This window comes from Ambystoma mexicanum, chromosome 3p (genome assembly GCF_040938575.1).
Source record: "Ambystoma mexicanum isolate Mex_15411 chromosome 3p, UKY_AmexF1_1, whole genome shotgun sequence".
NCBI classification, from domain to species: domain Eukaryota; kingdom Metazoa; phylum Chordata; class Amphibia; order Caudata; family Ambystomatidae; genus Ambystoma; species Ambystoma mexicanum.
Genome location: NC_090925.1, coordinates 658593354 through 658737532, shown reverse-complemented (window position 1 = coordinate 658737532; position 144179 = coordinate 658593354).

Sequence of the window (144179 nt, the reverse complement as noted above, 5' to 3'; positions counted from 1 at the left end):
TGGACAATGTAAATGAAAGAGGCTTTTGATGAACTGAAAGATGCAATATCAACTGCTCCGGTTCTGGCCACCCCAGATTATGAGCGACAATTTTTCATATTTTCACATTGCGACTCAGCAGTAATGAAAGCAGTATTGGCTCAAAAAACAAGCATGGGCTACAAACCAGTAGCGTTTTACAGCGGTCACTTAGACCCTGTGATGTTAGGTCATTTCCCTAGCGAACAAGGTCTCGCCGCAGCTGCTTTTGCGGTAGAGAAAGCGTCAGTAATTACCATGGGGTGCCCAACCACACTATTTGTGGAACATGCACTATTTGCAATATTGAATAAACCTAAGTCCACCCTAACCACGCAGAGGGCATCAGGTTATGAGATCATATTATCTAGAGCTGAACTATCAATTGTTAGATGTAGCACGGTCAACCCTGCAAGGTTTTTAGCAGAAGTAATTGAGGAAGGAGATTATGCACACGATTGTACGCAAACTACTGAAATGTACTCATGTGCTAGGAAGGTTGAGGAGAATGCACTAGAGGGAGGTGAGCTCCTGTTCATTGATGGCTCATCAACAATTGACCAACGGGATGGGATAAGGAGGACTGGGGCAGCGGTGGTAAAAATGATGGAGGTACCGGTATGTGTGGCGATGAAATGTGTACAACTACCACCGCATTACTCTGCTCAAGCGGCAGAACTAGTTGCACTGATCTTGGCGTTGAAGGAAAGCTTTGACAAACGAGTGACCATATATTCTGACAGCACATATGTTACGTCCACTGTCCACTCAGGGCTGTCAAAATGGAGGAGGAGAGGGTTTAGGAGAGATGACGGCACTCCAGTGCAACATGCTCTCCTATTAGCTGAACTAATTGAAGTAATAAATGACCCCCAAGAACTAGCTTTGGTCAAATGTACCGCACATACTAATGGAGAACATACAGCAGCAGACGCACATGCAAAGTATGCTGCATATTTTGGCGAGATATGGAACCCCCCAGAGTCAGAAAGAGGGAGAGGGAGGGGAACAGCAAGGGAGATGTTGATAAGAGAAGGGTATACCCACCTCCCAGCTACACAGATAATGGAGCTACAAGCGGCTGCACCTATGGCAGAAAAGGAAACATGGGTGAAAAGGGGATGCACAATGTCACCAACTGACGCACTATGGCGCCAAGGTAACACTGGAAAGATTGTAATGCCACTGGCACTATTGACCACTGCCCTGAGCCAACTACACCACCCAGCCCACACAGGCAAGGTAGTAATTGCAGCACGTATTAGGGAAGACTGGTTCTGTCCCGAGTTAAATTCCCATGTGTCAACCTTTATCAGCAACTGTCTCACATGCCAACAGTTTACGGCCGGTCACACTCTGAAGGTGATAAAAGGTACTATACCCCGGCCAGTGGGACCCTTCCTACATCTCCATATTGACTATGTTGATATGATCAACGTATGTCAAGGAAATAGGTATATGATTGTAGTAGTATGCCCATTCTCGAGGTGGATTGAAGCAGGACCCTGCTCACACCCAGATGCATTCAGAGCAGCTAAATTCCTAGTGAGGGAGGTCTTCCCCAGGTGGGGAGTGTGCGAGGTACTGCAGTCAGATAATGGCCCGCATTTCGCAAACGAAATGTTCCAGCACATCACATCCTTACTGAACATCAAGCATAAATTTGCATGCGCATACCACCCGCAGGCCAACGGTATATGCGAACGCCTGAATGGCCTACTAAAGGAGGCAATTGCAAAGATACAGCAAACAACAAAGAAGAGTTGGTTGTATTGCCTTCCGCTAGCCCTATTTGAGCTAAGGAATAGACCAGGGTCCGACCACCACCTCACCCCTCACGAGGTGGTTACCGGACGCCAAATGCGCCTCCCTCTAACGCCAACATCAAGAGCATTCACCAATCACGAAAATACAGCCACTATTCTTGGTGATGAAATGTACCAATATGTGTCTTCTTTGATTACTAGTGTAGTGTTTGTGTCTCAACAGCTCGAGCGCACACGGGGCGGGTCTAACAGCAATCAACAACAAGACGCAGATAAAGAATTGGAAAAGGAAAGAATGTGCCAAGTTGCTAAAGGTGACCACGTACTACTCCGCAATTTCAATAGAAAGTGGAACATCTGGTAGAAGAGGTATCAACGAGAGCAGTAAAGCTACAGGACAAACGTGCCTGGAATCACCTACACGACGTAAAGATCTACAAACTCCAGACCCGCCCCAGCGCCACCGACAGGTTCATTGGGAGAACAACAACAGCATCACCAACGGAGGAAGAGACTTCTACCACAGCCAACGGCCTAAGTTTCTCCATACCCTGTCACCCCCCAGACTCCCCAGAGACAATAACTGAAGAAGAAAGGGGTGATCCCCATACTGCCCACCCCATGGTCACACGCTCAAAGAGTAAAAAGACTTCCGCCAGTTGAGCCCCAAACCCCCTGCCCATTGACCCCTACCCCCACTGCATTAATAACTGAACTGAAGGACATTGTCTTGCACACGTACACATGTAAACACGTGAATGCTCTCTTTTCTTTTCTCTCGCACATGCAGGAACTGCGTATTATTGTACTGCTAAGAAAATAGATAACTCACAAATTCACTGCCCAGGAGTAGATGGTACCCTCAGACGATAACTACCCAGAAGAATTGTCACACCAATTTGTATATGAAATAAAGAGGCCAACGTACCTGAAAAGAAGGAGGGTACGTGTCTACTACACAGCATTCCTCTTGACCATAGAACATTCAATGCCCAACTCCACCCATACTTGCCTGCCCTAAGAGATAGATCGCTTAGATTGGCGTGGGAACAGCTCTTCGCCTGGGCACTGAATGACTATTTGATAGGGAGAGCTTAAAAAAAAAAAAAAAAACAACAACTAACACTAATAACAAGCATATTGAGAATTTTCAGGCGGGCAACTTTAACGTCGCAAGAATAAGCTGCCGAACTGCAGCAAGGTAAGAGCAAAATGCCGGTGAAATTAGCATTTGTAATAAAAATGATAGGGATTTTGATGATCACCGGGTTCTTGGCTGCCTCTGTATGGCAGTACAGCTATGCTATCAATATTATTGCTGTACCCAAACCTAATACACCCCCACCCCCTGCTGCAACAGGTGTTACGTCAGGTGATACTAGTAATATTGCACACAAGCAAAATAGAGTTCAACGCAGCACATACTCAGATAATAAAGGTATTGACAATTATATACAAGATTCAGCACACATCTCAAACAACATGTGGTACCAACACATGACTAAAATTGGAAAGCAGACAACAGAGGACAGCTGCTACGTTTGCTCATTAATACCATACGCCATGAGCGCTTCTCGAACATTCGTTGCCACAGAAATAGATGAAAAGACAGCACGATGTATAATATACTTGGCACTGTTCCAAACGAAAGGAAGATTTCAAGGGACAGTGGTGCAACTGGTGTGGAAAACACGAGACACATATCCGTATGAAAACAACTTCCTAAAGACTTATTTGAGTTACCACAAGACCAGTTTGCATGCTCAAGCATTCAGATACATGACAAGCGGCCCTGAAAAAGGAGAAACAAAGAAGATAACACTACAATACCTACCATGTGATTGGTACGCCACTGAAGTTCCTGGTAAAACAGGATGTTGGGAGAGGCCACTGGTGACGATAACAGGAAAGGTGTACATGGACAACAAATGGGAGATAGGTTGGTTGGCAGCAACATGGTAACAAAAGAAACTATTTCAACTATCGATGCACACAACCACAGATGTTGGACGACTTGGATCAAGTACGTACCCATGCTCACGTGGATAGAGAAGGATGAAGACCCAATAACAATACTGCCGCTGACTGCGCCTAAGGTATGCTACCAACATAAAGGAGAGGTGGACGTAGGATACAACATCAACTGTGCAAGCGTGATGGAGTTACCTGAGGGGGAAGCAGGAACAGCAGTGATAATGGACCATTACTGGGCCTGTGGAGAAAAGGCATATCACACACTGCCCCCTCTGTGGAATGGTGTATGCACGATGGTGCACGTCAATGTACCATCACTAGTGGTACCCCAGAAACATGTGAATGTGGCGAACTTCCCCAAAATGAATGAAGGGGACAGGAGAAAGAAGAGATCTGTACAACCTCAGAAGGGGCCAGGGAACAGGAACAACGGCAATAATACTGTCCTCAATAGAAGGAAGAGACAAGGAGAACCTCTAACAGGAAATTACCTGTGGGGAAGGTCGGAAACGGCACTCACTTCAATCCCGCCAGAACACAGACTGTTCAGCAGAGCAGCAATGTTCTTCTCCTCAATAATACATCCGGGACTGCAGGCTTACGCAAACGCAAAATGGCTCCAGATAACTAGATGGGAACTAATGATGACTATCAATTCTACAGTAAATGGATTTAACGCAATAAAAGAGGAACTGCGAGCTGTAAGGATGGTAGCACTTCAGAACAGATATGTATTGGACCTCCTCACAGCCATGGAAGGAGGAGTTTGTGCAAAGATAGGACAATCATGCTGCACGTTCATTCCCGGCAACGATGCTGACAATGGTACACTGACAGAAGCAGTTTCACAATTGGCCCAGATGCACTCCAAAATGATGGATGAAAGTAAAGGTGTGAAAAAGGATGAGAGCTGGTTTTCAATATTATGGTCATGGATGCCATCTTGGCTGTCAGATGGACTGAAAATTATAGTTGGTTGTAATATTTTGGCTGGAGCTACACTGGTCATAATAAGATTTTGGAAGGCCCGGAAGGCACGCACCACGGACGAGATGATCGAAATGGCTGGTATGCACCCCTTGATGCCAGCAGATGACGGCCAACACGCAGGCACAATAATAAAGGAGAGAGAGAAGTTGCGCAACCAGATCATCATCAACCACCTGGACGCACCATCTGTGAAGCTCGAAAACCCAAGAAACCCAAGAAGCTACATAGGGAAATGGGTATACTGCACTCCTGGAGGAACCTGTGCATATATGTATTGGTCATTTGAAGACCATGTTAACCACTATGGACATTTGGGAGGAATAACTAAAATATGGAGAGTGAGAGGAGATAAAGAAAAGGATATGTTTGTGGTCGACAAGTCGACCAGAGGGGGGACTGAAGTGGGAGAATGGAACAACAGGCTCCCGCCATTCCCCTCTCGCGCTTGGCCTAAAGGATCACGGCCTAGGCACCCGCCACGAGAAGAGTTTGCCCATCTACCAGACGACCAAATACCCTTGTACAAGAACATACGGATGTGCCCACCCACCTGCCCGGCAGCCCACCCTGCCCATGCCGACACCTGCGACATGGATCAACTCGACTAAACCGACACATCGTTAGAGATGCCATGACGACCTAGTAAACAATCAGCGCACCTGTACACACATGCACACTGGACACTCCCACACCAATCCACACGAAGAACATACTCAGTGCTATAACATAGGTGACGAACACACTCACGGACGTGCATCTTTATTATTTTTTACATAGGGCTTTTCAAAACGCAGAAATGCAAGACGCACAATGAACTCATCTAAAAAGCTTGCTTACGCTTCTCCTAAAACCAGGTGCCATAATGGGAAATATAACGAAGACACGATACTGGGGATAAGGCAATATGATACCATAACCTAAAGCGCCTGCGCACCAAACGGTTCCACTTATACACCAGGCCCAAGTAGGCCGCAAGCAAGAGCTTCCAATGGACGTTAAAAGAACAAGAGTCAGGTTGCTGATCCTGCAGAATGAGCCCGACGAAAGCAGACAGCCAAGGTCGCAATGTTGCAAACCCACATTCCGAAAGCAGACGATCAAGGGCACGATGTTGCAACCTCGCACGCCACAAACCAATGTCAAAATCACACCTGCAAATTAAACCAGGCGCACAGTGGAAAAAACAATATTAATTGTGCAGAATTCTGTCTCAAACACGGTCCCACCTCACGTGACTAAGCCGAACCTGACAGGATGCCAAGGCAAGGGGGAAGGAGGCGCCTGAAGCCCCTGTTACAAGACACAGGCTGATACAATTCAATGGACCTCTGCGACAGTGGGAGTAGTCGGCCTTCCAGCATATGAATAAATCCTCACATTGTCTGCACATAACCTTAGTGAAACATTGTTGCGAATGACAGGTGCACCGCGAGCTGGGAACGGCGATGGTCCCAGGCTGGGAGGCTCGCGAGCGGACCAATCAGAACATGGGGCTCTTATCACTGACGCTATTAACATTGACCAATCCTCAGGGGTCTTCATGTAACAATTTTCATGTATCAAATTGAAGGGACAACCCAAGTATATCACCTGACTAACCCTTGACCACTAACACTGTTCTCTATACGTATGCTATACTAACCCTACCACTCGAGCAACCAATTAAGAGTGGCGATAGGTTTTTTGCTAACTTTCCAAGGTGACGCAAGTAGCGCGTCATACTAAGGTAAAAAGGGCCTGCGAGCCCCACGATTGTGTGTGTGTCAGGACGGACGCGTACGCTCCTTGACCCATCCCTGCCGTTTGTATAATAAACAGCAGAACCACCTTGCTTCTTGCGTGTGTCTCGTACTCTGTGGTTTTTGGGATATACGGGAGGAGTTGGGGCCTCCCTGCCCGGAGGTCCGCGGACGGCTCAGCCGACCCCGGCAGAATTTCCCCCCCGACAATTGAATGCTGTTTTATATATGCTTGTTTTCTTTTTAACTTGTGTTTAATTTCAGAAGAAAAAAAAAAAAACGAAATGTTTTTACCAAGCATGTTTTATTTTTGGCAAAAGGGTGAAGTTAGTATTGTGCTATGTACTTAATTTGTTTCTTTTCTATTTGATTTAGAAAATTAACATTATTTGGTCGGAGGTTCCGGGATCAGAGGCCACGGGAGACGATGGAGTCCTGGAGCCCACGTGGACGGATTCCGGGAAAGCCCCAAAGAGGGGTGAAGACCAAGGCTGCAAAGCGATCAGCATTGAAGATGATATCAATGATATGGTTAATGATGATGATATTTGGAGGGATCTTCAAGAATTCAGAAGCACAGGTTGTCATTGAACCTGGACCAGCATCTGGTATTGCGGTGGAAGAGGCACCAGGATTCATCATGAGTGATAGAAGGATGATTTTCCAAAATATCTACATACCATTGAATCCTGAGATTTTGATTGAAAAACATTTGAACAATACCGGAATTAAGATTGAACAGACTAAAGAGTGGCTGGAAATAAGAAAAGAGGACGCTAAGCAGTCAATAAGAGATATATTAATGCAGTTGGAGAAAACATTTGTGAATTCAGCAGACATTAAGAAGAGGAGAGGAAAGAGAGGTGCGGTGATGCTCGCGATATCATTGGTAATGTCTATAGTTGGAGCCATAATAGGTACCACAATATCAACAGCCAATTATATTTCGGTAGGAACACTGAGTACTAAAGAGCAACAACTGAGTATTGACCTAGAAATAATACAAAAAACATTAGATGGGATTAGAGGGGGACTGGATGAACAAGTAAGATTCATAAATGAAACTGCAATCATTCTAAATGAACAAGCGGATGTGATGCAACGGGCGACTAAAATAATACTTAAGCATGACAGAACTTTAAATGAAATATTGAACATAATGAGTCCTGTTGATAGACTATTAACGAATTATATGAGAGAAGTTCAAACTGCAGTTTCACAATTGATTCAAGGACATATCCCCTGGTATTTTGTTTCACAGGATATTATTCGTCAAATGATAGAAAGATTGACCAGGAGGGAAATTGATGTGATACAGGTAAAAATTGCATTTGAAATGGGTAATGCAATGCCATTATACGTGGACTTGGAAAGACTAGCGATCGGATTTTTACTATGCATCCCATATGTAGCTCCTGAACTTATTTATCAAATGAAGTGGGTACACAACGTGGGATTTTGGCAAGAGGACACATTTATTAAAATTAAGACTCCAGAAGTGGTGGCATTTCAGTCATGGGAACCTGAAGTTTATTTAATACCAAACCTGGAAACATGTGTCAAATTTAAAGAACAAAATTATATGTGTCCACGTAAACCGTTTGTTCCTGATGCCACAGATGGTTAAACAGATCAACATATGTGGTTAAACAGGTGAAATATAATGTTTTTTATTTACAGGTTCCAAAGGATTCAATTGTGTCGATTGGGGGGTTAACATTGTTTCATGTAACAAATGATGTTTAGGAAAGCCAAGTGGAAAATATCGATTTTTTTCAAAGGGATACTTTTCCAATAGATCCGGATGTGGAATATTTATTGAATCACAAAGAAAGACATGTTATAAAAATGAATTTGAGAAAAAACAATATTACAATTAGTAATCTGGGGATAATAGAAGTGGAAAGATTTAATTGGGGAACCTGGGGGGAACGCTCAATAGTGGGTTTGGCTGTCCTGGTGCTAATCATGGGTGGATGGTTGATTGTGCTATCAGTAAAAATGAAAATTTTAGTAGCTATGTCAGGAAGAGAAAGATATCCCAATACACATGCATTTTAAAAGAAGAAAAAGAACAAGTTGTTTTTAGGAATTGGCTTGGATCGTAGCCAAGTTCTAAAAACAAAAGGAGGGTATGTAAGGATATTTGGCGTGTTACAGCACAGAGTACAGCACTACTGCACAGGTAGCAATTTTTTATGCAGCACCACTACATGGGTGTGGTGCATTGCTATATGTGTTGCCAGAGTAACATGGACATATAAGTAAAGACAGGCTATTCAGTCAAAAACGATTTTTACATATAAGATGCAAATCCATTTTTACAGTTAAAAGCACACATCTGCACATTCAAAATGCACACTATTTTTCACCTGAAATGCCTATGTTGCAAGAGACACATTTGAAAATTAATAACTACCCTTATTAACAACTAACCCGACTAATAAAACTTCATTTAACATAACCCACTGATAAAACAATGTGTCTCCACTGCAGAATTAGGCCTACTCTGAAAGTGAACTTTTAAACGCACATTCATTTTTTTCTCTGCTGCTCTGTCCACATAACTACAGGAAGCAAAGAGCTCGAAGGAGCAGGAAATCAGTTTGTTACAATTGCCACTGTAGAATTGAGCCATTGTGTAGTGAGGGAGGAGATGACATGATTGATTCTGATTGGAGCAGCGTCATAGCAAGTATCATGCTAGAGGCTGTGATTAGAACTTTGCTGGAGAAGCTTGAGAAGAGGGGGAAGAGAATCGACATCTTGCAGAGCTGGGAGAAGGATCTCTTTCCTGGCTGGGGCATTCCTGCTGCAAAAGCTGAGAGCTCCAGGCAATAACCCTGGTTTGAGAACGGCAGATGCTTGTTTTCACTGGGGTTGATCTTCAAGGGAGCCAAATTCAGAAAGAGAATAGCCGGAGAAAACTCATGCTGAACAGATAAGGTAATTACAGAAGTGAGTGGGAGCTGTGCGAAAGTGCGCGAAGCTGTTCAGTCAGTGTATTAGAGGGAGTCTCAGTCTCTTATCAGCATATTTAATGTTACCAATGGAATATATTCTTGCAGCTCTCTGTTCATTTTATCACAAATAATGTTGTACCATTTTATTTATTTCTGTAAAAAAAGTTAAACTGTGTTTAAATGAAATTTCTATAATACAAAAATATTTGAAAACAGATAGCTAGTGTGTATTATTTTTCTCTTTCATTTTGCATGGGGAAACGTTTAAACGTGGGTAGATTTTTGAACAGTGCAATTGTCATTTTAAAGCAGATGTGTGCATGATTCTATTCAGTATGGACAGTTGTGAGTGACTGTTTGTAGCATAGCCTGTTGGAGGTACATGAGTCAATGGGAAGAGAGACTCTCTGGACATAGTTCCCTACCGTATATGAGGTAGTGGAAATTACCACAAAAATACCACAATTGCCCATGGTGGCACACAACACTAACACTGAAAATGTGGTATCCCTAAAATGTAGGCCTGAGGTCTCTCTAGTGATCAAGAACAATCTAGATAAAAAACAAGGGATGTTGGATATTGGGGCCACAAATAAACCAACCACTATATCAACCAACCACGCAAACTACCGCGCATACCATCTAAATAGATCTGAATACTGAAATAATGCAATGTATTATTGTCATGTGTGACCCAATATGAATACAGAGAGTGATTATTGCTAAGGGTATTTTGGCGGTAAGAAAATACCGCAAAGCCCCAAATATCCACAAAATACCCAACAGGCATCGGTAGTCACACGCAAAAAGTAACCAAGGCTTATACTTTTGGTAGTAGACTGATCAACAGGCTTTGCTTAGTGAGGCAGTGTCAGGAAAAGCCCTGCACAATTAATATGAATGCAGCCAGAATGTTCTAGCTGTTTTGTAGACATTTAGTAGTTCCCACTTCAAGTTTAAGAAAAAGCAAAGCAGTACCGTAAGTGGCAAGCTGCTCTTAGAGGTTACAAAGAACAGAACTCAAACAACTCCGGACGAAGCCCACTTCCAGCATGGCTGGTGATTCCTGCCCATGGCTAGCGATATTGGAACTATAGGGACTCATTGACAAAACTGGAAATATTAGGCAGACTGTAGAAAAAGGCTGTACTATTGTACAGTTCCCTCCAAACTCGTAGTGTGTCACGTAGTCTGATGGTTTTGACATCATTATCAGAGTTAGGTGTAGGGTTTGTACTCTTCCTTTATTGCAAATTCTATGTGGCAGAGACGTTTTTAATGGATTTCCTGTCAGACTTTAGAGAAGGCTTAGCGGATTGTTTTAAATGAAATGGTAACTGCATGCACATGACCACTAATGCTTAATCCTATGTGTTGCTGGTTTCCTGCATGCAGTTTTCGTCTCTCTCAAAGTGGAGTGTAAATGTAGTGCAGGCGTAAAATAAAGTGCTCTCCAAACAGCTAGAAAATTAGCTGCATTTGAAAATGAAAGTGTACAAAGCAATTTTATGCTTTCATATTCAGCACCACTGATTACAAAATGACCTCCTTAGTGTTTTTGTATTTCTCAAAAGTGCCAGAGCCCTCACAGTTTTAAACTCCTAAAGATAAATTCAGCCCGCAATGGTAGTCCAGCTAATCTTTAAAGGTGTCTAAGTCCTGAGCAGGAGTGCCTTGAGCAATAAGACCAGTTGTGAAAAAGAAGTTCTCCCTTTAGGTTCATGGTACTTACTCCCTCTGAGCTTTGGAAACCCACAGGGAATGCATGTTGCCCCGTAAATCGCAACTATTGACGATGCAGGCCTCTTACCCTAGTTCCAGTGAGCAGTAGCACTTTACTATAAAAGAGTGCTGCTCAAGGACTATGCTTGCAGACTTCTCATTGTGTTGGGGGGGGGTGATGGTAAGCTAATTCTGTTTCTTCACCTGGAAGGACTAGAGCACGTTATTTTGGAGAAGTAATATCTGCTGTGCGATCTTTTCTCCAAAGAAATGGAAGCATGCGCATGTGCAGAGCTTGTAGTTAAACTTTGAGAATGGGGACTATACCCAACACTGATTCTGGGAATTACCACACTATAATAGCCTGCATGGAACCCTATGAGGTCTGTACTTACTAGTGTGGGAAATCCCAGACAACATGCACTAGATCAGTGGAACCCAAACCCTTGTCATCCTAACGGCTTATGTTTTTTTTTGTTTTTACACTCTGCATCTCCTGTCTGTACTCAAACATACTATATCATGAGACAGAGCTACGGGAACATTTGCAGTGACCAAATGGGGAATCTAGTTAGCCATTTAGATTTCATTCTTATCACCTCAAAAAACATATACAAGAGAAAACAACAAGGAAAGATGTATGCACTCCACTAACTAAAGGGATTCGGCCTGCCCAGCAATACACATCCCAAACATTCTGAAAAGGCTGTCTTTAGGCACTGCCACTAACATTGATGTATATAGAGCACACAATGACTAAGAAAGAAAACCATGAATATATTAATAAAATGAACCATCCTATGCGGACTACAGGAGAACGAACATGACTCAAAACAGTGAGGCTGTGTAGAACTCTTCTGATAGTGGTAAGGTTCCATCACTTAGTTCTCAAAAGTATAACAATAAGGGAAATAATTAAGCCTTTGCCAACATGTTTGCTGTCTGAGCCCAGAGTTTGTGGATAGTTGTTAGGGAAAATTCTCTCTTTAGGCTGAATTTCCTAACCTAGTGAGTCCCCCAGCAGCTTTGCTGGATTTCTGGAGTTTGTTTTTTTCTCCTGCCAAGAGTGAGACTCTTTTTCTCCCACTCTTGGACATGATTTATGGTGTTCCTTTGACTGTTAATGTGTTTTATGGGCTATGGTGTCCTTTACTCCATGGGGTCTCATGTGTTTTTACTATGTGTGTTACACAGCACCCTCCGTGCAGTAACATAGGGGTGTCATAGTGACACCCTCACCATAGACTCCATACCCTGGGACTGACTACTGTCTCCCAGGGCATGTAAAGTCACCATTGGCTTTACTAGTCCCAAATTATTAACAGAAACCAGTACAAACCATCGTATTGTGGACGTACTGGTCGGGGCAATTCGATTGCCCCGGGGTCTGTTAGTCGAGGGGGCACGTCTCCGCCCCCCCTGATCGAGTTTTGGCTGGTGGCAGTGGATACTACTTTTTATATTCGACCGCAAATATATCCCTATGGGATTTTCCCATTGTTCGAGGCTACCAACTTTAATTATTTAATTCTCATAGCCTCGAACATACCGCCGGTTTATTTATTAATATTAATTCGCCGGTTGGTATTTTTTGCCAGGACTCGATTCTAAAATGGCGTTTGTGTTCTCTTCTGTGACTCCAACCCAAGTCGAGCCCTTTGTTCCACTTTTTGGCGGGCTTCTCCACAGAAGCCTCCAAAAGTGGTGCCACTCTGTCTGGGTACCACAGGGGGTGTGGCAAGGGGTTTAGGCACCCTGGACTGAGTTACCTTGGTAACTCAAGTCGCACTCTTGTGTGATTGGCCCAAGTGGTGAGCCGCCCGGCTCACCACTTAGCATGTTTGATTGACAGCTAGGCTGAGTGAATGAGGGTGTGCTGCATAAAAGCAGGGCTTTGGGGACTGGAACTTCAGAAGTCGTCACAGGACCTGAGAATCCAACGAGGGAGAAGCTGAGCCGACCTACCACGACGACACCACCGGTGGAGCCCTGCGGAACCGACTCACCACTTCCCGTCGACAGAGAAGATCGCCCGGCTGGAGAGGCTTCTTCCCCTGACTGGTGGGCACAACCAATTTACCTTCTTCTCTTCGCACCCCAGACCGTCTTGTGGTCGAATTGCCCGTGCCAAGCACCCCGGCAACCGGATACCCACTTACCACTAGACCGTGAATAAAAGGATCGCTCCTTTTACCTCAGAACTCTGCGGCTGCTTTCTTCCCTGGCAGTGCAACGGACTCCTGTCTTCCTCCCCGACGAGATCCTCTCTTCCCCGGACGAAGCACCGACTTGCATCTGCTGCCAGGAACAACTGCCCCCGCTGGAGTGTTCTCACCACTTTATGGTACCGTGTCCGCCAGGCCTCCCTTTCTAAAGATTGCTACAAGGTAATAATAACCCCTTAACCTTCTGGACTGGGCTGGCCGCCTTGACCCTCTAACTGGTCCCTTTCTTTTGGTCCAACTCTTTTTGAACCTTTGCAAGACTCTTGTGTACTGCAACCGTGTGACCTTGGACACATTTTGTTTTGATCCCCTTAAAGTGGATCCGGCCTACTGACTCTAAACTCACGGTGTTACTTTGCCTTCCTCTGTTGTTGTGTTCGTGAAAAAGTGTTGGGATCTGTTTCAATTTATTCTCTGCTTTTCTCTCCCTTTTAAAACGAATTATTAGAGTGCCATCTACGTTAAGCGCTCACCGCTGTCTGAAAATAAGTGGGGCAAGACTTGTCTAATATTCTTCTAAGGGAGTGTATATCTTTTAGTGACCGTGTTTTTGAATTGCTTACTATTAGTGCCTGTGTGTTTTTCTAGATGTGGTTTTAAATGAATAATTATATCTCTTTTACACCAAGCCCTGGTCAGTGTTTACTTGTTCTACTGTGTTCTTTTGACCTATTGTGAATACTCTGTATACTGCCTAACTCTTCTTGAGGGAAGTCTGACTGCTCAGCCACAGCTACCAAGTGAATCTGTGTGGTACAGACGGCTACCAAAAGTGGGTTTACTGCCAAACACCAGTAGTCTTAAATCTTTTGCAGTGGTCCCAGAGGGAACTGCACAGGTTTCTGCCTAACAATAGTTAGAGCTAATATTGCATATTTAGGGCAAATGTAGCTTGTTTTTAAGATATGTTTTATAGCCAGGGGCAGAGGCAGGACATTGATAGAGCAGTTGAGAGGATATGTTTTACTTGAAGGATAGGTAGAATATTGCATTGGTATTTATTTTAAGAAGAGAAAGAAGAGAAAGACAATTAAAATTAAAATAGGCTTTAGTTGATGAAATATACTGTGGTACTTTGAAATAGGATCTAATTGAAGAAGAAAAAGAACTTCAAATAAGGATTTAGTTGTGCAACACATACACATGACAGTCTTTTTGTGACTACTACTGACTGAGAGTCTCTCAGAGACGACATTGTATATTCATTATGCATGTGACATTTCTTGACAGTGACTAGGGAGTGAGGAGAAAATACCAGAATTGTTTGGAGTGAGACAGAACATTGCATTCAGGGTTGTTAATGAGCGTGCCATGTTTAGATGACTAGAGACAACACTCATTTTGAAGAAAAATGTCTTTGAATTGTTTAGTGCAATAGAACACATTCAGTAGTTGTACTGCACATGCCAAAGCATTGTGACAGATGAGAGAACATATTATCTTCAAAGAAAAAAGTTATGGAATTTTTTGAAGACTGGGCAATACTGTAAAAATGACTTTTGAGGGTGGTGCCATGATGATGTGGTGAGACATACTACCAGTTGCAAAGGCACAACATTATATTTGTGTCAAGGCATCAGATTGCTTTCAGTGGTTCTATTAGATGAGCCATCTTTATGTGATTGATGACAGAAAGTACTATTTGCCCTGAAAAACCTCTAGAATTCTTTGGAGGCAGTACTAGATTATATTTAATGGAAGCAAATTAAGTGTACAATATTTTTGCGACAAGATAAAATACTAGATGCAAAGAAAATGTCTTAGAATTGTTTGGAACCAGGAAAGCAGATTCATTGATTTTACTGTGTGTCCCAACTTTTTTGACATATAAGAGAACATCATAGTTATTTGAACAAAGTCTTAGAATTCTTTGGATACAGGAGATTATTGTCAATTGCTGACACTGATGGTGCCATTTTTTGTGGAACAACAAAATACAAGTTGCGAAAAAGATGGCTTACAATACATTGGAGGCAGGGGAAATATTTTTGAAACAGATGCAAGTAAGTGCACCATGTTTTTGTTTTGGGAGGAAACTTGTGGCATAAAAAGGTCTTTGAATTATTTGGGAGCAAGAAGATACTATAATCAGTAGCTATACACAAATCTTCCGTTGTTTGTGACAAGGAAAAATAAAATTGAAAAAGAAAAAGTCTCAAAACTCTTTAGATGTGCGAGAGTACATTCAATAGCTGTGCTAAGTGTGCACATGTTTTGTGACAGATAAGACATCATAGTAGCTTTGAAGATCAACTCTTAGAATGCTTGCAGATTACTTTTGTCTGTAACTGAGTGTGCAATATTTTTGCAATGAGAAAAATACTAGTTTCAGAGAAAAGCCTTAGAATTGTTTTGACACAAGCGAGCACATTCAGTGGTTCTGCTGGGAGTGCAGTTGTTTTCTGATGGGTAAGATACAATAATATTTGCCAAGAAAAAGTAGTTGAATTCCTCCAATACATGTAATTGAGTATGTTGCCTTTTTGTGATTGGGAAAAACAGTAGTTGCAAAATAATATGATTATTTGGAGGCAGGGTGAGATTATGTTCAGTGGCTGATACTCAAAATGATATCTTTTGGTGATGATAGAACATACTTGTTGAGTAGAAAAAGTCTTAGGTTTCTTTTAGGTGAGGAAGTGATTACACTCAATGGCTATATATGAGTGTGCAATGTTTTTGATTGGACAAAATACTAGTTCCAAAAAGAAAGGCAAGTCAGTACATTCAGTGATTGTACTGGCTATGCCAACAGTGTTTTACATGTGAAAGAAAATACTAATTGTGAAGAACAAACTAAGAATTCCTTGGGGGTATGGGGAGATTATAGTAACTGGTTTTAACTCGGTGTGCCAACGTTATTTGAGGAGACTTCCTATAATTGTTTGTGTGTGCTTTTGTTCGAGATGTTGGCACGACATTACTGCATAATGAGAACATTACATTTGATACAGCTAACATTTTTTGGAGAGATGGAGTCCATCTAACTGATGGGTAATCAGATTTTTGTGAAACATTCAAAATGCTTTGAAGAAGATTTTGTGAAAGAGAGAAGGAATAATTACTTTCAGTTACATGTTTTCCTAGTTCAGTTTGTAAAACCAAAAATAAAAAAAAAACATATAGAAACCAAAACTGAAAAAAGGTTCTTTTAACAGCTACCCTTTTTGAATGCAAAACAATTAAAATGATTGCAATTGTCGCGCCCTGTGCTTTGCTTTTTCTATATGTCCACAGACTACAGTGCTCTCTGTGAAATATGCAGGCTGCACAGGGGCCTGTGACTTTTTTTCTCACTTATATTTTTTAACTGTGAAAGGTGGCTCCTAAAGGAAACTTTTTTTGTGTTTTATTTTTATTTTGTATTTTTGTTGGGCCTTTTTTCAGCAGAGGCAAGGGAGGTTAGGTAAGGGAGGCCAGGGGCACCAACTACAGGGACAAAGGGGCAGTTGGAGAGAGGAAGATGTTGGTCGGTCCTTAATCCGGTAGGTGGCAGTGTGTCTCATGCTTCTTTACCGCAGCCTCGAAAGCATTCTGAAACTGCTCCCTGCTACAGATTGGTTCTTCACAGTACATAAATAGCACTGTGACTCTCGAAAGGTAAAGGTCAACAGTGTTCTGTATGGCCTGTGAAGCCACCACTGAAATCTTCTGCCCCAAAGGAGTATCCTTTGTGGTGACAGGAGCAGATTAAGATGATGGGGTGGAGGAAGTCAATCTGCTCTTACCTGAGAAAGGTATCACCTTTCTCAGAACAGTCATGTGGGTCAATTCGCTGTGGCGACTCATGGAAGTATTCCCCAGTAGCAGTACAAGTCAGGTTTCCCACGACTGAGAACAACTTTGTACTTAGTGCATTGCATCTTGCCTGCACAAACCTTTTGGACATTTCCAACTTTTGAAAAAAATTGCCACACGCAGAACTCACTCTGAGTACTGGTGACAGGGACTTCCTCCACTTCAAAATCTTCTTCCTCTTGATCCTGCTCTTTTGTATCACCATGCCTGTTCCCCTCTCCAGACCCTGCAGATGATGGTGGTAGTGGTGGGGGTGGCTGGGAAGAAACAATGGCCATAAGAGATGTCATGGTCTCCGAGAACAACATCTGCAAAACAAATGTGCACAGGAGTGATAAAGGTGCTCTCTCATGGATAGCCAGATTGAGAAGGAGGAAAAGTAATGGGTGAGTCCCTTTAGAGGAACCGTGCATGGACAGTCATACTGTGCGCAGACTACTGAGTCAAAAATAGGTCTTGGAAAGTTGTAACAAGTTGCCAGATCAACATAGAATGGGTCTGGGAGTTGTGCAAGGGTAACATTTCTGCTTGAAAACCCTAGATTGGCTGGAAAAGCACTTTTTCACTGTCTGCGGCCACAAACACTGTTCTCGGACACCCCAATCACGCTCCACGGGTGCGGTCATATGATGATGTCCGTGGCCATGATGGCTGTCCGCAGACAAAAATCGGCGGGAATCGCAGGGCGCATGCTCAGGATGTCCGTACAAAAGGCGTGGTGTCCGCTGCCTAATTAAAAGTGTGTCATGAAAAACAGACATGTCTGGACATCGCCCCTGTCCGGGGGAACCTCCATTTTGTGTGCAGACACCGCAGACAGTCGTAGTGTCTGTGGACTCATAATGGGATTTTTAATAAAAATAGGACATATCACACAACAATAAACAAAGCATTTATTGTACAAAAAATATATCTATTCAAGAAAGGGATGGGTATCGGAATGGGAAACATACATGGGATCATTTGGAATTTGTGTACAATAATCATGAGGGGAGGAAGGGAGTGAGGTTTCATCAATGTGTCTTTGATCAAAATGTTCAGAATCTGATGGGGTTGACTGTTGGGGACAAGGGGGACAGGTGCAAGAAGAACAGTGATAGGGAACATTTTTAATGACACCTTAAAATCATGACTGAGTTCATCCAATTTTTTGTAAATAATCAGTGATATCATCAATGACATTTGTGATGTCATCTTTGATGTCCTGGGTGGTCTTAGCAGTGCACGGAGGTGGCACAAGTTATGGTTGCTTAGCATACCATAACTGGGTCATTTCTTTGGTTTTTCGGGTTTACTTGTAACCATAACGTCACTTTAACAAAGTGTTTTCACTGAATACATATATATATATAATCAGTAAAAACACTTTGTTGAAGGGACGTTATGGTTAAGTTGCGCTTCTAAAAACCTATGAAATTCAGTAAAAAAACGTTGTTAAAGGGACGTTATGGTTCAAAGTAAAACCGAAAAACCCCTGAAATTCGGCAGTTATGGTAAATTAAACAACCATAACTCGCGCCACCACTGTGCACTGCTAAGACTAACACCCAGGACATCAAAGATGACATCACAAATGTCATTGATGACATCACTGATGACATCACATGTCTGGCTCCCCCTTTATTCCTTTACTGACATATCTAGGGCACATGGTTTTCTTCAGTAGCAGGCAGGAAATAACAATTGAAAAAGTACTATAATTGTAGAGTTATCCCTCAAGTATGTTCTTACAGTAATTCTCTTAGGGTCCAGTCATATCATATGAAACATATACATAAGGGAAGGAACAGGCTTGAAAGACAGCAATGGTTTCTGTGCATGAAGATAATCAGTAGGGTTAGCAGCACGTTCTGATAGTTTTTTTTTTATTACTATACTTTCGCTGTATATATTCATATTCGTATACATTGTACTCACACTACTTTCTTTAGGGCGCAGTCACATTATGTGATACATAGGGTAAGTAGCACCTTTGAAACAGAATAATCATTTCTCTACTTATTTCACTTTCCATGTATATACTCATATTTGTATGTGTTGTTATTTATTTGTGTTTTGTCTGTAGTAAGTAGGTTTTATTAGCTACTTATTACATGTGTAACAGCATGGAAAACTGTAATAAGAAAGTAGTTATCATTTCAGTATTGAATATCGTAAAATTATCTATATCACACTTGCATATGTTTCTACATGAGTACGTTAGTATACTTGATAGAATTTATAATAGAATGTATTTATATCAATGTATTGATTAATGCACTAAGTAGTTCATGATAGTTATTCAAATGATCTTTGACACTTTTTTGTGAACATTATAATAATAATGCATTGCACAGACTTTTCATGAAAAGTAAATGCACATGTGATATCATCAGTGATGTCATCAATGATATTTGTGATGTCATCTTTGATGTCCTGGGTGTTAGTCTTAGCAGTGCACAGTGGTGGTGCGAGTTATAGTTGTTTAACTTACCATAACTGGCGAATTTCAGGGGGTTTTCGGTTTTACTTTGAACCATAACGTCCCTTTAACAAAGATTTTTTACTGAATTTCATAGGTTTTTAGAAGCACAACTTAATCATAACGTCCCTTTAACAAAGTTGTTTACTGAATTTCATAGGTTTTTAGTAGCACAGCTTAACAATAATATCCCTGACTTTATGTACATTTAGCATGGCACATACTGCACCCCCTCTACTGAATTTAATGTCTGCAAACTCTTCCAATGTCCGCGGACAGGCGCGGACAACAGCAGCACTACCCAAAAAGTCTGGGGGGTATCTTTAATTGTTATTTCATAACATATGAACACTGCACAAATTCACAAACCAGCACACATACACATTATATGTAGTAATAAATAAGAAGTGTAACCCATATATATAACACATCAACCATTCATTTAAATACAATGTGTTCTAAAATTGATATATACCAAAAGAAGAAACATAGGCTTCCAACATGATTACCTCACAGAAACTCCACAACTAAGAGCAACAGCAGATCTACAGACCAGTAAGAACACACCTTACCGGAAGCTAGTAAGTGTACTTCATTTCACTCATATATTTCTAAAATGTCTGTATTAGATACAAAAAAAGTGATATCATTTCTTTTTCTCACAGAAATGTCTAGTACTCTGCAGTGGCTAGAGGAGCATTTCCCACGTGAGGAAATGTCTGAAGATAGTGAATCTAATGGTAGATACTTTTCTATATAAACCACTTAATAAATATTATTTTATATACATTTAACATGTACTTGTACAGACCATATAAACATTGAAAATAGTAAACAAAAAGAAATATTGGATAAGACTCTCCAGCACATGAAAGAAATAATGGGCATACTCATGGAAAATTTCAACCATTTAAAAAACTCTGTGGAGGATCACTTGAAAGAAAAAACTAGATACCATTGGCCCACGTGTACCTGTCCCCCCTCACCATATCCCAGTCAATTATCTCCAAACCCTCTCCATGAACAAAAACGTTTTGATGAGACTTCCATCCCTTCTTCACCTCATATGAATCTTCTTGAAACCCCCAATTCTCCTGTGTTTGCCTCAGTTTCTGCTACACCTTCTCTGTCATAAATTTAACATCCATATATAATAAAGTAACATTATTATATTGTGTCCTAATTCATTTCTTGTTTTTTTTTAAAAGCAGTTGAGGTGTCCGCGGACAGCGCGGGTGTCCGGAATGTCCGTGTAGAAACGAAAATGGGGGCGTCCTAAGGACACTATACCTGTCCGCACTGTTCGCATGCAAGTTGAAACTGTTCTAAGAACACACCTGGTGTTCGGGATGTCCGTAATTAATCAAAATGGAGGTGTCCTAAGGACACTATACCTGTCCATACTGTTCGCTAGCAAGTTGAAACTGTTCTAAGAACACACAAGATGTCCGAGATATCCGCAATTAACCAAAATGGAGATGTTCTAAGAACATTATGCTTGTCCGTAATGTTCGCAAGCAAGTCCAAACTGTTCTAAGAACACATTTGGTGTCCGGGATGTCCACAAACAAACTAACACACGCGGTGTCCTGAAAAGTTCATAAATATACAAAATGGGGGTGTCCTGAGGACGCTAGACCCGTCCGTGCCGTTCGTAGGCAGGTTGAAACTGTTCTAAGAACAGATCAAGTGTCCTGGGATGTTCGTAAATAAACAAAATGGGGGTGTCCTCAGGATGCTATGCCTGTCCGTATTGTTCGCAGATGAGTTGAAACTGTTCTAAGAGCACAGGCAGTATCCTGAAATGTTCGTAAATAAACAAAATGGGGGTGTCCTGAGGACACTATACTTGTCCGTACTGTTCGTAGGCAGGTTGAAACTGTTCTAACAACACATCAGGGGTCCCGGGATGTACGCAATTAAACAAAATGGGGGTGTCCTGAGGACGCTATGCCTGTCCGTATTGTTCGCAAGCGAGTTGAAACTATTCTAAGAACACACGCGGTGTCCTGAAATGTTTGTAAATAAACAAAATGGGGGTTTCCTGAGGACGCTATATCTATCCGTATTGTTCGCAAGCGGATTGAAACTGTTCTAAGAACAAACGCTTGTCCGTAACTGTTCGTTTTGCTTGTGTCGCACTTTTAATTAGTTTCAGGACCCGAACAGTGTCCGTAGAACACCAACGCGCATGCGCAAAACAGTTTCAGTGCATTTGGTGTCCTGCGGACACCCGTTCCCTTTGCGGACATGTTCGCGAAGCCATCATGTGACCGTGCCCAGCTGAGCATGTGTTTTGACTGCGGACACTGTTTGTGTCCCCAAACAATTTAAAAATACCTTTTCAGGCAATCCACAATATTTTTCAATAATAAATCACCATAGCACAAGTCCCAGACAGTAATCCTGACTTTCTACATACTTTCTGGGACTTTTTTAACCTTTTTTCTGGTGTTTGATCTGTCCACGGACAGCGTGGATGTCCGCGAAGTCCGCACAAGCACCCCTATAAAAGGCCACACCCAAGAGCTTATCCTCATTGTGTTTCTGGCTATCTTACAGAACACAGTGCATTTTTGCTGCCAATTTTCCAGATTTATTTCTGAAACCTGATGGCATCCATGGCTGCACTACTGCCACGTGGTGCTACATCTGCCACAGCACCACCCCACCCCCTCCACCACCACCACCTCCCCAAGGGCCTGAAGAGGGGAACAGGAGTGAGGATGCAGAGGAGGATGAAGAGGATGACGAGAATGAGGTAGTGGAAGTCCCTACTACCAGCACACGCCGTGAGTCTTGGGTGTGGCGGTTATTTACCATTCATGGTAACGTACCTAATGTGCGTCCAAACAAAGTCAACTGCAACCAGTGCAAAATGGTACTGAGTTGTGGGAGGCCTGGTTCATACAGCTTTGGTATGACTACTATGAAGCGACACCTAAGATCGTTACACGGTGGGGCCGTTCGCAAGGTTGTACCTTGCGAGGAGCGTAGTAGGTTGACTTCCTCTACTACTTCCTCCTTTTCCGATCCTGTCACCACAAGGAACACTCCTGTGGGACAGCGTATTCCTCTAGGTGCCTCACAGGCTATTCGCAATGCTGAAGACCCTTACCTTTCGAGGGTCACAGTTGTGTGTATGTACTGCGACGCAGTACTATGCAGGGGGGAGAGACTTCGAAGTGCTTTTGAGACTCTGGTCTCAGAGCACGAGAAGACCTGCTCACTACCTAAGTAAGGCCCACCCTACATCTTCCTCTCTCAACCCACCCTTTCTTAACCCCGTGGTTGGTGTCCCCCTTACCCTCCTTTTCCCTCCACCTTTCACAGTTTAAAAATAGAAGTGGAAAATAAATGGAGCAGGGCCTTGTGTATTCTTTAGAAGTCCGCGGACAGTTCGCAGATATCTAAAATTTTGGGGTTCTGCCCTATCATAACCATTGCACTTTTGTCTGGGAGGAAGTGGTGGCTCTGAAAAGAGTCTTTTGGTGGTGTTTGTGTTTGAAAAACTTGAAATGGTCAACACCTACTACAAAATGGATGGCTGTAACTCCCAAAAAGTTTTCAATGCATTTTTTACATTTCTCAGAAAAATCTGATTTCCAGCATAAGTAAGATGGACTCCATCTCTGCGAAAAATGTATGTGCTACAAAATATAATATTTTCATTGTGAAAAGAGGACATGCCAACATCTCTTAGGAAGGCACAAACAGCCTTATTGACATTGCGCCTCGCTTTCTCCATTTGTGGACCAAATGAAGAAGAACGCAGCCACATTTGTCTCTGCGCAATCCGAGAAAAAATTACTTGAGAATTTGGAAACATGTCCATTACCTTCCCAAGGCCTTCTTTCATTGCAAATTGCAAAGAAATTCCAGACACAAGTCCTAAACTATTCCCTCCACAATGAATTATCATTATGTCTGGATGATGCTCTGTCTCCAAAGTAGCAGAGAGAGGTAGCAAGTCCAACCACTTCATTCCACGTACTCCATGCCAGTGCACTACCACATGTGGGAATCCAAGATCTACAGCTACTCCACAGCTTTCTGCATGCACCTTCAACCAATGTATCCACGAGTCTCCCAAAATGCAAACAATCTGTTTTCTGAAACACACAGCCATAGATATTTGTTCTTCTCTCAGGAAAAAGAGTATCTGACAAACTCTCTCCTGGCACAACACACCCACTAAACTTTACTGACTAATCCCTTGCTCTGCTCATTCTCATTTGCATGCCTCCTCACCCCAAAATCCCTGTATGTAACACGTGATGTCTGCGGACTACCGCCATGTCCGTGGACATATCATAACATGGACATTCCTTCTACCATTTCCACTTCACTCTCTGTGCCATTCCCTCATTGGATATAGCTAAGCTGTCACACGCCCATCCACCAATCACATCCAAGACCTCTGCATCTAACTCCATCATCATAGATCAGCACTTCAAATGTACTGTTAATCACTCTGAGTATAACAGTCATATCATTGGAAAGCACCTGCTACAAGAAATACTGTACAAGTCTCCAAGATTTCTACTTGCAGCTGCATGCATATCCATATGCATGAACACAAATTACAGGTATGCATATTTTCTGTATAGTACATGTACAATTCTTATACATTCATATAAACAGACTAACTGACTTTTAACTTGTATAACCTATAAAATGAACTTACTGTCATTTTTCCCATCTGCTATAATCAACTGTCACTTCCAAACCTATCTGCTATTTAATTTCTTTTTACACACACATTTGCAAAGCATGTTGAACTAACATATTTAAAGTAAAATATAAAGACTGCACAATTGCCTTGAGGACCACTATCCTGAAAAGCAGCAGCAGAATTTGAGGTACAAACAACAACTAAGAAGAAACCTGCTCATTCCACAAAAAAGTAAGTTAAATACCACCATAATATTTTTACGATTACTTAAAACACACTGTGGGGTTAATTCATGCTATTTATGCGCCTAAAAACAGAGATTGTGCACCATTCTGTCCACAAATCTCCATTTGTTAAACAGAGATTTACAGGCAGAATGGCGCACAAATCCCCATTTTTCGGTGCACAAATGACATAACTCAGCCCCAAGAATTTTAATATTATATACCATCAGATTTACTATTTGTGCTTCTCCTCACCACTAGCTTACTTTCTACTGTCATCTGGACCCCGGTTTAGTAGCACATAAATTCAAGAATACCCATCCCAACTAGTTGTAGTTGCCCAATGCACAATCACACACCATCACATACATCTTTATCATCATACTCAGACACTCATGCACACAGCACACATACATTGCAGAACACAACCCATACTTTCTTTATTTTTTCAACAGACCCTAAAGAATGCCTTCCAAAAATCAAGTCCGTAGAAAGCAACGCAGAAGTAGAGCAAATGAAAATAGAAGTGTCCAAAATAAGCATCCATCTGTCACAGAATTTGTACAAAAAGTTCAAACAAAACAGGCAATACAGTCATTTAGCGAAACAAAACAAGCTTCAAGTACAGAAACTTTGCCTGCTCTATCAATATGTAAAACGAAACAGAAAACTATTAACAAGAATTCAGCTAACACTACTTTTAAAACTGTTCCTATAAATCTTGATATAGTAACAAGTAAGCATACCAAAAGAAGTATTTTAGCAAATATGTTCTGCCACAGAGTGCTTCAAAATCTTATAAAAACAGGAGAGAAATCATGAACAACCCTTAAAACCTACCATAGGAAATTATTCTTAGAAGCTTTGATAGACAGTGCAATCCTTCTTAAAAGAAAGTTATTTATTTTGGTGTTAAACAAAATGAAACCACTAACAAAACTAATGACTAAATTACAAAAAAGACTTTTCAATAAACAAAATGTCAGCAAAAATAACTTCTTAAATATCTGTGGAGGTGAGTGGAGTAACACTAAAAGCACAGGACCATATTTTAATGAAGAAGCATACAAACAAAAGCAAACAATACAATTGCCATACATAGCAGTGGACGAGGTTATGAAAAAGTAAATAATACCATAATGGATGGAACAAGAAATACTGCTTACAAAAATATCCCCAGAAAACTTAGAATGCCCTCTCAATTCAACTGAACCAGAACGTCTAGTATACAAATGGCCATGCACGTCAATGTGTAACATTCCCAAAAAATCTTTCAAGTCTTTACGCCAATTCCTCAATCAGTATCAAAATTAAACTACTGCAAAATATGGATACCTGTCCAGTGCGCAAGTACACAGGACTACAAGGACATTCATTGGCCTGCATTTCAGGACCTACTTGCAAAACCACCTTCCATCATATCATTCAACTATAAGAAATCTACTCTATAAACTGTACTATGCCAAAAGTCCTGCTTTAGCACTAGCCAATTTAAATAACATTATACTAAATGTACAGAAAAAGACCTACTTGAAGAAATCGACTATATCCAGAAAAAATATTTTGGAAGTGAAAGCCACTTACAGAATGAAATAGCTTTACAACAAATTAGCAACAGTTCTACGCATGGCAACCTTCTACTACACACATACAAAAAAGAAATTCTAAAATTTAAAAGTACATCTGCTGAAGTACCAAACCATGTGTGTGTATGTTGCCGCAGAACTTTTTATAAAAGTAACACAAAAACTGTAGACCTAACATACAAAATAGAAGACAATGAAGATTCTAAATGGTTTGAATTAGCTCTCTACCTTATAGCAGAAAACAAATATGAAATAACTGACCCCTTAATACTTTGTAGTTACTGCACCATAAAACTTGACAACAACCAAACTCCTTCAAATGCTATCACAAATAATTAGGAATTATTCCCACTACCAAAACCCCTACAACAACTCAATTTATATGAGAGCCTCATAATTCAAACAGTGCACCCCTTTCAAGCAATAATACTCCTTCAACCAAAAAAAGCAAAATTACCTCCCTATGAATTGGTGAAAGGCATTCACGGCAAAGTACTCTGGGAGTGCAAAGTCCAATGGAGCAATCTTTAATTATCTTAGTAAATGATGTACCTACAAAAGACAAAAAAAATGTGGCAACATCTGGTAGACTTACATTAAGTTAGACAAGCCTTGCAATATCTAAAAGACAATAAAGAATACTACAAAGAAATTAATATTGAAGAAAACTTGAAGGAAACCACTGAAATAATTCAAGAGTCACCAGAAACTGGTCAATTTGAGCTTCTAGATCCTGCTACAGTATCCAATATTTTAGACCATTATACAATTCATCCATTGCGCTCTAATGACACCATAGAAGATGCACTTGAAATGTACCAAATGCGACTAAAAAAAAGGATCACCAATCAGCATATGGGAAAAAAAGTATAGAAGCACGTGCTTTTCCTCTACTCCTACTGGCAAAGGAGGAAGGTACAATGATAGACCTATTCAAATAACAGCATCAGAATACTGCTCATTACGGATGTATTCTGAAGATCCCAGATTTAGACAAAATGTGGAATACATATTCCACCTACTCTTTGAAAGTGGACTAGCAACTCTATGTTACGGAGTTGCACACACATTAAAATCAGGAACCCACTTTCAAAATATGTCAGCTACACAATTATTACAAAAAGTGCAAGAAAAAGATGAGGTTTTACAATCAAATATTACAAATCTATTAGCAAACATGCGTGGTACTAAAGAGTATTGGTTCCGACGTCATGGAGATGTACGTCATATGATAAGAAACCTTGGGCCACCCACATGGTTTGTTACATTAAGTTGTGCAGAATATGCATGGGAAGATTTACATGATTTCCTACGCATATCAAACAAAATCAAAACAAACATAGATATACTAACACCTGGAGAACTTTGTTCTCTAGATCCTGTTAATGTTTCAAGATATTTCATCATCGCTTCATTGCTATGATACACTTTATTTGTAATAAAACTGTTCCTCCCCTCGGAGAAGTGCAACACTTCTTTTGGAGAAAAGAATACTGAGCCAGAGGAGCACCACATATCCACATGCTTTTATGGATCAAAGATGCTCCTAAATTTGGTCAAGACAATGATGACACTGTGTTACAGATTATCGAAAACTATGTCACTTGTCAAATTCAATCGGAAGCAACAAATAGTGATCTTCATGCACACATTTTACAATTTCAAAGACACAAATGTGGCAAACATTGTCCTCGCAAATACAAAAACAAAGGGAAATACTACACCAAATGCCGCTTTGGTTTCCCTAGACCAGTTACAAAAACAGGTCTAGTGAACAACTTCACGTCTTCAGTTAGACATACTGTTAAAGGTAAATCACCTAAAAATACATATTACATAAAAAGAACTGAAGAAGAAAAACATATCAATGATTTCAATGCAATCATTGCCCTCTTATGGAATGCAAACATAGATGTGCAGTACATTACAGACAATTCCACTGCAGTTGCACAATATGTTACAGCATACTTAACCAAAGGAGAAAAAACAGAGCTTCAAGACCTCTGGAATGACCTGTCATCAGACGAAACACTGTCTCAGAAATTATACAGCTTGGGCATAAAAATGCTCTCCCATAGAGAATGTGGCTCCTATGAAGCAGCAGATCGTTTAACCGGTACTGCTTTGTATGGAAAATCTGAAAATATAGTATGGCTAAGTCTTGGTCCTGCTAAAACTAGAAAAAGAGTTCTGAAATCATACGACGACATAGAAAACAATAGCCAAAAATGATCCCAACAGCCAAGACATTTTGAAAAACTATTTGCTGGACACATACTACCCAAACAGAAGTACCACTTTTGAAACCATGTGTCTATACCACATAGCCCAAAACTTCACATACAAAAATAATATAAAACCCGGTGAAAAAAAGGTAGATACAGAGTGACAAATTGTGAAGGCAGCTTAGTAAAACTCACCAAACCAAATTTAATGAATCATATCAAATTGTCATTAAAGACTCCTCAACATAAAGAACTATATTACATGTCCCTGCTACAACTCTTTAAACCATGGAGAAAAGAAGAAGAAATACTAGATAACTATGACTCCTACGAAGATGCTTTCAAAGCAAATGAAAGCATTATAACTGATGTAAATTTAACACATTACAAAACAATGTTGCACAATGAACAGCAACACGAAGAAGAACTCCAGGCCCAACTAGATAAGGACACTCCTGACAGTAGTCAACCTTCTGTAACAGGAAGCCAAGAACCACTGAGACAGACACTAATAGCAAATGAGGCAGAATTAGATATGACCGAAGTAGAAAACACAATGTGTCAGTATGAAGATAAAGAAGACTTAACTAAACTACAATCAAAACTAAACAATGAGCAGCGTAGCATTTTTCAAGAATAACAAAAGAAAGTGCACATGGTGTACAACATGAAAATAAAGAATGTACCTGCCAAAATTACAAACCTATTCTACTGAACGTCAGTGGTGAAGCTGGTTCTGGCAAAACATTCTTAATCAAAATCATCAGCAAATTCCTTCAAAAATTGACAATCAACAAACTGTCAGCTGTTGTCACTGCCCCCACAGGTTTATCTGCCTACAACATAGGTGGTGTCATTTTACAATGATTACTACTCCTGCCAGTAGAACACCAAAACAAATTAGACTATTACAAACTTTCTACAGAAGCTGCAATGGAACTACGTAGAGTATTAAAACAAATGAAAATGCTACTAATAGATGAAGTGGGCATGGTCTCCAACCTAATGTTGGCTTTGATTCACCTCAGATTACAAGAAATACTCAAAACAAACTACGAAGAGCTCTTTGGAGGAAAACACATTATTGTTTTCGGAGATCTTCTTCAATTGACACCAGTGAAAGGTGGGCCTATTTTTAAAACCTTAGGACACAAAGTCTCCCGTAAAACTGTTGGCAGCATAGGAAATGTCAACCTTTGGCAACATTTCCAATAAAGAGAATTAACTGAAAACATGCGGCAATCTGCAGATCTCACTTATGCCAACATCTTAAAAAGTATTAGAGTTGGTATACTATCCCAAGAAGCACAAGCAATATTGAAAATCTGGCACATTCATGCACTTTATAGCGATAATGCATGTGCTATGGATGTTATGGAACAATTAGCGCACACAAATGTCAATTGTATGGCCTTAATGCCAACTCTTGCAAGCTGTTTCAAATTCAATGAAACAATGTTAAAAAAAGAAATGCAACCAATAATTGAAATTAGCACCACAGACAAACTAGACATACATGGTATGACACTACCCATGTGTGAGCAAGCCAAAACAAGACTAAATAGTTTAGAAAATTCAATCTCCAACACAGCTGTATTGCTAAAAATATTAAGATTATCCTTAAATTGTAGAGTAATGCTTAAACGTAACCTTGACGTGGATCAAGGACTAGTTAATGAAGCACTGGGTACAGTTGTTGGCTTTCATACATACCCACGTGAGAACAACATTCAGTTTGTAAATATTCTCTTTGACAAACTTTCAGAAGTGAAAAGGATAGGATGCTCAACAGCTCGATTCCTTCTCTTCAAAGACATGTATGTACGCAGAGAACAATTTACTCTAACTCTTGCATACGCAGTCACCATTCATAAATCGCAATGGTCTTACCCTAGACAAAGCATTGATAGAAATTGGTAACACAGTCTTTAAAGAAGGCATGAGCTACGTAGCACTACCACGCTTACGTACAATTGACTGTCTATTTCTAATCAACTTCAGTTGTCTTCTGGCTTCCTCTTCATATTTTACACAGTCCATTACCACTATTCCTCCTCCTTTGTCTGATGGACGAATAGTTACAGTGGCATCACGCCTTAGATTTTCAAGCGCCTTGAATTGTAAATAGCTCAAATTTCTCAAAGAGGATAAGGCCATTGCAGGTAGTTTCCTTAAGTCTTTCATCACCAAGTCCTCAAAAGTATCTATCGGACTACATGTTATGTTGGGACAAAAGATTGATTTTGGTTTGAAATGACTGGGGCAGTTGGCATCAGTTTCCATACCAAACCGATTGTTAAGTATATTATTGTCTAGGTTACCAGACTCTACCCCACTTGTTGAAGGAAACAAATCCATATCTGCAAGACACACAAGACCTGCTAGTCCTCTTTCTGTAAGGGGGGATATTACACTTTTGGCAATCTGTTTCTTTCACATAGTTGTCCCATCTGTGACTTTGGTGGCATAAAACTTGGTCAGTTTCAACTTCCTTATAAATTTGAATAAATCCACTCTTGTCGATGTATAATCATAAATATAAGTTGGACTGAAGGAGAGTCCTAGAGAGAGTACCGATGTTTCACTCTCTGTTAACTTTCTGGAGGAAATATTGAAAATCTTTAGTTGAAGGTCTTCCTTCCTCTGGGTCTCCCCCTCTGATTGCTGCCAGAGAGCGTTGTTATATTTGACTGATTGCTTATGCTGGTGTCCCCGCCTCGTCTTGTTTTTCCTGCTGCACCTCTTCCTTGTCCGGCATATTGTCCTCTGTCCTTTTTGTCCATCCTGCTGTCTAGGTGAAGCAGTTGGAACTCTTCTAAAAAGTTGAGCTTTTTTGAAACTGGTGCATCCCCTTCTGATGTTTCCACTTCAGAGCTACCTGCCTCTTCTGTGGTAGTTACTGGTTTAGGGTGATTCTTTGGCCTGTATTCCATTTTATTCTTGATTGGAATATCAAATCTTTTGGCAAATGTATATATTCGCCCTTGTTCATAATCTAGGCGATCCCTCTTGAATTTATGTTGCTTCCTTATTCTGATATCCTCTTCATATCTCTCAAGGTTCTCTTCTACCCTGGATATCCTTCCCTTACATTCATCCCCATCTACTGAGTTAAATAGTTGTTCTTCCATTTCTTCTATGTCTTTCAATAGTTTGATTCTGTCTATTTTGGCATATTTTATCAAACTTTCAATCATTTTGAATGAGCAAGTGTTGGTATGATCTGTCCATTTCTCAATCAGTCGGGGGTCTATGTCTTCAAATGTGGGTATAGTCAGAATTCTCAAGCCTCTAGGGATACACTGCTTTTCCAGATATGTTTGCAGGGTCATCGCCTGCCACCATTTGGAAATCTCTTTCTTCTTGATTTTCTCCAGTTCCAATTTCTGTTGCACTGTTACATTTTCTGGCAAACTGCTTACTACCACTGCTTCTGCATTTGCCCTCTCTTGATCAAATAAGATGAGAGCTGCTGCTCACCTTTTGGCTTCTTCTTGGTCTGTCCTATTGTTCGTCCCTCCCAACTGAGGGTACTGAACAACTATGTGTGTGCATTTGCACTGAAAAAAGCAGTAAAACACCAAGCTAGGGTAGCTTGAAAGAGTTCCTTTTGAACGCTACCCTATCTAGTACCTTCTGACTCCAAAAGATTTTTTTTTACAAATAGCTGAAATGGAATGTGCTTGGTTGATCTCCCCTATTTATACCACAGAGATGTCTCAGATAATGACTCTCTTATTTGTCTGCTCCCAAGCAGACCTTTTATTGCAATAAATTGCTGTGTATAACTCCAATAAAGGAAAAAGGGGGCTACACCATGATTACATATTTTTCAATGGATAACAGTCCAATAATTATTGAGACATATGTCCTTGGTCATGGGAGATGGCAACTATCTCAAATGTAAAAACAACGAAGTAGGTATATAGCACACAAGCCTAACTACAATTAAAAACAGCTTAAAGCTCACTCATAAGCCCACACATGAAGGAGTATTCAATGTGGGCAATCGACACAGAAATAATTGTTATACAACGAGGGGGAGATAGCTCACAGCCCTTAAATTACTTTGAGATATATCTTACTCAGGGGGAAGAAACTTGCAGCACTATATGTAAATAGTTGTTCAATTAACACAGCAAAAGTGTCAGTACACCAGCTAAGTACAGTGGTCCAACGTTGTCTCTTGGGTCTTTTGAGCCAAGCTCGATGAATACATTTAGCTACTGAAATGACAACTTCCGATTGATGTATGGAAGACAGAAGGGCCATTGCATCACTGTTGGTGACTATACTTGCCATCCTCAAAATGGGCATCAGTTGAAGGGACCTAAAAAATGTCAGACTTATGTAAAGTATGAACAGTTTCTATATCTAGACTACACAATGGACATATGTCAGTACCACCACTACTCCAACACTTTGTGTACGTAGCCAGACTTAATGTGCACACGCGGAAATCAAAATATAATGCTTGTGCATACAGGGGTTCAATGTAATCTAAGCATGGTTCAAATCCAAATTCAGCCTTCCTTAAATGTATTTCTCTGCCAAACTCAATTTCTGGCAGTCAGTAAACTAAGTCAGTCTTTTATGGGAAGTTATAACTTTCTTGACCCTACCTAAGGTGGTTTTATCAATAGAATTTGGATGGCACTAATAGACTCTGGATGGCACCAGAGTTCTTGCTCATTCAAGATGGTCAGTGTGTCCTCACAAGGGTAGCCCACCGTAGACTCTCCCTCCAGTCACATTAAGCAGTTGAACAACAGCATATGGGTGTAGCTCCAACCCTGAGTTACACCACACCTTTAACCAAAACACCACTGGTTTCAACATTAATTCGCTAGCAAATGGATCTAAATCAAACTCCATTTGCATAAGAGAATTTGGAGTCCCACAATATAACAGGTATTACTTTTTTTTAAATGAATTTGTTGCATAAACCAAATCAGGGGTGCTTGCATAGCCACACATTTCTGCCCCATAGGAGGCAGATATAAGGGCTGTTTCCAGTATAACTCAATTTCCACGGAAGAAGCTCTCTTCCAATGGCGATTATGGAAGTTCAGTATCCTGATACAACACTTAGATCCTGACACTTCACTTAGACAAATTGGTGTAAGCCGTGTCAATTTATGAGGTTCAGAACCCATTCTCATTAAACCTAACCCCCAGATAGTCATACAATTGTACCTGCACAAGCACACTACCTTCAAATCTAAAAATCACCCGTTGTTGTTTGGTAAGTTTAGGTCTAAATACCAGTGCTTTAGATTTCCCTGTGTTGAGGTTTAGTTTGAGGTCACCACACTTTTTCGCCTCAATGCCCTGTGGCGAGATGGATAACAATACAGCACTGTCTGCAAAAAAAGAGAAAAATATGTTTTTCTGTGCCCAGTTTGAGGGAACCCAGCCATTCCTCAATAAGTATCCAGACCACTTCATCAATAAAAATAAATAAAGAGTAGGGGGCAAGGAGGCACCCCTTCCTAACCCACTTTTAATTGTGATGTTTTGATGTCTCCCCTACCAAGCCGTAGCGAACCACGCTTTGTTGTTGTTATATAATGATTTCACAATTAGCAGCAACTTGGATGGCATGTTCCTGGGATATAGAGTTTGCCAGAGAAAGTCAGAACTCCATCAAAGGCCATTTTGAGTTTGATGAAAATAACATATAAATTCATCTTCCTCAAAACAGTATACTTTTGCACCAGTGTGAACAGTCAGAAACTCTGTTCATCATTTCCTCTACCCTTCTGGAATCCTCCCTGAATTGGGTGGATTATACCATGGACCTAAACCAAAGATTGAAAACGTTGTAAAATGACCTTGGCAAAGATTACCAGTTGTATCCAGCAGGGATATTGGGTGATAGTTGGCAGAGTTTTCACTCCCACCATTTTTAAATATCAGAACTATTACGGCATGTTGCCAAGAAATGGGAACAATGTTGAGGTTGATATATTTTTTCCACAGGATGGGGGCCCAAATGAGAGTCTCATCTCTGAAGATGTCACCGGGGATACAGTCGGGCCCTGTGGCTTTCCCCCACTTTTTGAGCCTCGATAGAAGAGATAATGCCATCTAATGTTAGATGCAGGGCATCCTACCCCAAGGGTGTGCCCTGAATAAACTTTGTTGCTGTTCATTCCAAATTGCCCAAAGGCTCTTCCCTGGTGTAAAATCTTGAGAAATGGCCACACCATTCAAAAGGTGTGATACCACTTCCAAGATCAGGGGCCTTGTTTACGTCAATTCCTGTTACCAATTTCCAAAAGGTAAAGGTGTCTCCCTGTTTGCAAGCATTTGTTAAAGTTAGCATTCCATATTTAAATACTCATCTTTCTGAACACTGATCAATGTTTTATATTGTGATCTACAGGAAAGCAAGTGTTTGTTATCTGGCAGTGGTCTGCTAGCTAAGCTTTTCAATAGTAACTGTTTTGTGGTGGAACTTTCATGGTCATACCAAACAGTTTTAGTTATGGCCTGCTTTTTTACCACTGACCTAGCATTTGTTACAAAAGGATGTATGTTGCCCATTAACTTTCAGAACTCCACTAAAACATCATTATCAGGCAGCCACTCACTTTAAATATGTGTCAAATTAGGTTCAATCCCCTCATAAAGAGTTGGTTTGCTCTCAGGTTCGACAAATTAGCCCACTTGACCGTTCTGTGTGCATGACCTGTGATGACCATAGCTTGAGCACGCTGTGGTTCCATACTGGTTCCCAAGTATATCTCAGGCAAAGACAAGTGGCTGTTAGTGGCTTATGGTCACCTTTATGCGTGTCGATTACTTCAAAGTGGACAACCAGCCCCAAGCTCTAGCTGAAAAGAGAATGTTATATATAAGGGAGGATCCTTTTGGGCCTGTGAAGGTTTTACTAGCAGACTGGTCACTGCAAAAACACCCATTGTATGCCTTTAGTTCTAGTGTGTAGAGAGTACAAGCATTATTAACCGCAATTTTGTGAGCACTTGTTGGTCTGGTGGACACCAGTGATGGAATATCCCAAGCTGTGTCCTGATCCCCCCAGAGATCATCCAGTTCAAACAAAGGCTCAAACTTTAAGTTGAAATCCACAAATACCACTATGTGTGCATCCTGCAAGTCACATCCTCCACATCCGCCATCAAGTCAGCTAACAGATCCATAGTTGTCATTGAATTTGATGTACTGTATACATTGAAGAACAGGAGGTGGAGTCCCTCTGGAGTTTTGTCAACAATCATCTTTAGATCCATTGAACCTGTTCCTGTGTGACTAGATTCCAGTTCAGGGATGGATCAAACCATGCAGTCATACCGCCACTCAATCTCACCTTTTGGTCCCTTCAGAGCTGGGATATGCAAGGATTTATATCCCTGGCGGTTGACTGGAGCCACAGCCCAGGTCTCCTGAAGAAAGACAATTTGGTATTTCCTTATGGAATTAGTCCAGCTAGGCTCCTGGATATGTTTACAAACTCATGCTATATTCTAGGAAAGAACTTTGCATCAGGAGCGTCATAGGGACCTAATGCAAATCCCAATATGTCAATCAATACCCTCAAGTTCATCTTCCATGGTTGGTGGCAGGAGTTCCCTTAGGCCAGATTCTCGTTAATGGGTATTGGATGACCCTGTATCTAAAATACTCATCCCATTAATCTATGCTAAAGGGTGAGGATAGATAATATGAGTCTGCTGAGGAGGGGATGCTCTCAATATTATGGCTGAGACCAACGGGGGATATGTACAAACATAGATGGAGCGTAAACCCTCCTGCAGGAAATTATTGGTAACAAATATTTGGATATTGTCACAGCTAGTATGTGGCATTTGTGTCCACCGACATCTTACTATATATACTCCCTAATGATTGAAGTATACCCTTCCACCATTCTTATCCAATATAAACATTTATTAGTCAAGGAGTTTTGAGACTCAAAGGCGTTAAGTGGATACCTCGGGACATTATACAGAGACCAATGGTACATCCATCTGGGCACTGGGTGGCTTTTGTGGATGATTATTCCCCCCAACGTGCATGATCCATTTATGTGTTTTTTGCACATAAGGGTGGATTCAGCTTGGTTGGAGTTTACATTTAAAATTACTGTTCATTTGCAACCATGGCATTCTGACACATCAGACTTACTCTGTATTAATTGAACATTCACCATGATGAGATACTTCAGTACCTGTATTGCTCTGTTCAGAAAACAGTCCCCTATGCGAAGAAGACATTTCAGTACTCTAATTATGACTTTACACCTGTCAGCCAAAGAATAAAACATATATAACAAGGGGCAATTTCTGAAGTCAACGTACCAACATATGGCAGGCAACGCCAGCATTCTATTCCATGTTTTGGACCATGAATCCCATTTATCCTCACCACTGCCTATGCTGGGCTAGTGTAAGTCATAATGTAAAACCTCTGGAGATCAAAAACTTGCAGCCAGCTCCTACATTGCATCTAAATTGCCCAAAGATTATTTAAAAGACTGGGCATGTTGTATCTGTGCTATATGTTCAAATACAGTAGAAAATGCTACCCCACGGTTGGTACTTGCCAGTAAGGTCATTGAGCAAGTTGTAGGTGTGGTGCTGCCTGATTTCTCATATGATGCCATAACTGATGGCAGCTGACATGTCCTTCGTGGCTAGGGAGTATGGTTAAGTTAAAGGGCTCTATATGTTGCAAGTACTGTCATGTTTTGTCAAGTGTGGACACCCCTTGGTTGAGTATATGTACATGTTGATGTCAGGGTGAGTGTGCATGACAATGTGGTCTATCGTTGAAAGGCACATGGTGACAGGTACAGTTCAATGCCAACACATATTTGCAACATATTGGGAATGCAACTGTGTGGGCAGCATAGGAGGATACTTTGTCATATCACAGGAACATATTTTCAAATGCAAACTCCAAACATGCTAAATCCACCATTATATGCTATGCAGAAATATGCTTTTTAAATGTTGCATCTCTCTTTCTTGCACATGTGTTCTGCTGTACCAGTGATGTCACACATGATGCCATAAGTGATGTCATATGTGCTATCTTCAGTGAGGTCATTTGTGATGTTATCAGTGTGATTAGGGGCCACACAATGGGGGCATCATAGTTAAGGTGGTGCAGTTGAAAGCAGCTGCCACATTTCAGGAGGTTTGTAGCATTAAATCAACACCTTTACATCACTCCAGTGAAGGTTTTGCACAACATTTCCAGGGTTTTGTTGCATCAGATTGTTTCAACTTAACAGTACTTACATTTCTCACTGCATTTCAAGGGTTTTGTTGCACTGCACATATTCACCTTAACTGTCCCTTACCTAAAGGTTTTTCACTGATAAGAAATATTTATATATGCATTTGATTAGACTGAAAAAAAAATATTCCAAGCCTAGTCCCTTCTGGCGTGTCCTGTTTGTACCTATAAGGAGGTCATATGAAAATCTCATTTGGCACCTGCGTAGTACAAAGTGTACCTATGAGCATAATACCAGTTACTCAAATGAAATAGTATGCTGCATTAGTGTCTTTGCTTTTGGAAAACACTCTGTGCTCTAGTATCATGTTGTAAAATATGTATCTTACATGGTATGAGGTACCAATGCCTACAGAGGTTTCTTACAGCATCTACTGAGCCGATATAAACTGAGGCGACTGGCCCACAGGGTCAGCCCGCCGCCGAGGTCAATATCCCCATTAGTACCCATGTAGTTTCCCTACATGGGTGCTAATGGTGTTTAAAAAAAAAGTAGATGAAACTTTACGTTACAGCTCGCTCCAGCAGTGCTGTCAGGGAAGTCTATTTTCCATGTTCATGACAGTGATGTCATCAACATGAACAACAGACTTCCCGAAGAGCAGCATTGCTAGAGCCGAGGCGCAACACACATGTAAGATTTATTTATATTTTCCTTTTGGGAAAAAGGACACCATTAGCACCTGTGTAGGGAAACTACACGGGTGTTAAATGGTGAAGGGAGAGCAGGGAAGGGAAGTGCCCGACACCAATGAGAATGCTCAGAATGCAGACTTTCCTTGGTGAATAAAGCCTGCGTTCTGAGCATTCTTATTGGTGGATGGTGCCTCCCATGGTGCTAATGACTGCCTGTTGAATGGAGAATGATCAATGAACTATAAGCTGCTGGAAAATTATGCTACAGATGTTGCAGTTTCAGAAATATCAGCAGTCTATTTGTTAATCTTTGCAGCCTGAAATTGCACTACGTTTTTCCTTGGAGCTGTACAGACTATCTCAGAACTTGCAGCAAAATCCGGTAAATCAAACTTGTTGATGTTTTAAAAATATTTGCCATCATAGATGTCCGATTTAAATTGCTTTGGGTAATATATGTATTTCATATTGTGGTACACATTTTAGATGCATCTGTGAAAGGGAACACCTTATGGCACAACCCTTGATACAGGTGATGTCATTGGAAGTGTAGGAACATCACATGACATTTCTTCAGAGGGACGTGCATGTGGACGATGCACTAGCAAGGCCTTGTTGTTATACCAAACAAAACTAAAAAGTGATGTGTGGAATTTGTGTAATTAATCATAATAACTAGCAGGGTGCTTGTCATTCTTCCAGTCCATGTATGCAAATTAGTTGTCCTGCTACCAATGTGTGCATTCTCCCCTGAACTGCTAGTCCAAAAGGCACACATGGCTAGGTTTGCTTTATTCCTGTGCAGAGGAGACATGCCCTTGCTTTTTAAAGTGGACTGCATTTTTGGTGACTGTGTCAAAAGTGATTTGAATAAGCTGGCATCCTGGTGACATTTTCACACAGGCTAAAAAATGATGGAATGGAAGTCTGGTAAGAGTAACTATATTTGTTATGGTTAATCAAAAGCCTTGATTCATCAAATTGAGATGTTTACTCCATGTTCAATGTACTAACCCTTATGTCTCTGTGCAGGTTCCAGGTCTCATAGCAGTATCCTGCATGAGCTGGCAAATCATTTTATCCTTCTGGGGCTAGAAAATGAAAGTTGACTAATGTCCTCCTGTAGGTGGTTGAAGGGACAGAACATGCAAACAGAGCTGTTAGTGGGCTTCAGTCATAGAGGAGCTTTACCAAGCCCCCAGCAAATGGAATCTACAGGTAACAAGCACATGTCCTGCATGGTGTGATAGAGGGGAGAAAGACTGAAGAAATTTGTAGCCGTAGCAGATCTCTGGTCTCTGAAATCATCCCACATGCCAAAGAAAGGATTACCTCCCTGACCCCCATAGCCACACTCACACACCGGGTAGCAGGTGGAGTTTAAACCGGGGTGAATATATTCTGGGGAAGCCCCAAGCATCAAAATGTGCGCTGTTTTAAGTATATGCCAAACATTTTGACCTTTTAAGAGATTTGGGATGTCAGGTTTGGGCAGTTAGATTCACCTGTTTATGTAAGTAACTGTCTGCGGGAACTTAATCACTGTAATGTTCTAGAAAGAGAATAGGGTGATGTCTGTTTCTATTTGAGAGCTGGAGCATTTTAGTTTAGTTAGGTCTTTTAGACATTGATTTTAGGCAGTGTTGAACATTATATGATTGTAATTGGTTTTACTTTTGCAAACATCTTTAACCTCTTATGTGCTGAGGATGAGTATGCTCATTCTATTTGCATAGAATTGAATAATTGCCCAGGGATTAATTCTCTGCATTACATATAAAAGCATGTTAGTCATGCCTTGGTAGGGATTTTGTTTGAGCCATTTTTCACTTTGTCTGCCAGGCTCATCACCAATTTGCTTGCATATTTTGCTTCAAGTCTGCTTTGTTGAATGTGCACTCACACAGGCACTTTGATTTAGAGCTAAAGCTTACACAAGCAAGTGACTTTCTTTTAAATGTATTCTCACAATTTGAGGGAAGGGGAACATGTTTGGGGCATGCTGGGCAAAATGTCCAAAGGATCTTGTTGATCACTTAGGTAGTGTCATTACGGGTGGTGTGAGTGGATGTGTGAGTCAACATTCCAACTGCATAGATAGAAGAGGAATTTGCGTGGGTGTGGTTTTATTGAATTCATTCTCACACACAACTTGGTTCAATGCACTACCTGACATAAGCATATGCATTCCTTTCATTGTTAGTATACTTGGCGGCAAGGATACATTGTTTGTGGTGTGCCGGGAATACATGTTTGTTGGGGTTTTGTGATCACTCAGGACGTGCCACTAGTGATAAGATTATTAGGTGTGTGAGGCAATAAGCCACCTGCCTAGCGAGATGAGGAATTTGCCCTGGTGAGGCGTTGAATGTACTGACACACAACTTGCCTTTTGACACAAGCTTGTGAATTGCTTATGTTATTTGACAACTGATAGAAGAGGAAACACATTTGGAGTTCATTAGGAAGACATGGGGACTCATTACACGGTAGGCGATAACCATGGCGCTAATAGCGCAATGGTTGCCGTCGGTACCGTACCGAGTCCGTCAAGGTGAATGGCGGAATTACTGCCACATTCCAAGGTGTGTGGGGGCGGTAATTCCCCATTCACCATGGCACTTCCCCATTCCCATTTGAGGCCTCATAGGGCTCAATGGGAATGGGGAAGGCGGCAATTACGGTGCCGCAAATTGCGGTACCGTAATTGCCTCCAAGGTCCCTTTGCGGGCCCGTTCCTTAACAGCTGGTAAAACCAGCTGTTGAGGTCGGGTCCCGCAAAGGGACCTCGTAGTAAGGCGGTAAGGGTTTACCGGTACCCTTACCGGTAACGGTAAACCCTTACCGCATTCCTTGTAATGAGGCCCATAGTTTGCAAAAGTCTTGCAGATCACCCAGTAGTGCATTAGTGCAATAGTGATGGAGGGTGTGAAACAACATACCACCTGAGAGGAGGAATTTGAGTTCGGTCTGCTTTATTGAATCCACACTCTCACACACATTGTTGTTTTGCAATATCTGACGTAAGCATGAGTGTTTGAGTGTGATGCAACACACCACTTACATAGATTGAGGACACATATGCACTGGGTGGCTTTGTTGATTGAAATAAGCATGTGAATTTATTTCATTATTATGCCACTTTGAGTGAAGTGTGAATGTGTTTGTAGTGTGGTAAAAAACATTGTTTGCAAGGACTTGCTGACCATTCAGGCAGTTGTATTATTTACAGGGTAATTTGGGGTGTGAGCATACATACCAGCATTCCTAGGATGTGGAATTTGTGCTGGGGTGTCTATACTGAACTCTTGGATTAGACGTGACTTGATTTTTTGCACTAGCATATGCGTTTCTTTCAAAGTTAGTACACATTAAAGGAAGGAGAGATGTTTTGGGATAGTAGGAGGAATGGTGATTGCAATGTGTGGCAACAAAGCATTCAAACTATGGTTCAGTTGGGTACTAGTGATTGCAATGGTATCAAAAAGTAGCATTTCAAAACAAACTGGTTAGACAAAACAAAATGGCTTGACAAACTGAAGAAAATAATAACTAAGTTTTCAGATAACTCACACACACTATTATCTCTCATGGCAAGAAAATAAATTGATCACTAACGTCCCGCTAAAATCTTTCCAGATCCACCTACTGTTTGGATTGGTTCAGCCCCTAACCTTCCTACGGTCAATCTCAATCCACAGAGGAAAGGTACAGCTTTCCTATATACACATATGAACTCCTTGCCAATTAAGAACACACCCATCCGAAATGAACATCACAAAATCATGCAAATCCTTATGCAAGCTCCCAATCCGGGTACAGGCTTCCTGGTTTTACTCAAAAATATGTGGGTGTCTCTCCATTCACTCAGAGGTGCTCATCTAATGTAATGTAATTGGTTATAAATAACATGCCTAATACTCAGAGGTTTTTAAGCATAGAACCGGGGATCGAAACATGTGTTGCTTTGCGTCGTCCTGCTTCCAAAGCAAGTGTCTTGTCCCTGTGCTATCCTCCTGGTGATATGCACGTATGTTACAATGTATGCATTGTGACTTATCTGAGGATGTCGTCCCTTCTTGCGTAAAGGGAGACCTTTAAACATGGGGCCAGTTTGGTGCATCGTCAGTACAATAGTCCCCCTGGGGGTGGTGCACCTATGGAGGATCACATGGGGAAGGAATCCCCCTATGGGATTGTGGACAATCATACCAAAGAACACAGTATCTCCCCACTGTACCAAGTCAAACCCCTCTTCTAGTTCCTCCTTCATCCTCCTAATATGTACTGTTGTCAGGTTAGTCAAACTAACTCATATGACAACACAGAGATGAAACGATGCAAAGTATTATGCATATAGCCTTAAGACTGATACTGTGATGAAGAAAATGGCCAAGAGTACAAGGATCCCTCGCGTGAAACCAAGCGGGCGGTCTAGTTTTTTTAACCTAGTGATAGGATCTAATGAATACATCAATTCAAACCCACGAGTTCCAAGATCAGTCAGGTTTAAGCTCAGGCTCGAATGGCATAAAGGGACATTCTAGTATGCACATTTAGGTTTGTGCACCAAAATGAGGCTCATCCGTTCCAAAAGGAAATGCAGATTGCAGATTTCCCCATTGTGGTTCAGATGATTTGCACCAAGCCCAGACACAACCCCCTCAGCAGAATATATATATGTGCTAGACATAGATTCTTTTTATATGTGAAGTACATGTACGAGTTGTATCTGGGTCAACTGATGTAGGTCAACACTCCAAAAACAGTTATGTATGTGACACGTCTAATTGCTCAAAATGTGGGTGAGTCAGAGATTCTGTGTACAGTTTCACCTAGGAGTAAGGAGAGATGAAACATTGCGAATAAACAGCATTTATTTTAATTTGGCAATAAAAACATATATGTTAATGCATGCACTTTTGCCAGTCGGCAACGGGAACAAGCGTGATATCAAATAAAACACCCTTTAAAGTTGATTGAAATCGTTTGCATGGGTTAAGCATAGCTCTCAACTCACACAGTTTTGGCGGTTTGTCACTCGTCTTGTAAAAGGCTGACTCACCCACCAAGCCTCCTGCATTCCCATTCATTCCAATGGGCGTCTCACCTACCAAAAACAAAATCGGGTGATTTCACCCGCCTTTGCAACACAAATGGTTGAGAGCTATGGTTTAAGACAGCTGTGTCATATATCAGAGTGCCCTGGGTGTTACGAGTTCGAATCCTATCAGTTTCACTGACCACCCTACCCTTAAGGTGATTGTGATGCTGGAAATGCCTTATGGAGGGACAGGGCCTCCTTTCCTTGTCCTACCACTTCTCTGTGTGTGTTTTCTCTAGGTTTTCTGCCACTGAGGTCCTGCCTGGATCACTGGATGTCCAGCTCTTCATTCTTATCTTTTGGTAAACATCACCCTAAGCACCCAAAGGATAACCTTATGGCACTGATAGGGGGTGTACACACTTGTATCCCTTATGTGTGTTTATGGGCACCTGTGTGTTGCTCACAGAGCAGGGTATGGGCTGGTGGCAGCTACATGCTGGCTTGCAGTATCTGTGAGTGTCCTTCATTTTTGGTACTTCCATGCCATGACATATGAATCAATGGATTCCTGATAGGAGGCAAGATGGTCCATGTGGCCTCTTGGTTTCTATTGCCTTTTAGCTTGTTTCCCAAAGTCCTTGGAAGCCCTGACTCTGTACTTCCTCCTGAATGGCTGTTGGGTGGAAACACCATAACTGTCTCTGTTTTTCCCTTTCCCCCTGACTGGCTGTTGGTTGGAAATACCATATATGGCTCTGGGGCTGTCTCATGATAGACTGACTGGAGCCTTCCCAGGTGTTGTGTGTTGTTGGTACACCCTAGGGGTGGGACCTGTGTGAATTGAGTCTGAAGTGAACTCACATTCTCTGTTGTGGGTGTCTGGTATCTGTCCGTGTTGCACAATGAATGAGGCAGCCCTGCCTGAGACTGACATGAATGCATTGGAGTGTGCTGAAAGGCTGGGTAGTAGCCCCAATCCACATCTTTTGTTCTGGCTGTCTGGGTTGAGTGAATGGTCTGAATGCTTGTGAGCCTGATTGGCTCCCTGCCTGCATGAATACCTTAACAGTGTGATTGGCTGACTGAGCCTGGCTCAGGCAGAGTGAATGAGGGACAGATGTGTATATCTGAGGACCTCTCAATTACCAATTTGTTCAGTAGCTGAAGTCGAAGCTTAGCAAGAAGAAGCTACTCCTTGAAGCTCTGTTGCAAAAGAAGTCTGCTGCTGCATTTCTTCAACAATCCGAAAGCTTTCGTGTCTCCCAAGGACTAATCCAGAGAGGACCTGCAAAGGAGACCTCTCCCCAAGCTATGGGGGACCATCATGCAAAACTGCTACTCTTCCTCAAAGCCAGTCCTGTATGCCTGCAATCCGCAGAAGGGGTCTTATTAGTCCAGAGAACGAGTGCTGGACATCTCGAGCCACAGAAGTCCATTGATGTCGCTGAGGGTCCAGAGGTGCATTTCGTGATTGCTGGAAGCTGTTGCTGTCTACCACCCAGAAGAGGGCTTACCTGGGCATAGTGCTGCTGGGCACTCAGAGCTGTGAATGTTCCAAATTGCCACAGAACATTTGAAAGAACATCCTTGCAGTCACCACTAACCACTTTTGATCACCGGAGAAAGCCCGGAGTAGTTGTCTACCATGCAGGTCCACCGGTAGATGTTCCTTCCACCAGAATCTATTGACGTTGTCCTGAGGATCCCGACTTGTTTAGAGTCTGAGGTTTACTCCAGTGGTCAAGCCCAGGTTGCCAGAAGGAATCCAGAGGTCTGTGCTGTGACTTCAGCCCCAAAGAACCAAATTTCAGAAAATCACAATATTCCGAAACCAGACACTAAAAGTGACCTACTCACCCATCACCGCCAGAAGAAATCAAAGGGTCCCATGGGATGTATCCTCATCCACCAAGCCTTTGAGGAGACCACAGCAAGTTTCTTCTTCACAGAACTTCTACAGTCGGAGAAATCATAAGCCAAAGGGGAGCACTGCGAAGCTCCAAACTGCTGCCCTTTCATTTTTATTCTTGGACTCAGCATCCAAGTGGCTCCTTCTTCCAAATGGGGGTCCATAATCATAGGGAATCGCAAAGGAAAGCCAAGAAACTCTGCCACTTTGCTTGCCAAGACACAAAAGGTACTGTGATGAGAAAGAGCATCTTCTAGCCTCAATAGTCATTCAGGGGTCCCAGAGTCGTCTTGGATCCTGTTCTCCTATGGTATCTCAGGTACTTTGGGGTGGTAGAACTTTTTTAAGAAAGCACAAGGTTGTTGAACAATATTGGACTGGGCTGTAAAAGACAACATAAATTACCCCCTAACTTTTCTTTTACAGGTTGTTCAGGTGGGGGCATCCTCACTCAGAATTACTTATCTAGTCTAAAGAAAACATTCTGCCACTGTTCATAACAAACCTGCCTTTCTTTCCTATTCTATGCTGGTTACACCCTATTTAAGAATTCCTCTGCCATTTAAAACTGTCTGCAGTTAGTGCAGTTCCTACTGAATTTAAGTAGTGTGTGGTGCCACCTAGAGTGTATATATTTACCATTCTCTGAATAAGTATTCCATGTACAAAGTGTTATTATGTATATGTATATGTATATATTTTTGGTAGACGTAGCAACCCTTATTGTATATAAAGAAGCTGTGTTATCACCTAACAGTGTGTGGACTTTCCTTTGTGGGGACTTTAGGAAACCACTGTACTTAAGGACCTGCCTGCATCACCTCCTGAAATCTTAAGCCTGGCTGCTTGTCATGTTTACAAAAATGAGAGCCTTGCTGGAGTTGTTCTGTGTAAAGATACCCCCTTCAGTCTTTACAGTGACAGCAACACAAGATATTTGAAGTTCTTTAAACCTGCAAGCATGTGCTATAAGTGACTGCAATTACTGTAGACATGTCTTATTTGTGTTAACCTTCACCAAGTTTGTAGTTGACTTTTTTAACCGTGCGTTGGTGTTTTATGGGCACTCATTGCAGTCTTACTTCCTGAAGTGCGACTCTATTGAAGATTTACAGAAGGTGAAGGTATTATTAGTACGGCTGAAGAACAGGGTGGTAAGTGCTGAGGTTTTCTCAATTTGCATCTTTACTTGTAGATGTAGGCCATATGGAAATGTTCATATGTTCCTTTTCTGTTTTGTTTATCATGATAGTAAGAAAATCATTGTGAAACCACCAATTTAAATTAAAAATGTGTATGCCGTTAATATCCTGACTAGGAATTATAATGCCTAACCTGTGCATTTTTTGTGGATCAAAAAGGAAAAAAAACACATCAGCTTTCAGAAAGTCAGCGCCAACCCCAACACAAGATAGCCTCTATAATTTTCTGCCTCTAAAATATCAAAATAGGACCCACCTTATTCAGCACTTGGCAGCTCACATGTAAAGGCACATACGTGAGTTAGCATATTGACACAATGGGCCGCATTATAAGTGATTTGGACCAAAAATAATGGTGCTGGTAACAAGTTAATTCCACCTATTCCGGACCATTTCACTGCGAGTGTGCAGGTAGGGGCACTGAACTACTGTCAGGCCTGACCTGCCAGGAGTGCAGGACCCTACCGGTGAGTTTTTCATTGAAGCACTGGCACCGTTAACATCAGTGCCAGTGCTTCAGGGTTCCCACTCCCATGGAGTCCTATGTGCAAGGCAACAAACCATACCGCCTCTGCTTGTGATATCCCAGTAGCACCGGGATGTCAGGTGGCGGTAACGATGATGCCCAATGTTGGACTCTGAAATAAAGTTTCCAGATGTTCTAGGTCAGTGTGCTGAAGGACAAATTAAGATATCAGGTCTCAGAATTCTGCTGTGATTTGCAATATCTTTTTTTAGATACAATAGGGAACATTCATTTTTTCCTTATAACACATGGCTAAAGACAATTATTCCCCTTACTACCTGGTATCTTCCTTAATCAAATGTAAGAGAACTTTCAGTTGCTAATACATATAGCCAATATAAAATATGGGTTAAAAAACATAATGAAAATTATAATGTGGAAATAATGTGCTTAATCATTTTAATAAAATGCATCTGTTAAGATGGATTTCTGAACTCTGTCCTGGAGGGGCAGAGGTTCAGATGGCCAGCCTAGTTTCTTGGAACAGGGTAACCTCTGGACAAGCCAGACCAATCAGGGTAGCGATGGCAGCGGTCAAGACTAGGTCTCAAGAGGGGTGAGGGTGACTGAAAGCCCGCAATGAGCACACAAAGAAAGGACGCTTACAAATTACTCCAGGCAGGTGTTATATTAAAAATATAGACCATAGTAAAGAATCACGTTAAAACTCCAGAAAACCAACACATCACAATCAATGCAATATATATACAAGACCAAGGGGTCTAAGGAATTAGAAACACGAAATATGCAGACCACCTAGATGGGGGGGGGGTACATGCAGTGCAAATAATCGTTAGACCCAGTTCGACATCAGAGGCCACCTAACTAGAAAGAAGTCAGAGCCCTACAAAGAGTGGAGCCTTGTGCTCAAAAGTACCTGCACACGCGGGTGCCAACGGGCAAAGGGGAGTCTCTTCAGGGAAATCAGACAGTTCAGAGAGGTGAACGAAACGATGATGAACAAATCCCTGCTACTCAAGCGAGGCCTCCACTTGTGGGCAGAAGCAGGGCGAGAGCACGGGAAAGGGCTGCGGTTTACACCATCGATGGAAAGCCACAGGCTCCTGCGGGAGGGCGACCGGTTTAGGGTATTGACTACTCATCGGTCCACAATGCAGGCAGACCCAGGATTCTCCGGTTCAGTTTCGGTACTGGCAGGTTCTGATGCGATCAGGAGGATGTCTCGACGCCGTGTAGATTCCACGATAGCAGGAGTCAGGGTCGAGGGTGTCCCAAATGCAGAGAACATGCACAGATTGTTACCACAGCAGGGCAACTCGGCAGCTGTGTGTATTCCAGTCCCAAAGTACACGTCTCACTTCAGACCTGGGAACGCCAAGTGTACGAATCGTGTGAGAGTGTCGAGGACTCGGAATTTAGCAGCAGCCAGACGGCTGTGACAAAGCAAGATTCCTGTGTAATCTGGTCAGTCCACTGGATGGCCCAGGGACGCTTCCGAAGGCTTACGTACAGGATTTGGTGAAGATGCTGAGAATAGTTGTTCCCACTATTCTAAAGGGTCAAAGCGCCTTTGTAGACCTTCTCGTACGATCAGAGGCCGAGTGGTCTCGCAGGACGACAGCAGTGCAGAGTGCCAAAACCTTCAGCGGGTCACTGGTGATTCCTCGACTCAGCTTCTTAATTGCAGGATGCTTGGCTCCTTATTCTTCATTCGTCAGAACTCAGGCGATCGACCTGGTAGTGGGGTTTTCAGCCTCCTCTTATCCAGAGTTCCCTTCGCGCCAAAACAGAGAAGGCCCAATGGGAGATCTGCTCATAAACACTCACACAATACGTGAACCTATCACGGACCACGGTGGTCCCAGGCATTCAAGACATACTAGACTCTCTGGTACCCAGGATGTGTATTGGGAACAGACATCCCAGCCCACATCCTGGAGGTTCACACAAGGCATGCAGAAGCCCGCGAAAGCATTGTGTTTCGCGGGAAAGTGCATGACCAAATAAGGACTGCCCCGGGTCGGCTTGACCTGGGGGAAGATGAAGGGGCAAGACGGTCAGCGGACAGGACAAAGAACCTCGTGGCATGGCCATTTTGGAGGGCAGGCCTTCTATTTGTGCCAAACACGGGAAGCGCGGTTAACATGGCAAAAAGAGGTTCAAAACACAAAGAAACTATAGCTGCCACCAGTTCCGTCCGTGACACACTTGCACAGTTTGTTATAGATCCATCGAGAGTTTCTAGGGCCTTTGGAATGACTAGAGACCTAAGAGTGCAGTAAATTAGGTTACAGTGCCCTCTTGCACGAAAGCTGCAACATGAGGAAAGAACTACGGAAAACAGCCTCTCCCGGTACTGACTGTTTTAAGGGCATGTCAGTGTCCCCGTAAGAATTGAGCGGAAGCCCAGAGGAGTGCGGTGTAAAGCTGCGCTTCTCTGGCAAAGTCTAGATCAGGGTGTAAAACAACAGCAACAAGTGTGGGGGTTGCCACATGGAAGGAAAATTATTTACAATTATGAAATCTCTCCTAACACTCGCCCCTCCCAGACTAAGGACAGAGGGAACTAATCCACCCCTTGATGAGTTTCTTGTTCAGGTCGGTTAAACATTCTGGACAACCCATCTGCATTGCTATGTTGGACACCTGGCCTATGCTCAATAGTGAAGTCGAAGCCCTGTAGATTTATAGACCACCTGAGCAACTTTGGATTCTCTCCCTTCATGTTCATCAGCCACTTTAAGGGCCTATGGTCAGTTTGCACAGTGAAGTGGGTCCCATAGAGGTAAGGCCTCAGCTTCCGTAGGGCCCACACAACAGAGAAACATTATTTCTCTACGGTGGACCATCTGAGCTCTCTATCCTTAAGCTGGCGACTAATGAAACCAATAGGGTGTTCCTTACCCTTCTCATCTACTTGCGATAGTACAGCTCCTATCCCAGTGTCAGAGGCGTCTGTCTGCACAATAAAAGGTATTTGATAATCAGGGGCCCTGAGGACAGGGGCCTGGCACAAGGAGTCTTCTAAGCCATTGAAGGCCTTCTCACGCTCGTCGGTCCAAGTTACCTACTTGGGTTTCTTCAGAGTAGTAAGGGCAGTCAGAGGGGCAGCTATGGTACCATAGTCTGCCATGAAGTTGCGGTAATACCCCCTTAGTCCTAAGAAGACTCTCACTTGGGTCTGTGTATTGGGGGGTAGGCCAGTCTTGTACTGCTTGTACTTTACTGGGTAGAGGCTGTATCCTCCCTCCACCTACTTCATGTCCAAGGTAAACCACAGAGCCTTGTCCAATCTGGCATTTACTAGCCTTTATGGTCAAGTGTGCTTTCTGAAGAGCCTGTAGCACAATCCCGAGGTGTTTCACATGGTCTTCCCAGGTGGCGCTGAAAACTGCTATATCATCCAGATATACAAGACAGAATTCATCGAACCCGTTTAACACATGATTCACAAGCCTCTGGAAAGTGGCAGGTGCATTCTTCAACCCAAACGGCATTACCCTGAACTGGTAAAGACCGTCTGGAGTTGAGAACGTTGTCTTCTCTTTGGCATGTTCTGCTAGGGCTATTTGCCAATAGCCTGAAGTGAGGTCAAACGTGCTGAGGTACTTGGAGGCACCCAAGGTATCCACCAGCTCATCTGTTCGAGGCAAGGGGTGTGTATCTGTCTTGGTGACAGCATTCAGAGCCCTGTAATCCACGCAGAACCTCAATTCAGAAGTACCTGCCTTTGGAACCAAAACCACAGGGCTGGACCAAGGACTACTAGAGGGTTCAATCACCCCAAGATCTAACATTTTGTTGACCTCTGTCTTAATGTAAGACCGTACTTTATCTGACATCCTGTATCCTCTACTTTTGGTAGGTACGCTGTCTCCTGTGTCTATGTTATGTTTGTACCAAGGTGTCAAACCAGGGGACTGCGAAAACAGGGGGGAAAATTGCCTAAGCAAACTTTTCACCTCAGCCTGCTGATCAGGAGTCAGATGAGGGGCACTCGGACACCCTCAAAGGAGCTATCTGAAGGACCGCTTTGGAACAGGTCAGGGAGAGGTTCAGACTCCTCTTCCTCAACATCTGAAGCCAGTAGCCGTGCTGCGATTTCGACTCTTGGGATAAAAGCATTCAGCCTATTTACATGGAACACTTTTGGGGCCTGTCCAGGCCTTCCAAGGTCCACTAAATAGTTTACCTCACCCAGGGGCTCCACCACTGTGTAAGGGCCAGACCATTTATCCTGTAAAGCTCTAGGCCTTATGGGATTCATGATCAGGACTTGTTGACCAGGTGTAAAGTTGATGAGGGAAGCCTTCTGGTCATACCAATGTTTCACCAGTGCTTGTCCTGCCTTCAACTTATCACTAGCCAGACCCATCACGAGTACCAGCCGTTTTCTGAGCCCTAACACATAGTCTACTACGTTGGTAGTAATAGGGGGAGTGGGCATCTCCCATCCCTCCTTGACTATGGCTAAGGGTCCCCATACCGGGTGACCAAACAGAAGTTCGAAGGGACTGAAGCCAACACCCTCCTGTGGTAACTCTTGGTAGGCAAACCGTAAGCATGGTAAAAGAAGATCCCATTTTCTTCTTTGAGGTTCTTCCAGAGCCCCAATCATACTCTTTAAAATTCTGTTGAACCGTTCCACCAGACCATTGGTCTGGGGGTGGTATGCGGAAGAGAACTTGTAGGTGACCCCACATTCTTTCCACATAGCCTGCATATACTTAGACATAAAGTTGCTGCCTCGGTCAGACACAACTTCTTTAGGGAAGCCAACCCTAGTAAAGATGCCAAGTAACGCTTTTGCAACTGACTTGGCAGTTACAGCTTTTAATGGGATGGCCTCAGGATATCTGGTAGCATGGTCGACCAGCACCAGGATAAACCTATTGCCTGAGGATGTTTGCGGGTCAAAGGGACCAACGATGTCGATCCCTACCCTTTCGATTGGTATTCCCACAACTGGGAGTGGTACCAATGGAGTCTGGATTGTTGAGCCACTCTTACCAGATAACTGGCAGGAGGCACAACTCCTGCAGTGACTTTCTACTTGCACCCCCATCTTGGGCCAGTAGAAGTGCATGGATAACCTTTGCTTGGTCCTCTTAATACCAAGGTGACCAGCAAGAAGCACTTCATGCGCCAAATGCAGGAGGAAGGGTCTCAGAGCAAGGGGGACCACCAACCTCCTATCGTCTCCTTCTGTAGACTCTGTGGGCTCACTATATAGGAGTCCACCTTCCCAATAAATCCGATGCTTCCCAGGAGGTTCACCCTCAAGCTGGGAGCAGGCCTGTCTCCTTAGGCCTTCCAGAGATGGGCACTCACGTTGGCCTTTACTGAATTCTTCCCTGTCAGGACCAATTTCTACTAACAAGTCGTTTAGTTCAGGATGGTCATTGGGGTCAAATACTTCAGGCATCGCCGCCTCCTCGTCAGGTCCGGGCGATTGACCAACTTCCTCCACCGCAATGGTAGGCGAGTTCGGGGGAATATTTTCTTTCCCTCGTTTTGGTTTTCTGACTCCTTTAGCCTTGGGTTTCCCCTTTCGCTGGGGCAGCTCACTGATCTTGGTCAGTGCTGCCCTTGTTTGAGACCTTGTGCAGGGTCTGTCAACAGTGTCTCCCACAAGCCCTAAAGCTCTGAGATCATTGCCCAACAAGACCTTTCCTGGGACGCTTCTCTGAATGGACACTGGAATCTTGACTGCTGTACCATTGATAGTAAGGTTTACAGGTATTACTGGGAACATGAGAGGTGGGCCGTCAGCCAAGTGGGCATCAGAGTAGCTCTGGCAACTTCCTCTGGGTCTACCAAGGTAGAATCCACTAGAGTTCGACTGCACCCACTATCCCTAAGAGCTGGAGTATCTACTCCATTGATCAGCACACTGTCCTTAAAGTAGTGCTTGTTGTTATCTGGAATCCTAGCATAAGCCTCTGCGACTTTAGGCTCCCAGGAACCCAGGGAAACTAAAACTACCTCAGCTTCAATCCCACTGGGGAAGGAGTCTGAGAAGAAGGATGCTCCGGTAATCTCTTCTTCCTCGTAGGAGGAGAAGGCCAGATTAGCACAGTGGACCCCCAAGGTTTTGACCTTACATCTGGGATCCCCCTTCACGTGGTCAGTTGCTCCACAAGCAAAACAAGATCCATTGGGTCTGTTTACATAGAGAGGCTTATTATAACCAGAGTTCTGTTTTGGAAGCTGACCTCCACTACCCTGTGAGTTCTCTTGTGTTCTACCATTATTTTTCTTTTTGTGGCCCTTTTGAGAAGAAGATTTATCAGTTTCTCCGCCCTCCTTATCTTTGGACTTTTTCCCTTCCTCCTGCTTACCAGGATGAGTCTTGTCCTTATGGGACACTCGATGTGACACCCACAAATCTGCTGCAATGGCAAGCTTCTTTGGATCTATCTCCTTAGAATCTGCCAAATGCTGCTTAAGCTCAGGGGAAGAACAGGCAAACATATGTTCCAGCATGACAAGACTTATCATACCTTCAAAGGTAGAAATCTTATAACCTTCGACCCAGCAAGTCAAGTTTTTTAAGGATTCGGTTACATAAGATACCCAAGTACCACCTTCTTTTTTCTTATACTCTCTGAATCGTTTTAAATATTGGGCAGGAGTCTTTCCAAACTTTAAAATGAGAGTTTGCTTCAACATTGCAAAATCTGCTCGCTCAGCCTTCCACATTTCCATAATGGCACTGCAGCCAGAATGGGCAGTCTGCTAAGTAACCAGGCAATTTTATCAGCATTGTCAACTTGTTGAACTTCACATGCATACTCAAATGTATTCAGCCAGTCCATAATGTCATTCTTTTCCTCATACACACTGAGCAGACCTTTTGGAAACCTTGGATGAGAGGAGGCCCCGGACCCGTGTCCAGGACCCTTGGATCCATTGGCAACTTGAAGCTTGGCCAGTTCCAACTGGTGATCCCTGTCTTTCTATTTTTCTGCCTGTTCGATTTTTAGTTTGGCCATATTGAACTCAAGCGCCTTCTGCCTAAACAGCAGTTCTTGCTTCTTGAATTCAAGCAGGGCCTCCCCATCAGCGCTGGCAGAGGAAACATTGGACATTTCATCCTCCCTGTCCTCATGGTCGCTGGGGACCAGTGCGGCAGCAGAACTGTCAGTTCTGCCAGTGAGAGCAGCCCCACCTCCTTCCACACTGTCCTCAGAAGTTATAGCGCTAAGCTGAGCTTCTTGCCACGCCATGATCCTTTGGATCATTTCCATTTTGGTGCCTTGAGAGGAGACACCTCTCTCAGCACACATCTTTTTCAATGTTTCGGATTTAGAAGCATTTAAAGTTAACAAGGTACTTGTTTCCATACTGTTTAGATAGGACTATGTCCTTTAAAAACTTATACTATGACAATTCACTACGTGTCCTGGTAGGAATAACTTGAAATGCCTTCACTCGTGCGCAACAAGGGTACCCTCAGTCCTATCCCACCGCTGTACACCAATTTGTTAAGATGGATTTCTGAACTCTGTCCTGGAGGGGCAGAGGTTCAGAAGGCCAGCCTAGTTTCTTGGAAAAGGGTAACCTCTGGACAAGCCAGACCAATCAGGGTAGCGATGGCGGCGGTCAGGACTAGGTCTTACGAGGGGTGAGGGTGACTGAAAGCCCGCAATGAGCACACAAAGAAAGGACGCTTACACATTACTCCAGGCAGGTGTTATATTAAAAATATAGACACATTTATTACAAGGCCTTTGTAACATCGACCATAGTAAAAAATCACGATAAAACTCCAGTAAACCAACACATCACAATCAATACAATATATATATACAAGACCAAGGGGTCTAAGGAATTAGAAGCATGAAATATGCAGACCAGCTAGATGGGGGGGAAACAGGCAGTGCAAATAATCGTTAGACCCAGTTCGACATCAGAGGCCACCTAACTAGAAGGAAGTCCGAGCCCTACGAAGAGTGGAGCCTTGCGCTCAAAAGTACCTGCACATGTGGGTGCCAACGGGCAAAGGATAGTCTCTTCAGGGAAACCAGACAGTTCAGAGAGGTGAACGAAACGATGATGAACAAATCCCCACTACTCAAGCGAGGCCTGCACTTGTGGGCAGAAGCAGGGCATGAGCACGGGAAAGGGTTGCGGTTTACACCAGCGATGGAAAGCCACTAGCTCCTGTGGGAGGGCGACCGGTTTAGGGTATTGACTACTCACCGGTCCCCGATGCAGGCAGACCCAGGATTCTCCAGTTCAGTTTCGGAACTGGCAGGTTCAGATGCGATAAGGAGGATGTCTCGACGCCGTGTAGATTCTACGATAGCAGGAGTCAGGGTTGAGGGTGTCCCAAATGCAGAGAGCACGCACAGATTGTTACCACAGCAGGGCAACTCGGCAGCTGCCTGTTTTCCAGTCCCAAAGTACATGTCTCACTTCAGACCTGGGAACGCCAAGTGTACGAATCATGTGAGAGTGTCGAGGACTCGAATTTAGCAGCAGCCAGACGGCGATGACAGAGCAAGATTCCTGTGTAGGCTGGTCAGTCCACTGGATGGCCCAGGGACGCTTCCGAAGGATTACGTACAGGATTTGGTGAAGATGCTGAGAATAGTTGTTTCCACTATTCTAAAGGGTTTAAGCGCCTTTGCAGTTCTTCTCATACGATCAGAGGCCGAGTGGTCTTGCAGGACGACAGCTTTGCACGGTGCCAAAACCTTCAGTGGGTCACCAGCGATTCCTCGACTCAGCTTCTTAGTTGCAGGATACTTGGCTCCTTATCCTTCGTTTGTGAGAACTCAGGAGATCGACATGGTAGTGGAGTTTTCAGCCTCCTCTTATCCAGAGTTCCCTTCGCGCCAAAATGGTGAGGGCCCAATGGGAGATCTGCTTGTGAACACTCACACCATACGTGGACCTATCACGGACCACGATGGTCCCAGGCATTCAAGACATACTAGACTCTCTTGCACCCAGGATGTGTATTGGGAACAGACATCCCAGCCGACATCCTGGAGGCTCACACAAGGCATGCAGAAGCCTGCGAAAGCGTTGTGTTTCGCGGGAAAGTGCATGACCAAATAAGGATCGGCTCGACCTGGGGGAAGGTGAAAGGGCAAGACGGTCAGCGGACAGGACAAAGAACCTCGTGGCGTGGCCATTTTGGAGTCCAGGCCACCTATTTGGGCCAAATGTGGGAAGCGCGGTTAACATGGCAAAAAGAGGTTCAAAACACAAAGAAACGATAGCTGCCACCAGTCCCGTCCGTGACACACTTGCACAGTTCGTTATAGATCCATCGAGAGTTTATAGGGCCTTTGAAATGACTGGAGACCCAAGAGTTCAGTAAATTAAGTTACAGTGCCCTCTTGTGACATGTTGCACGAAAGCTGCAACATGAGGAAAGAACTACGGAAAATGGCGTCTCCCGGTACTGACTGTCTTAAGGGCATGTCAGATTCCCCGTAAGAATTGAGCGAAAGCCCAGAGCAGTGCTGCGTAAGGCTGCACTTCTCTGGCAAAGTCTAGATCAGGGTGTAAAACAACAGCAAAAACTTTGGGGGTTGGCACATGGAAGGAAAATTACCTACAATTATGAAATCTTTCCTAACAGCATCCAAACACGTTTTGTATTTCAAAATAAGTAATAATAGGAATAAAAGAAACACACTACTGCAAAAAGGCAGTTAAATTCAACAAAAAGCTATTTTGCACCAATGAAAAGTAAAAGGTGGTCATGGCTTTAATTAAGTAATGGCAACTGGAATTCTGCTCTGTGTTGACTGAAGCAGCCGACATTGGTCCTCACAACTGAAGCGTAATAACTGAACGCAAAGTCCCAGGTCGCAATGTATTCAAAATTGACACGTATTTGCAATTGTTGTTAAAGATCTGAATGGCCACATTGTAACTTCATGGTAGGCTGCAGGGAGACTGAAAGTGAGCATTCCTGTCTTGCAGCTCACAAGGAAGTATATCAGTAGATTCCACCAGAACATGCTGTCATCAAGTATTGAGCGGCTGTTTTGGGCAAGCAACAACTCTTTACAAAATGCAAATGGTCTATGCAGGCTTTAGATGTGGTGTACAGAATGTAGGCTGCAGACAGCGAAATTCTGAGACCAATACTGCCAACACAGAAGTATTTTTTTACAATGTTACACTTCATGAATTGTTGCAAAGCCTGCCTATTGCGAATGCAAATTCCAGAATGGAGGGGTGGTAGGCGTTGGGCCACAATACCAGCATTTGCTGCAGCGTTCATCAAGGCACAGATGCAAAATGTGCCTCATTGGCATTCATATTTACAAGGCAGACATCAATGCACGTGGGAATGTCTTAATATATTCAGCGTAGTGCAAAGGATTGAGTGGATCAAAGTGTTGCAATGAGAATAGCAGTTACATCGAGTTGTGGAAATTATGCTATTTATTCCATAGAGAGAGAGAGACCTCTAATCTCTCACTCTTTACCCAAGTGATACATTTGCCATATGCGAAAAAAGGATGTTAATATAAATATTTATTTTATTTTTTTATTTGAAAAGCAAACTGCAGTTTTGACATAAAGAAAAAACTTTTGTTTCAAAATTCCATAAATCCATTAAATAAGTATCTCATATTTCTAGAAACAACTTAATGGCAGATTTGGCTCAACCGACATTTGGTAGCCCAACAAAATATCAACTTCTTAAGGAGAGCTTAAGGAGGGAACTTCAAGAGCACATCCAGGTAATTCACGATGGCGCAAACATGGTTAACATTATTGCCAGAGGAAATCAAACACCACCAGGCAGCCATGTCTTCATCTATAGGAGCAAATTGACCAAGATATATAGAACGTACATTACAGGTTGCCTGGCAGTCCAAGACTAGATGTTTCAATGGTTCGACTGGCCCAGGTAAAAACGGCATAAATTGTCTTTTATCAATTGGTCTTTTCTTTGCCATAGAATTTCCTTAGATTTCAAGATGTTCATTTGAAATCTAAGGAGTTGCTCACGATAGTAACAGGAATAACAGTGCAGCAGATAGGGCGACTGAGTATTTAGTTTTTTTGTTCATTACCCAGCCAGTTAGTTGAAATCAATTTTTCGTGTTTCTCTAGGTTAACAATCCATGCCCAGGACTCAAATTTTCTTTTTGCATGTTGTGGCTGAATAAAGAGGTCATAATTGCTAATTGCCGCTGCATCGACCCATCCTTGCACTCTGAGACGCCATTGGTCTAGAAAGCTAACGTTTTTGGTATCATGTTTCTTTGTGAATATATTGTAAGCCGAAGACTTACTAACCACGATCATCTTTCGCATTAGCGAAATTGATTTCCAGATCAGATGGCTGTGCAGTTAATTCAAAGATAGTTTGTGTTGTAATGATATAAGTGAAACACATTATGAGAGATTGAGGGTGCACTGCCAAAAACGGCCTTCAAGATGGTTCCAGGTTTGCTCATTGATATTCCAACTAGCTTCAGCTCCGAAAGTAAATATTTGTGGTAGTGTGATTATTTGAGTAAGTAGGTGGATGGATTGGTGAGCTTGCATTTATTTAGGTGTATGAATAGTTGGGTGAATGTGCACATGTGTTTGAATGTGTTGTTGTGTCACTCTGTTAGTGGGCACAATGTTAGATCCATTTTTTATGTGTCTGTATATGTGTGTGGTGTGTATTGTAGTGGATGAATGGGCAGGTTTGTATACAAGGATTTATTCGCAAATTGGTGGATGGATGGTGTGAGTGAGTGTGCGCTTTTATATGGGTTTGTGGTTTGAATGGGGTTGGGTGACTCAATATATGGTGCACTGATGACCCTGCTGCCATTCAATGGGCCTCATTAGGGGTTGTGTGGTAACCATGCCGGTAATACCGGCAGGTTGCCACCGGACCCGTAAATATTTACCGGCGCCTGACTTGCTGGTAATACCAGGGGATTACAACCCAGGGGTCCGGAATGTCAGGCGCCGGTAAATAGTAATTCGTGCAGCAGAATAAGTGCACCCACCTACCTAGACTGAGCCGCACATTTTTCCAAGTGGGCTATAACCTGGATTGAGTCTTTTCTTAGTGACAGGACTATGAGGGGGTTCTCCCCCTCGACAGCAGCTGATCCAATCCCCATTCTATGTGGAGTTCCCCATGGGTCCCCCACCCTATTCAACATATTTACTAAGCTCCTTTTTGATGGTCTGGACCTTCTTGGTATCACCTACACTAATTATGCAGATAATACCCAGATTCCCCTCCCACTTTCCGGGTATTACAATAAGGATTTGGCCTTGGTAAATAGGGTGTATCTCATCATCCAGGCATGGATGGCAACCCACGGTCTATGCCTGAATGATGATAAAACAGAGATAATCATCCTGGGTACTCACCCAAATCTTTAAAAAAATTAGGCCAAGACTACACCACGTTTGAGATTGATGGCAATATCATCAAGGTGTCCAAGGAGGAGAAACACTTGGCTTTTATCTGGATTCCACCCTCTCCTTCGATAAACAAGTGAAATCTATGGAATCAGTGTTAGGGAGAATTCTCTGTTTAGGCTGAATTTCCTAACCTAGTGAGTCCCCCAGCAGCTTTGCTGGATTTCTGGAGTTTGTTTTTTTCCATCCTGCCAAGAGTGAGACTCTTTTTCTCCCACTCTTGGACATGAATGTGTGTAATTCCTTTGAATGTCAATGTGTTCTATGGGCTATGGGGTCTTTTACACCATAAGGTCTCATATGTTTTACTATGTGTGTTACAACGCACCCTCCGTGCCGTAGCACTGGGGCGTCCTAGCGGACCTCCATCATAGACTCCATACCCGGGGACTGACTACTGTCTCCCCGGGCATGTAAAGTCACCATTGGCTTTACTAAACCTAAATTTACTAACAGAACTAGTACAAACCATCCTATTGTGGACGTACTAGTAGGGGTAATTCGATTACTCCTGGGTCTGTTATTCGAGGGGGCACTGTCCCGTCCCCCCTCATAGAGTTTTGGCTGGTGGCAGTGGAAACTACTTGTTATATTCGACCCCGAATATAACCCTATGGGATTCTTCCCATTGTTGGAGATTGATACTTTTCCTCGTTAATCTCTAACATACCACCGGTTTACTTATCTTAAATAAGTCTATCGGATGGTATTTTCTGCCAGAACTCGGTTTTTAAAATGGCGTCTGTGTTCGTCTCTGTGACTCCTAAACCAAAGGTTGAGCCCTTTGTTCCACTTTTGGCGGGCTTCTGTACAGAGACCCTCCAACGTGGTGCCATTATTTTTGGGTTACCACAGGGGTGTGGGCGGGGGTTTAGGTACCCTGGACTGAGTTGCCTTGCCAACTCCAGTCGCACTCTGGTGTGATTGGCCCAAGTGGTGAGCCACCCCGCTCACCACTTAGCGTGTTTTGATTGACAGCTAGGCTGAATGAATGGGGGTTTTCTGCATAAAAGCAGGGCTTTTGGGACTGGATCTTCAGAAGTCGCCACAGGACCTAAGAATCCGATGAGGGTAAAGCTGAGCTGACCTGCAACGACGACACCTCCGGTGGAGCCCTGCGGAACCGACTCACCACTTCCCGACGACAGAGGAGATCTCCCTGCCGGAGAGTCTCTTCCCCTGACTGATGGGAACAACCAGTCCCCTTTGCTTTTTCTTCGCTCCAGGACGCAGTGGTCGAATTGCCCGTGCAGAGCACCTCGGCAACCGGATAGCCACTACCCCTGTACCGCGACCAAAAGGTGGTGCCTTGTGATGGAGCACTCCGCGGCTGGTCTCTTCCCTGGTGGTGCACCGGACTTCACTTTTCTTCGACGACGAGATCATCTCTACTCTTGGCAAAGACCCGACGTGCATCCACCACCAGGAACAACTGCCCTCGCCGGAGCTGTCTCTCCACAAACAAGGTACCGTGTCCGCCTGGCTTCCCTTTCTGCCAGATAGAGTGAGGTGTCTTAATCCTCGCCTTTCCATTGGGTCGCCTCCAAGCTTTCTTTAACGTGTTGTTCTGAACTGGTCCAATCTTTCCATAACAATTTGCGATAAAAACTCGAAGCGCATTTCCACTGAGACACTTTTTGGGACATATCGCCTTGCCTCTCTCCGAGTGGGCCTGGCCTCTGAACTTTGTGATCTGCAGTAGACCCTGCCTTACTTGCCTTGCATTTGTCCGTAAAGTATTGGTACCGAGTTGATTTCATAACCTGCCTTATTTTTCTCTCCCGTCCTAACGAATACTAGAGTGCCATCTAGGTTAAAGCATACACCTCTGTCTGCAAACAAGTGATGCCGGTGAACCTAGACTTGTCGAACTATTGCTAGGGGGATTGATCTTTTTCTTCGTATAGTAATTGTGATTGAAGTTGTTTGCCGTATTAGTGCCAGAGTGTTTTCTATAGATGTGCTGTTATAAATAAATACTGTTATATCTTTACACCAAAGCCTTGTTCCGTGTTTGCTTGTTCTACTGTGTAGATTGCCCTATATTGTATACTCCACATACTGCCTAACTCTTCTTGAGGGAAGTCTGACTGCTCAGCCACAGCTACCAAGTGAATCTGTGTGGTACAGACTGCTACCAAGTGGGTTTACTGCCAAACACCTGTAGTCCTAAATCTTTTGCAGTGGTCCCAGAGGGAACTGCACAGGTTTCCGCCTAACACTGGTGTACAGCAGTGGGATTTGTATCGAGTATACAGTTTAGAGTGCTTTTCGACACTTTAGGATAATTAACCACAAAGCTTAGCACTAAAAAGCAACTTTCAAAAACATGTCTACTATGGAAGCTTACAATCGAGAATCCTTGTCAGGTGAAAATACTGAGAGTTTACGAGCTCTCTGTAGGCAAGAGAATCTTTCTGTAAGAGGCAAGAAGTTAGAACTGATAGCGAGATTGCTGAAAACCAAAGTCTGGGTACTGGTTCAGGGGAACCAACTTCTCCAGCAGATGTAGATAACAGTGATGGTGTTGATCTAAATCGTAATTCTGACGATAGTGATGAAGAGGCTGAAGAGGAATGAGAGGCTAACGAAACTGTCTCCCCTGCTCCTCTACCTGCCTTACCAGCTGTACCTATGGGGCCCATACCAGGTCCCACATGTAACCCTGCTTATTTTGAACTTGAAAAAATGAAGCTCGAATTAGAATACAAACGGTTCTTGGCTCAATCTGAAAGAAACCAAGAGCTCGAGTTCAGACGGATGAATGCCCAGGCTGAACAGAAGCAAGCTGAGTTAAGGCTCAGGGAAATGGAACTTAATCACGAATTAGAGATGAAAAAGTTGTCTGTGGAAAATGCTTCTCTCTCCTCTGGTTCCTCTAGGAGCTCCAGTCCCAAAAGACCCCGGATGCCGAAGGAATTAGTGGGTATGTATGAACCGAGATTGGATGTGTTGGATTGGTTAAAACTGTTTGAATACAATCATGGGCTCCAGGACATCACCGGGAATGATTTACTTCCCTGGTTGTTCTCTAGGCTCCCCCCTGTTGCGACTGATGTGGTAATGGAGTTGGGGGAGGCAATAAGACGGATTACGAAAGTGTGAAACTAGCTTTGATAGCTAGATTTGGGAAGACCCCTTCCCAGTATCTTAAGAGGTTTAGAACTCTCAAAAAGCATGATGGTACCCCTTGGGCTACCTGGGTGAGTGAAGGGTTGAAAAACTTAGAGGGATGGATTAAGGGTTACAAAGTGAACACTTATGAGGGTATGAAGAATCTTTTTATGTTGGAGTCTATTTATGATGCCTGTTCTCCTGAGCTCAGACAGCACTTGGCTGATTCGAAGGAATTGGATTCCCGGAAGCTGGCTAAGGCTGCTGACTTATGGGTTGCCAACAGGGCTACTCATAAGGATTCTGGGGCAACTCAGAAGAAGGATGAGGGAAAACAGCCTAAAAAAGATTCAAAAGAGAATTCGAATAACTCAAATTCCAAAGAGGGCCCCAAACAAAACCAGAAGGGTAAGCCACAAGGAAAACTGCAGCAGAATAGTGTGTCTTCTGGTGCCAAACCGGAAGGAGGCCAGAACAAGCCACCATTCCAGAAAGCATTCGGTAAATGCTTTGTTTGTGGCTCGACTGACCACGTGAAAGGAGATCCCAGATGTAAGGGTAAACCTTCAGGGGTCCAGCTTGTCTCCTTAGCCTTCGCTCCAGAGGAGGAAGTCCAAATGGCAAGTGGAAACTTTCTACTGCTAGCTGATGAACCCATTGGAGTCTCAGCCAGCGTTTCTTTAGTATCTCTGGGGTTGTGGGAACAACAGAATTTAGATGTCTACAATTCTATCCCCGATAATACTAAAGAGTATTATAAGGACAGTGTCCAGGTGAATGGTCAGGAGATTCCTGCCATTAGGGACACTGGGGCCAGCATAACTGTGGTGGATAAATCATTTTTTCAGGCTGAGGATGTTGCTAAGGCACCCAAACGCCTCACCAATTTAGCTGGAGGGCCTGTGCAGATGCTTCCCCAATTACCAGTTCTCATCCAGTGTAACAACATGACTGTGAAGATACCTGTCAGCATACAGAGTGAGGTACCAGGATGCGTGCTGTTGGGTAACGATTTGAAAACTCTCGGAGTTGTATCGCATACTCCCAGACCTCCTAGTAAACGGTTACAGGAGCTAACCAGACCTGCAAGAGAGAGGACCATGCGCGGTACTCTCCCGGAGATGATGAAGAAAGAAATAACTCCTGCTCCACTGGAATTGTCGGCCGCTGTCACGAAGAAACCAGAAGCGAAAGGGAAACCTAAGACTTCTACCCCGAAACCAGCAGCCAGCATTTCAGTACAGCCAACAAGGACTTCCCCGCGGTTGTCCAAAAATACACCCGTAACTCCACCTCCAGCTGAGGCTGAGAGGGAGGTACAACCCTGTGTGGTAGAATTAGACTCTGAGGAAGAGCTAATGGAAGGCCAGGAACTCATTGGAGATCTGGATCCTGTTGACCATCCTGAGCTGCAGTCTTTACTGGCAGAAGGTGGACCCAGCAGGGCAGACTTCAGTAAGGGACAGAGAGAATGTCCAACTCTGGAAGGTCTTCGCCACCAGGCCGAAAGCTCAGGCTGAAGGGCAAGAGCCTGGGAAATACAGGTTGCACTGGGAAGATGGCCTCTTCTACAGTGAACTGACCGAGTCTGCACCTGGAGACTACAAGCGGCTTGTAGTACCCCAAGAGAACAGACCACAGTTCTTGCAGTTAGCCCACGAGATTCCTTTGGCTGGTCACTTGAGTTTTAAAAAGACTAAGGAAAGGCTATCTCTCTACTTCTATTGGCCAAAGATGGGGGCCGAAGTAGAAAAACACTGCAGGAGCTGCCACACCTGCCAGACCTCTGGTAAGGTTGGCTCCAAGAATGTGGCACCGTTAGTGCCTCTCCCAGTTGTGGGAGTCCCGTTTGAGAGAGTAGGGATTGACATTGTTGGTCCCCTTGATCCTCCAACCTCCTCAGGCAACAGGTTTATACTTGTTGTAGTAGACCATGCTACTAGGTATCCTGAGGCAATTCCTATGAGGACTGTTACAGCTCCGGCTGTGGCTAAGGCCCTCCTTGGTATTTTTACCAGGGTCGGGTTTCCTAAGGAAGTAATCTCTGACAGGGGGTCAAACTTTATGTCCCACTACATGAAGGCCATGGAGAAAACCTGTGGAGTTACTTACAAGTTCTCAACAGCTTACCACCCACAAACCAATGGGTTGGTAGAACGGTTCAACCGAACCATGAAGAGCATGATTGGTGCTTTAGAGGAACCCCTTAAGCGTAAGTGGGACCTTCTACTGCCATGCCTTCTCTTTGCTTATAGAGAAGTCCCTCAGGAGGGAGTGGGTTATTCTCCCTTCGAGCTTCTCTATGGTCATCCCGTCAGAGGTCCATTGGCCCTGATTAAGGAGGGGTTGGAGAGTGCTCCTTCCCCCAAGCCAGTCAGAGTGACTGACTACGTGATAGGTCTCCGGAGGAGAATGTCACACATGATGACAGAAGCAAGCGATAACTTGAAAGCAGGACAAGCATTTGTCAAGCACTGGCACGATCAAAAGGCTAACATGGTTGAGTTCACTCAAGACCAGCTCGTTCTCGTTATGATCCCAACAAGGCAGAGTGCCTTGCAAGACAAATGGATGGGACCCTTCAGAGTTGTGGGTAAACTCGGAGAGGTTAATTATCTGGTGGACTTGGGCAATCCCAAACGGAGGCTCCGACCGTCTTCCACACCAACCGACTCAAAGCCTATGTCTCCCGACCTGATGTAGGAGCGTTGCTTCTAGCATCATCCGAGGAAGAAGAAGAGAGTGAAGCTCTTCCGGATCTCTTCAGAGGCTTACCTTTGGACGAAAAAATTGAAGGAGTAAATCTCTCTTCAAATCTGACACCCGAGCAACAAGAAGAGTGCCAATCTATGTTAAATCAGTTTGCCTCTCTGTTCTCGCTTTCACCAGGCTTGACCCCTTGGGGCCAGCATGACATACTCACTGGTGACTGTCTGTCAGTCAAAAGCAGAGGATACCGAATGTCAGAAAACGTACGAACCCACATCAAAGGTGAGGTCAGCAAGATGCTCGATCTCGGGGTAATAGAGCCCTCTACTAGTCCATGGTCTAGCCCAGTTGTGTTAGTACCAAAGGCCGGATCTAAAGAGCTTAGATTCTGCATGGATTATAGAGCTCTTAATGCAGTCACCAAGACTGATCCCCACCCTTTGCCAAGAACAGATGAGTTGGTGGATAAACTTGGCGCCGCCAAGTTCCTCAGCACATTTGACTTGACGTCAGGCTATTGGCAAATAGCCCTGACAGACCATGCCAAGGAGAAAACTGCATTTTCTACCCCCGTTGGCTTATACCAGTTTAAGGTAATGCCTTTCGGATTGAAGAATGCACCTGCTACGTTTCAACGGATGGTAAACCAGGTTCTGAATGGGATGGAGGACTTCTGCATGGCATACTTGGATGACATAGCAGTGTTCAGCAATTCCTGGGAAGAACATGTAACCCACCTGAGAGATGTTTTGCAGGCTCTTGGACAAGCCATCTGACCATAAAGGCGAGTAAATGCCAAATTGGACAGAGTAAGGTAGTCTATCTTGGACATGAGGTAGGAGGTCGAGAAATAAGGCCTTTGCTCAGTAAGATTGAAGCTGTGCAAAATTGGACAACACCTACTACTCAAACCCAAGTGAGAGCCTTCCTAGGGCTCACTGGGTATTACAGGAATTTCATCGAGAACTATGGGACCATAGCCTATCCACTGAATGTCATCTCCTCGCCCAAATTTCCTAAAAAGTTTAGATGGAACGAGGAGTGCAATCAGGCTTTTGAAAACCTGAAAAAGGCTCTTTGCCAAGCCCCAGTACTCAGAGTTCCTGATTACCGCCAACACTTCATTGTGCAGACAGATGCTTCAAATGTAGGAATAGGTGCCGTACTCAGTCAACTGGATGGGAAAGGTAGGGAGCACCCCGTTTGCTTCATCAGCCGCAAGCTGAAGGATCCTGAAACAAGGTGGGCAACAATCGAAAGAGAGTTCTTTGCTATCGTGTGGGCTCTGAAGAAGTTTAGGCCGTACTTGTATGGTTCTACTTTTGTCATTCAGACTGATCACCAACCCTTGAGATGGTTAATGCAAATGAAAGGGGAAAACCCGAAACTATTGAGATGGTCGATCTGCCTGCAAGGATTTGATTTCACCATTGAGCACAGGTCAGGGTGTCACCACCAAAATGCTGATGGTCTCTCTAGGATGTATGTCATCGACTAGAGGTATGAGATTCATCCAGGAGTGGATTAAATCCTCCTGTCCCTTAGTCTGGGGGGGGGGGGCGAGTGTTAGGGAGAATTCTCTGTTTAGGCTGAATTTCCTAACCTAGTGAGTCCCCCAGCAGCTTACCTCCATCATAGACTCCATACCCGGGGACTGACTACTGTCTCCCCGGGCATGTAAAGTCACCATTGGCTTTACTAGACCTAAATTTACTAACAGAACTAGTACAAACCATCCTATTGTGGACGTACTAGTAGGGGTAATTCGATTACTCCTGGGACTGTTATTCGAGGGGGCACTGTCCCGTCCCGCCTCGTCGAGTTTTGGCTGGTGGCAGTGGAAACTACTTGTTATATTTGACCCCGAATATAACCCTATGGGATTCTTCCCATTGTTGGAGATTGATACTTTTCCTCGTTAATCTCTAACATACCACCGGTTTACTTATCTTAAATAAGTCTATCGGATGGTATTTTCTGCCAGAACTCGGTTTTTAAAATGGCGTCTGTGTTCATCTCTGTGACTCCTAAACCAAAGGTTGAGCCCTTTGTTCCACTTTTGGCGGGCTTCTGTACAGAGACCCTCCAACGTGGTGCCATTCTGTCTGGGTTACCACAGGGGTGTGGGAGGGGGTTTAGGCACCCTGGACTGAGTTTCCTTGCCAACTCCAGTCGCACTCTGGTGTGATTGGCCCAAGTGGTGAGCCACCCCGCTCACCACTTAGCGTGTTTTGATTGACAGCTAGGCTGAATGAATGGGGGTTTTCTGCATAAAAGCAGGGCTTTTGGGACTGGATCTTCAGAAGTCGCCACAGGACCTAAGAATCCGACGAGGGTAAAGCTGAGCCGACCTGCAACGACGACACCTCCGGTGGAGCCCTGCGGAACCGACTCACCACTTCCCGACGACAGAGGAGATCTCCCTGCCGGAGAGTCTCTTCCCCTGACTGGTGGGAACAACCAGTCCCCTTTGCTTTTTCTTCGCTCCAGGACGCAGTGGTCGAATTGCCAGTGCAGAGCACCTCGGCAACCGGATAGCCACTACCCCTGTACCGCGACCAAAAGGTGGTGCCTTGTGACGGAGCACTCCGCGGCTGGTCTCTTCCCTGGTGGTGCACCGGACTTCACTTTTCTTCGATGACGAGATCATCTTTACTCTTGGCAAAGACCCGACGTGCATCCACCACCAGGAACAATTACTCCCGCCGGAGCTGTCTCTCCACAAACAAGGTACCGTGTCCGCCTGGCTTCCCTTTCTGCCGGATAGAGTGAGGTGTCTTAATCCTCGCCTTTCCATTGGGTCGCCTCCAAGCTTTCTTTAACGTGTTGTTCTGAACTGGTCCAATCTTTCCATAACAATTTACGATAAAGACTCGAAGCGCATTTCCACTGAGACACTTTTTGGGACATATAGCCTTGCCTCTCTCCGAGTGGGCCTGGCCTCTGAACTTTGTGATCTGCAGTAGACCCTGCCTTACTTGCCTTGCATTTGTCCGTAAAGTATTGGTACCAAGTTGATTTCATAACCTGCCTTATTTTTCTCTCCCGTCCTAACGAATACTAGAGTGCCATCTAGGTTAAAGCATACACCTATGTCTGCAAATAAGTGATGCCGGTGAACCGAGACCTGTCGAACTATTGTTAGGGGGATTGATCTTTTTCTTCGTATAGTAATTGTGATTGAAGTTGTTTGCCGTATTAGTGCCAGAGTGTTTTCTATAGATGTGTTGTTATAAATAAATAACGTTATATCTTTACACCGAAGCCTTGTTCCGTGTTTGCTTGTCCTACTGTGTAGATTGCCCTATTTTGTATACTCCACATACTGCCTAACTCTTCTTGAGGGAAGTCTGACTGCTCAGCCACAGCTACCAAGTGAATCTGTGTGGTACAGACTGCTACCAAGTGGGTTTACTTCCAAACACCTGTAGTCCTAAATCTTTTGCAGTGGTCCCAGAGGGAACTGCACAGGTTTCCGCCTAACAATCAGCCACAGCTTACACCTTTAAGCTCATTAGAGCAGGTAAACACTTTCTCTCAGATGACAACTGCATTATTTTAGCTAGAGCCCTCATTTTGTTGAGGCTCGACTATTGCAATGCCCTATACATAGGTGCCAACAAATCTATCATCCAAAGAATCCAAACCTTACAAAACAACGCCTTAAAAACAGCTCTCGGTGTGTCTAAAAGATTGCATATTTCTGAGATTAGGCACCAAAACAACTGCCTGTCTACCCAAAACCAAATCCGCTTAAAAGTTGCATCCCTTGTTCACAAAGCTCTGAATAATGCTGCACCTAGCTATCTCATGGACAGACTCCTAAAGAGAAGCTCCACCCGACCGGCAAGAACCACCAATGTCAATAGCCTTATCATACTGCAATTCAGATTGGCTAAGGCTGCTGGTGGTAGTTTCCAGGTCCGAGCGGCCCAATTATGGAACTCATTGCCACATCCTCTACATGAGGAGCAGCCATTTTGGAAATTTAGATCCAACTATATCAATCTATTGAAGTCTGCTGAAGTTTAGTTGCTCACTAGCCCCTTCAAGACTCATGATACCTCCTAGTGTATATACATATATATTCCCCATCCTGTTGCCCATCTGTACACATTCCCTCCAGGCTGGTGACAACCTGCTCGTGTCTCGTGCCAATGACAACCTGCCCGTGCCTGTATATATTTTATCTTGCCTGTATTCTGTTTATGATCTGTTATGGACTGTAAATATTTTGTTTAAGCTTGGAATCTGTAACTGACCTTCATTGGCCTGTATATATTTTATCTTTTGCTTGTAATTTGTAACCATGTAACCCTAAGCCATGCATATTCTGTACTGCTGCGCCCAGTTATCTTTGGGTCTGGTGCTCATTACAAGTGAATAAAACAAACAAACAAACAAACAAACAAACGCTCCCCTGACTCCAGCCATAATGCTATTAGCACCCGGTGGGAACTCCACCAAAATAAGGGCTATCATTGAGAAAGCAGCACTAATAGCGCTAACGCCAGCAATCCCGGGACTAGTAGCGCAGGTGCATCACCGCTGGAAAGGGAAGCATGGCGTCGACCATTTTGAAAAATACAATCCATTAACAATCTCAGCTTCCAGCAGCCATTCGGACATGGAAAGCAGCAGACATGTCTCAGGAGAGAAAAAGATCAAGGGGGGTTCGAACATCGCCTGAAAAAGCCTACATTTAGTGATGGGGAGCTTGTGGTCCTCACAGAGGAGGTAGTGGACCACTGCGAAGAGCTGTACAGAAGCAGACAAAGGAAGACCAGTGTCCAGCAGTGGACAGCCGTCTGGAACAGCATTACCCAGAAGGTCACAGCAGTTTGCAGTGTATCCCGTGATGGTGAGGACTGCTGCAAGAGGCGGACCAATCTGTGGGTAAGGGTGCGGGGACTGCTGTCCCAACACCGACATGAGTCCCTAGTGACAGGAGGAGGCACTGTCGAGCCACTGGGCCTCACCGCCCGGGAGGAGAAATGTAGTATGATGCTGGACCATGAGGGGATAGAGGGAGTCAGTAGTGATGAGGCAGGAGCCAGCAGCCGGGAGGCAGGAGGTGAGTGACGCCCCCTATAAATGCATGCACAAATGACAACCCTGCATCAGTGGACAGGGACACAAGTCAGCAAACCCCGAAGCTGGGCATGCCGACAGGACAGAGTTACGTGGTGGTACATCAGCCACCATCCACTGCAGACATGGGGCATGGCACCATGGGTATCACCGAGGATCACAACAGTGTGAAGGGCAGGAAAAAGAATCAAACAAATGCCATGCGCACCAGACTCCTACTGGTGCACACTGTGCCAGTGGAATTGAGGTGGGTGAGCGCCCATGACACCGTGCAGCAGTCACCCCAGCATGAAGCTGTCACAGTAGGTCTGCCCCATGAGGGCATGGCAGACAAGCCACAGGGAAGTAGATGTCCCACACACAGATATGTACCCAGCCTTCCAGTCACTGTGCAACATAGTACAGCCCTTCTGGCTGTGCAGCATTGTCTCATAGCCATGACAGTGCCATGGAACAAGCCACCCCTCCCAACCCATCATGTGAAGGCCACCCGGGAAGGGGATGTGGGTCAATGAAGGTCCACAAACATATCAGATATAATCCAGCCCAGCATGGACGCCCTACCCAAACACAGGCCAATGACCAACAGGCCATGGGTCTCACACCCATCGCCACAAGCAACCCCATGACGGTGGTCCCACATGCATCCTCCCATGGCCAACCATGCCCATTTACCCATAAGTATCTGGTCACACACTGTACCATTGCAATTGTGTCTTGCATGCCTAAACACATGGGGGAACCATGTTTAAAGATGTGAAGGCAGGCGCTCTGTTACCAGTCTTTAGCTTCTCCCCCTAACGCACCTGTTCATGACTTCATCAATCTTCAGGGAGGCTGAGTTTCTTTGTTTTTTCAGGCGGGTCTGCATTTCTGTTTCAGGTGTGACAAGTTAATTAGCTCTGAGGATTCTGGTACTTGTATTTTTCGCACTGGATTTTGCTGGCAGGTGACTGGAAACAACTCCCTCCATAGCACAAATCTTACCCTTGATGGGGGGAGGGGGAAAGCCATGGTTGTGGCTCTCCAATGTAAGGCATGATGGCCATGCTGCACTGCCTTGTGAGCCCGGGACTCCTGCAACAATGTTTAAAGATGTGAAGGCAGGCGCTCTGTTACCAGTCTTTAGCTTCTCCTCCTAACGCACGTTTTCATGACTTCATCAATCTTCAGGGAGGCTGAGTTTCTTTGTTTTTTCAGGCGGGTCTGCATTTCTGTTTCAGGTGTGACAAGTTAATTAGCTCTGAGGATTCTGGTACTTGTATTTTTCGCACTGGATTTTGCTGGCAGGTGACTGGAAACAACTCCCTCCATAGCACAAATCTTACCCTTGATGGGGGGAGGGGGAACGCCATGGTTGTGGCTCTCCAATGTAAGGCATGATGGCCCTGCTGCACTGCCTTGTGAGCCCGGGACTCCTGGAACAATGTTTAAAGATGTGAAGGCAGACGCTCTGTTATCAGTCTTTAGCTTCTCCTCCTAACGCACGTTTTCATGACTTCATCAATCTTCAGGGAGGCAGAGTTTCTTTGTTTTTTCAGGCGGGTCTGCATTTCTGTTTCAGGTGTGACAAGTTAATTAGCTCTGAAGTCATGGAAACGTGCGTTAGGAGGAGAAGCTAAAGACTGGTAACAGAGTGCCTGCCTTCACACCTTTAAACATTGTTCCAGAAGTCCCGGGCTCACTAGGCAGTGCAGCAGGGCCATCATGCCTTACATTGGAGAGCCACAACCATGGCTTTCCCCCTCCCACCATCAAGGGGAAGATTTGTGCTATGGAGGGAGTTGTTTCCAGTCACCTGCCAGCATAATCCAGTGCGAAAAATACAAGTACCAGAATCCTCAGAGCTAATTAACTTGTCACACCTGAAACAGAAATGCAGACCGCCTGAAAAAACAAAGAAACTCAGCCTCCCTGAAGATTGATGAAGTCATGAAAACGTGCTTTAGGAGAAGAAGCTAAAGACTGGTAACAGAGCGCCTGCCTTCACACCTTTAAACATTGTTCCAGGAGTCCCGGGCTCACAAGGCAGTGCAGCAGGGCCATCATGCCTTACATCGGAGAGCCACAACCAGAGCTTTCCCCCTCCCCCATCAAGGGGAAGATTTGTGCTATGGAGGGAGTTGTTTCCAGTCACCTGCCAGCAAAATCCAGTGCGAAATATACAAGTACCAGAATCCTAAGAGCTAATTAACTTGTCACACCTGAAACAGAAATGCAGACCTGCCTGAAAAAACAAAGAAACTCAGCCTCCCTGAAGATTGATGAAGTCATGAAAACGTGCGTTAGGAGGAGAAGCTAAAGACTTTTAACAGAGCGCCTGCCTTCACACCTTTAAACTTTGTTCCAGGAGTCCCGGGCTCACAAGGCAGTGCAGCAGGGCCATCATGCCTTACATTGGAGAGCCACAACCATGGCTTTCCCCCTCCCCCCATCAAGGGGAAGATGTGTGCTATGGAGGGAGTTGTTTCCAGTCACCTGCCAGCAAAATCCAGTGCGAAAAATACAAGTACCAGAATCCTAAGAGCTAATTAACTTGTCACACCTGAAACAGAAATGCAGACCCGCCTGAAAAAACAAAGAAACTCAGCCTCCCTGAAGATTTATGAAGTGATGAAAACGTGCGTTAAGAGGAGAAGCTAAAGACTGGTAACAGGGCGCCTGCCTTCACACCTTTAAACATGGGGGAACCATACCTGATGACATTTCCTATATCCCTTCCAGGCACTCACGCATCGCCAGAGCCCTCAGAGGAGGAGGAGGATGCATGTCCATCAGGGAGTGGTACTTGAAGGCCCTCAAGGTCTGCCACCACCCCCCCCCCACCAAGGCACACACAATACTCACCTAGGCGCATGAACTGCCGTGCAATGCCTGCAGCCAGCAAGGCCAAGTGTTCAGGTGGCCCTGCAGGCACTGCGCCAGCACCAGCAGCCAACAGCAGTGGAGATCAAGCTGCACCCACACCTGCAGCTGTATGCATGGACACAGAGCCAACAACTGCTGGCAGTGTCACTGAGGAGCCACAGGGGAATACCAGTCCAAAGTCCCTTGCCAAAAGCCTACATTCCCCAGGAAGCCCTCCATGCTGCCAGCTCATAGTGACACCAGAGCTGGATGTGGACACTCCATGTTATGGCTCACGAGCATACAGGCCTGACCCAGTGCAGAGCCCACCACCCAGACCGCATAGTCCATCACGCAGCGTGCTGCTGCAAAGGATGGACGACATGGAGCACAGACAGCAGGAGATGGATGAGATTGGGCACACTCACTCTACACTCCTGCAGGCCATCAGGGAGAGTATCCAAGGGGCCACCCACAGGGTTGTGCGGCAAATGGAGCGGAACAGGGCTGAGATGAGTGCCAACACGCCCGCCCTGACACTATATGCACAACACATCAGAGAAATGATGGAGGGTGTCTCTGCCCTATCAGAAGCCATCCCCTAAGGCAATAATTTGCAACGGCAGCAGTACTTGGTGAAGGGCCCTGTCCCGTCCACCTCCACCACACACACACGAGAGGTCACAGCAGGGCACGTGGCAATGGCAGCCCCAGTGCCTTCTTTGCACAAAGTCACCAGGGGCCGGCGGGGGTAGGGGAGAGGACCCAACTGTGAATGACTCTGGAACACTGGCCGCCATAAGTGGGCATGCTGGGGAGTTGGTGGTGGAGGGGAATAGTGTGCTGGGGAGTTTGTGATGGGAGGGGGCAGGCGATAGTGTACTGGGGAGATGGCGGTGGGAGGGCGAGGGGGATAGTTTGCTGGAGAGTTGGTGGGAGAGGGAGGCGGGACTAGTTGGGACACTTCATTCCATAAAAAACATAAAAATTAATCAATGCAAGGTCATTATTCATTGTGTCATTGTCATGTTAATTGATTGGGGTGGTGGCACACAGTGGTGCATGTCTTGTGCCATGTGAAAGTGTCAAAAGAAATTGTGTATCAGTGCTTGGCATGTCATTCTCCCATCACTCATGTCATCTCTGGCAATGTGTGCATTTGCCTCTGCCTCAGGCACTTTTTGCTCATCCTCTGGGAGTGGCATTTCTCCTCAGGCAGATATTGTGCAACATAACACACACAAGCACAATTTACCCAACTTTCTCTGGAGCGTACATCAGGGCTCCATCGATATGGTTGAGGCAGGGGAAACATGTCTTCAGTCGGCCGAAAGGTGTGCTCCTTGCAGACCCAGGTACTGCTGTGAGCGTGGTTGTAGGTATTCTCTTGCAGTGTTTGTGGATCATGCACAGGGGTTATTAGCCAGTGCAGCTGTGGTTATCCGGAGTCACGTGCATGGGTGGAGGCACAGGCATTGCTCACAGTGTAATGTGTGGGAGTGGACTTACACAAGATAAAGTCAGAGGAATAATTGTACATCCAGATGGGCCTTCATTTCATGGCATGTGTCTGTTTATGCAGTGTCACTCGTGCCATGCATTGTTCATGCTTCACATGCACCCAGTTCACTTGCAGCATATGTTACATAGTGTGTCTGTTGGTGACATGTCCAGCGGACATGGTGGCTGTCATGTGGATATGTTTTCACACCATGCATGAGGGATGTTCCTGGGTTCCCCATGGATAATCCCTGGGCGTCTGGTAGCAATGGGGGGGGGCATTGTGGGCTGGCTGCACATGGGTGCATGGCCATGGCAGTGTCAGAGATGTTGTGCTGTGTGGGATTTGGGCCATTTCTCTGCATTGATTTTGTGGGTTCATGTTGCATTGTGGTAACTGTAGTCATGTTGGTATATTTGGTTGATGGTGTATGTGTACTACTGCTCCTCCATGCAGGTAATTCGAACATGTGCATGCTCCCTGGTCTGTAATGTGACGTTGGTGCAGGAGGTGGTCAAGTGCAGATTTCGCATTTGCTTGTCATGCCAGCCATTGTGTGGTCATTCAACCCCCCCCCCCCATTTGGGCATCTGACCCACAGCGCATGTGTGCTTGCTTTTCTACTCACCCAGTATCCATGCCCATTTTCGCCTGTTTCTCTCCATGTATCCTGGTAGTCTGCTGTTCCGTAGGCATCATGGGTGGAACCAGGGTAGCGGGAACAGCAGTGGGCAATGATGACGTGGGATCGCAGGTCACCTACACATTAATGGAGTGGTAGTGCTTGTGGATTCTGTACACTGCTTTATGGGCTTGGGGCCATCAGCGCAACATGGGTATACAGTCCAGGGCAGCAATCACATTTGGCATCTGGACAATGGCATAGAATTGTGCCTTCATGGCAATGAGCTGGGCTGGGTTGGTAGGCAGTGAGATGTGATGTTGCACTTGCCACAGGAGGGCTTCAAGCAACTGGGCCAGCACTCCACAGAATGTTTTTTTTTTATTTTATTTTAATGTGATATAGTTTATAAATAAAATAAATACATATAGAATATACACATAAAGTATACACATAAAATATATACATTAATTTCTTACATACTACATACTAAACTATACCATATTACTGATAACTGATAACTCAACTACTCCTTACAAAAGGTGTAAAACCTAATGATTAACATAATTAATTAGTATGCACAAAAATATAATAACAGACACAGATAAATAACTAAATATTTTCTATAACCATAGATCTGTTATATTGTAAGTGTCCACTCTTAAGAGCAATACATCACAGATTGAGAATTACCCATAAGCGGCAATACACGAAAGAGTCATAGGCCTTCCTACTGTCAGTAACCAGAGAGTTCATAACGAACAGCACACAAGTAAAATATTGACGTCTCAGGGGCAAAATAGAATTGTTTCAAATGGAAATTCCCAGTAGACTCTCAACTACTAACCAAACATTGCAATCAAGTGGCTCATGTTCAAAGAATTGATGCTACTCCCCAGAAGGCTAGTACTGCTATAAAGTCGGAACTGTGAATATACCTACCATATTGAGTCTGGTAAGTTATGGATAATTTAGGGCAGTTTGTTAACACATGTTTCCCAGTTTCTGCTATTGACTGGTTCTTACATAATCGGCAGTAACATTCAACATGGGGTATCTGATTTATAACCCCAATGCACGCCAAAACCGACAAATACTTCATGCTAAGCAGCCATATAAAGCTCCTCAGTCTAACTGCTGGACACAGATTGAGATATAACTGAGGTTCTTTATACGAGTATAACATGTACTTGATGAATTGATAGATCTTAAGATTCTCCAGATGTGCATAATTTCCTATCCAATCCCACAGATCTGCTTTTTTGGAGAGGGCAATTCTGGACTTTGAGTAAAGCCCTCAGCTCGAATACTCCAACCAATTTCTTTCAAGTATATGCCAACCTTGAATTTTAGGAGAACATTTCCAGATTGTTTAGAAGATTCAACCCTCAAGATGTCAACGAGTGGATTGCCTGTTTTACTCAGCATCAGCAGGTATAGTTCGGCCCTTTTCTTAAGAACCTGTGATTTTAATTAAATCAGTCCTAATTCCAGCCTAATGATGGCCATCGGTATGCAGGTTGGGAGGCCTAAGATCTTTCTCCAATATTTGCCCTGTACATCCTGCAACCAATTTAGGTCCATGTTTTGTAGGGCTTCAAGGCCATAGGTCATCATCGGACTAGAATCTGTTGGTATAACAATCGTGCAGCCCATTTAGTGAAGCCAGCTTGGGTAATAGTGAAGCGGTATACGAGAGAAGTGATTTGGGCAGCCCTTATCTTTTGATTCTGTTTACACTGGAGGTAATCCCCCTGTGTTTCAATATCAATTCCCAAGTATCTATAGTTTGGGGTGCAAAGAATCTCCAGCTTCTTAACTTTAAGCTGGTACGTGCTACCTTTTTGTTAGTGAATAACATCACTTGTGTTTTCTGTAAGTTTATTGTTAGTCCATTGCTTTTAGCGTAGAACCATAAGGCTTCTGCAGATCTCTGCAGACCGCTAAGTGTGTGATCTAATAACACTAAGTCGTCTGCGTAATGTTTGTCACCAATTTTCAGGGGACAATTATATACCTTACCAATAGACACATGTAAATCATATGTAAACAAATTATAAAGTCAGAGCCGTTACGCACCCTTGCTTGACTCCTCTGTTGTGAACAACTTGGGCAGTCATATTGCCTTGTAGATCCAGCTTAAGGGAAACTGTATTATTCTAGTGAAGGAGCCTTAGATAGTATAATAGGCCCTTTGGGCACCCAAGCAATTCTAAATTAGACCACAGAATGTCTCTACGGACCAAATCATAAGCCGCTTTGAAGCCAACATATAATGCGTACAGCGGCAGGCTCCCCTTTTTCCTGGCTGCTGTACGCAAGGTATCAAGAATAATCAAGTTATGTATAGTTGAGCAACCCCTCCGACAACCACTTTGGAAACATTTAAATATATGCTTCTTCTCTGCCCATTCTTGTAATTTGTCTAAGATTAGACCTGCAAAAAGTTTACCGGTGCAATCGAGCATCAACAGCAATCTATAGTTACTCGGGTCACTTTTGTCACCCTACTTGAATACTGGGATAAGAGTGGCAGTTTGAGGAGGTATTCTACTTTGGAGCATAATCTTGTCAAAGAGGATCTTTAATACTCCCGCCCAGAAACTAGGGTTACATTTCAATGTGATATTGTCCAAGCCATTAGGGCCAGGTGCCCTGGAGGATTTTAACTTGTTTATTTTCTCTACTAGTGCAGTGACCGTAACCGCAAATGGCGGCCCAGGGGGATTACTGTTATCAACCTCCTTATCATTACCATAGATCGGAATGTTGTGCTCTCTCAAGAAGCTTTCCCATCTATGTGCTCCTACGGGATTCAGGATTGAGTTAGTTCTATTTCCTCTCACTTCTCCCAGGAGAGCCCAGATGTTACAAGTGTTCTTGGTACACAATATCCTTATAGTCTCTTGACATTGGTTTAGTTTCTTTTGGTGTTTTTTTTTTTTTGTCTTAACCAAGATCGATATTTTCCCTTAAGTGTTTTACATACAGAAACAGAACATTTAGTCGATAGAGAGTTTTCTTGGCCTTCCTGTTATCTGCTCTTAGTTGCCTTTTGGCATCTCTCACCTCATGATCGTAAGGATATCTCTGACTGCGACAAGTTAGCACCCCTCCCATACCAACTGAAACATGCAATGGTGCGAGAGAAGATATCCAATACTCAATCCCCTCAATCGACATGACTTGGAATGAATTGGAATCCCCATAGCAGTCTGCAGATAAAGAAGAAACCACCGTAGCTATATTTCTCTTAGACCACAAGATACGTGTGGCTGCATGGTTAACCCTTATGTCTATCATAGATTTTGTTACATGGTTTTCAACGTCAACATTTATAGTTAGCTCAAGCGCGGCATGGTCGCCACATATATTTTTGGCCACTTTCATGTCTTTCACCCGGCCTGCAATATCTTCTGTAACAAAAATATAGTCCAGCGTGCTCTTGGCACCACCACCTTCCCAAGTAAAGTGGCCGGGCCAATCACTGGTAGTTCGGCCATTAACCATTTCCATGTCACAAAGTTAAAAAAAGTCAGCCAGTATTGACCTTCAAGATCCACTTTCTTATGGGACATTAGACTCACAGGTTTTAGATAAGGATTACTTGTAGACCCCTCCCCTCCAGATATATGACAATTGAAATCACCCATTATCTTTACAGATCTATTTCCCTGCCTTAAAGTCCACTTGATCATAAGGTCATGCAGAGTCTCTTGAATAGCTTCAGTTTGAACTTCCCCAGGTTGATTTTAGAGGTTGATCAATAGCATATTATCAATCGCAACCACAAGATCGTCTATTTTAGTTGTGATACAACGGGATTTAACATTATGCTGTATGCCAATTATCAAACCCCCAAAAGGTCTTCCCCGTTCTCCTTTTTTGGCAAGAGATTGGTACACCGTATATCCGTTTAATACCATAGGGGTAGTCAGCCAAGCCTCCTCAAGCATATACATGTAAACTTGCTTATATAGGGCAATGATCCCTTGTGTTTGATTAGGTGACTCAAACCCCTGCTATTCCAGTACAGAAACGAACTCCCTCAGTCTTTTTTCAAAACCGTTGGGAGAGAAACCGCTAGCCACTTTAGAACATTCTGTACATCTGCCATTTGTACCACATTGCTTGCCGGCAATTGAGGAGTATTGATCTTGATCTTTGGTTCCTCCAACACTTTCCTAGGGCATTCCAGATCTACTTTCCCAGGGTCTGCATCAATGTCCATGTCAACCTCAAACAAATTGAGTTTATATGTACGCAGCAAATTTGCAGTAGCCTGGAATTTACAGTAGACTGCCGATACATTCATGTTTTGGACCTTTAACGGCTCAATGTATTCAAAATCGTCAGATGTAAGGACTCTTAACTGCGGGATCGAGTTCAATCTAGTTAAGAATTCTGTTCATGACAACCAGTCCTGATTATTATTTTGGTACAGATTCTTGATCATACAAATACGATTGTACTTGGTACCGGCTGCTGTTCTCCTTCCCTGCATACTGACATCTGTGTTATCTCAAAATGGGAAATTTGTTTAACACTATTTGGAGTCGATGAGGAGTTTCCTGCCAGCTGTTCAGTTGCCAAGATTGTAGATGCTGGAAGCACTTCCTCCACCTCCAGTACTTCTTTATATTTTTCAGGGATGAGCCAACTGGTAAGGCGACCTTTTCTTTCAGAATTTCTCTTCCTGGCCCTGGCCGCCTTTTTCCTAGATTATTTCATATTGTTTATGACTGGGGCAGACTCTAGAGGTAATAAGGCTGCATTGGATGATCTTTTCTTTGTGCTCTGTTGTTTCCGGAAGTAGTAAACCTCAGAGTCGTTTGACACACTCGAGAGACAATGAAGGCTCTTTAATCATCTGTATAGCTTCAGGTAAGTTGTGCTGTTTCCTCTATGGCATCTTTATCGCTGGTGTTCAAGGTAGCCAAGTTGATTGTGTTTTCTAGAATGCAGCCACACATTATTAATAACATTTTTAAAGCAAACTGCAGGGATGCCATTGCGGATTGCATCTCAACCAAGGTGTTCATACTGGAGAAAGAACCCAAGTTCGGCTCCGGTTCTGAAGTTTCAGAGTGTATCATGAGATTAGGTGACATTGATGGTCTCTCCGGGGATGCAGTCGATTGCAGGGCTTCCTTCGCTGTTGCTCCTCTTTCTTTATCTATGGAAAGGTTGGTCAAGGCCGGCGTCATAGACCTTTGCACTGAGAAGCATAACTCCAACAAGGAGTTATTATCGATCATCAGTTCAGCAGAGTTGTTTTGCGCATTGCTTGTGAATGGGTTATTAGCTCATTCCTTTTAAGGAATATTTGGAATCAGCACCACTGAGGGGATAGGAGGAAAAAAGTTAGGTATAGTGCCTTTACCAGTTGGTATCGGTTATTTTTATTTTTGCCCCACTTTTGAATTGCTGTCTGAAGATGTTTAGCACTGCTCTTGTGCAGATTATAATTATTCAGTGCTAGTCTTCTTTTGGGGGACATTTTGCTCTAGCACAAGAGCTATAACCACCAGATTTCAACTTCTCACTAAGGAGAGGAGCTCTAGGTGTGCTTGTACTTGATCTTGAGGCCACCCCCTGGATTCAATCTTCCAGGCGTCTCGGCACATATCCAACCGTGTTTGTCAATTGCTAACAGGGATGCACTTGAGCCCTGTAAAGTCAGCCCCCAGTTGCAAGCCCTCTCTAGGATGCAAATAATCAGTGGGCAATAGCCCACCACTCAGCCATGTGGGTCAAAGGCAAAGGCCTCAGTCCCCAACTATGCGGTTGTTTTGACAGCAATCATGGTCACTGTCAATGGGATAAAAAAAATATGTAGCTCTTACCCACTGTTTGCAGAGCCAATAAACACACCAGTGTTAATAGATCAGGTCAAGCGGACAGCCAGACTGTGATCACCCGCAGTCCCCAGGAGTAGCCACTCAGCTAGCACACCAGCTAGATAACAAATCCGTGGTCAGTAGTGTCTAATAGTGGCCAACAAAGAACCTCCCCAAGGATCACAGAACACAGGCACAGGCACAGCAAAGGAAGCCATAGCAAAAATAGTGAAAGTCAGTGAAGGCTATGAATGGCCGTCCCTGATATATACCAAACACTTCAGCAAACCCTTCAGGAAGAATAGGAGAGTGAGAGATGCTTTACAAAGCTTCCACCTTTTTCACTCTGCACCACCTAAGGAACATAGGCTGCGGGCGCAGTGTATTTTCGGCAGCTTGCCCCCGCCGCACCCCCAGTGATTTTTCTGCCACTATGCCTCTGCGGGAAACATGATAGCCAGCTCCCGACCTCAGCAGGCACCAGGCACCATAAACCGCAGACTCACTCGAGAGCCCCTCTCGAAAGCACCACCTCACTCACCCCCGTTTCACACAGCTTAGAACTTGCCGAAACGTCTGGGGGCAACAAAGGTAGCTTGGTGCTTCTTCCTTCTTCCTTCTTCCTTCTCTCGCTGCTGCCTTGATGTACGAGAGTGTAGGGGAAATCGACCTGGGGCATGCAGAGCAGGAGCAGAGCGCATACACACAGCTTCTTTTTTCAGCACGCCACACTGATCCGGCTAGAGGAAAGCACTTTCAGGCACCTTCACGCTCACGATCAACCGTCAAGCCGCACTGCTTCTGCAATGGAACAGAAAGAAACAGCCGCTTCCAACAGTATTAAAGGGCATAGAATGTGGGCTGTGCCATGCTGTGCATCAGGGCCACAGAGTGCTGGAAGCTGCCAGTTGCAAGGAATTGTAAATGGACACTAGTTTCAGCAGTGGGGGCATAGCTGTCCGGATGTTGATCCTGCAATCTATGTTGTTCTGTATTGTGGTGCGCAGTCTGTTATGGTCTCCCCAGGTGGTACAGGGTGACCAACTGACTGTCAGTGAGGGTCCAAGGTGAGGGCCTGACCCTGGGGATCGAGGCACGCCTTGCTTGGGCTCTACTCCTCCTCCTCATGAACACCTCCCACCCCCACCTGCACTCCCTGTGCCCTGAACTGGTTGTCCTGCCTATGTGGTTTCAGGTGCAGCATAAGCAGCTGCCTGTCCCATTTCACACAGTGGCTAGTAGCAGCATTGTGTTAGAAACAGTGTTTTGGGTGGGGTATGATTAGGTAGCCACCTGGGGTACCTGTGTTCATTTACCTCCAGCTGGATGCTCAAGTAACTGTGCCGTTTTTTCGGTGGTATTTGCGCTGGTTTCCGATGCTAATACTGCCAGACAGTATAAACAGGAGAGATAAGAAAAATTAGAGAGAGAAGAAAGTGAGTAGAAATACATGGACAGAACTTAATCCAGTTACATCTCATATAATTGATGGAATTAACAAGCTCCAAATATAATTCATCTCCCCCTTCCTTCTCTATTGGTGTGAGCTTTTTCAGCCTGTTCAGTAAGCTATACATGAATTCACACACACCAAGATCAATCCCTGTGTTTGTCCATTCATTAAAGTACTCCACCAGGCTTTGTTGCCTAGTGTCAAACCTAGTGTCAAACCTAGATGTTTCACCCGCTCTTTCTCCAGGGATTTACAGCCCATCACCCAATGTTTAGATGTTTCTTTAATTCCCACCATACCGCAAAATCTGCAACACAGATTTCCTACTCCCCCTTTCCAATTAGCCATGGTTTAAAACATTGGTAAATGATTTAAGTGTCAGTGCAAGTACAGTGATCTCCTTCTTGCACACGGGAAAATAAGTATGTATTTAGAGAGTTTGTCCCATTTACAAACTAGCTTTGTGTATTCCCTATAAAGATAATATTGGGCCAGATCATCTATTGTTTTCCCCCAATCATAAAAAAATAGCTTTTTTTTACCTTAGCTGGATTTACAGTAAGCTCCTCACATGACGATCCTATTTCTATCAGTAGCATTTGCATTTGATATTTGAAATCTGTGATAGATGCCCCTGAGGCACGTACTTGCGCTTCCCCGCAATTCTCGTACAGTGAGTGTAATGGTGGGTTTAACAATTTTGCATATACCAACATTTTGTTCCATTGGGCCCTTGTTGCCAATGAGACCAGTCCAAACTCGTGTCGGATTACAGAGTTTGGTACAGCAATTGCCACCCTCAAGGTGTATTTCCAGAGTAAACCCTGGACCTTATTTAGTTTGTCCCATAAATCATTAAGATTTATATCGAGCCCATACAGAATTATTGGCTCCTCCTGCATCAGGTAAAATTGGATGAGTGGGGTCAAGTAAAAATCCCATAGTTGTGCATACACCCATTTCATTTTTGCTAGCTGTGGGCCGTATTTTGAATGTATGTATTGAATGACTCCTTGCCTTAAGATTTTGAACTTCGTAGCCCAGATATGTAAGAGATGAGACCCGCTCAAGCGGCTCATCTACCACCCTCCATGTCATGGTCATAGGGCTTCTCTTCATTGAAAACACACAGACTCTTGATTTGAGTCCATTTATTTTTAAATTATTTTCCACAACGTACAGAAGAAAAAGTGCATGCTTTGGTGTGAGGTCGAACTAGACTATGTCGCCTGCGAAAGCGATCCAATCCAGCGTTGCCGAACTTAGCCTCACTGGATTGGTAAGGCCTCCCTGCCACACTCTATCCATGTCTGCCATTTACAAGTTATAGAGAGTGGGTGCCACCACGCAGCCCTGCCTCAACCTCACAAAAGTATTGACCAGGGGAGTCGTAGTCCCACCCCTGTCCATTCGTACTTTTACTGTAGTTTCTTTGTGTAACAAGGCCAATAGTTTAACGAGCCCAGAGAAGACTCCAGCTGCCAAGAGTTTTTTCTACAAAAGCCCTCGGCTGACTGTGTCAAAAGCGCTCTTCATATCTATCGAGGCCGTGTATACGGTGCCAAGAGTCTTCCTTTTGACTGCTGCCCTCATAAGAGCCATTGTAAATGCATTCAATGGTGTATCAATCCCAGAACGGAAACCTATTTGGCATTTAGACAGGAGTTTGTGGGTATTTATCTGAGCTTTGAGATCTCTCAGGAGCAGTGTTCCAGAAATGTTGCTAGATGAATCCAGCAACTCTATAGGTCTATAGTTTGATGGGTTGGACTTATCCCCCTTTTTTGTAAATTGTAATTATCAGGGATTGTTTCAAGATGTCAGGTATTACATGTGTCAAGCACACGTGTTGGAATAATTCCCAGAGGGGAGGGGCCCATATTTCTTGATTTTGTTTAATAATGAATGGGGGAACATTATCAGGACCTGGTGTTCTGAACGACTTAGCATTGACAATTGCCCATATGACATCCTCCAAATCCCAAGAACCTAATATGGGATCTCCAAATTTCCCTAATCCCTCGGGATCCCAATCCGGTTCCTTATCGCATCTATAATACTTCCCCAGTAGATATTTTACTCACACCTGTGCTGATATCTGACAATCCCCCGTACTCATTAATGTTTTCTCTACAGCCCCTCCCATGATCAACCAAAAATTTGCTGCATCTTTCCTGACCAAAGCCCCTACCATTTATTACTATGGTTCGTCCTCCTGATCAATTTTACCGCCTGTTTATGGCCTGCCAATATCTTCCTTATTTTTCACAAAAATCTTTGAGGGAGATAGAATGTGTCAAGCATGCTCTAAGTTCCACCCTCGTTGCAGCCTTATCCTTCTGTATTCTCATATCATATGAAATTTTGTGGGCAATTTTCTCGTGCATTTTACCCTTTTGTGAAAAGAGGTTCATGCAGCAGCTTGCTGTTGTAGTTTTCAGCTGTTACTTTAACTCCTTGCTTTGTCATCAAAGCCAATTCCTTCTCCCATATGTGCATAAAGGATCTACACGCCATCTGATTCCATCGTATAGACCCCTGTCCCCTTACTACGGTGGTAAAGGCCAGCCACATTTAAATTCTCATATTTCCCCAACCAATCCCTAAACAGCATATCTAACACGCTTTGTAACACCATAGTTTGTGTCATAGATTGATTTCCATAAATGTTTACAATCAGGAGATTGAGCTTTGGCTGTGAGATGGCAATATGTACCGCCATTAAATCCAGTGATTCAATTTTAATCTCACAGTGTGTGCAGTCCCAACTTAGGTCAATGGCCACAGAGAGCCCCCCCTTTGGTATCCCCTTTACATCCAGTGTGGCTGGCTTGCAGTACGTTGAAAACTGTGATAGTTCACAATTACCCACAGCAATGGTTTCCTGTAGTGAGATGACATTTGCTCTCTCAAGAAATGTCATGGAAGTACTTGTCAGTTTTTGAAAGCCACACATGTTCCATGATGTTATTTTTATGTCCGAGATTTCAAAGATGCTGCTGTCTTAGTTTCACCTTTTTAAACATTTCGATTGCCCCTTCCAGCCATGCCCATTCATCTCCATTCGCAGTTGTACCTATGGTACCCTGTAACATTCCCAATGTGTGAGGTGTCATTTCCTCCATTTGTGGCTTTGGTTTAGGAAGATGTCTATTTCTTCTTGTGATGGCAGCTCCAAGAGACAAAACCCCAAGGTCTTGAGGGAATCCTGATTGCTCCAAATCATCTGAGCGATCAGATTAAATGCAAGATAACAGACTGATCTTTCCATGCCTTTTTTCAAAAAGACTACTCTAAAAATGTCATCTGATCACCACGCTCTTAATTGTGGAACAGCCTGTGGCATCCTCTAATTATGTTCCCTCTGTTCATATTTTCATTTAGGGCAGATCTCCACCCCATTTCTGTGCCCTGAAAGATGTTTTGATTCTTTTCTTTTCATTGATGTGGTTTTTATCGCCCACATCATGCAACGCTTCTCAATCACCACCCCCGTCGTGAACACACCACACTTTTCAACAGCATCCTGTTTTTTCTGGAATAGAAACCACTTGTGGTGTACTTTCAAGCATTACAATTTGCCCTTGGTCTATTTGAGGATTTCCTCCATCGAGATTGACTCTCTTAGAACCTCACTTTCATCATTTTCCATGGTGCTAATGTTGTCTACACCAGTATCGTGGCTTTCAAGATAAGTGGTTATTTGGAAAATTACTAGCCTCATTAAGTCCATCCTCTGACAAGGCTGATTCATACATGGAATGCAACGTCTCTCATGACCACTGGGCTTCTACAACGAGATTGGCCTTTTCTTAATATCTTTTTTAATCAGTTAACAGCTACGTTCCCCACGTGGCACGAATATATTATGCTTTATGACCAATAATTCTATGCAAAGTACTCGATTAGGTTCGTATTTTACTTCTTTACACTGATACAGTAACATAGACGGTGTCCCTGATCGTCTGGATCGGTTTCTTCTCCAGTTCCTGAATTTCTTTGTCGCGAATCTAAAGGTAATTAGTGGCCGACACGTTACTCCAGATCATATGTACTTGTGCCTATTCTATTCTAAGCACATGCACATTCCCATTCCCTATTGATTCTGCAATTCCATTGATCATCCATGGATTAGAAGACTAAGGGGGTCATTACAAGGTAGGAGGTAGCCATGCCGCTATTAGCGGCATGGCTACCCCCTTACTGTGTACCGGGTCCACGTTCCTCAAATGAGGAATTACCGGGCCATTCTGACCTTGGAGGGCCCGGTAATTCCTCATTCAAGGAACCATTCCCCATTCCCATTTCGAGACCCCATAGGGCTCAATGGGAATGGGGAGGGTGTTAACATTAACGGGCCCGTTGTTAGCACCCTGGTCTGCTTGCGAAACCCGCTAAGGGCACCTGGTAAAAATAGGCACCCTTAGCGGGTTCCCACGAGCAGGCTCGTAATGAGGCAGTAAGGTGTTGACAGCTCCAGCACCATTACCGGCGCCGTGAACTCCTTACCGCCTCACTCAGAATGACCCCCTAAATGTGTACTCTGGCATATTTAGACACTACTCACGTATGATCCATCTTCCTATTGAAAGGTAAGCTGATCCCTGTTATAAACCTTTACACAACAAAATGAACTGGTATCTATAAACCTGAACTGTATCCTAAACTGAACCATGTTCCCTTGTAGTTGAAGCGTACGTGTATGATTTACTCACCTGTACACCAACAAGCCTGTACATAGAACTATGACCTTTACCATGCGGTCCTACAGTTAACCAGATCCATAGTCGTTGACTAGCTCCAATCCAGGAGGTATGCACTATATTCCACTAATTAATAATCCAATAGATTATGGTATTTGTTGAAATCTCAGGTACATTCCATTTTGCATTGATTAACGTTCTCAGGTACACAGAGTAAAACATTAGCTATTCCAGCCACAGAAATTGCTTCTTGTTCAACACAGATACAAGCAGATAGGCACTGGAGCACATATGAGAGGTAGGGTTTCTTTCCAAAAAGAGATTATAATGTAAGTCCATTATTAACAACATGAAAACTGACAGATACCCATTTGCTTTGTAATACACAGATACCTGAAATTGGGTTGCAGAACTTTTGGACGTATACACAAGTAACCACTCCTGAGGAAGGAAATTGCCTTTCTGAAACACGTTGAGTTTTTAATATGAACATACTTCTGACAGTCTCTAAGAACCACTGTACCAATATGAAAATAATATTGTGATTTTGACTGTATACTTGGAAGGTTGTTCGCTCCATTTTTTTGAGTTTAATTAAAATATCATAACTTTACTTTGCCTAGTGACTGAATATTGATGAAGATTTAGGATACTAATCAAGATTTCAGCCAGTGGGCTTCATCTAAAGACTCGCATCAGTGAACATTCTTTCTTTAACATGACTTATTATTTCATTGGATTGGCCTTCCAATCCAACAATAATTAATGTAATAGTGCTTACTTATTGTTTGTCTCCATACAATCCCTCGAGTGTGCAGGGGACGTGAGTGATCCACTGACCGTGGACACTTTCTTCTTCCACCATTAGCCATATGTCAACATAACTTTCTCCATCAATTTTAATCCCACTATTAACCAAGAATTACACTATCCACATGCCAACAAATAGTAGTTCTTTCATTGGCTAGTATTTTGCTTGCCAGTGCAGCCCAGTGCAGCGGGTAGGAACTGTTAGGGAGAATTCTCAAGAATGGCTAATTTCCCTTACCTACTGAGTTTCAGTAGCTTTGCTGGATTTCTAGGATTCATTTTTTAACCTGGTAAGAGTGTGAGCCTTTTTTCCCACTCTTTGATATGTTTTGCTGTGTGTTTTTTTTGTTTAGATATTTTTATTGATTTTCAGTATAAGAACAATATAACCATGAACAATCCGAAATTTCATTTTGTACAAATCAATAGAACATTCGTATCCCAACAATTCTTCAATATTTCATATGCTCAACATAAATATCAGCGTTGAATAATAAAGTGTACAATGCATTATGTCCCAGTTCATTCATTTGGGGTGATAAAAAAGGAGATGGGGAAAGAGAGCGAGAGAAAAAAAAAAGGATTAATTCACTAAACTGAGTTCATTGGATCAATTATCTCTCTTTTAAACAGACTAAGCCATAACTTCATTGAGGAGTAGGAGATATCAAAAATTCATAAACATAGTTACCACTGCTGTATCTCGTTGTTCTGAAGTGTGCAAATGCAAAGTTAATGAGACCATAGGCAGTTCAAGAATTCATAAAGTGCTTCAAGAGTTGTGGTCGGAAGTACATTTGTTCTTTATCGGAGACAAAGTCTAGAAGGGGGTGCCAGATCTTCCGGAATCTCAGTTTTCCTTCCATTACTGCTGTAAGTTTCTCTAAACCCAACAATTCCCATGATTTCAACCACCAGTATGCTAGATGTGGTCCTTGCAACGATTTCCAAAATCTAGCCCTAGTAATACGGGCAGCCACTAATAAGTGGGAGATTAGGCTTGCTTTATGCCCTGACATAGGGAAGGACCCATCTTCTGGGGCATCCCCTAGCAGGAACACCCTAGGGTCCATGGGGAGCAGGGAGCCCGTGATTTCCTTGATTCTAGATCTCACCTCCAGCCAATATGACTGAATAATCCGGCAATGCCACCATATACGAGCCATGTCTCCTCGCTCGCCACATCCGTTCCAGCATGTGTCTGGATACTCTGGATTAATGGAGTGAAGTCTGCCCAGGGGGAAGTACCATCTGAAGCAGATTTTGATGGCATTTTCTTTTATTAGAGTACAACGAGAGCTGCTCTGAGTACGAGGCCAGTTTCTTTGCCAAGATTCTTCCGAAATCTCCAGGCCCAACTCTCTCTCCCAAGCTTTCATATATGGAATCTTTTCCTCTATGGAGGCTTTTTCTAAGAGTTTATAACATAGCGAAATCTTATGGGATTGATGACCTTCAAAAATTTTCAATTCTATGCCCAGGTGGGTTCTTCGGGCTTCTCGGCGGGTGTCCCTATTAGTGAGCCAGTGGCACAGTTGTATGTACCGGAAGCGTTCCGTTTCTGGGAGATCAAACTTTTCTTTGCATGCCTGGAAGGTCAATGGTTCCTGGTCTACGTATAGATCTCTCAGGCACAGAGGTTTGTCTCGACACCAGGTTTGGTACGCTGCGGGTGCGAGGCCTGGGGTGAAAGCCGGGTTTTGGGTAATAGGGGACAGTGGCCCTAGTCCTGATGGGATACCTCTCTGTGATCGTCCTTTATCCCAACTCATCAGGGTGGACAAGGTGGTTGGTAGTATTCCAGTTCTAAAATTACGTGCTTCTTTCCGAAGGAACGGAAGGTGAGCCATTGGTAGCGCGGCAGTGGCTTGTTATATCTCTAGCCATTTAGAAGGGTCTGGGGAGTCTTTCCAAGAAAGCATTATGGCTACCTGCGCCGCTCTGTAGTAGCGTGGTAGTAAGGGAAGACCTAGTCCTCCTAACATCTTTCCCCTTGTCAAGAGTTTACCAGGAATACGTGGCTTCTTCTTCCTCCAAATAAACTGGTATATCTCCTTTTGAAGATTTATAAGCTCAAATTCTGGGATGGCTATTGGTAAGGAGTGAAAGGCGTATAATAATTTCGGGAGAAGTGTCATCTTAACCGCATTAATATGGCCAAGCCACAAAATTTCCTATGTTGGGGTCAGCTTTACCCCCAAATACGGAATCTCCGTTGGAGACCAGGGGAAATTCGTCAGCGTTCGCAATTCTTCTAGTCTACCAAAGTCTCCAGACAGGGGCATACCCACCGATTTAGCTGGGTTTATCTTGAAACCAGATATCATGGCAAATTGGTTTAAGAGACCTAAGAGGGGTGGGAGTGTGTGGGGGGCATCCCGTAACAAGCAAAGCAGATCATCCGCGTATAGTGCGATTTTATGGGATTGCCCCTCCACCTCAAAGCCTCGGATGCATGGATGTAGTCTAATATGCTGGGCAAAAGGCTCCATTGCTAAGGCAATTATCAACAGGGACAAAGGACAGCCCTGCCTTGTACGCTTGGCTGATTCAATTAGGGGAGTCCATTTTTTGTTAACTTTGATTTTAGTCGAGGGAATTTGAAAATTTGAGAATAATAGTCTGGCGAATTCCGGACCAAAACCAAACCCCTTTAGCACTAATTCCAGGTACCCCCACGACATACTATCAAAAGCCCTGTGGGCATCCAGGGACAGGAGAGACAAGTCTCCTGGGATCTTCGGGGCGAGGGCAATTAGGTTGATGGCACGGCGTATGTTAACATAGGTGGATCGATTATGTATAAAGCCTGTCTGTTCATTATTTATCAATGACGGGAGGACCGGGCATAAGCGATTCGCTATTATTTTCCCCAGCAATTTAGCATCTGTGCTTAAAAGTGCAATGGGTCTAGAGGAGGCACAATCTGTAGGATCTTTCCCAGGTTTCAACACCAGTGTCGTAGCTGATTCCGCCATAGATGCTGTGACCATGCCCGCCGCCCTCCATATTGAGTTGAATAATTTCGTTAAATGCAGAGTTAACTCCTCCCAAAAGGTCTTATAAAACTTATTGGTGAAACCATCCAGCCCTGGGGATTTACCCACTGGGAGGGAGCGAATTGCCCTCTCTGTCTCCTCCACGGTTATTGGGGCCTCAAGACATTCCTGAAACTCTGAAGATATCTGTGGGAGATCAGCCTTCTGAATAAATTCCCTAGCTAACTGTGGGTCAGTTACATGGGCGGCAGAGTGGTTTCTGAAGAATTCTTCCACAATTCGAAGTTTTCCTGGTTCAGTAAAAATCTGCCTCCCCTCCATGTCCTTTAGAGAGTCTATATGGTTGCGCTTTGCCTACTGCCTAAGTTTAGCTGCCAACAAACGATTCGCCTTGTTCCCTCTAGAATACTAGTATTGTTTTGTGTGCATTATACCTAAGGCTGCTCGGCTCATATGGTGGGCTTCAAGAGCTTTCTGTGCCATGCGGACCTCTCTAAGTGTCCTTCTAGAGGGCTTCCCCCTGTGTGCCTCTTCCGCCTCGCAGAGCTGCATCTCCAAATGTGTCTGGGTCTGCCTATGAACTCTACTACATTCAATTGTTTGAGTTATGATCTGACCCCTAATAACAGCTTTCAACGCTTTTGTCTGCAAAATATTGATCTATGCAATCAGCAATGCGGGCACGGGCCTGAGGGTCTAATAACACAAGTTCATTCAGCCGCCAGGTTCGGGGAGGTACTGGGGACACATTAGGCGGAGACATGGAGATCAATACTGGGGCATGATCAGATAGGGCTTTTGGGAGGATCTCTACCTCTGTAACATGGGGGATAAGGGTATAGGAAAGGAGAAACATGTCCAACCTAGAAAACCCTCTGTGTACAGGAGAGAAGAAAGTATAATCCCGCTCACCCTGATGGAAAAATCTCCATCACTCAATCAACAAATGTTCCCTGAGGAGAGAGGTCAAAGCCACAGAATTCTTCTTGTATGTCGGAGTTGGAGGGAGAGACTTGTCTTCCAAAGGGTTAACCACTGCATTAAAATCACCCCCAATTAAAAGGTCACCCTCAGCATGTTCATTCAGCATTCCCGATATGGCAGCAAAAAACTGGTGTTGATTGACATTTTGTGCATACAGTGATAATAGGGTCACTCTCTTTCCATATAATGTGGCTATCGCTAAAACATATCTTCCTCCTCTATCCTACCAAGTTCTATGAATTGTCAGTTGGGTCTCCTTCCGAATAAGAATGGCCACACCACATTTCTTTGTCCCCGAAGAGGCACAGAGTTTGGTTGGGTAGAGTTTATCATTCAGGCGAAATTCATCCGCCGGCAACAGGTAAGTTTCTTGCAAGAATATCACTGTGGGATTATATGTTGCCAGCCGGTGAAATAACGCCCTTCTCTTAATCGGGGAGTGAAGGCCGTGGACATTGAGGGTCAGAAAGATTATATTCGGTGTCATTATCTCAGTATTCTCCCGTGCAGTATACATATTTGACATAGATAGATGTTACACATCATTCTCTCCTCAGCATCCTCCCAGTCCCGGTCTGAGAAGCCCAGAAGTTAACTCTCAGTAAGACATTCAGTTCACCCCAGCTGACCCACCCATCAAAGCACCCTGCCGATATTGCAGGTTTGAAACTGACGTTATATAAATTGCCTCTGCGCTGATAGCCTCCATCCGAGGCAGACCCAACCATAGTGATCCAAAATAGGGAAAAATGTAGAAATATTTTTGGAAGACCACCAAATAAACAAAAAAAACAACAAAAAAAAAGTGAGCAAACAGGTTGCACTGTTGAACAATATGCTGTAACCTCTCAAAGTATGATAAACCAGAAGTTGCAAGTAGCTTTCGTTAACCTCAACTTTCATTGAAACCACAGTTAACCTTCAACAAATTCAGGCGCTTTCCGATTTAGGCGCCCCCACTTTGAAAACCGTATACAGTCCCGCACATTGCATAATCCCCCCTCAAAGGGGATCTCTCATACGATTATCCAAAGGCTCGAGTCCAACCAGTGGACCCGTACAAGGCTGCATGGCCCTCAGTTCTATCCCGCAAAGGCAGGCTCACTAGTATTTCTCATATCTGCCAGGATTCCAAAACACTCCAGGCTATGACAATCATTCGTGTCACAGTTCCACCTCCATGTCTTCTCCAGTTAAGCTGAGGATGTTCCCCTGTTTCAGATTTATTTCCATTCGCCCTCAGGCAGGGACTTCATCCAACCGCGGGGGGCTAGGAGAATTAGAGCGGCTCCTCTGGTTGTTCGGGGACAGGCAAATTCAACCCTCAACTGTAGCTCGCTCGCTGTGAGAGGTAGGACCACCCACTAGCCTCCAGCCCCTAGGCTTCCTTCTTCTGTCTGTCGAGGTAGGTCACAGGCTGGGATCTTTATTTGGCAGAGCCTCTGGATCCAGCGCAGCAGTCTCCACCATCAGTTCCCTCGCTTCCATCTCTGTAGAGATCGCGTAGTGTTTGTTGCGGAAGTCAAAGAGTAGTTTACAGGGGAACCCCCAGAAGTAGCGGACTTTCTGGGACTGAAGCCGTGTGGAGACTTTTTGCAGACGACGACGGCAGGCTAAAGTATATGGGGAGAGATCCTGAAATAGGCCAACTGACACACCTCGAAACTGAACAGATTCTGTTTTCCTGGCCGCCATCATAATCTCTTCTTTTTGGCAGAAATAGTGGACTCTGGTAAGGACTTCCGGGTAAAGATTTCTTCTCTGCTGTACAGATGAATACACACAGTGAGTTCTGTCCAGTATCAGGGTGTCAGAGGAGGCTAGACCCAGGAGGCCTCGAAACAGGTCGCTAACATAGTCTGGCAATTCTTGATTGGAAATTTGGCGGGGAATACCTCGAATGCGCACATTATTGTGCCGAGATCTATTTTCGACCCTCAATCTATTTTCGAGGTCTGCCTGTTTAGCCCAGATCTCCTCAAGATGGTCCTCAATCACTCGAACACGTTCCGAGAGCACCTCCGTGTCATGCGTTAACTCGCAGGTAGTGTCCTCCAGGTCATTCACTCTGGTCTCAATACCACTTAAATGAGAGGTAAGTTCTGCCAATGACCTGGCCAGTGTGTCCTTAGAGGTAGTTATCTCTGTCTTGATGTCCTGAGTGATCTCTTGCTTGAATGCTCTCAGCATATCTTCCAAATCCGATCTAGAGAGAGCCATGTCTGCTATAGGGTCTTTAGTAGGGGCTGGGTGAATGTGCACTGATGTTGTATGTCTCTGGGGTTTATGGGTCACTTGGGATGTCAGGAGAGCCTTTACATCTTGCACTTGACCTCTTTTTAGATCCTGGCTTGGGCATAGCTGGGGAAGCGAATCTCGAATCTTCAGACAGAACGTTGTAAGAGAGCAGGGGGTTCTTAAAGTCAGTAAAGCCTCACAGTGCTGTCCGGATGAGGCATCCGGCATTAAATGCTCAAAGAGGGACCAGCGCTGGGGTGTGCAGTAACGCGGGGGACCTCTGTAAAACACACAGTTAGCCGCCGCAGGCAGAGTTCAAGAAGCCCAGAGGCCCCCGCGGGTACTCACGCTCTTTGTATCGTAAGGGGCAGAAGCCCAGTGTCGGACCTCCAGGCCCCCCCTCCGGCTGCAACGGTCAGGGCCTGCCTCCCCCCCTGGCAGTTCGGGGTCTCACCTCGGGTCCCGAAACAGCACCGTCACTCTCTCGGGTCTCAGCAGCGCGCTTCCGATCTCCCCTTCACAAGGGCTGGGGTGCGGAATCACCCGCCGCAGGAAGGCTGGATGCACAATCCAGGGGATCTTTGGCTCCTCGATGTATCGGGTTCCGATGTAGGGCACGGAGGTCCGCAACGCTCGCCAGAGCCATCGGGCTCCAGGCTTCCCGGTTCACCTCCTGTGTCCGCTCACCGCATCTGTCCCCCTGCGTGAATATAGGGCTCGATCTGCTCCCCCTCCGAAGCCTCTTTTACGTTGGTCGAAGAACGAGGAAGATCTATGTCCCGCCGAGGGCACGAGCCGGCGAACAAATAAAGCCCCTAGGGGCCATGGAGCCGCGGCACCGGCGCTCGTCCCGTCAGGAGGCAGTGGGAGCTCTCAAGGTCTCCTCGTCCCAGCGCGGAGGGTCACAGCTCCAAACATCGAAGTCTCCCCCGGCCATGTAGCAGAATGGCACGTGTCGCCATCTTGGCTGCAGCCGTCGTCGCTGGGGGGTTCTAACTTGTCCCGGCGAGTTCACTCGCTCCCCTGCTCCGTTTCTGCTCAGAACTGCGATCCATGGGGTCCTGTCAAGTTTATCTTCAGTTTCGTGTGTTTGGAGTTCATACAAATGCGTAAGACTGCTTAAATAACGCTAAGAAGGGGGCCCATCGGCGGAGCTCACAGCAGACATGTCTTCAGCGTGTGCTGCCTAGCCACGCCCTGCTGTGTGTTTTTTTAAGATTTTTGTGTGTTCATAGACTGTGGAGCCTCACCTACTCCACAGGCATCATCTTTTTGCTATGTGTTACACAGCACCTTCAGTGCAGTGACACAGGGTTGTCTTTTAGACTTCCCAACTCAGACTCCATTTTCTGGGACTGACTACTGTCTCCCAGAACATGTAAAGTTACCATTGACTTTATTAGTCTCTTAAAAATCCACATACCCAGTACAAACTATCTTACATAGAGTACTGGAAAGGGTAAATACTTATCCCTTTTTGTCTGTTTCTTTTGGAGCATTGTTTCGCTCCCTTTTCATTAAGACTTGGCTGGTGGCAGTGGTAACTACCCTATTTTTCCTACCGCAGTTATCTTAAATACACCCCGGCATTGTTTTAGTCTATCTTGTAGCCTCGAACTTAAACCTGCTTGACCATATTGTTTTTAATTTGGTTCCGGCTGGGTTTATTCGCCATTTCTTTTTGTGTTCGTCTCTGTGCGGCAAACCAGGTTTGGTTCCTTTGTTCACCATACTTTTGTGGGCTTCTGCACAGAAGCCCTCCCTATGTGCCTGAAAGCCTGGGTAGGCAGGATGTGAGGGAGGGGTTTTAGAACCCCTGCCATAGGTTCCCTTGGTAACCCAAGTCGCACTCCTGTTTGATTGGCTGGATGACTGTCCGACCAGGACAGCCACCCTGCTGTGTTATTGACTGCCAGGCTGTGTGAATGGGGGAAAACTACATAAAAAGCAGGTCTGTGGGGCTGGAAAGGCAGAGTCACCACTGGAACGAAAGAAACGAAGAGGAGCTGAGAGAAGAGGACCCCTACCATGACTGACCCGCCCGGTGAAGCCCTGCTGCAGGTCTGAATCTTCAGACTCCAACAGCAGAGAAGATCCTACAGGAATCTTCTTCCCCTGAGCTGGTGGGACCAACCAGTTTGCCCAAACTGCAAGCCAGGACTCCCTGCTCTGGTCGAATTTGCTGTACCGAGCTACAGTGAACTGCATAGCCAGGAAGGTCAGACCCTACTTGGGTTTTAAGGAGCGCACCTTTGATTTGTTGCTTGGCTCTGCTGCTGGTTTCTTCCCTGGGCAGTGCAGGACCCTCCAGTCTTCCTACTTCATGTCAGTCCGACAGTCGCTTCAGGAACCATGAGCCTGCAGGACCTGCCAGGAACATCCGCCTCAGCTACAGCTTTTTGTCCATTTAAAGGTACTGTGCAAATCCGGTTGTTTGTTTCGCCAGCCGTGGGGAAGGTGTGTGAAACCTTTTGTCAATCTGAGGGCTTTTCCTGCTCCATTCTTTAAACCTACTTTTCTGCCAACCAACATCGTTCTGAACTCTTGGCAGAGACTTAACCGCAAAAACCCTGAACTGTGTGATCTTGAGCAAAAGACTTTGGTCCTATTGACTTTAGCCCTAAGCCTTTTTTGATTTGATTCCCTCACTGTAGTTCCTTTTTCTAGATTGCCCTGCTTACTTAACCTGTTGGTGCTGCTCAATATTTGTCTAACTTTGTCTTTCCCTTCCTTTTAAATTATTGGAGTGCCATTTTGCTCACACTTCATTTTGAGCTTAACTTGTCCAGAATCTATTGGGATTGGTGTGGTGTATTGAGAGTCTGATTTTTCAACTGCTTTACTTTAGTGAAATGGTTTACAACTGATGTGTAAATAAATGTATATTCTTTTACTCGAAACCTTGAGTCAGTGTTTGTTTGAATCATAGTAATTGCTATCCTTTGTGTAACTATTGATACTGCTCACTTGCTCTTGAGATAAGTCTGGCTGCTCAGCCATCGTTACCACTTTACTGTGTAGTACAGGCTTGTACCAAAGGTGAATTTTTACTGTCACTTGTAGACTTAATTGTGTGTGGTGTTCCCAAAGGGTACTGCATATAATTCTGCCTAACACTGGTGTACAGCAGCGAGAATGAAGTTTAGTGATTACACTTAGGGTGCTGCTATTACCTTGGATCAACTAACCACAACGCTAAACATCACTAAAAAGCAATAATAATCATGTCTGATATGGAAGCTACAGTCAGGAGTTACAATGTAGATTACCTAAAAAATCTGTATAGAGAAAGGAATCTCTCTGTTAAAGGCAAAAAGTCTGAATTGACTGAAAGGTTGTTAGAGAAACAAAGTCTGGATGGTGGGTCTGAAATACCTGACCCCTCAGCAAATGTGGAAAATGATGAGGATGATAATGTGTCTATTATTGATGAGTCAAGTGAAACAAGTGTGTCCCCCAATGTCAGCCTCACTGCTCCTTTACCTGCTCAGCAACCTCAACCTTTGTCCACTGGGACCCCATCAGATCCTACACAAAGTCATGAATTCATTGCTCTAGAAAAGATGAGGCTTGAACTGGAATTCAAACATATTAATGCTCAAACTGAACAAAAGCATCAAGAACTAAAACTCAGAGAAATGGAGCTGAATCAAGCATTAGAAATGAAAAAATGTTCACTCCCACTCCACAGGAGTTGCTCACTGCTATTTCTGGAAAGAAAGAGGCAAAGGGGAAACCCAAGACCTCAAGGAAAAAAATCAGACAGCACCCCTGTGCTACCAACAAGGACATCCCCAAGATTGTCCAAGGTCACAACTGTGACTCCTCCACCTGCCGAGGCAGAGTGTGAGGTTCAACCATGTGTGGTTGATCCAGTTTCTGAAAAGTGAGATCTGGAAGAAGACACTGTTTTGGTTGGAGATCTTGACCCTGTTGACCATCCTGAGCGGTAGTCTTTACTGGCAGAAGGTGGACCCAACAGGGCAGACTTCAGCAGAGGACTAGGAAGTGTTCTACTCTCAAGGGTCTTTGAAAACAGGCTGCTAACCAACTTGATGGGCAAGAAGTTGGAAAGCATAGGTTAAGCTGGGAATATGGCCTCTTATACAGTGAACCGACTGAATCTATCCGTGGGGACTGCAAAAGAATTGTAGTGCCCCTTGCCAACAGACTCCAGTTCCTACAGATGGCCCATGAGATACCTTTGGCTGGTCACTTGAGTTTCAAGAAGACCAAGGAAAGGCTCTCTTTATACTTCTACTGGCCAAAGATGGGTTCAGAAGTTGACAGATTATGTAGGAGCTGTCATACTTGCCAAACATCTGGCAAGAGTGGAGTCAAGAATGTGGTACCCCTGGTGCCTCTCCCAGTGGTGGGAGTTTCCTTTGAGAGGGTGGGCATCTACATTGTTGGTCCCCTTGACCCCACCACATCTTCAGGGAACAGGTTTATCCTGGTTGTAGTAGACCATGCTACAAGATACCCAGAATCAATACCTATGAGGACTGTTACTGCTCAGGCTGTGGCTAAGGCTCTACTTGGTATTTTTACCAGAGTAGGGTTTCCTAAGGAAGTGATATCCGACAGGGTAACCAATTTTATGTCCCACTACATGCAAACCATGTGGAAAAACTGTGGTGTCATTTACAAGTTCCCTACAGCCTACCATTCATAGACAAATGGACTGGAAGAGAGGTTTAATCGTACTATGAAGAGCATGATAGGTGCTTTAGAAGAACCCCTTAGAAGAAAGTGGGACCTTCTACTGCCATGCCTTCTCTTTGTCCCTCAGGAGGGAGTTGGTTACAGTCCCTTTGAACTCCTCTTTGGCCATCCAGTCAGAGGCCCCTTGGCCCTGATTAAGGAGGGGTTGGAGAGTGCTCCTTCCCCCACACCAGTCAGAGTGACTGACTATATGATAGGTCTCTGGAGCAGAATGTCACACATGATGGCAGAAGCTAGTGATAACTTAAAAGCAGGTCAGGCTCTGGTCAAACATTGGCATGACCAGAAGGCCAGCATGGTTGAGTTTACATAAGACCAGCTTGTATTGGCTATGGTGCCAACAAGGCAGAGGGCCTTGCAGGACAAATGGTTAGGACCCTTCAAGGTTGTGGGCAAACCTGGGGAGGTGAACTATCTGGTGGATTTAGGCAGACCTAAGCAGGCTCCTAGAGTCTTTCACACCAACCGTTTAAAGGCATATGTCTCGAGACCAGAGGTGGGAGCTTTACTTCTAGCTTCAGCTCACAAAGAGGAAAGTGAACCTCTACCTGACCTCCTCAGAGGCCAACCTTTGGATGAGAAAATGGAAGGAGTCAATCTCTCTTCTCAACTGATTTCTGAACAACAGGAGGAGTGCAAAGTTCTGTTAAATCAGTTTGCCTCCCTGTTTTCACTTTCACCAGGCTTGACCCCTTGGGGCCAGCATTATATTCTCACTGGTGACTGTCTACCTGTGAAAAGCAGATGTTACAGAATGTCAGAACATGTGAGATCCCACATCAAATGAGAGGTCTACAAGATGCTTGATCTCTGGGTTATAGAGCCCTCTACAAGTCCATGGTCTAGTCCAGTTGTTCTAGTACCAAAGGCAGGATCCAAGGATATGAGATTCTGAGTGGACTATAGAGTTCTAAATGCAGTCACTAAGACTGATGCCCATCCTTTGCCAAGGACATATGGACTGGTGGATAGACTTGGTTCAGCAAAGTACCTCAGTACATTTGACCTAACCTCAGGCTATTAGCAAATACCAAGGCCCTAGGGAACAAGGCTGGAGCCTGTTCTCTGCCTGTTTACTGCCAACTCTGCTGTCTGCCAAACCCTTGGACCTCCGGCGCTGTACACTAAGGTAACACTCTATGTCCACTCTGTTATTGATTGGATGAGACTATTATAGATCAGCCTCCAGCCTTGATCTTTGCCTGAACTCGGAACCTCTCCGCCCTGTGACTGCCTGCTAGCGCATTATGACGACTCGTGTAATATTTCATGCTTATTGCTGACATCCCGTTTCACTGTTCTGTATTCCATTGCCCTGTCCATCTCCTATATCTGGGTACTAATCCCCCCCGGCCCGAGAACCTACCCTGGCCTCATCACATCCTTTACAATTCCCAAGAAATCAGAACAACTGTTTTCAGGGTGGGTGATGTGGATGCATGTACTGAGACAAGAAAGACTAGTACTAGAAACAATAACGGCTCCCAGCAAGTAATAACAACATGATCAGAAAACACCTTCATGGATTCCCTTACATAACACTCAGCATCTTTGAGCATCATATCTGGGGTCACAAAAGCAATTGTCTTTGATGAAAACAACATAGCTTGCTTAATGTGTCCATGTAGGTAGGAAATCCAGCCTGTCGCACCTCTACCCATTTTCTTGGCCTGCATGCGAAAATGGGTATCGACTATGCCTAGCATTATTCCTCTAGAATATCAGGGCAATTGATATTCAGATAGTTAAATGATTTTCACAAAATCTGCATCCTTTCAACTGTTCAGAGTTCCTTTGGGGATAGACCTTAACAAATTATGTGGTAACTTGCTGGTATACAGAAACAGCTTCACTGAGCACTTGTTTAATATTATAGGGTTGTAGGTGTGGAGTATGTTGCAAGAAATCTTGTATGCACTGCAAAATAATTATGTACATGCCGATGGATGACATTTTCTGAAAAATAAACATAATATCATAATGAGACATTAAATATGTTTTGCTTGCAAAGTATTGTTGGTATGCAAACATGCCAGTGAGTGTTTACTGCTACAATCCCTCACTTTTTACAGTGCTCTGTCAACTAGTATTGGAGGCCAGCACAGAAACCGGGGGATTCAGGAGTACAGGTGGAAGGGCAGGAGAGAACACTCCTTGTTGATGAACAAATCAGCAAACTTAAAAAAAACAAGTTGCACCTTTCAGCAGGACAGGGAAGGAAATATGTTGTTTGTTTGATGAAAGGTAGGAAACTGCACCTTGTATTTCTATCTATGCTCCACTGCTGAAACGTTTCTATATAATCATGTGTTCTTCTGTTTCTTGACTCAAGCATCCCCTTGCAACTTTAAGTGATAATGCATTACAGAAGAGAGGTCCCTGGTTACAGAAGAAGCCACTCTGTTGTACTTATGAGCATTGCTGCAACTAAGTTAAAAGGCATATATATATATATTACATGGCCACGTTAGTGGCCATGTAGTTATGGTTAAGTTGCTGTTTCCATAGGAAGAGCACTTTTTGGGCGGCTTATAACTTCGCTCTCCCTGGACGGATCCTCACCAAACTTTGCAAAAAAAGTAGTTGGGTCACTCTGAATTTTTTTGCAAAGTTTGGTGAGGATTCGTCCGGGGGGGGGAAATTATAGGGGGGGTGCCAAAACTTTTTTTTCCCCATAGACTGAATGGGAAAAAACTTTGCGCACGGCTACAGCCCGAACCGCTGGACGGATTTACACCAAATTTGCGGCAGGAGCGGCGGCCTGGTCCCAAAAGCGTGCTTTTGTAAATTTGGTGTAAATCTGTCCAGTAGTTTTTTAAAAATAACCAAAATGTAAGGCAAAAAAATGAGTGATATCTGCGTTCGCTTCGCGGACGGACTTCCCTGTTCGCTCCGCGGACAGCACCCCGATTGGCCCATGAGCTGGCGTCATGTCCGCGGACATGCAACGTGTTCGCTGATTGGACGGGGAGGGGCGTGGAGCGCGTCAGATTTTCTGTGGCGCCCGCCATCTTGTATTCGCAGTCGACCGCGTACAGCGCAGTGAAACGTGGATAAATAATTGTATTTAGTGCCGTGTGTTGGTGTGTAAGAGTGTTTGGGGAGGGTTGGGGAGTATGAGATAGGTTCAATGCTTTGTTTTTTTATGTGCTAGACCTTTTTGTTGCGTTCGATTTGTCTGCGGAGAACACGGCTGTTCTGACATTTTGTAAATAAACTAAATGGTGGGGTGTTTAGAGGACGGAGTATGTGTCATTTTTGTTCGCAAGGAAGGTAAAAATGAGCTATGAACACTCGCGGTGTACTTAATTGTTCGTAAATACACAAACTGGGGGTGTCCTCAGGACGCTGTCCGTATTGTAATCTGTCTAGTTGAATGTGTTCTAAGAACACTTGCAGTGTCCCGAAATGGTTGCAATTACACAAAATGGGGGTGTTCTGAGAACGTTGTTTGTATTGTTCGTTGTCAGGGTGAAAGTGTTTTAAGAGCACTCCTTTTGTTCGCTAATAGTACAATTTCCTAGGGGCGTCAACCGACTTTTTGTCCACTAAAGAAACGATAAACCCGGCTGGTGTGCGTCGACATTATGTGATAATCCTATGACTGGCGCTATTGACCTGGCTGACTTGCTTTTGCGACACTAAATCATATCTCCCGCCACTAGGCCTGATATTATCAAAGCATTCATATTCCCCGCCTTTCTCCGTGACGTTACAGGGTGCGTAATGAAACGCGCCCAGTCGTCTCCAGTACTACGCGACTTTACACAGAACCCGGAAGACAACACACATTATGTCACAACACAGCGCGCCACAATTCAGAATATGAAACAGTGATTTAAAAGGAAAGAGCAAGATTGTAAATGTTGTAAAGTACATGTATTTGACATCAAATGTTTAGAGAATATTCAGCAATTTGCATTTGTCTTTGTTGTCGATCCGCAAAAGTTCATGTTGAGACACGCGATGTTCCTTTGCGGTACAGAGAGTGTTAGATCAGGTTACAACTCAGTGCGCCACAATTCGGAATATGAAACTGTGGTTTAAAAGTAAACAGCAGGATTGTACATTTGGTAAAGTACATTTATTTCACATGAAATGTTTAGTGAATATTCAGCGATGTGCTATTGTCTCTGCTGTCGATCAGCAAAAGTTTATTTGGAGCCACGCGTTGTTCCTTTGCGGTAGATAGGCTGTTGGTTTATGATAAAAGCAGTAAATGGTCTCTCTGATAATCAGAAGGTTGCTCCAACAAGCAGCCATTAGACCACCGTATTGGTTGGTATGTTGTTTGTAGGCGCTAGTACTGCGTAAGGGCATATTGGTCCTTGGCGATTGTCCCATAAAATGGTGAGGGTCATGAAGTTGCATATTTGGACTTGCACCTGGCAGTTGAAGACCCCATCCGCTGGAGTCTGTAAATCGTGACATAAACAAAATGGGGCCACGTACCTGTTTTAAAAAACATAAATTAGTCTCACCAGCCGATCTTCATTAAAAATCATCATTTTATTTATTAGGGCATGAAACTATTTGCTATCGAAGATAGTGCAACAGAGTATGTTAATAATAAAATAATAATATTTTCCCATTCATATAGCGCTAAGAACTGTGAGGTATCTAAGCGGTGCTTATTATTAACCACGGTGTGTGGTGCTCATTTATCGACCACGGAAGGATGAAAGGCTGAGTTTGGCCTTGCCAGGATTCGAACTTGCGTTAGCAAGCTATGCACGGATGTCAAAGTGAGCGCTGTACTCGCTGTGCCACTTGACAGGCTACAGTGAAGTGGCACAGCGAGTAGAGCGCTTGACCGCCTATAGACCGGTTAAATTATTTATATTAACCCACTCTGTGTCGTCTGCCTTTTTCAGAGCCCTCTAAATGACAGCGTATCAATTCGGCGGTGATAGTGCGCGGTAGAAAACATTATGCCACTTTCAACGAACAAGTTCAACTTCAGCGGTCTTTAATGCTACGCTATTGTAATTATATTTGGTATAAAGTAATGTAAAGGGTTACTTACAGTACAATTGCAATTTCCATTGTCTACGAGTGGTGCAGTCCCAAAATACGACTCTGCGTGTGCCAACGATCTTTCGCATAGTGATATAATATATAAAAGTGGTTTTGTTTCAGAAATTTCATCTTTATCTTCTCTTACGTTTTAGCAACACTCCTTCAAGAGAAGTCTTTCATCACAATCTCTGTCTGTCAAGGTCAAAACACAATACAACCTTATAGTCTGCTTCGTGAGCCTCTCCGGGGCCCGAGAAAAAAATGGAAGCAGCTGACCTTCACTGTGAACGAGCATAAATTCTTACTTTGCAACATTCTGTGTAAAGCCATCTGTAGAAGTTGGTTTTTGCACGCCATGTTTGTATATTGTTTGCGTGATATTAAAAAAAGTTTGTTTAAAGGACGTTATGGTTCCAAGTACAGCCGAAAGACCCCTGAAAATAGCAAGTTATCGTAAGCTATGAAAAATAACTTGCGCCAACACCATGCACTGCTAAGACTAACACCCAGGACATCAAAGATGACATCGCAAATGTCATTGATGAAATCACTGATGACATCACATGTGTATGTAATTTTCATGGAATTTGTGTACTAGGGATTTTCATTATAATGTTCCGAAAAAAGTGTCAAGGATATTGCAATAAATATCATACCGTTATTAGTGCTTTGAACGATGCATTTATATCAATAAATAGCATTGTATTATGGGATTCTATGTAGTATACTGAGCTGCTAATGGAGAAAGATAGCATTGTGTGCAGAGTTCAAGATAAAAGTATAATATTTGTAATGTTAATATGTAGAATAATGAAATGATAATTGTCCTGAAATGTTCGAAAATTCACAAAATGGGGGTGTTCTGAGGATGTTATTCGTATTGTGTGATTGCTTAGCTGCATGCAATGAGGGAATGGTACAGAGAGTAAAGTGGACGCCGTCCGCGGATACCGCGGCTGTTCGTGGACAGGGCGTGGTAAATCCGGGTTTTTCCAGGAAATCCAACATGGAAAGAAGACTGTATGGATCAGCCAATCAGATGTCGAGGTCAAAGGAGTGGAGGTGGTGTGGAGCACTGTGCCTGATTGCAATGTACAGGGAATTGTACAAGTTTGTGCGGATATGGCCACGATGAACAGTCCGCATGTGGTAGTTTTGCACTATGGTGCTTTCCATTTGGGCAACGTCAGTGCCCCTACTTTGTTGGCTGATTTGGAACGCTTGGTTCAAGCCGTAGTGAAGATCCTTCGAAATGCGAAAGTAATTTTTTCTGGATTACTACCTAGGGCAATATGGGACAATAGTTCAGTTTTTTGTCCTCAGCAAAACATTGCTAGGTGTGTCATCAACCGAGGCATGTGTGCATTCATGCTTAGAGCTGGTATGTTCTTCTGTAACAATGAGAATATTGATGCCAGTAATGCTGTTAATTTTAAAGAAGATGGCATTTGTTTATCTTTTACCGGAAATGCCTTTTTATTTTGGAATGTAAGGGTTGCTTTGGAGAAGGTTATGTGAAGATTTTAGGAGTAAAGTAAGAAAAAAAAACAAGAAAAAAAATATAAAATAACAGGTGTCTGTCAAGCATCTGTAAAAAAAAAAAAAACGTCTCTTTTCAGAGCCAACTTCAAAGGGGAAATGGGGCACACTATTTAAATTTACATTCACCACGCTCAGATTTTCGATGTGTCCGCGGACATGGCGGTAGTCCGCGGACATGAAAATCACTACGAGGGGGTTAGTATGTTCTATGTTACATGTCAGGGATATTATGGTTAAGTTGTGCTACTAAAAACCTATGAAATTCAGTGAAAAAACGTTGTTAAAGGGACGTTATGGTTCCAAGTAAAACCGAAAAACCCTTAAAAATTCGCCAGTTATGGTAACATAAGCAACCATAACTCGCGCCACCGTGCACTGCTAACACTAACACCCAGGACATCAAAGATGAGATCACAAATGTCATTGATGACATAACTGATGACATCACATGGCTGGCTCTCCCTTTTTATCCTTTACTGACATATCGAAGCCACATAGTTTTCTACAGTAACAGTCAGGAAGTAAAAATTGAAAAGGTACTATATTTGTAGACTTGGGGTCCTGTCACATCATATATGAAACATGTACATAGCGGAAGATACAGGCTTGAAAGAGAGCAATCCTTTCTGTGCATGAAGATAATCATTATGGTTATCAGAACTTTGTCATAGTTTTATTTTTATTACTCTACGTTCCCTCTATATGCTCATATTTGTATACATTATACTCACTTTCCATAGAGTGAATGTGAAAAAAATTTTGCTCGCGTCTACAGCCCAAACCGCTGGACGGATTTCCACCACATTTGGACCAGGAGCAGCGGCTTGGTCCCGAAAGCGTGGTTTTGCAAATTTGGTGAAAATTCGTCCAGTAGATTTTTTTTTAAATGACCAAAAAGTAGGTAAAAAAAAATTAGTGATATCTGTGTTCGGTTTGCGGATACGCTTCCCTGTTCACTCCGCGGAAAGTGTCCTGATTGGCCAATCGTCTTGCGTGATGTTCGCGGACATGCAAAGTGTTCGCTGATTGGACGGCGTGGAGCGTGAAGCGCGTCAGATTTTTCGGTAGCGCCCGCCATATTGGATTCGCGGACGTCCCCGGACAGCGCAGTGAAACTTTATTCAAAATGTGTATTTTGTAGAGTGTGTTGGTGTGTAGGAGTGTTTGGGGAGGGTGGGAGTGTGTGAGATAGGATGAAAGTTGTGTTTTTTATGTGTTAGACGTTCTTTTTGCGTTCGATTTGTTTGCGGACATCACGGGTGTTCTGAAATTTTCTAAATAAACTGACTAGGGGGTGTTTTAAGGAGTCAAAATGTGTCCGTTTTGTTTGCAAGCAAAGTGAAACTGTTCTAAGAACACTCGCGGTGTCCAGGGGAGTGTTCGTAGGTGGTGTCCTGATGACGCTGTCCGTATTGTTCTCTGTCAAGTTGAATGTGTTTTAAGAACACGCGCGGTGTCCTGAAATGTTTGCAAATAAACAAAATGGGGGTGTTCTGGAGACGCTTCTAAGAACACTCGCGGTGTCCGGGGAGTGTTCGTAGGGGGTGTCCTGAGGACGCTGTCCGTATTGTTCTCTGTCAAGTTGAGTCTGTCCTAAGAACACTCGCGGTGGCCTGAAATGTTCGCAAATAAACAAAATGGGGGTGTTCTGAAGACGCTTCTAAGAACACTCGCGGTGTCCGGGGAGTGTTCGTAGGGGGTGTCCTGAGGACGCTGTCCGTATTGTTGTTTGTCAAGTTGAATGTGCCCTAAGAACACTCGCGGTGTCCTGAAATGTTCGCAAATAAACAAGATGGTGGTGTTCTGAAGACGCTTCTAAGAACACTCCCGGTGTCCGGGGAGTGTTCGTAGGGGGTGTCCTGAGGACCCTGTCCGTATTGTTCTTTGTCAATTTGAATGTGTCCTAAGAACACTCGCGGTGTCCTGAAATGTTCGCAAATAAACAAGATGGGGGTGTTCTGAAGACGTTTTTGAGAACACTCCCGGTGTCCTGGAATGTTCGTAGGGGGTGTCCTGAGGACGCTGTCCGTATTGTTCTCTGTCAAGTTGAATGTGTCCTAAGAACACTCGCAGTGTCCTGAATTGTTCGTAAATAAACAAGATGGGGGTGTTCTGAAGACGTTTTTGAGAACACTCCCAGTGTCCTGGAATGTTCGTAGGGGGTGTCCTTAGGACGCTGTTTGTATTGTTCGTTGTTAAGTTGAAAGTGTTCTAAGAACTATCGCGTTGTTCTGAAATGTTCGTAGGGGGTGTCCTGAAAACGGTGTCCATATTGTTCGCTGGCAAGTTCCAAGTGTTCTAAGAACACTCATATTGTTCGCAGACATTAAAAGTTTCCCATAGATCATAGTTGAAATGTTTGACTCTATGGATGTGATATGCTGCGGTGGTTGTTGCCAGGGCATAGAGTCTTGGGTGCATGGCCTTTTGGCCATGCACCCAAGACTCTATGCCCTGTCAACAACCACCGCAGCATATCACATTCATATTTGTTTATAACTTTGGGTGAAAAACAAATGTATAAGGAACAAAGGTATTAGATACTATGGATGTGATGTGCTGCTATGGTTGTCCTTATTATTGTATACTTACTGTTTGGTCTAGTAATGGGAGCCCATGTTTTTCTTCTTCATTTCTGTGATAAAAGAAAATAGCATGTTAGTATTAGTATTTTGTAATGACTTATTACATTGTATAAGCAATATACTTTTATTTTTTTTCGACCCTCATATTTAGTAGAGTACAAATCAGAGTACTGTGCAATTTGCTCAGTTTCTGTATTTGTTGCTAAAATCATTGGGTCTGTGGGAGAAAAAAAAATCCATGTTGGATTTAAAAAAAAACCTTTTTCTGTTATGCTACAGTTTATTTGTTTGTTTGTTTTCAGTGTTCACTTGTTGTTTCTGGCTAATGCTTTATACTTTGCTTTGTTGTATTTTTTTTGGAACAGTAACAGATTCTTCATTTGTTTTGATATTATAAAATTTTGGAGCAGTTAGATACCAATTGGCGTATTCTAACTGTCTATTTTTTTTAATATATTGTAGTGGTTTTCATTTACCTATTTGGATATTGTTAAATTTTGGGACAGTTAGATACTAATTGGCGTATTCTAACTGTGTATTTTTTGGCCTAATTTAGTGGTATTCATTTATCTGATTAGTTGTAGAATCTTTGAGCTGTTAGATAGCTTTTGGAGTATTCTAACAGTTTATATTATTTTAACACACATTTATAATTTTGGGACAGTTAGATACCAATTGGCATATTCTGTGTATTTTTTGGTCTAATTTAGTGGTATTCATTTATCTGATTAGTTGTTGTAGAATCTTTGAGCAGTTAGATAGCTTTTGGAGTATTCTAACAGTTTATATTTTTGTAACAAAAATTTACTTAAAGGTTTAAATACAGTTTATTTATCAAATTTTGGTTTTAAGAACATCAAATAAGCGTTTGTAAGATTTGCTGGTAATCTCTGCTTTAGAGTAATGGTACTATCATTACATTCAAACCATCCACATTTCTTTTTTATGTATGCAGTGTAGTGCCCTGAATTGGTTGTGGCTCCTGCGTGGTAGATTATACCTATTGTTGTGAAGGTTTTCTTACCAAGTGATATTTGACCATGTGTGAATCCAGTCAGCTTGCAGTTGTTTTTGGTACCATCTGCATTGTAACGTAGAAGCATTAGTATTACGTATTTACTATGTGTTTGTATTACTAACGTGGAGCGATTATCTGAATTGCAGGTAGAGCATAATCTACCATGGTTTGCATTTTGTACAAGTTGCTGAAATGGAATGGATTCACAATTTGGTATTGATATATATATGAAGCGTTCATTGGGGATTTCTTCTTGTGTCACATTGTTGCAGAGAGTGCATGTATGTTTCCATATGTATGAAATCTGAAAGATTTCATTTATAGGTATGTTTTTGTTTTCCAGTACTTGTAGTAAGTACATTAGAAATTCTTGTGGATCTTCCTGTGAGTTTATAGTGAATTTCACCATTCCAGCACAGTAGTCCAATTGTCGTCTTATTCCAAAAACACTATGAGGCCGATTCATGGAATAATTAGCGCGGCGCAAGTGGGCAAAAACGTGCGAATCGCAGTGGAATAGCGAAAATCGCAGTGCAAGTGCGAAAATCGCACGAAAAGCAGCGCACATCGATTCATGGAAGTCCGTGCGCGAGAAAACCAGCGGATGTGCGATAAAAAAGTGCGCGGCGCACGTTGGCGCACAGGCCATCTAACAGCGTGCGCCAGGTCACAGCGAAAATAGCACAGGCCACAGCGAAAATCGCACATAGCGCGGCGCACGCAACAAAAGTAGGCGGAACACGGGCGTAACACTCGGAATGGGGAACAACTTGCCAAAACGTGGGCGTCACGGGGGAAGTACAGGGCACAAGTGCGCCGAACGCCCACCCGCTCGCCTACAACACGTATTCATGGAATAGAATAGGGCAAAAAAGCGCACGGTCAAACCAGCGCACAGGCACTAACACGACCGCCACAAGAAAGCAGGCGGTAGCGTCTCTGCGGCTGTAAGAAATGTGCGCCAAAAGGTGCGCCAACAAATAGCACCTATATACTGCCATGATGAATGTCCTATACTGTGGCCCTCCAGGACAAATGACGTGCAAAGGGGTACCCACAAACACGGACACCCTGACAAAATAATACGTGTGCGTGTATACCGGGGTGCGCGGGAAGTCTCACACGCGATTTGTCCGGGTACGTGTATTTCAGGGGTGCGCGGGAAGTTCCACACGCGATTTCAGCAGGGTACGTGTATTTCAGGGGTGCGCGGGAAGTTCCACACGCGATTGGCCCAGTGCGAGCAGGGTACGTGTATTTCAGGGGTGCGCGGGAATTTCCACACGCGAGTTCAGCAAGGTATGTGTATTTCAGGGGTGCGCGGGAAGTTCCACACGCGATTGGCCCAGTGCGAGCAGGGTACGTGTATTTCAGGGGTGCGCGGGAAGTTCCACACACGATTGGCCCAGTGCGAGCAGGGTACGTGTAGTTCAGGGGTGCGCGGGAAGTTCCACACGCGATTTCAGCAAGGTATGTGTATTTCAGGGGTGCGCGGGAAGTTCCACACGCAATTTCATCAGGGTACGTGTATTTCAGGGGTGCGCGGGAAGTTCCACACGCGATTGGCCCAGTGCGAGCAGGGTACGTGTATTTCAGGGGTGCGCGGGAAGTTCCACACGCGATTTCATCAGGGTACGTGTATTTCAGGGGTGCGCGGGAAGTTCCACACGCGATTGGGCCAGTGCGAGCAGGGTACGTGTATTTCAGGGGTGCGCAGGAATTTCCACACGCGATTTCAGCAAGGTATGTGTATTTCAGGGGTGCACGGGAAGTTCCACACACGATTACAGCAGGGTATGTGTATTTCAGGGGTTCTGGGGAGTACCACACGTGAATTGGCCGTGTGGGCCCTCCCAAGTGTACGCTCCACAACCTCCACGGACCCTGCAGGCAGCCCACACCACGGGGGACTACCCTGCACCCATGCTCATGTCCCGCAGGCAGCCCATCCACCATGGGCATGCCCCCAAGCCAACCCACATGTCACCTAGCACTACTGATCAACAATGCATGTCTCCCACCACCCCCACCCCCCAGCCACCAGGGGCAGCCCCCACCAGGCCCCCACTCATGTCCCCCTGCACCCCCACCCCCCTGCCACCATGGGCAGCCCCCACCAGGCCCCCACCCATGTCTCCCACCACCCCCACCCCCCAGCATCCAGGGGCAGCCTCCACCAGGCCCCCACTCATGTCTCCCACCGCCCCCACCCCCAGCAGTGCAGGGGCAGCCTCCACCAGGCCCCCACTCATGTCTCCCACCAACCCCACCCCCCAGCCACCAGGGGCAGCCTCCAGCAGGCCCCCACTCATGTCCCCCTGCACCCCCACCCCCCAGCATCCAGGGTCACCCTCCACCAGGCCCCCACTCATGTCTCCCACCACCCCCACCCCCCAGCATCCAGGGTCACCCTCCACCAGGCCCCCACTCATGTCTCCCACCACCCCCACCCCCCAGCATCCAGGGGCTGCCTCCACCAGGCCCCCACTCATGTCTCCCACCACCCCCACCCCCCTGCCACCATGTCCACCCGCCACCAGGCCCCCACTCATGTCTCCCACCACCCCCACCCCCCAGCATCCAGGGTCACCCTCCACCAAGCCCCCACTCATGTCTCCCACCACCCCCACCCCCCAGCATCCAGGGCCTGCCTCCACCAGGCCCCCACTCATGTCTCCCACCACCCCCACCCCCCTGCCACCATGTCCACCCTCCACCAGGCCCCCACTCATGTCCCCCTGCACCCCCACCCCCCAGCATCCAGGGTCACCCTCCACCAGGCCCCCACTCATGTCTCCCACCACCCCCACCCCCCTGCCACCATGGGCAGCCTCCACCAGGCCCCCACTCATGTCTCCCACCACCCCCACCCCCCTGCCACCATGGGCAGCCCCCACCAGGCCCCCACCCATGTCTCCCACCACCCCCACCCCCCTGCCACCATGGGCAGCCCCCACCAGGCCCCCACCCATGTCTCCCACCACCCCCACCCCCCAGCATCCAGGGGCAGCCTCCACCAGGCCCCCACTCATGTCTCCCACCACCCCCACCCCCCAGCAGTGCAGGGGCAGCATCCACCAAGCCCCCACTCATGTCTCCCACCACCCCCACCCCCCTGCCACCATGGGCAGCCCCCACCAGGCCCCCACCCATGTCTCCCACCACCCCCACCCCCCAGCAGTGCAGGGGCAGCCTCCACCAGGCCCCCACTCATGTCTCCCACCACCCCCACCCCCCAGCAGTGCAGGGGCAGCCTCCACCAGGCCCCCACTCATGTCTCCCACCACCCCCACCCCCCTGCCACCATGGGCAGCCCCCACCAGGCCCCCACCAATGTCTCCCACCACCCCCCAGCAGTGCAGGGGCAGCCTCCACCAGGCCCCCACTCATGTCTCCCACCCACCCCTCAGCAGTGCAGGGGCAGCCTCCACCAGGCCCCCACTCATGTCTCCCACCACCCCCACCCCCCAGCAGTGCAGGGGCAGCCTCCACCAGGCCCCCACTCATGTCTCCCACCACCCCCACCCCCCTGCCACCATGGGCAGCCTCCACCAGGCCCCCACTCATGTCTCCCACCACCCCCACCCCCCTGCCACCATGGGCAGCCCCCACCAGGCCCCCACCCATGTCTCCCACCACCCCCACCCCCTGCCACCATGGGCAGCCCCCACCAGGCCCCCACCCATGTCTCCCACCACCCCCACCCCCCAGCATAAAGGGGCAGCCTCCACCAGGCCCCCACTCATGTCTCCCACCACCCCCACCCCCCAGCAGTGCAGGGGCAGCCTCCACCAGGCCCCCACTCATGTCTCCCACCACCCCCACCCCCCTGCCACCATGGGCAGCCCCCACCAGGCCCCCACCCATGTCTCCCACCACCCCCACCCCCCAGCATCCAGGGGCAGCCTCCACCAGGCCCCCACTCATGTCTCCCACCGCCCCCACCCCCCAGCAGTGCAGGGGCAGCCTCCACCAGGCCCCCACTCATGTCTCCCACCACCCCCACCCCCCAGCCACCAGGGGCAGCCTCCAGCAGGCCCCCACTCATGTCCCCCTGCACCCCCACCCCCCAGCATCCAGGGTCACCCTCCACCAGGCCCCCACTCATGTCTCCCACCACCCCCACCCCCCAGCATCCAGGGTCACCCTCCACCAGGCCCCCACTCATGTCTCCCACCACCCCCACCCCCCAGCATCCAGGGGCTGCCTCCACCAGGCCCCCACTCATGTCTCCCACCACCCCCACCCCCCTGCCACCATGTCCACCCGCCACCAGGCCCCCACTCATGTCTCCCACCACCCCCACCCCCCAGCATCCAGGGTCACCCTCCACCAGGCCCCCACTCATGTCTCCCACCACCCCCACCCCCCAGCATCCAGGGGCTGCCTCCACCAGGCCCCCACTCATGTCTCCCACCACCCCCACCCCCCTGCCACCATGTCCACCCTCCACCAGGCCCCCACTCATGTCCCCCTGCACCCCCACCCCCCAGCATCCAGGGTCACCCTCCACCAGGCCCCCACTCATGTCTCCCACCACCCCCACCCCCCTGCCACCATGGGCAGCCTCCACCAGGCCCCCACTCATGTCTCCCACCACCCCCACCCCCCTGCCACCATGGGCAGCCCCCACCAGGCCCCCACCCATGTCTCCCACCACCCCCACCCCCTGCCACCATGGGCAGCCCCCACCAGGCCCCCACCCATGTCTCCCACCACCCCCACCCCCCAGCATCCAGGGGCAGCCTCCACCAGGCCCCCACTCATGTCTCCCACCACCCCCACCCCCCAGCAGTGCAGGGGCAGCATCCACCAAGCCCCCACTCATGTCTCCCACCACCCCCACCCCCCTGCCACCATGGGCAGCCCCCACCAGGCCCCCACCCATGTCTCCCACCACCCCCACCCCCCAGCAGTGCAGGGGGAGCCTCCACCAGGCCCCCACTCATGTCTCCCACCACCCCCACCCCCCAGCAGTGCAGGGGCAGCCTCCACCAGGTCCCCACTCATGTCTCCCACCACCCCCACCCCCCTGCCACCATGGGCAGCCCCCACCAGGCCCCCACCAATGTCTCCCACCACCCCCACCCCCCAGCAGTGCAGGGGCAGCCTCCACCAGGCCCCCACTCATGTCTCCCACCACCCCCACCCCTCAGCAGTGCAGGGGCAGCCTCCACCAGGCCCCCACTCATGTCTCCCACCACCCCCACCCCCCAGCAGTGCAGGGGCAGCCTCCACCAGGCCCCCACTCATGTCTCCCACCACCTCCACCCCCCTGCCACCATGGGCAGCCTCCACCAGGCCCCCACTCATGTCTCCCACCACCCCCACCCCCTGCCACCATGGGCAGCCCCCACCAGGCCCCCACCCATGTCTCCCACCACCCCCACCCCCCAGCCACCATGGGCAGCCCCCACCAGGCCCCCACCCATGTCTCCCACCACCCCCACCCCCCAGCATCCAGGGGCAGCCTCCACCAGGCCCCCACTCATGTCTCCCACCACCCCCACCCCCCAGCAGTGCAGGGGCAGCCTCCACCAGGCCCCCACTCATGTCTCCCACCACCCCCACCCCCCTGCCACCATGGGCAGCCCCCACCAGGCCCCCACCCATGTCTCCCACCACCCCCACCCCCAGCAGTGCAGGGGCAGCCTCCACCAGGCCCCCACTCATGTCTCCCACCACCCCCACCCCCCAGCAGTGCAGGGGCAGCCTCCACCAGGCCCCCACTCATGTCTCCCACCACCCCCACCCCCCAGCAGTGCAGGGGCAGCCTCCACCAGGCCCCCACTCATGTCTCCCACCACCCCCACCCCCCTGCCACCATGGGCAGCCCCCACCAGGCCCCCACCCATGTCTCCCACCACCCCCACCCCCCAGCAGTGCAGGGGCAGCCTCCACCAGGCCCCCACTCATGTCTCCCACCACCCCCACCCCCCAGCAGTGCAGGGGCAGCCTCCACCAGGCCCCCACTCATGTCTCCCACCACCCCCACCCCCCTGCCACCATGGGCAGCCCCCACCAGGCCCCCACCCATGTCTCCCACCACCCCCACCCCCCAGCAGTGCAGGGGCAGCCTCCACCAGGCCCCCACCCATGTCTCCCACCACCCCCACCCCCCTGCCACCATGGGCAGCCCCCACCAGGCCCCCACCCATGTCTCCCACCACCCCCACCCCCCAGCATCCAGGGGCAGCCTCCACCAGGCCCCCACTCATGTCTCCCACCACCCCCACCCCCCAGCAGTGCAGGGGCAGCCTCCACCAGGCCCCCACTCATGTCTCCCACCACCCCCACCCCCCAGCCACCAGGGGCAGCCTCCAGCAGGCCCCCACTCATGTCCCCCTGCACCCCCACCCCCGAGCATCCAGGGTCACCCTCCACCAGGCCCCCACTCATGTCTCCCACCACCCCCACCCCCCAGCATCCAGGGTCACCCTCCAGCAGGCCCCCACTCATGTCTCCCTGCACCCCCACCACCCAGCAGTGCAGGGGCAGCCTCCACCAGGCCCCCACTCATGTCTCCCACCACCCCCAACCCCCAGCCACCAGGGGCAGCCTCCAGCAGGCCCCCACTCATGTCCCCCTGCACCCCCACACCACAGCATCCAGGGTCACCCTCCACCAGGCCCCCACTCATGTCTCCCACCACCCCCACCCCCCAGCATCCAGGGTCACCCTCCACCAGGCCCCCACTCATGTCTCCCACCACCCCCACCCCCCAGCAGTGCAGGGGCAGCCTCCACCAGGCCCCCACTCATGTCTCCCACCACCCCCACCCCCCTGCCACCATGGGCAGCCCCCACCAGGCCCCCACCCATGTCTCCCACCACCCCCACCCCCCAGCAGTGCAGGGGCAGCCTCCACCAGGCCCCCACTCATGTCTCCCACCACCCCCACCCCCCAGCAGTGCAGGGGCAGCCTCCACCAGGCACCCACTCATGTCTCCCACCACCCCCACCCCCAGCAGTGCAGGGGAAGCCTCCACCAGGCCCCCACTCATGTCTCCCACCACCCCCACCCCCCTGCCATCATGGGCAGCCCCCACCAGGCCCGCACCCATGTCTCCCACCACCCCCACCCCCCAGTAGTGCAGGGGCAGCCTCCACCAGGCCCCCACCCATGTCTCCCACCACCCCCACCCCCCTGCCACCATGGGCAGCCCCCACCAGGCCCCCACCCATGTCTCCCACCACCCCCACCCCCCAGCATCCAGGGACAGCCTCCACCAGGCCCCCACTCATGTCTTCCACCACCCCCACCCCCCAGCAGTGCAGGGGCAGCCTCCACCAGGCCCCCACTCATGTCTCCCACCACCCCCACCCCCAAGCCACCAGGGGCAGCCTCCAGCAGGCCCCCACTCATGTCCCCCTGCACCCCCACCCCCCAGCATCCAGGGTCACCCTCCACCAGGCCCCCACTCATGTCTCCCACCACCCCCACCCCCCAGCATCCAGGGTCACCCTCCAGCAGGCCCCCACTCATGTCCCCCTGCATCCCCACCCCCCAGCAGTGCAGGGGCAGCCTCCACCAGGCCCCCACTCATGTCTCCCACCACCCCCACCCCCCAGCCACCAGGGGCAGCCTCCAGCAGGCCCCCACTCATGTCCCCCAGCACCCCCACCCCCCAGCATCCAGGTTCACCCTCCACCAGGCCCCCACTCATGTCTCCCACCACCCCACCCCCCAGCATCCAGGGTCACCCTCCACCAGTCCCCAACTCATGTCTCCCACCACCCCCACCCCCCAGCAGTGCAGGGGCAGCCTCCACCAGGCCCCCACTCATGTCTCCCACCACCCCCACCCCCCAGCAGTGCAGGGGCAGCCTCCACCATGCCCCCACTCATGTCTCCCACCACCCCCACCCCCCTACCACCATGGGCAGTCCCCACCCATGTCTCCCACCACCCCCACCCCCCATCAGTGCAGGGGCAGCCTCCACCAGGCCCCCACTCATGTCTCCCACCACCCCCACCCCCCAGCCACCAGGGGCAGCCCCCACCAGGCCCCCACCCATGTCTCCCACCACCCCCACCCCGTGCCACCATGGGCAGCCCCCACCAGGCCCCCACCCATGTCTGCCACCACCCCCAGCCCCCAGCATCCAGGGGCAGCCTCCACCAGGCCCCCACTCATGTCTCCCACCACCCCCACCCCCCAGCAGTGCAGGGGCAGCCTCCACCAGGCCCCCACTCATGTCTCGCACCACCCCCACCCCCCAGCCACCAGGGGCAGCCTCCAGCAGGCCCCCACTCATGTCCCCCTGCACCCCCACCCCCCAGCATCCAGGGTCACCCTCCACCAGGCACCCACTCATGTCTCCCACCACCCCCACCCCCCAGCATCCAGGGTCACCCTCCACCAGGCCCCCACTCATGTCTCCCACCACCCCCACCCCCCAGCATCCAGGGGCTGCCTCCACCAGGCCCCCACTCATGTCTCCCACCACCCCCACCCCCCTGCCACCATGTCCACCCTCCACCAGGCCCCCACTCATGTCTCCCACCACCCCCACCCGCCAGCATCCAGGGTCACCCTCCACCAGGCCCCCACTCATGTCTCCCACCACCCCCACCCCCCAGCATCCAGGGGCTGCCTCCACCAGGCCCCCACTCATGTCTCCCACCACCCCCACCCCCCTGCCACCATGTCCACCCTCCACCAGGCCCCCACTCATGTCCCCCTGCACCCCCACCCCCCAGCATCCAGGGTCACCCTCCACCAGGCCCCCACTCATGTCTCCCACCACCCCCACCCCCCTGCCACCATGGGCAGCCTCCACCAGGCCCCCACTCATGTCTCCCACCACCCCCACCCCCCTGCCACCATGGGCAGCCCCCACCAGGCCCCCACCCATGTCTCCCACCACCCCCACCCCCCTGCCACCATGGGCAGCCCCCACCAGGCCCCCACCCATGTCTCCCACCACCCCCACCCCCCAGCATCCAGGGGCAGCCTCCACCAGGCCCCCACTCATGTCTCCCACCACCCCCACCCCCCAGCAGTGCAGGGGCAGCCTCCACCAGGCCCCCACTCATGTCTCCCACCACCCCCACCCCCCAGCATCCAGGGTCACCCTCCACCAGGCCCCCACTCATGTCCCCCTGCACCCCCACCCCCCAGCATCCAGGGTCACCCTCCACCAGGCCCCCACTCATGTCTCCCACCACCCCCACCCCCCTGCCACCATGTCCACCCTCCACCAGGCCCCCACTCATGTCTCCCACCACCCCCACCCCCCTGCCACCATGTCCACCCTCCACCAGGCCCCCACTCATGTCCCCCTGCACCCCCACCCCCCAGCATCCAGGGTCACCCTCCACCAGGCCCCCACTCATGTCTCCCACCACCCCCACCCCCCTGCCACCATGTCCACCCTCCACCAGGCCCCCACTCATGTCCCCCTGCACCCCCACCCCCCAGCATCCAGGGTCACCCTCCACCAGGCCCCCACTCATGTCTCCCACCACCCCCACCCCCCTGCCACCATGGGCAGCCTCCACCAGGCCCCCACTCATGTCTCCCACCACCCCCACCCCCCTGCCACCATGGGCAGCCCCCACCAGGCCCCCACCCATGTCTCCCACCACCCCCACCCCCCTGCCACCATGGGCAGCCCCCACCAGGCCCCCACCCATGTCTCCCACCACCCCCACCCCCCAGCATCCAGGGGCAGCCTCCACCAGGCCCCCACTCATGTCTCCCACCACCCCCACCCCCCAGCAGTGCAGGGGCAGCCTCCACCAGGCCCCCACTCATGTCTCCCACCACCCCCACCCCCCAGCCACCAGGGGCAGCCTCCAGCAGGCCCCCACTCATGTCCCCCTGCACCCCCACCCCCCAGCATCCAGGGTCACCCTCCACCAGGCCCCCACTCATGTCTCCCACCACCCCCACCCCCCAGCATCCAGGGTCACCCTCCACCAGGCCCCCACTCATGTCTCCCACCACCCCCACCCCCCAGCAGTGCAGGGGCAGCCTCCACCAGGCCCCCACTCATGTCTCCCACCACCCCCACCCCCCAGCATCCAGGGCTGCCTCCACCAGGCCCCCACTCATGTCTCCCACCACCCCCACCCCCCTGCCACCATGTCCACCCTCCACCAGGCCCCCACTCATGTCCCCCTGCACCCCCACCCCCCAGCATCCAGGGTCACCCTCCACCAGGCCCCCACTCATGTCTCCCACCACCCCCACCCCCCTGCCACCATGGGCAGCCTCCACCAGGCCCCCACTCATGTCTCCCACCACCCCCACCCCCCTGCCACCATGGGCAGCCCCCACCAGGCCCCCACCCATGTCTCCCACCACCTCCACCCCCCTGCCACCATGGGCAGCCTCCACCAGGCCCCCACTCATGTCTCCCACCACCCCCACCCCCCAGCATCCAGGGTCACCCTCCACCAGGCCCCCACTCATGTCTCCCACCACCCCCACCCCCCAGCAGTGCAGGGGCAGCCTCCACCAGGCCCCCACTCATGTCTCCCACCACCCCCACCCCCCAGCATCCAGGGGCTGCCTCCACCAGGCCCCCACTCATGTCTCCCACCACCCCCACCCCCCTGCCACCATGTCCACCCTCCACCAGGCCCCCACTCATGTCCCCCTGCACCCCCACCCCCCAGCATCCAGGGTCACCCTCCACCAGGCCCCCACTCATGTCTCCCACCACCCCCACCCCCCTGCCACCATGGGCAGCCTCCACCAGGCCCCCACTCATGTCTCCCACCACCCCCACCCCCCTGCCACCATGGGCAGCCCCCACCAGGCCCCCACCCATGTCTCCCACCACCCCTACCCCCCTACCACCATGGGCAGCCTCCACCAGGCCCCCACTCATGTCTCCCACCACCCCCACCCCCCTGCCACCATGGGCAGCCCCCACCAGGCCCCCACCCATGTCTCCCACCACCCCCACCCCCCAGCAGTGCAGGGGCAGCCTCCACCAGGCCCCCACTCATGTCTCCCACCACCGCCACCCCCCTGCCACCATGGACAGCCCCCACCAGGCCCCCGCCCATGTCTCCCACCACCCCCACCCCCAAGCAGTGCAGGGGCAGCCTCCACCAGGCCCCCACTCATGTCTCCCAGCACCCCCACCCCCCAGCCACCATGGGCAGCCCCCACCAGGCCCCCACTCATGTCCCCCTGCACCCACACCCCCCAGCATCCAGGGTCACCCTCCACCAGGCCCCCACTCATGTCTCCCACCACCCCCACCCCCTGCCACCAGGGGCAGCCTCCACCAGGCCCCCACTCATGTCTCCCACCACCCCCACCCCCCTGCCACCATGGGCAGCCCCCACCAGGCCCCCACCCATGTCTCCCACCACCCCCACCCCCCAGCAGTGCAGGGGCAGCCTCCACCAGGCCCCCACTCATGTCCCCCTGCACCCCCACCCCCCAGCATCCAGGGTCACCCTCCACCAGGCCCCCACTCATGTCTCCCACCACCCCCACCCCCCTGCCACCATGGGCACCCCCCACCAGGTCCTCACAATCCCCAATCATGCGCGTAATGGTCAGCCTCCACAGCCAAAAAGCCCTACCAAGTAACCCATTCACCCACATGGAAAAGGAAATCACATGTTACACCCCCAATGTTAATGAAGCTAATGAACCCATGTCCGTCACACACAATGGTTGCAATTGAATGGGAAAACACCCAACATGACATGCATGAAACCAATGAGATGATACCACACAGTGAAGTATGGAAACCAAAATTGTATTTAAACAAATAAAGAATGCTAAAGAAATGAAACAAACTACAATGGGGATGAAAAAAAAAAAAGCTGCATGTCCGTATAAAAAAATAAAAAAAATGCAAATCAGAATCCAAACAAATGTCGTCCAAAGTCAAATGTAAAAAAATCTCCATGCAACAAAGAACTATGTAAGAAACTACCAAGGGTCCATGAGCCCAACTGAACAAAGGAAACCTACTAAAAAACCTACCAAAAAATCAACTATATACAAAAAGTGGAGCAGTGTCCGTCGACTCCAAATCATAATAAGAAAGATAGGAAACCTAAAACTAAAGAACTATATACAAAGGCGGCGGGCAAGTCCAGCGGCTCACTCCGAAGTGTCCCGGGCCAGGGCATCATCGAACTCCTGTTCGATGTCCCGGAGGCGGTCCAGTTCCATGGCCCCGAGGGTCCGCAGGGACGACGACGTGTCCTCCTCCAACCCCCTGCAGATTGCCTCGAGGCACTTGGCCCGCCTCAGGGCCCTCCGCATGGAGTTCTCCACCCTGACCATTGTGAGCCGCGCCTCTTCTGCCAGCCGCCGCTCCGCACCTATGGCGTGGCCCAACCGCTGCCACACGGAAGACACTCTCTGTCCTGGGTCCCCCGGCCCTCCGGCCGATGCCTGCCCCTCCGATGTCGAAAGCCCCGAGCCTTCATGTCTCCCACCATGTTGCTGCTGCTGCTGCTCTGCCTCTGCCCGTGCACTGCCTCCTGCTGCCTGCACATCCTCCGCCGGCTGGGGTGCAGTTGTTGATGTGGCCACCCCTGCTGGACCTCCGACTCCGGACTGTGGCAGGGATGCCTCCTCCACCAGCCTGGCCGCACCGTCAGAGGCAGCTCCACAGGGCACCCAGGTGACTGATGGGTGGGAAGATGGCACAGAGGACGACTGGCGCGTAGGGGGTCCAGTTGAGGAGGGGTTCTGAGCAAGCCCCATCAGACGGAGGAATCCGGCCTGGGTGACCTGTCCCAGCAGGCTGACGTGGTCAACGAGCCATTCAGGATGACGTGCAGTCTCTCCATGAAAAGACTGCAGGTCACCTCGCATGGGCCGTTGACGCAACGCCACACCAGCCAGGACAGGCTCAACCCGGACCTGGATGGCCACGTCCGCAGGCAGAGGAAGGCCAGTTGACGTCAGCTCATCCCCTGCCTGTAAACGGGTCTGGACGTAGGCATCCCTGCTGGTGCAAGATGATGCAGGTACAGGATCGGGGACAGGATTGCACACAGGCACCTCCGCGGCGGCCTGTGCTGCCTCCTGTCCCTGGTCCTGCACTGCACCACTAGCACCAGTGGGATCCCCACCTCCAGACCCCGTCTCTGGTGCTTGCACGGCCTCCTCCTCCACCAAACCCCCCACCAACCTGGATGACTCTGTGCCATCTTCCCCTGTTGGGCCCTGTGGGGTCCCAGCTGCCCCTTCTGCTGCCGAGGAGTCCAACTGCAACCTCCGCCTCTTGGACCTCCCCCCGGCAGCTGCGGCCTGGGACGCGGCACCGGACACCTCACTCCCCGACGAGATGACCACACGGGAGGGGAGCCGGGCCTTGCGTCTCCGGCTGGCGGTCGGATCCCCGCCGCTGTGCTCCACAGCACCTTCTCCGCCCTCTTCATCAGTTGACGCTGCAGACAGGGAGAAACAAAACACAGGCATCAGGGCACTGTACAATGGACACATACACACATGACAGTTGCACATGAGTGGCATTGTCAAACCTCAGACATGGCATCACAATCCCCAACACACATGTCATTGCAACTCGCACACATGAGCCATACCACAGCCATATCGCAACTGCCACCACCATCCCTACACATACAACAGCATCAGCAGCCAAAGGGGAGCCAGACATCACATGCAACACAGGAAATGCACCACACATGTACACACACCACCACACTTGCATGCATGTCTACACCTCTGCCAAGTGTCGCACTGTTCAGACGGGCATCCATGTCACATCTGCCAATCAGGCTTCCACATACCGCTGTCACATGCATCCATGTTGCATCACTGTTGCACCCTTGTCAAATACACACACATGCACATGTACACAGTGCACATACATGCAGCCGAAAAAAACATACATGCCTGACATCACGGACATGTCTACTTACATACACATTCATCCAAACATGTGTGCACGCACAACTGCATTTGCCATGCAAGCCCACACACACAAGCACCATCCATGTCTCACACATTACAGCCCTCGCATGTGTCAGCCCCACGGCCCTGTACACCCCCACCCATACTCGACCCCATACAAACAGATGTGCAACCTGCACAATACCGAATAATCACCACACGCACTGCTCACAATCAGGATGCATGTACACTCACCGCTTGACTCCAGACGGGTCTGCTTCTCTAGGACCTGGACGTGGAGCGCTGGGGATATGCGTTCCAGGACCCCCATCTGTTCTTCCGACAAGTGGCCCCGGCGCCCCTTGGCATCCGCTGCCTTCAAGAGGCGCCGGGCCTTGTTCAGGGTCCTGGACCTGAAGTCCTCCCAGCGCTTCCTGACATGTTGTAAGTCCCGGACTGCCACCCCCTCCGCATTGATGGCAGTCACGATGTCAGTCCAGATCTGAGTCCGTCCTTCCTTGTCGGCGCGGGAACTTCCGAAGAGGGCATCATACTGCCCCAGGACTTGCTCCACCAGGACACCAACTTCGGTGGCACTGAAGCTGGTGCCCCTCTGCCTCTCTGGCCGGGGGTTGTCAGTGGTCACAGATGGTGTTTGCCCCGACATGACAACCCCAGAGGCAGGAGTGGGTGGGCAACTGGGTCCTGGGGCTGGGCTGTGGAGCGATGGAATTCCAGTCGGGAGTCTTCGGTTCCAGCAGGGGTGGTCACAGCAACAGCACCCCTGGCTGATGTGCAGGCAGCAAATGGCAGTGCACGTGGGCAGCAGGCAGTCAGGCAGCAGCAGATGGCAGGTGGGAGCGTGCTCGGGGCTCTGGGGGGCAGTAGTTCGGCCTTCTGGGCAGGAGCGTGGTCTTCCGTGTGCTTACGCATGGCCAGCTTGGTACGGAGTGATTTGGCACGTGAAAATCCTGCACGTCAGCGTGAAACTCGAGGAAAGGGCCTTAGCGTGTAAGCGCGTCAGCACGCATACGCGAATCTATTGGACCAAAGGCCCTCAGCGCGTAAGCGCGTCTGTGACGTGACCCGCACGGGTGTTTCCCACACAGCACGTGATGACAGAGCACACGTGGAAAGACTGCACGTCAGAGTCTCATCGCGTGTCATTGGACAGCACGTCAGGGTGTCATCGCGTGTAATAGGACAAAAGTGCGCATACACGCGATTGGCCTATGTACGTGTATATCAGGGGTGCGCGGACACTTACACACGCAAGTACGTCAGCGCACCTGTATCCCGGGGTGCGCGGAAATTTCCACACACTATTGGACTGGGTACTGGATTTCAGGGGTGCGCGGGACACACGCTCGCCTACAACACGCGCAACGCATTAATTTGCGCGCTAACAAAATAACTAGCTCAGACCCAGGATGAACATACCGTTCCTAGCAGCAGTGGGCGTGGCCTACCAAAGGAGGAGGAGGAGGTTAGTCAGGGCCAGAATATTCACACCCAGAACCAGCCTTTTCGGGATGCCTGATGACCAGGTGCATGGGAGGTACAGGTTTCCACCGCACATCATACTGGACCTGGTGAGTGAGTGGGAGGATGACCTCACATCACCCACCCTGTGCTCCCAAGCACTCAGCCCCCTGGAGAAGGTCCTCAATGTACTGCACTTCTTAGCCACTGGATCATTTCAGCGGACAAGTGCCATTGTGGGTGGTGTATCACAGGCCACCCAGTCACGCTGCCTACACCAGGTCTTGAACATCATCACTGCACGCCCATCAGTCCGCAGGCACATATACCTGCCCAGAACACCTGCAGAAAGGCATGCTGCCGCCCTGGATTTTTACGCTGTGGCACGATTACCCAAAGTGCTAGGTGCCATCGACTGCACCCATGTGGCTCTACGTCCCCCCAGGGCATCTGAGCACATCTATAGGAACCGCAAGCACTGGCATTCCATCAACGTGCAGGTAGTATATAATGCCAAGGGAATCATCACCTCAGTATATGCCAACTATCCCGGGTCAACCCACGACAGCTTCATTTACCGAGTGTCCACCCTAAGCCGGGACCTAGAAGCTGGGCGGCATGGCGATACATGGCTGCTTGGTGAGTATGAATGCCACTGCACATGCATGCATGTCAGATACTGAGCAAGGTCACAACCCCACCAATGATACCAATCACCACCTCCACAGGGGACAGTGCCTACCCTCTCAGCCCCCACATGATGACGCCAATTTGGAACCCCACCACGCCACCCCAGGTAAGATATAACGCAGCCCACATTACAACCCGGGGCATTGTGGAGCGCACATTCGGAGTGCTCAAGTCACGCTTTCGCTCCCTTGACCGTTCTGGCGGGCAGCTGTTGTACGCTCCCCCAGTAGTGTGCCGGATCATAGTGGCAGCATGTGTCCTGCACAACGTTGCAACACGCCGGGGCCTGGCCGTGGACATGGTGGTGGCACCACATCCCCAACCACATGCACAGCCGCTGCGCATGGGAGGGGAAAGGGCACGGGGGGAGGCAGCCCGTACACAGCTAGTGGCTAATTACTTCACATAGAAATCACACCCCTGTGGAGTGCACACTGCCCTGGCACATTCCATCTGACAATCAATGATGACTCAACCTGACACTGATCCTGAATGTCTGGAGAATGAACCGTCAAAACCATATCAGCCTGAGATTGTTCACCTGGAAGTGTCACAATGTGTGCATCCCTACCCACACAGACACCACCAATGCAGTTTTGTGAAGTTACACATTCAAGCAGCTAAAATGAATACCCACTTGCAAAATGCAACAAGAGGACAGTGCCATGTCAGCCAACCCAACCCCAGTACCGCCACACGACACACCGTGCCATGTCATGCTATTTGCAGGTAAACAAAGTAATCCCCACAACATGACACTAGTGTCACAATGTACAGTGTCCCTATTAGAAACTTGCAACACCTGAAATGCTCACAGCAATGCCGGACCAACAACAAACTTGAGCACGTACTACCATTAACATGACATCACAAATGTTAAATATTAGTAGTCTCACCACCTGGAAATGCCTGCACTCCCACCACTACCAACTGTGCAGTGTTGGCGCCATGTAGAGTTGTAGGTGCACTGCTGCCAACATGTACCCCATCTCCAGACTAGAGGTCCTTGGTAGACATGAGGAAGGGACCTGCAAATTGGGAGGTAGACACAGAAGATGAGTTACACATCAATGCAACATGCAGTGTACAACACAACAGCAATATGCACTAGGAATGTATACAAAGTATTGACTACAGACTGCCCACACAGCCCATGGGAGTCCAACGTCACTGTGTAATTCACTGTCACTTGGGCACACCCTTTGCAAGCCCATGGAAACGGGAAGCAGGAGGGGTGTGTGTGACTCAAACCCAAGCATCTGAACCAAATACATTACAAGCCTGCATGTGCCCAGCCACAATGCAGCGTATGCAAACACAGGAACCACGGAAGCCAACAAATCGTCCCAAAAAAATTGGGAATAAAATAAATAAAAATAAAAAAAAAAATAAAAAAAAAATAAAAAATGGCCATTGATGGGCCCGGGGGGGTTGGGGAGGCCACCCAGGAGGTCCGAGGACAGGATGCACACCAGAACCCACCTGCGTGGATCCTGGGAAAATAAAACACCTCCATGGGCTCATGGCCCACATGGCTACCCTATTGTGGGAGTATCACTGCTGTCGCTATTATCACCCTGTGCAGCTGCATCCGGAGGTGGTTGCACTATGGGAGGCAGCCCACGCAAGGCCCTAGTCTGCTCCTCCATGGCTGCAAGCATGCGGGTGTGGTAGGTCTGGTTCTGGTGGATGAGTGTGCGGAGGTCCCCATGCAACAACTCACGGGATGCCCAGACCTCCGCCCTCGTTGCCTGCATCTCAGCTGAGAGCGTACGGGTGAGACGCTCCAGCTGCTGTTCTGTCCTTTGGTGTGTTGAAGCCTCAAGCTCAACAAGAGTCGTCCTGAGGTGAAGGAGCTCCTGCCTCAGGGCTTCCCTGTGGCCCTGGGACTCAATGGAGATGGCCTCCTGCAGAGTCGCCAGTGCCGCCCGCCTGTCCCTGTTGGACCCCAACATGTCCTCCCTGTGTGACTGGCAGATGGAGTCGGTTGCCTGCTCTAGTCGCTCCATCAGCCTTTCAGGGGGGACAATGGAAGTGGCCACCCTATCCATGGCCTGAGCCATCATCTCGGATGATGCTGCCTGTTGGGTTGCCATACCGTAAATGGATTGCTCCCATGCGGTATTGCCAGGTGGCGTACGGCCACCACGTCGGCGGGCACCACACCTGTCTGGGGCAAGGCGAACTGCGCCTTGCTGTGCCGGCACTGCCTGAGGCTGCAGGACTGCATTCCCCCTCTGATCTGCTGGCCCAGGAACAGGATCAGATGTCGCGGAGTGTGACCCTGCATCCGTAACCACCAAAGGCGTAGCTGCCAACACTGACATCCCCATTGAGAGTTCTGACCCTGGTGCAGGTGGGTGGGACAGAACAGAATCCCTCCCTGGAACACTCACCTGCGACGGCACGTAGGTCTCATCCGAATCAACACCTGAGTACAGCTCGGGGGAGGTGCAGCCAGAGACACCCCTTGAGAGCACGACCTGCAGCACTTGTGGGTTCTCACCCACCAGCACACCACGTCCCTCACTGGTGGTTGGTCGGCCCTCGGACCCCTCCTGGGTCTGCACCATCTCCACAACCCCAGCAGTATCAGGTGCGTCTTCCCCTGCAAAGACATAAAAACAAAGAAATGGAAACAGGCATTAGCACCATGGCACACAATGAGGGCTGAGAAGCAAGAGAACCAGTACTTGTTTGACACATGTCTCACATGACTAAAACCCTCCCATGCATGCACCCTCACTGCGTATGAAGGGCAGGCTAATGGCACACACTGATGACACCAAGATGGAAGATGAACACATTTTCTGCATGCTGCCTGGCAGTGGCATCACACATTGGCCTGTGATTGCCAGGTGAAACACACATGCCATCACACAGATGGCATGTACCATTGATATTGACTGAAGATGTAGAGGAGGGCAGCACCTATTCATTCAGTCCAGTTCCCCCATGTAATAGCTTTTCTAATTCAAACAGGTCAGATTCTTCACCTGGAGCTGCCAGTCCGAAATGGTCCAATTGCACAGGGACATGTTTGAACAAATGATATCCAGGTAACAAAGTCACTCCACTTTACCATAGCCATGTCAGACATGTGACTAGAGGACTGCAACATGCCTAGTAAATGTGGTGGAATGCAAACAATCTGACTAAATGAACAGTGATAAATTAAGCAACAATGTTGTGGCAAGGTGACACTTCAAGGGCAACTGGCGTGCAGTTGGGCTAGATGTCTACTGTTGGCAGAAGGGATACTGCTATGGCCAAATGCTGCTGCGCAGGATGTATTGCATGAAGCACATGGCTGACCCATACGACTCAGGCGCACACACTCTCACCTGGCACACAAACAGAAGCCCTCACACACACCATGCACATGGATGACACACACATGCATGTGCACTCACCGGACAATGCCTCGTAATCAGCCAAATCTCCCACGCCTTGGATCTGTTCCTCCGTGACGTAGGTCCCAGCGACTGACTCATGTGGAGTGAGTTCCATGTCTTCTACTGGAGACCCACCTCCAGTCACTAGAGTTGCGGCATGACTTGAGGCCAGCTTACTCTTTGCCCTGCGCTTTAGGTCATTCCAGCGCTTATAGCAATCATTGGCTGTGCGCCTCACGATTCCAAGGGCACTTACGATGTCCGCAACGGTCTGCCAGTGTGCCTGGCGTTGTGCAGGTGTGGTCTTGGATCCTGCAACAATGACCATCTCGTTGTCATGTGCGGACACATACTCGACAAGTGCATTCAGTTCGTCATCCGTGAAGCTGGGCTTCCTGGACGGGCCGGACTGTGTAGCCGTGTCTGGGGCATCAGCCTGTGCCGGACGAGCACTCTTCCTCTTCCGCTTGGAAGGTGGTGGTGGTCCTGAGTGTCCTGCGCCGCTCTGGACACTAGGGGCAGGAGCCCTGGTGGACTCTGTATCAGGAGTGTGGGATTGCACACTCAGCATGGGAGTTGGTGCAGGCATTGGCTCTAGTGTGATGGTGTCAGGGGGAATGTCAGCAGCATGGACTAGGACCGACACTTTCCGGGCTGGGTGTGTGAGGGCTGAGGTGGATGGAGCCGCAGCTGCCCCTGCAGCCTCTCCGCCCTGCCTACTTGGTGCAGCAGATGACCTTGCTGCCCCAGATGCACGTGGCATGGTGACATCAACGTGCACCAGCGCACGTGTCATAGGCCTGCTGACCTGGAAGTCAGCCATGGAGTCAGCCAGGTCTGGTGCCACAATGGGCTGGTCCAACAAGGGCTGAGCATGGATGGTGTCAGCCACATCAGCCTCAACGGGAGGGGGGGGGATTATGGGTGCCATTGACTGGTCCTCCACACATGGGGGGACAGGCTCACCCTGCAAGTAATGACCACGTCCCCTACCGTATCCACCACGGCCACCACTTGTGGCTCTTCCACCTTTGCCACCCTTACGGAATCCTCGCCTCCCAGCCATGGCACTGATGTTAATGTGCGTATGGGAGTGGCTGTAAAATATTGTCCTGGGCAATTGGGGGTCAAAGGTGTTGGGTACCAGATGGTAATTGTACCCTAGTGCTCTTGCAAGGCTGATTGTAACCCCTGGGGAAAGATGACGGGTCACGCTACGCACAGGAGCCCCAAAAAAGGGAGATGACGTGCACGCAACCCCTCCTAGACCACGTGTGCAGAAAGAAAAACCTGCACTACGCTGTGGCACCCAGTAACACAAGAATGAACGTATGCGTGTCACACGCAGCCTAGAATGACCTCTGAAGGGGTAGGCTACACACGGGGCAAGCACAGATGTTAGATACGTGCGTGACTCACCGTCTGCCAGGTAAAAGAGCGTGAAAAAGGAGCGCGTTTGGTTGGCAACACCCCCGCCAAAAGAAGATTTGTACGCTGTCTGAGGAGACAGGACAACAGTAGAATGGAACACTGTTTGAGGGGACAGGCCCAGGTAAACCAGTAAAAGAGAAAAAAGAGAAAAAGCTGTCAGAGGTAACAGGGAATACGAACTTGAAACGCCGTGAAGTAAATCGCGTGTGAAACGACAAGAAGTACAGAATTCACCCACTCGCTCTCCACGAAAAGCACGTACAAGGAAATGGTGTTCTACGCGTACCTTTTATAAAGGCCCACACGTCCAGCGTCACTTACGCGGCGTGTACGCGCTAGGGCCATTTCCACCAATTACACGCTTTGTCACTTCTGCGTGTAGGGCCATTTCCACCAATTACACGCTTTGTCACTTCTGTGTGTAGGGCCATTTCCACCAATCACACGCGATGACACTCTGACGTGCAGTCTTTCCACGTGTGCTCTGTCATCACGTGCTGTGTGGGAAACACCCGTGTGGGTCACGTCACAGACGCGCTTACGCGCTGAGGGCCTTTGGTCCAATAGATTCGCGTATGCGTGCTGACGCGCTTACGCGCTAAGGGCCTTTCCTCGATTTTCACGCTGACGTGCAGGATTTTCACGTGCCAAATAACTCCGTACCAAGCTGGCCACGCGTAAGCACACGGAAGACCACGCTCCTGCCCAGAAGGCCGAACTACTGCACCCCAGAGCCCCGAGCACGCTCCCACCTGCCATCTGCTGCTGCCTGACTGCCTGCTGCCCATGTGCACTGCCATTTGCTGCCTGCACATCAGCCAGGGGTGCTGTTGCTGTGACCACCCCTGCTGGAACCGAAGACTCCCGACTGGAATTCCATCGCTCCACAGCCCAGCCCCAGGACCCAGTTGCCCACCCACTCCTGCCTCTGGGGTTGTCATGTCGGGGCAAACACCATCTGTGACCACTGACAACCCCCGGCCAGAGAGGCAGAGGGGCACCAGCTTCAGTGCCACCGAAGTTGGTGTCCTGGTGGAGCAAGTCCTGGGGCAGTATGATGCCCTCTTCGGAAGTTCCCGCGCCGACAAGGAAGGACGGACTCGGATCTGGACTGACATCGTGACTGCCATCAACGCGGAGGGGGTGGCAGTCCGGGACTTACAACATGTCAGGAAGCGCTGGGAGGACTTCAGGTCCAGGACCCTGAACAAGGCCCGGCACCTCTTGAAGGCAGCGGATGCCAAGGGGCGCCGGGGCCACTTGTCGGAAGAACAGATGGGGGTCCTGGAACGCATATCCCCAGCGCTCCACGTCCAGGTCCTAGAGAAGCAGACCCGTCTAGAGTCGAGCGGTGAGTGTGCATGCATCCTGATTGTGAGCAGTGCGTGTGGTGATTATTCGGTATTGTGCAGGTTGCACATCTGTTTGTATGGGGTCGAGTATGGGTGGGGGTGTACAGGGCCGTGGGGCTGACACATGCGAGGGCTGTAATTTGTGAGACATGGATGGTGCTTGTGTGTGTGGGCTTGCATGGCAAATGCAGTTGTGCGTGCACACATGTTTGGATGAATGTGTATGTAAGTAGACATGTCCGTGATGTCAGGCATGTATGTTTTTTTCGGCTGCATGTATGTGCACTGTGTACATGTGCATGTGTGTGTATTTGACAAGGGTGCAACAGTGATGCAACATGGATGCATGTGACAGCGGTATGTGGAAGCCTGATTGGCAGATGTGACATGGATGCCCGTCTGAACAGTGCGACACTTGGCAGAGGTGTAGACATGCATGCAAGTGTGGTGGTGTGTGTACATGTGTGGTGCACTTCCTGTGTTGCATGTGATGTCTGGCTCCCCTTTGGCTGCTGATGCTGTTGTATGTGTAGGGATGGTGGTGGCAGTTGCGATATGGCTGTGGTATGGCTCATGTGTGCGAGTTGCAATGACATGTGTGTTGGGGATTGTGATGCCATGTCTGAGGTTTGACAATGCCACTCATGTGCAACTGTCATGTGTGTATGTGTCCATTGTACAGTGCCCTGATGCCTGTGTTTTGTTTCTCCCTGTCTGCAGCGTCAACTGATGAAGAGGGCGGAGAAGGTGCTGTGGAGCACAGCGGCGGGGATCCGACCGCCAGCCGGAGACGCAAGGCCCGGCTCCCCTCCCGTGTGGTCATCTCGTCGGGGAGTGAGGAGTCCGGTGCCGCGTCCCAGGCCGCAGCTGCCGGGGGGAGGTCCAAGAGGCGGAGGTTGCCGTTGGACTCCTCGGCAGCAGAAGGGGCAGCTGGGACCCCACAGGGCCCAACAGGGGAAGATGGCACAGAGTCATCCAGGTTGGTGGGGGGTTTGAAGGAGGAGGAGGCAGTGCAAGCACCAGAGACGGGGTCTGGAGGTGGGGATCCCACTGGTGCTAGTGGTGCAGTGCAGGACCAGGGACAGGAGGCAGCACAGGCCGCCGCGGAGGTGCCTGTGTGCAATCCTGTCCCCGATCCTGTCCCTGCATCATCTTGCACCAGCAGGGATGCCTACGTCCAGACCGGTTTTCAGGCAGGGGATGAGCTGACGTCAACTGGCCTTCATCTGCCTGCGGACCTGGCCATCCAGGTCCGGGTTGAGCCTGTCCTGGCTGGTGTGGCGTTGCGTCAACGGGCCATGCGAGGTGACCTGCAGTCTTTTCATGGAGAGACTGCACGTCATCTCGAATGGCTCCTTGACCACGTCAGCCTGCTGGGACAGGTCACCCAGGCCGGATTCCGCCGTCTCATGGGGCTTGCTCCGACCCCCTCCTCAACTGGACCCCCTACGCGCCAGTCGTCCTCTGTGCCATCTTCCCACCCATCAGTCACCTGGGTGCCCTGTGGAGCTGCCTCTGACGGTGCGGCCAGGCTGGTGGAGGAGGCATCCCTGCCACAGTCGGGAGTCGGAGGTCCAGCAGGGGTGGCCACATCAACAACTGCACCCCAGCCGGCGGAGCATGTGCAGGCAGCAGGAGGCAGTGCACAGGCAGAGGCAGAGCAGCAGCAGCAGCAACATGGTGGGAGACATGAAGGCTCGGGGCTTACGACATCGGAGGGGCAGGCATCGGCCGGAGGGCAGGGGGACCCAGGACAGAGAGTGTCTTCCGTGTGGCAGCGGTTGGGCCACGCCATAGGTGCGGAGCGGCGGCGGGCGGAAGAGGCGCGGCTCACAATGGTCAGGGCGGAGAACTCCATGCGGAGGGCCCTGAGGCGGGCCGAGTGCCTCGAGGCAATCCGCAGGGGGTTGGAGGAGGACACGTCGTCGCCCCTGCGGACCCTCGGGGCCATGGAACTGGACCGCCTCCGGGACATCGAACCCTCCACCAGTCCCCAACTCATGTCTCCCACCACCCCCACCCCCCAGCAGTGCAGGGGCAGCCTCCACCAGGCCCCCACTCATGTCTCCCACCACCCCCACCCCCCAGCAGTGCAGGGGCAGCCTCCACCATGCCCCCACTCATGTCTCCCACCACCCCCACCCCCCTACCACCATGGGCAGTCCCCACCCATGTCTCCCACCACCCCCACCCCCCATCAGTGCAGGGGCAGCCTCCACCAGGCCCCCACTCATGTCTCCCACCACCCCCACCCCCCAGCCACCAGGGGCAGCCCCCACCAGGCCCCCACCCATGTCTCCCACCACCCCCACCCCGTGCCACCATGGGCAGCCCCCACCAGGCCCCCACCCATGTCTCCCACCACCCCCAGCCCCCAGCATCCAGGGGCAGCCTCCACCAGGCCCCCACTCATGTCTCCCACCACCCCCACCCCCCAGCAGTGCAGGGGCAGCCTCCACCAGGCCCCCACTCATGTCTCGCACCACCCCCACCCCCCAGCCACCAGGGGCAGCCTCCAGCAGGCCCCCACTCATGTCCCCCTGCACCCCCACCCCCCAGCATCCAGGGTCACCCTCCACCAGGCACCCACTCATGTCTCCCACCACCCCCACCCCCCAGCATCCAGGGTCACCCTCCACCAGGCCCCCACTCATGTCTCCCACCACCCCCACCCCCCAGCAACCAGGGGCTGCCTCCACCAGGCCCCCACTCATGTCTCCCACCACCCCCACCCCCCTGCCACCATGTCCACCCTCCACCAGGCCCCCACTCATGTCTCCCACCACCCCCACCCGCCAGCATCCAGGGTCACCCTCCACCAGGCCCCCACTCATGTCTCCCACCACCCCCACCCCCCAGCATCCAGGGGCTGCCTCCACCAGGCCCCCACTCATGTCTCCCACCACCCCCACCCCCCTGCCACCATGTCCACCCTCCACCAGGCCCCCACTCATGTCCCCCTGCACCCCCACCCCCCAGCATCCAGGGTCACCCTCCACCAGGCCCCCACTCATGTCTCCCACCACCCCCACCCCCCTGCCACCATGGGCAGCCTCCACCAGGCCCCCACTCATGTCTCCCACCACCCCCACCCCCCTGCCACCATGGGCAGCCCCCACCAGGCCCCCACCCATGTCTCCCACCACCCCCACCCCCCTGCCACCATGGGCAGCCCCCACCAGGCCCCCACCCATGTCTCCCACCACCCCCACCCCCCAGCATCCAGGGGCAGCCTCCACCAGGCCCCCACTCATGTCTCCCACCACCCCCACCCCCCAGCAGTGCAGGGGCAGCCTCCACCAGGCCCCCACTCATGTCTCCCACCACCCCCACCCCCCAGCATCCAGGGTCACCCTCCACCAGGCCCCCACTCATGTCCCCCTGCACCCCCACCCCCCAGCATCCAGGGTCACCCTCCACCAGGCCCCCACTCATGTCTCCCACCACCCCCACCCCCCTGCCACCATGTCCACCCTCCACCAGGCCCCCACTCATGTCTCCCACCACCCCCACCCCCCTGCCACCATGTCCACCCTCCACCAGGCCCCCACTCATGTCCCCCTGCACCCCCACCCCCCAGCATCCAGGGTCACCCTCCACCAGGCCCCCACTCATGTCTCCCACCACCCCCACCCCCCTGCCACCATGTCCACCCTCCACCAGGCCCCCACTCATGTCCCCCTGCACCCCCACCCCCCAGCATCCAGGGTCACCCTCCACCAGGCCCCCACTCATGTCTCCCACCACCCCCACCCCCCTGCCACCATGGGCAGCCTCCACCAGGCCCCCAACCATGTCTCCCACCACCCCCACCCCCCTGCCACCATGGGCAGCCCCCACCAGGCCCCCACCCATGTCTCCCACCACCCCCACCCCCCTGCCACCATGGGCAGCCCCCACCAGGCCCCCACCCATGTCTCCCACCACCCCCACCCCCCAGCATCCAGGGGCAGCCTCCACCAGGCCCCCACTCATGTCTCCCACCACCCCCACCCCCCAGCAGTGCAGGGGCAGCCTCCACCAGGCCCCCACTCATGTCTCCCACCACCCCCACCCCCCAGCCACCAGGGGCAGCCTCCAGCAGGCCCCCACTCATGTCCCCCTGCACCCCCACCCCCCAGCATCCAGGGTCACCCTCCACCAGGCCCCCACTCATGTCTCCCACCACCCCCACCCCCCAGCATCCAGGGTCACCCTCCACCAGGCCCCCACTCATGTCTCCCACCACCCCCACCCCCCAGCAGTGCATGGGCAGCCTCCACCAGGCCCCCACTCATGTCTCCCACCACCCCCACCCCCCAGCATCCAGGGGCTGCCTCCACCAGGCCCCCACTCATGTCTCCCACCACCCCCACCCCCCTGCCACCATGTCCACCCTCCACCAGGCCCCCACTCATGTCCCCCTGCACCCCCACCCCCCAGCATCCAGGGTCACCCTCCACCAGGCCCCCACTCATGTCTCCCACCACCCCCACCCCCCTGCCACCATGGGCAGCCTCCACCAGGCCCCCACTCATGTCTCCCACCACCCCCACCCCCCTGCCACCATGGGCAGCCCCCACCAGGCCCCCACCCATGTCTCCCACCACCCCCACCCCCCTGCCACCATGGGCAGCCTCCACCAGGCCCCCACTCATGTCTCCCACCACCGCCACCCCCCAGCATCCAGGGTCACCCTCCACCAGGCCCCCACTCATATCTCCCACCACCCCCACCCCCCAGCAGTGCAGGGGCAGCCTCCACCAGGCCCCCACTCATGTCTCCCACCACCCCCACCCCCCAGCATCCAGGGGCTGCCTCCACCAGGCCCCCACTCATGTCTCCCACCACCCCCACCCCCCTGCCACCATGTCCACCCTCCACCAGGCCCCCACTCATGTCCCCCTGCACCCCCACCCCCCAGCATCCAGGGTCACCCTCCACCAGGCCCCCACTCATGTCTCCCACCACCCCCACCCCCCTGCCACCATGGGCAGCCTCCACCAGGCCCCCACTCATGTCTCCCACCACCCCCACCCCCCTGCCACCATGGGCAGCCCCCACCAGGCCCCCACCCATGTCTCCCACCACCCCCACCCCCCTACCACCATGGGCAGCCTCCACCAGGCCCCCACTCATGTCTCCCACCACCCCCACCCCCCTGCCACCATGGGCAGCCCCCACCAGGCCCCCACCCATGTCTCCCACCACCCCCACCCCCCAGCAGTGCAGGGGCAGCCTCCACCAGGCCCCCACTCATGTCTCCCACCACCGACACCCCCCTGCCACCATGGGCAGCCCCCACCAGGCCCCCGCCCATGTCTCCCACCACCCCCACCCCCAAGCAGTGCAGGGGCAGCCTCCACCAGGCCCCCACTCATGTCTCCCAGCACCCCCACCCCCCAGCCACCATGGGCAGCCCCCACCAGGCCCCCACTCATGTCCCCCTGCACCCACACCCCCCAGCATCCAGGGTCACCCTCCACCAGGCCCCCACTCATGTCTCCCACCACCCCCACCCCCTGCCACCAGGGGCAGCCTCCACCAGGCCCCCACTCATGTCTCCCACCACCCCCACCCCCCTGCCACCATGGGCAGCCCCCACCAGGCCCCCACCCATGTCTCCCACCACCCCCACCCCCAGCAGTGCAGGGGCAGCCTCCACCAGGCCCCCACTCATGTCCCCCTGCACCCCCACCCCCCAGCATCCAGGGTCACCCTCCACCAGGCCCCCACTCATGTCTCCCACCACCCCCACCCCCCTGCCACCATGGGCACCCCCCACCAGGTCCTCACAATCCCCAATCATGCGCGTAATGGTCAGCCTCCACAGCCAAAAAGCCCTACCAAGTAACCCATTCACCCACATGGAAAAGGAAATCACATGTTACACCCCCAATGTTAATGAAGCTAATGAACCCATGTCCGTCACACACAATGGTTGCAATTGAATGGGAAAACACCCAACATGACATGCATGAAACCAATGAGATGATACCACACAGTGAAGTATGGAAACCAAAATTGTATTTAAACAAATAAAGAATGCTAAAGAAATGAAACAAACTACAATGGGGATGAAAAAAAAAAAAGCTGCATGTCCGTATAAAAAAATAAAAAAAATGCAAATCAGAATCCAAACAAATGTCGTCCAAAGTCAAATGTAAAAAAATCTCCATGCAACAAAGAACTATGTAAGAAACTACCAAGGGTCCATGAGCCCAACTGAACAAAGGAAACCTACTAAAAAACCTACCAAAAAATCAACTATATACAAAAAGTGGAGCAGTGTCCGTCGACTCCAAATCATAATAAGAAAGATAGGAAACCTAAAACTAAAGAACTATATACAAAGGCGGCGGGCAAGTCCAGCGGCTCACTCCGAAGTGTCCCGGGCCAGGGCATCATCGAACTCCTGTTCGATGTCCCGGAGGCGGTCCAGTTCCATGGCCCCGAGGGTCCGCAGGGACGACGACGTGTCCTCCTCCAACCCCCTGCAGATTGCCTCGAGGCACTTGGCCCGCCTCAGGGCCCTCCGCATGGAGTTCTCCACCCTGACCATTGTGAGCCGCGCCTCTTCTGCCAGCCGCCGCTCCGCACCTATGGCGTGGCCCAACCGCTGCCACACGGAAGACACTCTCTGTCCTGGGTCCCCCGGCCCTCCGGCCGATGCCTGCCCCTCCGATGTCGAAAGCCCCGAGCCTTCATGTCTCCCACCATGTTGCTGCTGCTGCTGCTCTGCCTCTGCCCGTGCACTGCCTCCTGCTGCCTGCACATCCTCCGCCGGCTGGGGTGCAGTTGTTGATGTGGCCACCCCTGCTGGACCTCCGACTCCGGACTGTGGCAGGGATGCCTCCTCCACCAGCCTGGCCGCACCGTCAGAGGCAGCTCCACAGGGCACCCAGGTGACTGATGGGTGGGAAGATGGCACAGAGGACGACTGGCGCGTAGGGGGTCCAGTTGAGGAGGGGGTCTGAGCAAGCCCCATCAGACGGAGGAATCCGGCCTGGGTGACCTGTCCCAGCAGGCTGACGTGGTCAACGAGCCATTCAGGATGACGTGCAGTCTCTCCATGAAAAGACTGCAGGTCACCTCGCATGGGCCGTTGACGCAACGCCACACCAGCCAGGACAGGCTCAACCCGGACCTGGATGGCCACGTCCGCAGGCAGAGGAAGGCCAGTTGACGTCAGCTCATCCCCTGCCTGTAAACGGGTCTGGACGTAGGCATCCCTGCTGGTGCAAGATGATGCAGGTACAGGATCGGGGACAGGATTGCACACAGGCACCTCCGCGGCGGCCTGTGCTGCCTCCTGTCCCTGGTCCTGCACTGCACCACTAGCACCAGTGGGATCCCCACCTCCAGACCCCGTCTCTGGTGCTTGCACGGCCTCCTCCTCCACCAAACCCCCCACCAACCTGGATGACTCTGTGCCATCTTCCCCTGTTGGGCCCTGTGGGGTCCCAGCTGCCCCTTCTGCTGCCGAGGAGTCCAACTGCAACCTCCGCCTCTTGGACCTCCCCCCGGCAGCTGCGGCCTGGGACGCGGCACCGGACACCTCACTCCCCGACGAGATGACCACACGGGAGGGGAGCCGGGCCTTGCGTCTCCGGCTGGCGGTCGGATCCCCGCCGCTGTGCTCCACAGCACCTTCTCCGCCCTCTTCATCAGTTGACGCTGCAGACAGGGAGAAACAAAACACAGGCATCAGGGCACTGTACAATGGACACATACACACATGACAGTTGCACATGAGTGGCATTGTCAAACCTCAGACATGGCATCACAATCCCCAACACACATGTCATTGCAACTCGCACACATGAGCCATACCACAGCCATATCGCAACTGCCACCACCATCCCTACACATACAACAGCATCAGCAGCCAAAGGGGAGCCAGACATCACATGCAACACAGGAAATGCACCACACATGTACACACACCACCACACTTGCATGCATGTCTACACCTCTGCCAAGTGTCGCACTGTTCAGACGGGCATCCATGTCACATCTGCCAATCAGGCTTCCACATACCGCTGTCACATGCATCCATGTTGCATCACTGTTGCACCCTTGTCAAATACACACACATGCACATGTACACAGTGCACATACATGCAGCCGAAAAAAACATACATGCCTGACATCACGGACATGTCTACTTACATACACATTCATCCAAACATGTGTGCACGCACAACTGCATTTGCCATGCAAGCCCACACACACAAGCACCATCCATGTCTCACACATTACAGCCCTCGCATGTGTCAGCCCCACGGCCCTGTACACCCCCACCCATACTCGACCCCATACAAACAGATGTGCAACCTGCACAATACCGAATAATCACCACACGCACTGCTCACAATCAGGATGCATGTACACTCACCGCTCGACTCCAGACGGGTCTGCTTCTCTAGGACCTGGACGTGGAGCGCTGGGGATATGCGTTCCAGGACCCCCATCTGTTCTTCCGACAAGTGGCCCCGGCGCCCCTTGGCATCCGCTGCCTTCAAGAGGCGCCGGGCCTTGTTCAGGGTCCTGGACCTGAAGTCCTCCCAGCGCTTCCTGACATGTTGTAAGTCCCGGACTGCCACCCCCTCCGCATTGATGGCAGTCACGATGTCAGTCCAGATCTGAGTCCGTCCTTCCTTGTCGGCGCGGGAACTTCCGAAGAGGGCATCATACTGCCCCAGGACTTGCTCCACCAGGACACCAACTTCGGTGGCACTGAAGCTGGTGCCCCTCTGCCTCTCTGGCCGGGGGTTGTCAGTGGTCACAGATGGTGTTTGCCCCGACATGACAACCCCAGAGGCAGGAGTGGGTGGGCAACTGGGTCCTGGGGCTGGGCTGTGGAGCGATGGAATTCCAGTCGGGAGTCTTCGGTTCCAGCAGGGGTGGTCACAGCAACAGCACCCCTGGCTGATGTGCAGGCAGCAAATGGCAGTGCACGTGGGCAGCAGGCAGTCAGGCAGCAGCAGATGGCAGGTGGGAGCGTGCTCGGGGCTCTGGGGGGCAGTAGTTCGGCCTTCTGGGCAGGAGCGTGGTCTTCCGTGTGCTTACGCGTGGCCAGCTTGGTACGGAGTGATTTGGCACGTGAAAATCCTGCACGTCAGCGTGAAACTCGAGGAAAGGGCCTTAGCGTGTAAGCGCGTCAGCACGCATACGCGAATCTATTGGACCAAAGGCCCTCAGCGCGTAAGCGCGTCTGTGACGTGACCCGCACGGGTGTTTCCCACACAGCACGTGATGACAGAGCACACGTGGAAAGACTGCACGTCAGAGTCTCATCACGTGTCATTGGACAGCACGTCAGGGTGTCATCGCGTGTAATAGGACAAAAGTGCGCATACACGCGATTGGCCTATGTACGTGTATATCAGGGGTGCGCGGACACTTACACACGCAAGTACGTCAGCGCACCTGTATCCCGGGGTGCGCGGAAATTTCCACACACTATTGGACTGGGTACTGGATTTCAGGGGTGCGCGGGACACACGCTCGCCTACAACACGCGCAACACATTAATTTGCGCGCTAACAAAATAACTAGCTCAGACCCAGGATGAACATACCGTTCCTAGCAGCAGTGGGCGTGGCCTACCAAAGGAGGAGGAGGAGGTTAGTCAGGGCCAGAATATTCACACCCAGAACCAGCCTTTTCGGGATGCCTGATGACCAGGTGCATGGGAGGTACAGGTTTCCACCGCACATCATACTGGACCTGGTGAGTGAGTGGGAGGATGACCTCACATCACCCACCCTGTGCTCCCAAGCACTCAGCCCCCTGGAGAAGGTCCTCAATGTACTGCACTTCTTAGCCACTGGATCATTTCAGCGGACAAGTGCCATTGTGGGTGGTGTATCACAGGCCACCCAGTCACGCTGCCTACACCAGGTCTTGAACATCATCACTGCACGCCCATCAGTCCGCAGGCACATATACCTGCCCAGAACACCTGCAGAAAGGCATGCTGCCGCCCTGGATTTTTACGCTGTGGCACGATTACCCAAAGTGCTAGGTGCCATCGACTGCACCCATGTGGCTCTACGTCCCCCCAGGGCATCTGAGCACATCTATAGGAACCGCAAGCACTGGCATTCCATCAACGTGCAGGTAGTATATAATGCCAAGGGAATCATCACCTCAGTATATGCCAACTATCCCGGGTCAACCCACGACAGCTTCATTTACCGAGTGTCCACCCTAAGCCGGGACCTAGAAGCTGGGCGGCATGGCGATACATGGCTGCTTGGTGAGTATGAATGCCACTGCACATGCATGCATGTCAGATACTGAGCAAGGTCACAACCCCACCAATGATACCAATCACCACCTCCACAGGGGACAGTGCCTACCCTCTCAGCCCCCACATGATGACGCCAATTTGGAACCCCACCACGCCACCCCAGGTAAGATATAACGCAGCCCACATTACAACCCGGGGCATTGTGGAGCGCACATTCGGAGTGCTCAAGTCACGCTTTCGCTCCCTTGACCGTTCTGGCGGGCAGCTGTTGTACGCTCCCCCAGTAGTGTGCCGGATCATAGTGGCAGCATGTGTCCTGCACAACGTTGCAACACGCCGGGGCCTGGCCGTGGACATGGTGGTGGCACCACATCCCCAACCACATGCACAGCCGCTGCGCATGGGAGGGGAAAGGGCACGGGGGGAGGCAGCCCGTACACAGCTAGTGGCTAATTACTTCACATAGAAATCACACCCCTGTGGAGTGCACACTGCCCTGGCACATTCCATCTGACAATCAATGATGACTCAACCTGACACTGATCCTGAATGTCTGGAGAATGAACCGTCAAAACCATATCAGCCTGAGATTGTTCACCTGGAAGTGTCACAATGTGTGCATCCCTACCCACACAGACACCACCAATGCAGTTTTGTGAAGTTACACATTCAAGCAGCTAAAATGAATACCCACTTGCAAAATGCAACAAGAGGACAGTGCCATGTCAGCCAACCCAACCCCAGTACCGCCACACGACACACCGTGCCATGTCATGCTATTTGCAGGTAAACAAAGTAATCCCCACAACATGACACTAGTGTCACAATGTACAGTGTCCCTATTAGAAACTTGCAACACCTGAAATGCTCACAGCAATGCCGGACCAACAACAAACTTGAGCACGTACTACCATTAACATGACATCACAAATGTTAAATATTAGTAGTCTCACCACCTGGAAATGCCTGCACTCCCACCACTACCAACTGTGCAGTGTTGGCGCCATGTAGAGTTGTAGGTGCACTGCTGCCAACATGTACCCCATCTCCAGACTAGAGGTCCTTGGTAGACATGAGGAAGGGACCTGCAAATTGGGAGGTAGACACAGAAGATGAGTTACACATCAATGCAACATGCAGTGTACAACACAACAGCAATATGCACTAGGAATGTATACAAAGTATTGACTACAGACTGCCCACACAGCCCATGGGAGTCCAACGTCACTGTGTAATTCACTGTCACTTGGGCACACCCTTTGCAAGCCCATGGAAACGGGAAGCAGGAGGGGTGTGTGTGACTCAAACCCAAGCATCTGAACCAAATACATTACAAGCCTGCATGTGCCCAGCCACAATGCAGCGTATGCAAACACAGGAACCACGGAAGCCAACAAATCGTCCCAAAAAAATTGGGAATAAAATAAATAAAAATAAAAAAAAAAATAAAAAATGGCCATTGATGGGCCCGGGGGGGTTGGGGAGGCCACCCAGGAGGTCCGAGGACAGGATGCACACCAGAACCCACCTGCGTGGATCCTGGGAAAATAAAACACCTCCATGGGCTCATGGCCCACACGGCTACCCTATTGTGGGAGTATCACTGCTGTCGCTATTATCACCCTGTGCAGCTGCATCCGGAGGTGGTTGCACTATGGGAGGCAGCCCACGCAAGGCCCTAGTCTGCTCCTCCATGGCTGCAAGCATGCGGGTGTGGTAGGTCTGGTTCTGGAGGATGAGTGTGCGGAGGTCCCCATGCAACAACTCACGGGATGCCCAGACCTCCGCCCTCGTTGCCTGCATCTCAGCTGAGAGCGTACGGGTGAGACGCTCCAGCTGCTGTTCTGTCCTTTGGTGTGTTGAAGCCTCAAGCTCAACAAGAGTCGTCCTGAGGTGAAGGAGCTCCTGCCTCAGGGCTTCCCTGTGGCCCTGGGACTCAATGGAGATGGCCTCCTGCAGAGTCGCCAGTGCCGCCCGCCTGTCCCTGTTGGACCCCAACATGTCCTCCCTGTGTGACTGGCAGATGGAGTCGGTTGCCTGCTCTAGTCGCTCCATCAGCCTTTCAGGGGGGACAATGGAAGTGGCCACCCTATCCATGGCCTGAGCCATCATCTCGGATGATGCTGCCTGTTGGGTTGCCATACCGTAAATGGATTGCTCCCATGCGGTATTGCCAGGTGGTGTACGGCCACCACGTCGGCGGGCACCACACCTGTCTGGGGCAAGGCGAACTGCGCCTTGCTGTGCCGGCACTGCCTGAGGCTGCAGGACTGCATTCCCCCTCTGATCTGCTGGCCCAGGAACAGGATCAGATGTCGCGGAGTGTGACCCTGCATCCGTAACCACCAAAGGCGTAGCTGCCAACACTGACATCCCCATTGAGAGTTCTGACCCTGGCGCAGGTGGGTGGGACAGAACAGAATCCCTCCCTGGAACACTCACCTGCGACGGCACGTAGGTCTCATCCGAATCAACACCTGAGTACAGCTCGGGGGAGGTGCAGCCAGAGACACCCCTTGAGAGCACGACCTGCAGCACTTGTGGGTTCTCACCCACCAGCACACCACGTCCCTCACTGGTGGTTGGTCGGCCCTCGGACCCCTCCTGGGTCTGCACCATCTC